The 144,179-nt window shown below is 39.9% G+C and overlaps 1 protein-coding gene and 1 pseudogene across 3 annotated transcripts; both read left to right on the forward strand.

Annotated features, from left to right (window-relative positions):
• The first annotated feature begins 39,719 nt into the window (after positions 1–39,719).
• Positions 39,720–106,782, forward strand: LOC148016061 (uncharacterized). Of its 3 annotated transcripts, none has more exons than XM_087663935.1 (8): positions 39,720–39,883; positions 40,086–40,156; positions 40,274–40,354; positions 40,666–41,175; positions 102,867–103,098; positions 103,196–103,259; positions 106,180–106,263; positions 106,621–106,782. In XM_087663935.1, exons 1-7 carry the CDS (start codon positions 39,881–39,883, stop codon positions 106,230–106,232), a joined length of 1,014 nt encoding a protein of 337 aa, XP_087520061.1. In that variant the 5' UTR covers positions 39,720–39,880; the 3' UTR covers positions 106,233–106,263; positions 106,621–106,782. The 3 variants fall into 3 exon arrangements, with proteins under 3 accessions (XP_087520061.1, XP_087520060.1, XP_087520062.1); XM_087663934.1 differs by having other exon boundaries at positions 39,725–39,883; positions 40,271–40,354; XM_087663936.1 differs by lacking the exons at positions 106,180–106,263; positions 106,621–106,782 and adding an exon at positions 103,595–105,915 and having other exon boundaries at positions 39,725–39,883; positions 40,271–40,354.
• On the forward strand, positions 60,285–65,078 carry LOC148016062 (uncharacterized; annotated as a pseudogene).
• Positions 106,783–144,179: the final 37,397 nt, after the last annotated feature.

Below are 144,179 nucleotides of genomic sequence, written 5' to 3' on the forward strand. Positions count from 1 at the left end.
GATGGAGAGCGACAAGAAGGGCTTTAAGGTTTTAATCCTTACTGGTTTTGGAAAAAAGATTTAAGACAAGGATATCACAATACTTTTTGCAATGTTTTGGTCATGAACTTCTTTTAAGACCTAAGGTTGTTAACCTTATTAGAAAAAATGTTATTTTAATGATGTTGTTGCCTTTGCCCATCCATTGCACTCATGATGATCATTGCCAACCCAATTGCCATGCACTCGAGAAGGAGAACTTGAGAATGAGTAGAAGAGGGAGATCAGTAGGAGGAGAGAGAGAGGGAAAGGAGGCCACCAACATCCTCCCTTTCTATTTAAGCCCCCTAATAAGTAGGAGTAGAAGAGGAAGATGAGTAGGAGAAGAGGGAGAGGGAAAGGAGGCTAGCATCCTCCCTAAAAGCTACCAACAAGAATATTATAGAAGCAATAAATGCACAACCATCAATACTAGAATCAAAACTAAGAAAGAATACTACTTATAGTAGATACGAAAGAATATGCCATCAAAATAGCACTTTGCAACAATTGGGAACAAATAATAGAATGATAATAAGGCAATACTTGCTCATTCATTGATAGTGGTTAGCACTTGGGTTCACAGTTGTGAGGCTTTGAGTTCAATTCTTACTAGATGCATTGTTTGATTGGGCAAGTATGTTCACATGATGTGTTCATGAAAGTTTTGGCTCTTGCTCACTAGGATACTTAGTTGGTCCTCCTCCTTGGTAGGGTCAATGACAAGGAGGATACTTAGTTGGTCCTCCTTCTTGGTAGGGTCAATGACGAGAAGGATCCCATTGCGATCAAGTGCTAATATTCAGCTTGTGAGATATCCTATCAACACATATGGAAAATGCCAGCATGGCTCTTGCCCACTTTCTCAGCTAATATTTGGGGAGAGGCAACCCCCCCCCCCCTTGTAAGGGTTTCAATGTTTGCCTTATCAAGCTAACTAGTGAGCCACCCACCAATTCACTAAGGAAAAAGCAATAAGCACCCACCTTTGCACTTGTCCTTTATGCTCTGAATGGATGAGCTAGTAGGTAATCCATACACCCAATCAATTGGAATAAGGGAATCACCTTGAGCTCCAGCTTTGCTACATCCAATTGACCACTAATTAGAGCATCGTCATATATTCCCACTAGAATTAGACCTGGTGCAAATGGTCAGATTGTGGTAATAGCAACAACAAGAAGATACCATGAAAGTTGCATGACATTTGGTAGGCAAGGAGGAAGTTATAAAAGAAGATGGTGGTTCAAACATAAACCTACAAGAAAGTATACATCTCATTACAAGCTCTAAATTCAAGTAATTGAGTAGGAAATGCTTCAAGTTTGAGTCAATCCAATCATCTCGAGTGAGCTCCGTTCTTCTCATTTGTTTAGATTTCCCAATTCAACTTTGAGCTAATCTACTTAGGTTCAACATTGCCTCAAGTAAGCTTGGCCTGAATTGATTCCATGGAAATATTTATATTTCTATGCCTTAGCCGTTCTACTCACTTTGACGTTTTGATTTTAGATGGAGTTGAATAGCTCATATAGTCCATTAGGCTCTCAACAAAATTTGCACTCTAGGAGCCTTCTCGTCATGCATCTTCCTTAAATGAAGCTCCTTTCCTAGAGGTTTTTTCTCCAAAGGTTTCAGTGCATACTTGGATGTAGACTTCTTAGACTGGCATGTGAGCTCCTTCTCAAGGTTAGCCACCTCAAATTAAACATGCTCCCAATAATCCAACAACTTGCAATACTTTTAGTTGCTATGCTACTCAAATGCATCATCATGCTACTTTGTGAACTACAATGCTAGTTTCACCAAAGAATTGCTTACACAATTAGTGAAAAGGCCTTGAACTTGTACCTATGCATTGTGCATGTCCTCATCACTATCTCATACAAGAATCTCAACCATGTGCTCTTTTCCAAAATTCTTCTCCATTAGATCTAGAACTTCCAAAGAAACTTGAGTCCTAAAAGAGGAAAATGGTATTAGTGATGATGACCCAATTCAAGGTGAAGAATTTGGACTTGCAACACTATCTCAAGAAATGTGAGCTACAAAAGACTTGCCTTTCTAGATAGTCACACACTAGCAAATCCTTGGGGTTTAACAAGCCCCACTAACTGAGAAGGTATGGGGTGAGCTTTGAATTAGGTGTCTAGCTCTAAATCTCTGTTCTTGAGCTAAAGGATGGACTAAGGCTTGTAGCGGGGTTGCTAGGTCTTCACAATTGTTATTACAAATAGGATGCAATATCATCAAGGAAAAGCTTGCAAAGCAAGTCCTTTTTGACTCGAGGCTAGTGAAGTCATTATTTGAGCACCATGGTAGTTGTGTAATGTCATGGCATTTGAAAGAAAGCAAGAAACAAAAGGAAAAAAGAGAGCATGTGAGACAAATAAGACACAAAACATCCACGAGAGAAACATAGAAAGGATATATAGAGCTTATTGGGTTGACATGGCCAATGCATGATCACCACGTCAACACAAATAAAATGATTCATCCTTTAAACTTGGTCATCAATCAAAAATGTTGCTCAAAAATGTAATAATTAATTTTACATTAGAAAGACTATTGGATTTGCATTAAATGAAAATCACATGTGGGTGTCCACATTTTCTTCTTTTAACACAAGTTTTGCTTTTGCTTGCTCATCCCACTGCATCACTTTTCAATGCTTGATTAATTGTCACATTGAGGCCCATAGGATGGTCAAAGCCTATAGCCATTTATTGGCTCAATAAGATATTTCACTTGCCAAGGTCTCCAATAAAAAATTTCATCATCCATAGCCCAAGTGATCCAAAGGGTCTATCCAACAAAGTTTAACTTTCTAGGGAGAAGGCCCATTTGTGTATCAAAGACAAGAATAAGATGACCTTTACTAAAAATTTGAAATAGACCTCCTACATCCATCTATATTGCTCTCAAGGAGGCCGAAGGGAGAAGCCCAAGTGGAACCATGAGTAAGCAAAAGCAAGAGAGGTGTGAGATATGGTGGATGGAGCAAGAGAACAAGAGAGAGAGACTCAAGATATGGGAACTCCAACATATGAGTAAGCAAAAGCAAGAGAGGTGTGAGCTATGGTGGATGGAGCAAGAGAACAAGAGAGAGAGACTCAAGATATGGGAACTCCAACAGTCACAATGTGTGACTGGCCTTCCCTTATTCAAATGTCACTAAAAGAATAAAGAATGAAATGATAGTGCTGGGCACCTGTTGCTTGTAGTGTGTAGGTGCAAGTACTATCAGTGCTGTAATACAGGGGCGGCTAGGCACAGGTGCCTTTACCCCCAACAACCTCCCACTAAAAGGCGAATGTGCCGTGAAGAGTGAACAATTAAAAAAGTGACAAAGTATAATGTGTACATAGAGTACAACAAGATGAGGAATAGAGGTCATCTCATCCAATGCCCAAAAACACTCTGCTAAGAGACTTTTCATGAGCAAATCTGCAAGATTTTGGTCAAATGAGATCCTAACAAGGTCAATAGACTTGTCCTCAATGGCCTCTCTGATGAAGTGGTACTGCACCTCAATGTGCTTGGTCTTTGCATGGATGACCGAATTCTTGGCTGACTAAATAGCACTCATAGAATTCGAATGCAGTCTAAGGACCACATCAGTCATGCCAAGGTCTACCACCAAATAGCCTAACCAAAGAGCCTCCTTGGAAGCCTTAGTGGCTGCAACATACTCGACCTCAATAGCAGAGAGGTCCGTGCATTTGTGCACCCTGGACATCTAAGAAATAGTATCCCCCCCTAGCAAAGGTAAACACATTGCCAGAGGTGGATTTTCTACTATTTGTATGTCTTGCATAATCAGAGTGAGTGTATCCCATAACTCCTGTATCCTAGCCACTATAACATATGCATATATCAGCTATGCCCTTCAGGTACCTCATGATACCCTTGTGTCACGAATCGCGTGTTGGGGGGACTTACTCAAGATGTTGTGCCGAACACACACAGAATGCACAAGGAGAAGCTCACTCAAGAGATAAGAAGAGAGATGGAGGCCAAAACGTTTTCTTGCTTGTTTCTTCTTCTTCTTCCACACACTTTACAATGTACACAAAGTATAGATAAGATACAACATAAAGGAAAGTGGCCTACTAAGTCAAACAATGCATAACTGACTACACTAGTTGACTCGCGCTATAACTATGCCAGCTATAAATAGGTGTAACAACGTGAATATAATAAGTAATGAGTGAGTGGCCATGTGAGACTCATAATTGTTGAGATATTGAGCTCCACTCGTGATATGCCAGGGTGACCGTTGTGCATTTATGTCACCGACTTGTCAGTTGCAGATGCGGTTGGTACACCGCCCATGAATAATAGCTACATGATAGCTATCCTTATCTACTCTAGTTCGTGGCTCAGTTAGTATGCCACCTTAGTTAGTTGAGTTTGGTTTGAGACCCATATATAGGGTTCTTCTATTTCTATGTACTAGAGTTCTTTTGGCTTACACAACTAAGAAGAGGAAAACTGTTTTCAGCCTCCACCCTTGTGTGTATTCCCCCATTGTGCAAGCAAGAAAGCTACAAGTGAGACTCCTTTCTTCTCTCCCACAATCTTGACATGGTATCAGAGCCTTGTTCGTGGTAAGGAGCTCAAGAAAGCAGGCCAAGCTCGAGGTGTTCTGGTAAGAGGAGCAGTGTTGCTTTCATTTTCTATTTTGGGACCAGATCTCTGCAGGTAGCACAGCCGGAAATTGCAAGAGTGCATTGTCTCAGGTTGAGATACCCTTCGCGGTGAAGCAAGAGGGCAATATATGCTATGGGATAGGGCTTTAGCCCTAGGCGACCTTGTTTTTTTTATTTGAGGCCATTTCGGGGCCTGTTTTGGAGGCGGAAGTTTTCTGCACGCACTCAGGAAAAGACCCTATTTTATGCTGTGCGATCACTGTTCTACAGGTCGGTGAAAAGTTACTGTAGAAATTGCATCGTATGTTTGTGCGCAGAGACACTGGGAGTTACAGAATCATCCTTGTTGCCTGTTGATGCAAAATCGTCACTTGGAAGTGACTGTGTGGTCAAATACCACTTTCGTCAGTTTTGCAGATTTGCCCTTGTGAGGCTAAAGCTGTGTTCTTTGCAGTGACAGAATTTTTTGCAGTGTTTTGTAATGGCGTCTGATTCTCTTTTACAGATTGTCACTGAAAAGCTTGACAAGAACAACTTCCAAGCATGGAAGTTTAGAATGACGAATTTCCTTATGGGAAAAGGATATAGGGAATTTGTTGCAGGAAATGAAGAAGAACCAGTTCTTCCTGATGTTCCCAATCAACAGCAAATGCAGGCATTTAAAGCATGGCATGAGAGAGCCAGGAAAGTTATGTACTGGTTGTCTATCAGTATTTCAGACTCTATGATTGTGCATATTCAGGATGCAAGTATGCCAAAGGAGGCATGGGATATTTTGTCAAAAATGTATAGCACAAATACGCAAGCCAGGAAAATGCAGCTCAAGCAAGAGTTGCACAATGTGCAAAGAGAAAGTATGAGCATCAATGACTACCACATGAAGGTGAAGAAGATTGCAGATGCACTTGCTTCCATTGGGTCGCCAGTGGAAGATGATGATTTAGTCTCAGTGACCTTGAATGGTCTAGGAAAGGATTATGCACAGTTCCGAACATCCATTTCCGTCCGTGAAAGATTTCCTGATTTTGAGGAGTTGATTGCTATTCTAATTTCTGAGGAGCAGAGAAATGGTGGTGCATCTTCTTCAGGAGGAACTTCAAAAGAAGATGTTTTCTACTCAAATGCTAGAAGAGGTAGAGGCAGAGGTAGAGGAGGCTGATTTGGAGGTCGTGGTAGAAATCAGAATATGCAACAAACTCAAGAAAACCAGTCCTATGGAGGAGGACGTGGTAACTCTAGAGGCAGGGGGAGCCAAAGAGGTCCTGATGGATGGCAAAGCGGCCAAAATGCAAACAGTAATGTTGAATGCTACTACTGTGGTAAAATGGGTCATATGGCTAAAGACTGCTATAAAAAGCAGAATGACATCATGAATGGAAAACTGCAACAAGGGAATTATGCATCTTCTAGTAGACAGGGTGATGACAGAAATGAGCATTTGTTTATGGTGCAGCACATGAACAATTCTGTGACAAGTGCAGAAGAAAGTAACGATGTGTGGTATGTTGACTCAGGTGCATCAAACCACATGACAGGTCATGCAGAATGGATGGAGGATGCAAGGAAAATGGAAAAACCAGGATTTGTGGAGACTGGTGATGATACTACACATCCTATTATGCAGATTGGAAAATTTCCTTTGTCTATGCAGGATGGGAAAAAGAAATACCCGTCAGATATATTTCATGTCCCGAATATCACGAAGAATCTGGTTTCTGTTGGTCAAATGGTTGAGCAGGGCTTGCAGGTCAAATTTAATCCTCATGGATGCTTTGTTGAGGATATGAAAAATAAAGGTCGCTTGATAGCAAAAGGAAAGAAGAAGGGCAGAATGTTTACGTTGGATGCAGACATGCCTGAATTGAGTGCAGCAATGTTTGCACATGGGACCGGTGTAGTTGCAGATATTGATATCTGGCATAAATGCATTGGTCATGTTAATGTACAGCGACTTAAATCAATGCAAGCCCAAAATATTATTGCAGGATTGCCAAAACTCAAGGTTGCAGAAATGCATAAGGTATGTGAAGCCTATCAATTTGGAAAACAGGCAAGGAAACCATTTCCTAGACATGTTCAAGAGAGTAAGAAGCCATTGGAATTAATCCACTCTGATGTGTGGACTACTAAAGCTGCATCTCTTGGAGGCTGTCATTATTTTGTCAGTTTTATTGATGACTATAGCAGAAAAGTTTGGGTGTATTTTATGAAAAAGAAAAGTGAAGTTTTTGGGCATTTCAAAACTCTTAAAGCTATGGTTGAAAAAGAAACAGGCCTGCAAATAAAATGCCTAAGGTCAGATGGAGGGGGAGAGTACCTCTCAAATGAGTTTGCAAGGTTCCTACAGGAGCATGGCATAAAGCAGCAATATTTATGCAGTCATATCCCACAACAAAATGGAGTTGCAGAAAGGAAAAACAGACATATTGGAGAGGTATCTCGTGCCATGCTCAACGAAAAAGACTTGCCAGATTTTTACTGGGCTGAAGCAGTTGCTACAGCAGTCTATATAATGAACAGGACTCCCACTGCAGCAATACATGGGATGACTCCAGAGGAGAGGTATACTGGTAGGAAACCAGATATTTCTCATTTGAAAATTTTTGGTTGCATTGCCTATGTACATGTGCCAGATGATTTGAGATCCAAGTTGGATCCAAAAGCTGAGAAGTGCATCTTTATTGGTTACTCTCTGCAGCAAAAAGCATATAGATGCTATAACCCTTCTACTCGTAAGTTTACAGTGAGCAAAGATGTTGTTTTTGATGAGATGAGTAGCTGGTATAAACCAGTAAATGTGATTGATGATGTAGATGCATAAAATGGTAATGCTGCACAGAATTCACAGCAGCAGTCACAAAATATTAGTGGACCTGGAACGTCCTCTAGCAGTGGTTCACATTCTTCGCCATGGACAGGCAGATTGAGATCAGGAGAATCTTCTCAAAGCAATGCAAATAGTGGTATTCAGGTATCACGAAAAGGAAAAGAGAAGGTAGATCAATCCATGTTTGATGTGAATGCAGGTCACTCTTATGTGGATGGTGAATCCAGTGGCTCAGAACAGAGCATTGATGATGAGTTGGGTATTCCTTATATTGTTACACCTGGAGTAAGGAAGACCAGGGATGTTTTGAGAGCACCTGGGAGTGAACCTACTTTGTGCAGGTCTACCAGAGCTAGGTATCCTGTGGATAGACTGAAATATGATGGATTTACAGCCATTCACTATGCATCTATGGTCAAAGTGATACAGGAACTAGAACCCACTTCTTTTGAGCAAGCCATGGGAAAAGAAAAATGGGAGAAAGCCATGGATGAAGAAATGGATGCCTTGGAAGCAAATGCTACATGGGAATTGGTACCTTTGCCTAAAGGTAAGAATGCAATTGGTTGTAAGTGGGTTTATAAGGTGAAGCACAATGCAAATGGTTCTGTGAACAAATACAAGGCAAGATTAGTAGTCAAGGGGTATGCACAAACATATGGCATTGATTATGAAGAAACATTCAGTCCGCTTGCAAGGATGGCAACCGTAAGAGCAATCATTGCTATGGTTGCATCAAAGGAATGGTCTTTACATCAGATGGATGTAAAGAATGCCTTCTTGCATGGTGATTTGCAAGAAGAGGTATATATGGAGCAGCCACCAGGTTATGTGCATGCTGTTCATCCTGAGTTTGTTTGCAGGTTGAAGAAAGCATTGTATGGCTTGAAGCAAGCACCTAGAGCATGGTCTGACAAGATAGGACAGTATCTTGTCACTATTGGCTTTCAGATTTCCAAGGCAGATTTCTCACTTTATGTGAGAAAAACAGAGAAAGGTATCGTGCTACTTGTCATTTATGTTGATGATTTGATTATGACAGGTGACAGTGATGAAGATATCCTTCATGTGAAAATGCTATTAAAGCAGAAGTTTGAGATGAAGGATTCGGGAGAGCTGCGTTATTTCTTGGGCATTGAGGTGATTAGATCACCAAGTGGGATACAGCTCTTGCAGAGGCAGTATGGATTGGACATGCTGTCCAAATATGGGATGACAGGCTGTAAGCCTATTTCAGTTCCTTTGGAGCAGAATGTGAAGCTGAGCGCAGATACAGGTGAGCTTCTGGAAGACCCTACTATGTACAGACGCATAGTAGGAAGTTTGATTTATATGACTATTACCAAGTCAGATTTGAGCTATGCTGTTGGATTGGTAAGTCAGTTTATGCAGGCTCCAAGGAAACTGCATTTGGATGCGGCTAGACGCATACTCAGGTATGTGAAGTCCACATTGCAGTATGGACTATTTTATGAGACTGGGGTTCAGATACAACTGCATGGATACACTGATGTTGATTGGGCTGGTAGTATTTCTGATAGACGATCTACTAGTGGATATGTGTTCTCTTTTGGGAGTGTTGCAGTCACTTGGAGCAGCAAGAAATAGCCTACAGTTGCCTTGTCGAGCAACAGAGGCTGAGTACAGGGGTGCAGCAATGGCTGCATGTGAGGTAGCTTGGTTGCATAAGCTACTTTATGATATGCATCAGCCTACAGATGGGCCAGTTGTCATTTATTGTGACAACATGAGTAGTATACACTTGACCAATAACCCAGTCTATCATGCTAGAACAAAGCACATTGAGGTGCATTATCACTATGTGCGGGAGAGGGTTTTACTAGGTCTTATTGATCTAGTTTATGTCAGCACAGAGGATCAGGTAGCTGACATATTCACAAAGGCATTGGGCACAGAGAAGCTGCGCAAGTTCAGAGACCTGCTTGGTGTGCAGGAATTGGGATTGAGCTCGAGGGGGAGTGTTGAGATATCGAACTCCACTCGTGATATGCCAGGGTGACCTTGTGCATTTATGTCACCGACTTGTTAGTTGCAGATGCGGTTGATACACTGCCCATGAATAATAGCTACATGATAGCTATCCTTATCTACTCTAGTTCGTGGCTCAGTTAGTATGCCACCTTTGTTAGTTGAGTTTGGTTTGAGACCCATATATAGGGTTCTTCTATTTCTATGTACTAGAGTTCTTTTGGCTTACACAATTAAGAAGAGGAAAACTGTTTTCAGCCTCCACCCTTGTGTGTATTCCCCCATTGTGCAAGCAAGAAAGCTACAAGTGAGACTCCTTCCTTCTCTCCCACAATCTTGACAATAATGACCACTGACGTACTAAGTGTAGACGTGTGGACCCATCTAACCAGGCGGTCCATCATTAATGTCCGCATGTGTTGAGCTTGTCATCTCAACACTCCCCCTCAAGCTCAACTGCATCTCTGCAACTCCAAGTAAGCTTCGAAACTTTTGAAGCTTCTTTGTACCCAATGCCTTCGTGAAGATGTCAGCTATGTGATCATGTGTGCTGACATCACCAAGTCAATCACACTTGCTAGTATCTTCTCTCTCACAAAGTGGTAGTATACCTCAATATGTTTTGTCCTGGCATGGAACACAGGGTTCCTAGCCGACTGTATACTGCTCATGTTGTCACAATAAATGACAACTAGACCTTCCACCTACGCATCTAAATCAGCCAATAACTTTTGCAGCCATACTACCTCACATGCTACAACAGCAGCACCTCTATACTCAGCCTCTGTACTCGACAAAGCAACTGTAGATTGCTTTTTGCTGCTCTAAGTAACTGCTGCACTACCAAGAGAGAACATGTATCCGCTGGTAGATCTTCTATCAGATATACTACCAGCCCAATCTGCATTTATGTATCCAAACACATGTACATTTGTACCTGCCTCATAGAAAAGTCCATAACGTAATGTGGACTTCACATATCTCAATATGCGTCTGACTGCATCCAAATGTGGCTTTCTAGGTACTTGCATAAACTGACTCACAAGACCAACAGCGTAGCTCAAGTCTGGCCTTGTAATGGTCATGTAGATCAAACTCCCCACTATCCTCCTGAACATAGTAGGGTCTTCTATCTCATCCCCAACACCAGCACTCAACTTTACATTATGCTCCAACAGGACTGAAAGTGGTTTGCATGTTGTCATACCATACTTGGACAACATATCCAAGCCATACTGTCTTTGGGACAACCATATACCATCATCACATCTGATCACCTCAATGCCAAGGAAGTACCTTAGCTCACCTAAACCCTTCATCTCAAACTTCTTTTTCAAAAAGTCCTTGACTTCAGCAATCCCACTAACACTATCACCTATAATAATCAAGTCATCCACATTGATGACTATGATGACTAAACCTCCATCTCCCTTTCTCACATAAAGTGATTGATCAACATCAGAAACATAAAAGCCAATATTGACAATATTCTCTCTGATCTTGTCAGACCATGCTCTAGGTGCTTGCTTGAGCCCATAGAGGGCCTTCTTCAACTTGCACACATACGTGGGATGCTCTAAATCTTCATAACTTGCTGGCTGATCCATATACACTTCTTCCTGCAAATCACCATGCAAGAAGGCATTATTCACATCCATTTGTTGCAACCTCCAACCTTTGGCTCTGCTGCCAAAGCAATCACATATCTGACAGTTGCCATCTTAGCAACTGGACTGAAGGTTTCTTCATAATCTATGCCATATGTCTGGGCATAGCCTTTTGCAACCATCCTAGCTTTGTACCTACTAATAGAACCATCTACATTGTGCTTAATCTTATAAACCCACTTACATCCAATAGCTTTCTTGCCCTTTGGCTATGGTACTAGATCCCAAGTCTTATTGGCCTCTAATGCAGTCATCTCCTCATCCATTGTTGCAACCCAATGAGCATGACCAATAGCCTCCTCAAAACATGTGGGCTCAACATCCTCAATCACTTTCACCATATAAGCATAATGGTGATCTGCATAACCTTTAAAACCAAATTTGTTAACAGGGTATCTCATCCTGCTAGACCTGTGTACCACTAGATCACTCAATGGAGTCTTTGCATTGACGCATGCTCTTTGCACACCTAGAGTCCTCACTGAAGGAATGCTGAGCTCATCATCCAAGCTCTCTGAGCCACTGGAGTCTCCATCAAGAACTGCATCAATGCCATCTGACACTTTATTCTTTCTTTTGTCTTTACTTGTAGTGCTACTAGATGCACCTGAAGATGTAGAGCTACTCCTTGGTCTAGGAGACCAAGGACTACCAGATGATGTCTCTGGTCCACTAAGAGTCCGTGATTCTTGCTTTTCAGCCTGCACATGAGTGTCATGATCATCATCATCATCCAATGCATCACCACTAGATGCATACCAACTGCTCATTTCATCAAAGATGACATCCATGCTCACTCTGAACTTACATGTATCCAACAAAGACACACTTTTCAGCCTTTGGATCCAGTTTCTTTCACAACTCATCTGGCACATGAACATATGCAATACAGCCAAACACTTTCAAGTGTAAGACATCAGGCTTCTTACCTGTAAAACATTCTTCAAGGGTCATACCATGAACTACAGCTATGGGAGTTTTGTTCATAATATAAACAGCAGTATGAATAGCCTCAGACCAAAAATGCTTAGGCATATTCTTTTCAGCCATCAAGGCACGTGCAACTTCTGCAATATGCATGTTTTTCCTTTCTGCAACCCCATTTTGCTGTGGGGTATACCTACATGTGAACTGTCTCTTTATCCCATGAGACCTCAGAAAATCACTGAACTCATTTGAGAGGTATTCTCACCCTTCATCTGACCTCAAGCACTTTACTTTCAAGCATGTTTCTCTTTCAACTGCATCCTTGAAAGTTCTAAAGTGCTCAAACGCTTCACTCTTTTCCTTCATAAAATATACCCACAGCTTTCTAGAACAATCATCAATGAATGTGACAAAGTATGAACTGCCTCCAAGAGACACATTTTGTGTAGGCCCCCAAATATCTGTATGCACAACATCAAGATATTTCTACTTACATCTCTGTCATGTGAAAAGGGTTGTCTTGCATGCTTACCAAACTGACATGCTTCGCATACCTTATGAAATTCTGCAATTCTAAATGTAGGCAAACCTGTAACCAACCCTTTGGACTGCATTAATTTCAGCCTTTGTACATTTGCATGTCCAATGCGTTTGTGCCAAATTTCAATATCTGCAACAATGCCTTTTCCTTTAGCTTACATAGCAGCATTCATAGTAGGAATTCCAGCATCCAGAGTAAACATACGTCCAACTCTACTTCCCTTTGCAACCGACCTGCACTTGTCATTGAAGTCTTCTACAAAGCAGCTCTTTGCATTAAATCTGACTTACAGCCCTTGCTCTACCATCTGACCGACTGACACCAAGTTCTTTGTAATAGATGGCACATGTAATACATCTGAAAGACTCTTTGTATTACCATCATGCAAGGACAAGGGAACTTTTCCAATGTGTGAAATTGGGTGGCATGAATCATCACCTGTCTGCACATAACCTGTATTTTGCAAATCTTGCATCTCTCCAAACCATTCTGCATGGCTGGTCATATGATTGGATGCACCTGAATCAACATACCAAACATCATCATGTATTCCCTTTCCTGTAACAGCATTCAACATATGCTGCATAACAAACAGACGTTCATTTTTGTCTTCATTCTGTCGTGAAGACGATGCATAGTTTCCTTGATGTAACTTACCACTGCGAATATCATCTTTCTTATCATAACATTGGCCTGCAATATGACCTGTTTTGCCAAGTAGTGATACACAATACCAAAGTTGTTAGAACCTCTGTTCTACCATCCACCTCTTCCTCTAAAGCTCCCCCTGCCTCTAAAGTTACCACACCTCCTGAAACCTGCATATCGCCAAATTGCTGATTCAATCTGTTTTGCTGGTTGTCACTATCACGTCCTGTATCACAGCCTCTTGAAGAGGACCTGCCACATCCCCTTCCTAAACTGGAGTAGAAAGCTTGGACCTATTCACCACTTTTTTCAGATGTCTCACTCTGCATGTTGATCTCTTCAATGATCATAAGGGAGACCAACTCATCGAAATCTGAAAATGGCTTTCTGACATATACGGAAGTTACAAAATACTTCCAAGCCTTTTCATTGTTAAGTCCACCCAAGGTAGACGACACCAAATCATCATCATCAGGCATTACATCAATCACTGCCAAGGCATCTGCAATGCTCCTTACCTTTAGTGCATACTCATTGATAGACATCTTCCCTTTCTTCAATGTATTCAACTCTTGCTTGAGTTGAATCTTTCGTGCCTTTGCATTTACAGAAAACATACTTTCAAGTATGGTCCAAGCTGCATATGAATTCTCTGCATTTCTAATATGTCCCAGCATATTATTGTCAATTACTGCAGACAAGCAATACATGACCTTTTTGTCTTTTGCATTCCATTCCTTCCATGCCTTTGTCTCTTCTGCAGTTGGAGGATCACTCACCTCCGGCTCCTTTTCTTCACCTGAAACAAACTCGTAGAGGCCTTTTCCAATAAGGAAGTTCGTGACACGGAACTTCCATGAAGGGTAGTTGTTCTTGTCGAGCTTCTCAATGATGGGGTTTCCACTATTCTCTACCATTATCACCAAACTAATACCAAATAGCAAGCAAATCTTTTGCAACCCTCGACCTGTAGTGCACAGCAATACACTAGACAGTCTTTTTCACTGTCTGCTCAATAATACATGCAATCTGCAACCAGTTTGCAGATAAACCTTGTGTTTATTCGCTAGTAAACACCTTTGAACTTACAGATCTGAAATCTGTAACATGTGCACCTGTATACGGCAAACACAGCTGAAATTGCAGGATACCTCGAACTGCTGTCCGCAACCTTGCGAGTCTAAAACAGGGCCTGAAATGACCTCGAATGGCCAAAATAGCAGCGGGAAAGCTCTAAAGGGTTGATCTGCAGAATACATAGCGCTCTTCGCGTACACCAAATCTCACTACAATCTGAGACTTTTGCTCTACCCTACTTCCGATGCCTCCACGGGCACTATCCAAGAGAAGAAGTAGAGAATGGAAGAGCTTCTTACCCGTTGCTTACTTGCTCGAATCCTTGGCTCCTCTCCTTCGCTTTAGCCTTCAAAACCAGCCTCAATTAGTGGTGTAGCTTTGATACCATGCCATGAATCGCATGGTGGGGGGGGACTTGCTCAAGATGCTGCGTCGAACACACACAGAATACACAAGGAGAAGCTCACTCAAGAGACAAGAAGAGAGATGGAGGCCAAAACGTTTTCTTGCTTGTTTCTTCTTCTTCTTCCACACACTTTACAATGTACACAAAGTATAGATAAGATGTAATATAAAAGAAAGTGGCCTACTAAGTCAAACAATGCATAACCGACTACACTAGTCGACTGGAGCTATAACTATGCTAGCTGTAAATAGGTGTAACAGCTTGAATATAATAAGTAATGAGTCAGTGGCCATGTGAGAGTCATAATGACCACCGACGTGCTAAGTGTAGATGTGTGGATCCATCTAACCAGGCGGTCCATCATTAATGTCCGCACGTGTTGAGCTTGTCATCTCAACACCTTGATGGCATCCCAATGTTGCTTACTGCCAGGTATAGCCATATAGCATGCCACAATTCCCACTATAAAAGCTATGTCAAGATGAATGGCTATCATGACATACATCAAATTGCCCACTATGGATGCATAAGGGATCTTGGCCATCTTTGCCTCTTGCTCATTAGACTATGGACAATCGGCCTGGCTCACCTCCACATGATAAGGCAAAAAGGATAGCCAATAGGCTTAATTGCATATGCTTAATGACCTTTTGGATATACTCCTTTTGTGACAAGGACCCCCTGAGAGCTATCAGGCATAATGTGCATCCCAAGAATATGTGAGGCATGTTCCATGTCTTTCATTTCAAATCCCTTCTTGAGCTAATTTTTCAAAGCATCTAACTCATCAAAAGCTCTCCCAGCAATCAACATGTCATCCATATAGAGTGTCAAAATAAAAAGGCTTCCATCACAAGCTTTCTTCGTGTATAACACAGATCCATATCACTATGTGGTACAACCCTATGAATGCAGAAAAGCATAAACTTGTGGTATCATTTCCTAGGTACTTGCTTAAGGCTATAAAGGCTCTTTCTCAATTTTCACACTAGGTGTTCCCTACCTTTTCCCTCAAACCCCTTAGGCTAATGTAAATAAATCTCCTCATGTAAGTCCCCATGTAAGAAAGTCATCTTAACATCCATTTGATAAAGGTCCAGATCTAACTAAGCAACCAATGCTAGTACCAAGCATAGGGTAGTCATCTTGATTACAAGAGAAAAGACTTCCTCAAAGTCAACACCATGCTTCTATTTAAAACCCTTACTAACAAATCTAGCCTTATAGGCAAGCGTAGAGGGTGTCCAAGGGTACTCTTCAACTTGTACACCCCTTGCATGGCAATGCACACTTTTCATCGAGAAAATGAACCAACTCCCACATATGATTTTTCTATAAAGAGTCAAACTTTGACTACATGGCCCTCTTCCAAGAGTGACTATTACCATAGCGTATGGCCCCATCATAAGTGAGAGGCTTACCTACATCTGTCATCATCACATAATCAATGGAGGGAAATGCATCCATAAACAAAACATGACCTATGGATCCAGATACAACCAAGGGATATAAAGTGCCAAACTTGGCCCCACATGCCAGAATAAGGTTCCCATGGGTGATCCTCCAAGAAGAATCCCCAAAGTAGACAAAGTAACCCTCATCATCCAGTATACCATTAGAGATAAGACTCTTCGTGAAGTCGGTACATGTTGAACATTATGCAAAGTAAACATACTGCCTAAACCAAACTGCACTTGAATATCACCAATACTAACTATCTGTAATGCCAAGTCATTCCCCAAATGGACAAATCTAGTCATACTATGATAGGAGTGGAACCACTATCTATGAGGAGTCACATGAAAGGAAGCCCCTGAATCCATCAACCGACATTGAGTAAAACCAGGCAAGGCATCAACTAGCTATGACTCATCCAAAGAAGAAGCTACAAGTATGTAATCATCATCAAAGTCAGGTTGCTACACTACATTGATCTCTTTGATCTTAACACTGGACTTAGCAGGGACAATGTCCTACGCTTTCCCTTTGCCCTTTTCCTTGTGCTTATCTCAACATGCATTTTATGGCACTACAATCTAATATGTCCTACTTTCCCACAAAATGGCATGTCAAATCAGACTTACATCCATGAGACTTACTACACATGGAACACAACATCATGGTTGTGGATCACTTTCTGCATGCCTGTGGATCTCAAAGATGATATCCCATCTCACATGTATTTCCATAGCCAAGGAAAATGTGTTTCACACTTTTAGGATCTAGCTTATTGTGTTTGTCCTTGGGCACATGGAAGAAGGCCTCACATCCAAAGACACACAAATGAGCATATGAGGGAGGCTTTCCTATCCATACCTCCTCTACAACCTGGAAGTCAATACCATTGCAAGGTGACCTGTTAATGAGATGCATGGCAGTAGAGACTGGCTCAGCCCAAAAATACTATGGTAAGCCTACTTGGCTAAGCATATTGCAGACCCTCTCCTAGATAGTCCTATTCATACGCTCATCCATACCATTCTGGAGAGGGGTGTAAAGGGCGGTCAATTGGTGCTTAATATCCCGCTCGTCACAAAACTGCTCAAAGGCACGTGAGACGTACTCACCCCCTATTATTGGTCCTTAGGCATTTCAGCCTATGCCCATACTAATTCTTGGTAAGAGCAAGCCAATGCTAAAAGACGGCCAAGACATCATATTTCTTCTTTATGGGATAAGTCCAAACCTTGCTTAAATAATCGTCAATAAATGTAACAAAGTACTTCGCACCCCCTAATGACTAACAGGGCATGGGTCCACATACATCTGAATGCACAAGAGCCAAAGGCTCACCCATATGTGGAATACCAAATTTTTTATGTGAATTCCTAGTCTGTGTGCCATATAAACAATGATCACATGACTCAAAATGCGAGTAGTCAAAAGGTGAAAGATACTGCAAATCATTAAGCATTTTCATCCCCTTAAGCAACATATGCCCAAGACGAGTATGCTAGAGAGATTCATGTGGGATAGAACCCATTGACAAAACATGGTCCATAGTACCATGTTACAACCAAGGGATAGAGGCTGCCAGACTTGGCACCTCTTGCAAGAACAAGCCTGCCACGAGTTACCTTCCATGCAAAATCACCAAAGCATATATGATAACCTGCATCATCAAGCTGCCCATCAGTAGACATAAGGCTTTTAGTTAGTGCGGGTACATGACGTACATTATACAGAATAAAAGTGCTACCTGAGAAAAATTCTAGAGTGACATCACCAATGCCAATAATAGCAAGAGACCGATCATCACCCAAGTGCACAGTACCAAATACACTGTGATAGGTATGAAACCACTCACGACAGAGGATCACATGAAAAGATGCACCTAAATCCAAGAGCCAATATTGTGCATGCATAGACTAAGCCTTGGTCAACTGAGAGGCATCACAAGAGAGGCTACTAAGATGTAGTCACCATGAGACTCCTCAAGCTACATGACATTTATCTCCTCAATCTTTACGCCGGACTTTGTAGGTATAATGCTACGATCATTGGATTTCTTCTGCACTTTTTATTTCCCCTTTTCTTTGCGCTTGTCATCGTGTATCTTATGACACTGAGATCGTATGTGTCCTGCTTTCCCACAATAATGGCATGTAAGATAAGACTTACGTCCACTAGACTTGCTGCATTCACATGACTTAGATCGGGACTTCTGAGAGTCCTTCCCATGATGATCGTTATCTTTCTTGCCACTCGTACCACCTCTAACAGATAAAGCATGTGGACTACAAGAAGCATCAAAAGAGCACTCTCTACATCTTTCAATTTAAGCCATCAAGTTTGTTGGTATAGATTGCAGTGCAAAATACATCCCAAGACTCAGGTAAATTGCCAAGCAGAAACAAAGGATGCAGATTATCCTAAAACTTAATACCCTATTGAAGTATATTCTTCATGATAGAATGAAATTGGCTAAAGTGAGCAGACAATGGGGTCCCCTCCTTCATGCAGAGATCCATCAACTGTTTAAGCCAATACATCTGTGAAGTAGGGCTCTGCTTTGCATAAAGTTCCTGAATCTTTTCCCATAGATTCCATGCACTCTGATCTTCATCTTCAACAACATTATCGTGGACTTATTCAGAGAGTAATAAAATGATAGTGGACTTGCATAGTGCATCTAAATCAAACCAGTCATCATCATCCATATTCTCGGGTTTATAATCTTTGTTTCTTAGTGGCTTAATCTATAATTTCTACACCAAAACCTACCATATTTGGTGCCATCCAACTTGGCAATGTTAAAAAAAGTCGTATCATTCAAATGACCAGCCATAATGAGTCAAACTGAGGTAGACTATGCAAAAAACAGCTTGTTGTAATTAGCAGTAAATAGGCCAAAATCACTGCCAAAACAAGCTGAAAATAAGAGAAACTACTAAGGTGACCAGCTATCTACCAAATAGTACCAAAAGTACATCAAAATGACATGATTAAACTTAGTAAATACATCAGCTTGATGTAATAAATCATAGCAGTGAGAAAAAGAGAGCAAACAATGAGCTAACAATGATCCAAAGTCAAGTATGACTATCAGGTCAGATCATCCTGCATGAAGTGAGCATGTAGAAAATACTATACCAGCCAATAACCATGAGCCAAAAACCCAAATACGTGACAAAGGTTGGTGTATGCTTGAAGAGAAGATAGATAAAATCAGCCCAAAAGCATCCAATGCAAATAAGTATCTATCAAGAGCATAGACATGTAAGAGATCCCAGTCTCATCTACTCAAGAAGCTCAACTGCATAACCCACAAGCTCTGTAATATCCAGAGATAGCATGAAGCTCCCAATGGTAGAAATAATAATGTCAATTGAGCAAACAAGCTCAAAGATAGCATGTGAATGCATAAGGCACCATAGAGCCAAGACTGTATATCAATGGAGCATCTAGGGCAAGGGATCAGTCAAGCATCACCTATAACATCCAGTACATCATGTAATAGTCAATGTCAAATCTCAGACAACCCAAATAAGCATCCAAGAGCTCTAAAGTATGCAAATAAACACCCAAATGAAGCTCCAAGTGGCAATCAAACACAAACAATGTAAGGAGCATGGATTTATAACATATGCATCAAAGCATGTACCAAAGGGTCAAGCATAGACCATAGGTATAATGACTCTCACAAAGCATGCCACTATAGACCAATGTCAATCAAATGCCAACCAAGACCTCTATGGACTATTATAATAGTTCAAAATTGAAGCTTAGTGCTCAAATGAAATGCCAAGAGTGGAAGGATCAATGCCAAGTATCAAAACCAAGTGTATAAGTGTTTATATAGCTGCCCAATGAAGAAGATATGCTGTAGTAGATGAAAAACATGAGCTACTACTAAAAAGTGCATATTTCACACAACATGATGCTGCACCAGCAAGGTGAGGGCTATGGGGGCTGCTCCAACTTGAGAAGGCTTGAAGAGTGCCCAAGAAGAATGCAACCGACGATAGAAAGCTCAAGCGGAGTGGCTATGGCTGCCACAATAAAGAGATGACTGCTGTAGGTATTCGAATGGAAGTTGAGAGTGTGCCAAAGCTCATGAAGAAGAAGGCTCTAATACCAACTAAAGAGAGGTGAGCCTTGAAGTGGAAGCATGAGCGGGAGCAAGAGCTATGGTGGAAGGAGCAAGAGCAAGAGAGAGACACACACACAATGTGGGAACTCCAACAGTCACAATGTGTGACCGGCCTTCCCTTTATTCAAATGTCACTTAAAGAATAAAGAATGAAGTGACAATGATGGGCACCCGTCGTCTACAGTGTGCATGGGTATTGTCAGTGTAGTAATACATGGGCGGCTAGGTAGAGGTGCCTTTATCCCCAACATCATGTCAAGATTGTGGGAGAGAAGGAAGGAGTCTTACTTGTAGCTTTCTTTCTTGCACAATGGGGGAATACACAGAGGTGGAGGGTGAAAACAGTTTTCCTCTTCTTAGTTGTGTAAGCCAAAAAGAACTCTCATACAAAGAAATAGAAGAACCCTATATATGGGTCTCAAACCAAACTCAACTAACTAAGGTGGCATACTAACTGAGCCATGAACTAGAGTAGATAAGGATAGCTATCATGTAGCTATTATTCATGGGCGGTGTACCAACCGCATCTGCTCGGTGACATAAATGCACAACGGTCACCCTGGCATATCACGAGTGAAGCTCGATATCTCAACACTCCCCGTCGAGCTCAATACCAATTTCTGCACACCAAGCAGGTCTCTGAACTTGCGCAACTTCTCTGCGCCCAATGCCTTCGTAAATATGTCAGCTACCTGATCCTCTGTGCTAACATAAACTAGATCAATAAGACCTAGTAAAACCCTCTCCCGCACATAGTGATAATGCACCTCAATGTGCTTTGTTCTAGCATGATAGACTAGGTTATTTGCCAAGTGTATACTACTCATGTTGTCACAATAAATGACAACTAGCCCATCTGTAGGCTGATGCATATCATAAAGTAGCTTATGCAACCAAGCTACCTCACATGCAGCCATTGCTGCACCCCTGTACTCAGCCTCTGTGCTGGACAAGGCAACAATAGGCTGTTTCTTGCTGCTCCAAGTGACTGCAGCACTCCCAAAAGAAAACACATATCCACTGGTAGATCGTCTATCAGAAATGCTACCAGCCCAATCAGCATCAGTGTATCCATGCAACTGTATCTGAACCCCAGTCTCATAAAATAGTCCATACTGCAATGTGGACTTCACATACCTGAGTATGCGTCTAGCCGCATCCAAATGCGGTTTCCTTGGAGCCTACATAAACTGACTTACCAATCCAACAGCATAGCTCAAATCTGGCCTGGTAATAGTCATATAAATCAAGCTTCCTACTATGCGTCTGTACATAGTAGGGTCTTCCAGAAGCTCACCTGCATCTGCGCTCAGCTTCACATTCTACTCCAAAGGAACTGAAATAGGCTTACAGCCTGTCATCCCATATTTGGGCAGCATGTCCAATCCATACTGCCTCTGCAAGAGCTGTATCCCACTTGGTGATCTAATCACCTCAATGCCCAAGAAATAACGCAGCTCTCCTAAATCCTTCATCTCAAACTTCTGTTTCAATAGCATTTTCACATGAAGGATATCTTCATCACTGTCACCTGTCATAATCAAATCATCAACATAAATGACAAGTAGCATAATACCTTTCTCTGTTTTTCTCACATAAAGTGAGAAATCTGCCTTGGAAATCTGAAAGCCAATAGTGACAAGATACTGTCCTATCTTGTCAGACCATGCTCTCGGTGCTTACTTCAAGCCATACAAGGCTTTCTTCAACCTGCAAACAAACTCAGGATGAACAGCATGCACATAACCTGGTGGCTGCTCCATGTAGACCTCTTCTTGCAAATCACCATGCAAGAAGGCATTCTTTACATCCATCTGATGTAAAGACCATCCCTTTAATGCAGCCATAGCAATGACTGCTCTTACGGTTGCCATCCTTGCAACCGGACTGAATGTTTCTTCATAGTCAATGCCATATGTTTGTGCATACCCCTTGACTACTAATCTTGCCTTGTATCTGTTCACAGAACCATCTACATTGTGCTTCACCTTATAAACCCACTTACAGCCAATTGCATTCTTACCTTTAGGTAAAGGTAACATAAGAGTGACCTGCATTCACATCAAACATGGGCTGATCAACATTCTCTTTTCCTTTTCGTGATACCTGCATACCACTATCTGCATTGCTTTGAGAAGATTCTCCTGATCTCAATCTGCCTGTCCATGGAGAAGAATGTGAACCACTACTAGAGGACGCTCCAGGTCCACTAATATTTTGTGACTGCTGCTGTGAATTCTGTGCAGCATTACCATTTTGTGCATCTACATCATCAATCACATTTACTGGTTTATACCAGCTACTCATCTCATCAAAAACAACATCTCTGCTCACTGTAAACTTACGAGTAGAAGGGCTATAGCATCTATACCCTTTTTGCTACAGAGAGTAACCAATAAAGATGCACTTCTCAGCTTTTGGATCCAACTTGGATCTCAACTCATCTGGCACATGTACATAGGCAATGCAACCAAAAATTTTCAAATGAGAAATATCTGGTTTCCTACCAGTATACCTCTCCTCTGGAGTCATCCCATGTATTGCTGCAGTGGGAGTCATGTTCATTATATAGACTGCTGTAGCAACTACTTCAGCCCAGTAAAAATCTGGCAAGTCTTTTTCGTTGAGCATGGCACGAGATACCTCTCCAATATGCCTGTTTTTCCTTTTTGCAATTCCATTTTGTTGTGGGGTATGACTGCATGAATATTGCTGCTTTATGCCATGCTCCTGCAGGAACCTTGCAAACTCATTTGAGAGGTACTCTCCCCCTCCATCTGACCTTAGGCATTTTATTTGCAGGCCTATTTCTTTTTCAACCATAGCTTTAAGAGTTTTGAAATGCCCAAAAACTTCACTTTTCTTTTTCATAAAATACACCCAAACTTTTCTGCTATAGTCATCAATAAAACTGACAAAATAATGACAACCTCCAAGAGATGCAGCTTTAGTAGTCCACACATCAGAGTGGATTAATTCCAATGGCTTCTCACTCTCTTGAACATGTCTAGGAAATGGCTTCCTTGCCTGTTTTCCAAATTGACAGGCTTCACATACCTTATGCATTTCTACAACCTTGAATTTAGGCAATCCTGCAACAATATTTTGGGCTTGCATTGATTTAAGTCACTGTACATTAACATGACCAATGTGTTTATGCCAGATATCAATATCTGCAACTACACCAGTCCCATGTGCAAACATTGCTACACTCAATTCAGGCATGTCTGCATCCAACGTAAACATTCTGCCCTTCTTCTTTCCTTTTGCTATCAAGTGACCTTTATTTTTTATATCCTCAACAAAGCATCCATGAGAATTAAATCTGACCTGCAAGCCCTGCTCAACCATTTGACCAACAGAGACCAGATTCTTGGTGATATTCGGGACATGAAATACATCGGACATGTATTTCTTTTTCCCATCCTGCATAGACAAAGGAATTTTTCCATCTGCACAATAGGATGTGCAGTATCATCACCAGTCTCCACAAATCCTGGTTTTTCCATTTTCCTTGCATCCTCCATCCATTCTGCATGACCTTTCATGTGGTTTGATGCACCTGAGTCAACATACCATACATCGTTGCTTTCTTCTGCAGTTGTCACAGAATTGTTCATGTGCTGCACCATAAACAAATGCTCATTTCTGTCATCACCCTGTCTACTAGAAGATGCATAATTCCCTTGTTGCAGTTTCGGCCTCCTCTACCTCTGCCTCTACCTCTTCCAGCATTTGAGTAGAAGACAGCTTCTTTTGAAGTTCCTCCCGAAGAAGATGCACCACCATTTCTCTGCTCCTCAGAAATTAGAAGAGCAATCAACTCCTCAAAATCAGGAAATCTTTCACGAACTGAAATGGATGTCTGAAACTATGCATAATCCTTTCCTAGACCATTCAAGGTCACAGAAACTAAATCATCATCTTCCACTGGCGACCCAATGGAAGCAAGTGCATCTGCAATCTTCTTCACCTTCATGTGGTAGTCATTGATGCTCATATTTTCTCTTTGCACATTATGCAACTCTTACTTGAGCTGCATTTTCCTAGCTTGAGTATTTGTGCTATACATTTTTGACAAAGTATCCCATGCCTCCTTTGGCGTACTTGCATCCTGAATATGCACAATCATAGAGTCTGAAATACTGATAGACAACTAGTACATAACTTTCTCGGCTCTCTCATGCCATGCTTTAAATGCCTGCATTTGCTTTTGATTGGGAACATCAGGAAGAACTGGTTCTTCTTCATTTCCTATAACAAATTCCCAATGCCCTTTTCCCATAAGGAAATTCGTCATTCTAAGCTTTCATGCCTAGAAGTTGTTCTTGTCAAGCTTTTCAGTTACAATCTGTGAAAGAGAATCAGACGCCATTACAGAACACTGCAAAAAATTCTGTCACTGCAGAGAACACAGCTTCAGCCTCATAAGGGCAATTCTGCAAAACTGACAAAAGTGGTATTTAACCACACAGTCACTTCCTAGTGACGATTTTGCATATACAGGAACCAAGGATGATTCTGTAACTCCCAATGTCTCTGCACACAAGCATACGATGCAATTTCTACAGTAACTTTTCACCAACCTGTAGAACAGTGGTTGCACAGCATAAAACTGGGCCTTTTCCTGAGAGCATGCAGAAAACTTCCGCCTCCAAAACAGGCCCCGAAATGGCCTCAAATCAAAAAAACAGGGTCGCCGAGGGCTAAAGCCTAATCCCGCAGCATATACTGCCCTCTTACTTCACCGCGAAGGGCGTCTCAACCTGAGACAATGCACTCTTGCAATTTCCGGCTGTGCTACCTGCAGAGATCTGCTCCCAAAACAGAAAATGAAAGCAACACTGCTCCTCTTACCAGAACACCGTGAGCTTGGCTTGCTTTCTTGAGCTCCTTACCACGAACAAGGCTCTGATACCATGTCAAGATTGTGGGAGAGAAGGAAGGAGTCTCACTTGTAGCTTTCTTGCTTGCACAATGGGGGAATACACACAGAGGTGGAGGCTGAAAACAGTTTTCCTCCTCTTAGTTGTGTAAGCCAACAAGAACTCTCATACAAAGAAATAGAAGAACCCTATATATGGGTCTCAAACCAAACTCAACTAACTAAGGTGGCATACTAACTGAGCCACGAACTAGAGTAGATAAGGATAGCTATCATGTAGCTATTATTCATGGGCGGTGTACCAACCGCATCTGCAACTGACAAGTCAGTGACATAAATGCACAACGGTCACCCTGGCATATCACGAGTGAAGCTTGATATCTCAACACATCCTGTCATGTCTAGCGTCTCATTTGTGGTATATTAAAGCCTTGATAAGCCAGCTTTTAGGAATTGAATCAAGGTGGAAGAATATATTGTTATTGGTGTCTGCTCAAATCCCTAATTGAGGAGTATGACCATAGTCATTACTTTAGCAAACATGCTCCCTCTTAGGCTAGTTGAAGTTGAAGCCTCTTTTCTCAAAGAAGAGAAACGGAGAAGCATCGCTTCCATAGGATGAGAGTCCAATAATTATTCCTCATGAAGATAGTTCAAGAAAGAAGGAGAAGAAGACAATGAAGTAGAATTAGAAGAAGAAAAGCAACATGGATCCTTTACCATGACTTTTGAGAAGAAGGGAGCTATAAGGATTTGGATATTGTTCGACTTCTTTAAAGTGTATATCTCTTTTGTAATTTCCCCTAGACCATATTGTATACCATTATAGCTCCATATTTATAAACCTTAACTAATATCATTATGCTTAAAATCTCAAGTCCCCTAAACCATCCAAACCTGTGAGCCACAAGTGATCAAGCCAAGGCTACCCCTAAATCATCTTGACTAGACAAACCATTGAGCTTTTGATCTATTTAAGGGTGGATAAGTCCTTGAGTAAGTTAGTGGTGACCAAGCAATTGCAAAGGATGATCATGCCTAAATTTATTTACATTGCGAGGTTGAAGTGGGATGTTGAAACATCAAATCTATGATATGCATTGAAAGAATGCACAAGGAGCATGCTAGCTAACATTAATTCTATTCTCCCATGTTTATTCCCCATCAATAAAGGGAGAGTCTCCCTACACATATTGCACCATAGAAACCCACCTTTCCATCTACCAACTCCATCGAAGGTAGCCTTCATTGGGCTACAAGACACAATTTAGATGAGTCTAAGCACAATCAGGTTGAGGAGAGAGCTAACAAAGCCTATGAGGAAATGCTGTAGTACCTTCATACAAACCTGGCACATTCTGTTCACAAGGAATGCCAGTTTAAGCTGTATGTGGCTACCTATAAATGCGTTATTGTCATTACATCAAGGGTTCTATCAATAGGCTGCACTACTCTTCCAAAAGCATAGATGATGTCGAGGAACTCAAAGCTCATTTGGGATTTGCTATAAGCACCACCTTAGCCAATTTTGACCAAGGAAGAGAGCTAACACTATTGACCTCAAACCCAATTAGAGGCCAAATGATTGATCACTTGTAAGAGAGAAAATGAGACAAGAAATTTGTGGGAGCATGAGATCTATTGCCAAGCAAGAGTACCTTAGAATCAAGTGTAGAGCAAGGTATTATATCTATCTTCAAGTAGTAGGTGAGGGTGGATTGAACCTAGGAAAAGAATCAAATGTTGGCATTGTGGTCAACTAGAGCACATGTCTTCTAACTACTCTCTAAAGTAGAAACCAACCCAAGTAAAAAAGATTAACAAGAGATGCAATGAGTGGCATCACGTACACGTTGTTATGAGAGATCAACAATGAGATACTCTTTTTGACGTGATTTTTCCCTATGGTTTTTTTATAAGCTCCACAATTCAAGTGTGGCCCCTCTCAATCTAACACTGCTCCTCCTTTGATTTGTCTATTGCCAACACTCTAATGTTGAGAGAAGAATAGAAAAAAAGTAGCAAAAGGACAAGGTTCTCTCAACTAGTATAGAGTATTGTCCCACAAATGAGGATCAAACCGGTCTCTATGTTATGGTACAAACATTACATGAATGCACATGCCTACATAAGTAGTACTTAGTTAGAAGACTATTTTGTTTGTGGCTTTTGTTGTTTGTGGTTGGTATTGTTGATGAAGAAATGGGATCTCCTTAGTTTAGGGATAGAAAAATACATTCTCTATGGCAATAGACATATGACACATGGACAAGTAAATCTTTGTTGTTGGTTACCTTGACATGCATATGTTCTATGCTTTGGCACTAGAGTTCTAAATAGGTTAGAGGGCGAAGGGATGTTTGCATGTGACTAGGGAAGACATGTCTAACCATAGGTGATTCAAGACTCCCTAGGCATGGCCTACCCTTGATATGCACGGGTCTATGTGGGGAATGTTGGAAAGAGAGGTTAGGGGTTTAGAGACAAAGCTATCCAACCAAAAACATCGAGCATCTCTAATTTAAGAACCCCTAGGTGCTGTGCAATGCTAATTTATTATTGTCTTTCTTTTATAATATTTTTTTCTTTGGACAATGACATGCAATTATCATACATCAAGCTCTTAGCCTTGCATACATAAGGATTGGGGAACACAAAGGCTAATTAGAGAGAGTGACCCCACGACTTTCTATATTGGTTACATGCACATAGATGCACAAGACAAAAGGGACAAGATTATTGAAGTAAATGCTTTGATGTCAATGGTATTATTGAAGAAAACTAAGCTCCACATGGAGGTGTTAATAAAGGAGTCAAGTTGTTGTTGAAGCTAGTTCCAACTCCTCTTATGGAAGGTTGTTAATAGTGAGGTACAAGTCAAAGTTTGCTTGCTTATAGAGGGTAGAGTGGCTCTCAAATTCCTTATTGAGGAAATAGAATGGATCTTGCACCCTCCTAGCCTTCTCCATTGCCTCCTCTTGTCATCTTTTCTTCAAGTTTGGGTTTTTACCACTTTTTACTTGATTTATAATCACATGATAAAATTGTAAGAACAACATGCCAATGATCAAGAAAGATAACTGGAAGTACCAATGTAATTCCTCTTTACGTGTTTTATTATATGTAGCAAATTTTAAGTGTTTAATTCAATTATTTATGTACAAAAAGGAATGGGTTATACAAAAGGAATATGACTTAAGGAAGAAGCTTTTGGTACAAATTTGGATTTTATTAAAGAAAAGCATGTATGTCTAGGTCATGGGATCATACAACTAGCTACATAATATGACACCTAATCGAAGATAATAGTAACATGTGCTTGACCTACTAGCCACATGCATCTCTTCCTTGATCAAAATATTATCTATCCAATAAAGGATGGTTTTTTATGTCACATGATAGTTCATACTTCAAGGTGACAACCATCATTCTAAGGCAAGTAGGGTTTATATATGTTGGGTTGTACTCGAATGTCTTATGACCCTCCACACTTTAACATTGGTCAAGATGAGTTGAAATCATTTTTCCTCAAATGAAGCTCTAAGCTCATACCTTGTTTTTAAGAAGGGGGATGTGGCAGGTGTGCCTTTCAATCTAACTCCTAGTTCTCTTTCTCATTGATCTATCCTTTGGTAAGATGTCTTTAAAATGAGGTGAGAAGCCTTATTTCTTTAGTTCTATACTTTGGTAAGGTGTCTTTAAGTAAATCTATGATTTTTTTGTTGATGGCTAAAGATATGTTTGAATTCATCCCAACTATTGGGCATAGCCTTGAGTGCATTAACAATATCTCATCTAAGCACCAACATTCAAGAGAGTGTATTGTTATACTAGCAAATCAAAATAGCTATTTAAGAATTACAAGCATTTGATTAAGTCTAAATCTAACCTTTTTGACATTACCTCTATTATTTCAGACATAGAGCTCATTTCATAATTTAGTAATAGATTGAGGTTTTCATCAACTTACCTGATTTTTTTTTTTGTTAGATACCTTAGTGGATCCACTTTTTATTAGTTGAGATTTATTTGCCATCTTCTTTCCTTGGACTCTTCTTTCATTAGATGATTAGTAGCATCCAAGAACAATTGATGTGTTGGTTCCAAATTTTGATGGGAAATATTTCGGGCTTGTTGCTTCTTTGTGAAAGAGTTTGTAGCGACATAAGGTTGTTGTTGTTTTGGATCCATCTTCTTATCATTCTTCTTTTCCAAGTTGTGTTTGGAGCTACTGGTATTGTGAATCCTACGTTGTGAGCTCTTTGGTTTGCAAATAACCTCTATTCATTCTTTGGCTTGTTAGAGTTGGTGGTTGTTTTCTCAGTTAGAGTTGATATATATTGTTGAGGTTTAGATGGAGGCTTTGATTCTAACTTGGTATCCTTATAGTAGCTTGCATTAGAGATCCCATGGGAGGTTATTGATGGCCTAGTTTGGGTAGCTAGAGTAGATGATTCCCTTGCTAGTATTATAAAGTTTGGAGTAGAACTTTGGCACCCACCTTGGTGTGGTATTCCATCTAGTAGTTCCTAACCTTTATTGTGAGTCTCTATCTTTTTTATCTTCTTGAATTGCTAGGCCCTCAAGGGATGGTTGGTTGTATTTGATTAGACCTCCATTCTTTCTCGTTTTTCTACTTATCCTTGCTAACAAGAATATCAACTTGGTTGACAAGGTTTAAATCCTTCTCTTAAGCATGCTTAGGTCCTTTACCAATAGTTCTTGTCCCTTGCTAGATGGTGTTGGTTGTTGTGGTTGTTCTTCCTAGTTTGGTGGGTTTCCTTTACTAAAAGTTGCTATTATCTATTCACTAATAAGTGTCAATTGTGCTCTCGTTATAGAATAGTCCACATTGTAGGTTGCTTGCTTCTTAAATAATGGATTGCCAAGTAGCATTATTTTCAAACATCCTTATGGTTGGTAAGACATAGAACAATATAAGAATATTCTCAATCTCTATGGCTATCATGATCTTTCACTTTCCCAACAATGACTAAGGCTTACCCCCATACAAATTGACATTGACATTGGTTGGCACAAGCTTGGGTTGTTTGATTAGGGTCCAAGCTTTATGACTAAGTGTGTTATTGTCTCCACCTTCATCAATGAGTGTCTAATACCATTTAATATTGTTTCTTTATGCTATCAACCAAACTCTAAGATAAGTAGTTGATATTGTAGGCTCATCCTCAATGCCAAATTCTATTAGTTGAATTGCTATAAGATCAATTTCTTGATTTACATCAGTCATTAGCAAGTGTATGTCCTCATATTTACTCTTGGATTCTAAACTTGAGTCTAGTGCAATTCAATGAATGGGTACTTGAGCAAATGATTTTCCTCTACTCAACCTATTGTTGATCAATCTCATTTCACTTTCCTCTATGAATGATAAATCTACAGTGGCCAAAATTTGCATCCAATTCTTTTCATATTCTAATTTGGGGGCACACTTGTTCAAGTAACTTCTTATGGATTATTTATAGTCAAGTCCTCAAAAGTTTCTTTGATATGGCATCTAGGTCAATAGGTGAGGTATTTCAAGTTTCCATTTCTACCCATACTCCTTATTACTAGAGTTAGAGTTGAACAAATAAACACACATAGCTTGAAGAAGAAGATATTGGGGGATTAAAGGCTACTTGTACCTAGCCACATGTATTTACCTTCTCACTCCTTGGTTGCTGGTCACCCTTTCAATTGGTATTAGAATGAGCATTCAAGGAACTTCAACCATTCCACTTCAGCCCGAGAAAGAGATCTTCAACCCTAGCTTCCATGGCAGCCATATCATCAATCATTTAAGCTAAATATCTACTCCTCACCTTCCTAACTTATTCCTCAACATTTTTGTTGACTAGGCCCCCAACAGAAAACAACAAATTTTATGTACTAATAGTGTTAAAGGCAAAGCAATCAAAGGAGAATTACAATGATCAATAGTACACACTTTCTTTGCATCGACATTAATGCCATCTGCAGAAACAATATATCCTAGATATTTAATCTGAGCTTAAAAGAAAACACTTTTGACAAGATTAGCATGAAGGTGATTAGCTTTTAGTAAATCAAAAACTAGGCTTAGATGTTATTTATGCTCGCTTTCTTATTTACTAAAAACCAAAATGTCATCAAAGAAGATAGTGAAGAAATACTAGTAATCAATAAATTTTTTGTTCATAAGCCACCCAAAGTGGCAAGTATAACAACAAATTTAGAGTGACCAAATTGTGTATGAAAAGAGGTTTTAACAAAATTAACAAGTCCATTCTAATATGATAGTGTCTTGAGTTTAAATTGATTTTACTAAAAATTAAAGATACTTTAATTTATCTAACAAATCATCAACATGGGGTATAGGATACCAATTTTTAAGAGTGATTTATTGAGTGTTCTATAGTTGATACATATGTGGTATGTTTTGTTTTTCTTCTCAATAAGTACATGTAATCCAAAGGGTAATGAGCTAGGACAAATGAGGCCTTTTCCTAGGAGTTCAATGACTTGTCACTATGTTTTCTTTTGGTGAAGTGGCCTATGCCTATAAGATGCCTTGTGAAGAGGAGAGAGTCTATGGAACAGTTCTATCTTATAGTCTAACTCTCCTCTAGATAGTGGCAATTGAGGTGTATAGTCATCGACGAAACAATTCTTATAGGTAGCCATAAAATGCTTTTGTGATAGTGTAAGAAGTGCAATCTAAGGATCCTCAAGCTCTATAACATGTAGGCTTTGCTTTGCTTCTAAGAGCATATTTGGTCTCGGTGTGTGAAATCAAGGGAAATAACTCTAAGTCTAAATTTTTATGTAAGGTAATAATGCTCTCCTTGAAAATAAAAGGATATCAAATGAATGCATTAATCAATATCAAGAATACATTGGTAGTGAAAATGCATACCTAGTATAACATTAGAAGATTGTAAAGGAGCCATAAGAAAATTGTATTTTTCTTTATAAGAACCCATAGTTATTTCTAGTCCATTAACCTCACAGGTTCCGGTATACCTTATTCCTTCAAAAGCAAAATTTACCTTATGCAAGGATGGAGGCACTTCCAAATGCAACCTTCTAATCAATTTCTTAGAAATGAAATTGTGTAAGCTATTGTCATCATGAAAAATAACTACATCTGAATCTTGACATATCCTTGCATCTTTAATAAAAAATGAAGAGAGATGTGCATATCTTGCTTATCTTCCACTCTTGCCTCGAAATCAAGAGCATAATCAGGCAATTCTTCTATATTGTGCAATTGAGCAATGATGTTGTTGGTGGTATTGTTGTCATCATCATCATTGTAATTGTTATTGTTTGGCAATTTAACCATGTAGTTTATTTGAAGATGGCTAGGACAAACACAATAGTAACCAGTCAACTTAAACTTATTTCATTGAACGTTGAGGTCTATATTTCGAAAATTTACCTTGGTGGCTTCAACTCGTTGATCCCTAGTCCCTGTAGATGTGAAATTGGGAGAACTAGAAAGTGAGACAACATTTGAATGGAAGAAAATGAAAGTCTTTCCTGGATTCTAATTGTTATTGTAAAAGTGGTTTTGAGTAGATTGTTGAGTACATAGGATGTATGCAATATCTTGGAAAACTTTATTAGATTGTGTGCATGGGATATTGCAACTTGTAAAGAATAAGGCTGAAGAGAATGAAGCTAAGCTTGTATACCTGATTGGATTCCATCCTCATATATTCATTGGAGTGTGTCTTCTAGTACTTCCTCTAGCATACGCAACAATAAAAATTAATGCCATAACCTCTCATTGTAGGTGACTACACTCACCCTCTTGCCATGAAAGAGTACCCTAATTTCTTCAAGCATAGAGATCAAATCGAGGAGATCAGAAAGAGTCTTTGAATTTTTTTTGAAATGCATCCCATGTGATAGAGTGATAATCACTTTGGTGGAGTACATTCCACCATAGGGACACCTTATCGAACAAATAAATTGTGGTATACTTGAGCTTTCCTTCTCAAAATAAGGATTATTGATCATAATAGTGATTGAACTAGCTTAACCATGACAAAACAAGCTTGCCATCTTTCTTACTGTTAAACTTTGTAAATTGGAAAGACTTATGGCTGATGTGTTTCTCCTTCTGTATTTGCTTCACATCAAAGATGCCACAAAGAATGCGTGCAATATGACCATCTTTATCTTGGATAGATGGGCTTTGTTGTGCTTCCCGCTCTTGCAGGATGCAAGTGACCTCGGCTAAATTGTGTCACAAAAGACCAATCTGTTGTTGGACGGTAATCTTTGGAAGAGGAGATTCGGCATTATCTTCGTCAATGTTAAGAGGATATGTCATTTTGAAGAGATAATGATATTGGTGTTGTGGAAAAAGACTTCCGAATAAATCCACAAAAGGATGTGGCACATGAACAAGCTTCAAAAATAATTGGAATCTTCAAAATATCCTTCAAAAAAGTATTGCAAGGAAACATGAGCTTGTTAACAATGTGATGATAAAGTTCTTAGCAAAAAAACTCTTCATGATCGAACACAAGTTCAAATAAGGAAGTATGTGCAGAAACAAGGTGCTAGTGCCTTCTTTCTATATGGCATGAACCTTAGAATTGAAAGGAAGGGTGGTTTAAATGAGATATCCCCCTCTCAAACCCGGTGCTTGAGTAAGGATTAGATAAGCTAATCTTTCTTTTATGATTCAAACGACAACAAAGAACTAGAGAAAAATAGCTACTATCCCAGTGCAGATTTTGGAAGCTCCACACCTACCTAGATGATGACATCAACATAGTCCACACATGTCTAAGAAGAAATTATGATGATGAAGGTCATTTTGGAAAGGCCAATATGGTTATGGAATGCTTTGGGACTAGAATTTGAGTTACGTTTGATGTCTTAGAGCTTTGCCTACTTGCTTCAGTTGCTTCAATGATTACTTTACAGGTTTGAAGACTCATTGGGTTTTATGTTCTAGATGTATTGCCTGATGTCTATGGGCACCAAGATCTTATGTACTTGATGTACTAAGCCTTGCATTGCTCTTTCACACTCTAGATATGCTTCAGTGGATGAGCTTCTATGATATTTGCATTTACTTAGATTGCATTAGAATTTTGGATTTTCTAGCTATTGAGTTTGGTAACATAAAGAATGTAGATGTAGCCCGTACTTCTCATGAAATGACTGTTAGAGGTAGACATGATGGTAAGAGCAGTAATGACTATCATGGTGAGGCTCACAAAAATGTCTCGGTCTCACTATAAGTCTTTGGTTGTAAGGCCTCTTTAACTATGGGAAGAAGCAACGTCATATTTGGTCGCATTGCCATAAGATGCGCGATAATAAGCACGAAGAGAAAGGAAAGAACAAAGTATAGGAAACATTAGATGATTATAGTAATGTCCCTAATAAGTCTAGTGTAAAGATTAAAGAGATAAATGTAGTGTAGTCTGTATATACATAATACATAATACATACATACATTAACCTATTTATTAATTATTACATATGATATATATAATTTATCAATAATTAATAAATATATTGATAGTTAATGATTTTTATATATAATTAATTTAGATAATAAATCAATAATAATTATACATAATAATTAAGTGTTAATACCTAATATAAAGATGAATTGTATATATATCTACATATTGATTATAGGTTAAATATAGCTTACATAATAATATCTAATAATGAATTATTAATATGTAATCAATGTGTGTGTGTATGAATCACACACACACACACACACACACACATTCTTCTTTTTGCTTCTTATTTTTCTTATACTTTATGTGTATGTACTCACGCATGCACATACATATATATGTATATGTGTACATATACATATGTGTGCTTAATACATGTGTGTCTATTTTTTGTGGTCTTATAAATGTATATTCTCTCTCTCTCTCTCTCATCATTTTTAATTTCTCACATTTCCCCTCCTCTTTATGTATATGTGTGTGTGTGTGTGTGTGTGTGTGTGTGTGTGTGTGTGTGCGTGCTTACTTGTAAGCGTGTGTTTTATAAATGTATATATATTCTCTCCATCTACTCTTTCTCTCCATTTTTTCTCATTCATATATTTTTGCGTGTATATGAGCACTTATGCTTATATGTATACACATGTCTATATATGTGCATGCGTGCGTCTTATCTACTATATTATTTTCGCTATAAGTTCAAAAAGCCCTGAACCTCCAGAGGGCTTCACAAACCTACCCCCTTTTCTAAACCTCCCTTTTTCAATTAAAACCCCCCTCCCCTCCCCTCTTTGTCATGTGCAATCTCTCATTTTCTCTTCCCCCTCCCTTTTTTCATTAAAGCCTTCCCCTCCACCCCACCTCCCTTTTTTTAAATTAAAACCCCCTCCCCTCTCTCTCACTTATAATCTCTCTCTTTCTTTTCCCCTTCCCCTTTTTAATTAAATTCCTCCCCCCTCTCGCTCTTATGTGTAGAGCCTAGGTTCTCTCTCTCTCTCTCTCTCTCTCTCTCTCTCTCTCTCTCTCTCAGATTAAACTTTTTTTTAATTAAATATTTTTAAAAGGTTTTTTAATTTAAAGTTTTTCGAACATAGTCTTTCACACACTTTGAGAGGGAGATAGAAGAACAAAGAGAGAGAAACTTTTCTTTTAATTAAACATTTTTAAAAGTTTTTTAATTTAAAGTTTTTTTAACATAGTTTTTCTTACACTTTGAGAGAGAGAGAGAGAGAGAGAGAGAGAGAGAGAGAGAGAGAGAGAGAGAGAGAGAGAAGTAGAAGAAGAAGACGGAGAGAGGAGGGGGGAAAGAGGAAAGAGAATAGTCTTTTTTAAATTAAACATTTTTCTTCTCCCCCTTCCCCCTCTCTCTCATGTGTAGGGCCTAGGTTTTTTTTTCTCTCTCTCTCAGTCAGATTAATTTTTTTAATTTAAATATTTTTTAAATTTAAAAAGAGAGAGAGAGATATAGGAAAAGAAAAAAGGAAAAGAGAGGAGAGAGGGGGAGAGAGACAGAGAGAAGAAAAGGAGAGAGAGAAAATAAGAAGAAGAGAGAGAATTTGAACACAGATAGAGAATTATAGAGAGAGGAAATATAAAATTTAAAATAAAAAAAGAGAAAAATTTAAAGCGAGAAGAATAAGAAAAAGGGAAAAAGAGGAGAGAGAGAAGGAAAAGAGAGGAGAGGGAGAGAGAGAGAGAAAAAAAGAAAGAAAGAGAGAAGAAGAAAGAGGAAGAGAGATAGGAAAAAAGAGAAAAGAGAAGTCTTTTTTAAATTTAAATATTTAGAGAGAGAGAGAGAGAGAGAGAGAGAGAGGATAATATTTAAAAGAGAGAGGAGAGAAAATAAAAGGGGGGAGAGAAAGAGAGAGAGGAGAAGAGAGAGAATATAAACATAAAGAGAGAATTACATATAAGAAAAAGATAAAATTTACATACTTTAAGAGAGACTGGGGGGAGAAAGTGAAAGAAGAAGGATGAGAGAGAGAGGGAGAGAGAGAGAGTAAAAGCGTAGAGAGAATAAAAAATTTAAAAAGAGAATGAAGAGAGAGAGAGAGAAGAAGAAGAAAAAAAAGGAAAAAAGAGGAGAGGGAGAGAGAAGGAAAAGAGAGGAGAGAGGAGGGAGAATAAAAGGAGAGAGAGAGAACCAAGAGAGGAGAAAAAATAAACTTAAATAGAAGGTAGAGAGAGAGAGAGAAAATTAGACATAGGGAATTTGGGAGAGAGAGAGAGAGAGAGAGAATCAAAAAATTAGAAACAAAGAGGAAAAATAAGAGAGAGAAAGATGAGAAATGGATTGCTAAGCATGGCAACTTCGCTCATTGCTTTGAGAGCAGGGAAGCCGCACTGAGTATGTATTTTTATAGTCTGTGCATTTGGGTGTGGTTTTAGAGTACGTATATATATAGCATGAACATATTCAACCATTAAAATATCATATCAGTTCATATATATATATATATATATATAGAGAGAGAGAGAGAGAGAGAAAGAGAGAATAAATATAACCCCCACTCCCCCTTTAAGAAAAATCTCTCTTTATTTCTTGAATACCAAACTACTTCTCGTGCCACGTAGGCTTGGGAGCATTTTGGTAAGTTCAGAATCCCCAAGGCAAAGCTCTAAATAATATATAGAATAGATGTTGAGGAACTCTCTATTTTGTTAGCAACATTTTATTTGTTTTTGTAGATGTCCAAATAAGGCTTATGCATGTGAATAAGTGCTAAGTTGGTGAGAACTTAGAAATTCTTAGACCTAAGCCTTAAATATCTCCCCATCTCCACCCCCTTACTTTTTTCCACCTTGATATTTAACAATAATAACACACTGAGTTTTAAGAATCTATGACTTGGATTTTTGGATTGCTTATCTTTTTTGAGTGTGTTGAGAAAAAATGCCATGTATCATTCATAAATCTTTTTTGACTTTTTACCAATGTGATAAGACTAAGTAGGCATTCATGTTTTATGGCCCACTACATCATCTTGTTGCCTTGATAGCTATATTGATTAAATTACTACTCAATGTTACCCTACCTTCATAATCTACCTCAAAAGTAGAAACATCATCTTGTAAATGGTGATAAAGGGCTACTTAGTCTACTAGCAAATTGTAGATTGAAATCACAATCACTCTCTGTCTCATACACATTCATGCGCACACATATGAACAAAATTTTAAAAAGTGTTATGCACACAACTATAAAAATGCTATCCGTAGCTTTCCAAATCATTCTTTACCTTTCACTTTTAATTTCTTCCGCATGAAGATGCTCTAGCACTACCCTTTTGAGTTTTTACTATTGCATTCTCAACACTTATCACACAAAATAAGATTACATAATGCACTATACCTCTTCTAACATGAAAATGTAGTCATGGAAGCATGAAAAAATAAAATATATGTTGTCTATAAATTTAAGGACATGAAAATGACATTAAAAGATAAAGTCACCTTATATTATTTAGTTTGGTAGCAATGGGTTTGTTTAATGTTTAAGAGCTTCTCTTTAAGCATAAATAAGCAAGCCTTTCTCCTTGATTAAAGTTCATCATATTGGTGTTCAAACCTCTCACACACGAAAGAGCTTTTATACTCTTGAGAGTAGCTTGAGATCATAACATGCATTGCATAAACAGACATAATAATCTGAATGACTACGTCAAAGTCAACAATGCGCATTCTTTTGAAGCATAGAATGGTTTAGTGCATTATACATACAATTTAAAGATGTTCATAATGACCCTTCTTAGACCAAATATTTAGAATTACTTGGATTTGAATAAATCATAACACTCTTTTGACTCAATATGTATGAAACAATCTCCATCTTCATACTTTTTTGGAATGAGACGCCATTTAAATCTTTCATATTATCTCAAAAATCAACAAAGGAGATTGGTGAAACCTTTGGTTAATTCAATTGTTGATCTATTGCTAATGTTAGTTAGTACCATGGCTCACACATGAGGATGGACCATCTTTGGCACATCTTGGACATTTCTTGAAATGTTATGGCTATAAGTATCTTGATTTGCTCCACATGAAGAGAGCTCATTGTGCAAGTCTAAGTCCCTCTTAGGCACACAAGTGGTAAGTATGTGAACTAAGAGCTGCATTCAAGTAACAACTTGTATATTGTCCAAATTCCTTGGAAGGATGCCACATCACTAGAAAATTGGGAATAGCCTCCCTTGTTTTTCACTTTTATGTTATTGTCATGCCTTAGGAGGGAGGATTGAATGCAGTGCGCAACAATGCAATCTTAAGGTGATGAGAAAAAGTTGTCACATGAGCTTGTTTGTGATGATATGTTAATTAGTTGAGAAGAAGAGGCCTTGGATAGAACTAGATTGACCCTTGAGGATGAAGGGTCATTAATGTGAGCATTTCTTTATATTGTGTGGACAAGTAGTGTTTTATTGAACAGACAAGCAATGACTCATTTGGTAGGATAATTGCACAAGAAATGCATCGTTACAAGTTTAATTCCTATGATCGAGTGACTTAACGATGCCTTACAGTTATGCTTGGAGAGATTGGATGTGAATAAATATGCAATGGGAGGAAGGGGTGTTTGAACTGATGCACCTTTATAATAGAACCCACACACATACCACTACATTATGATGTCGTTATAGGTAGGAGAAGATTGGCATGAAGCACAATCACAATTGTCTCATAAAATCAAGAGTTAGTGTGACAGAATGAGGTAATTAGTAACTCTTAAGAAGAAATTCCCTAGTATTTTTTTAAAAAATTAGCAATGGGCTATATGGGAAGAGATGCAAAGAGCCCACTAATAATTGGCAATGGTGAGAGAGAGAGAGAGAGAGAGAGAGAGAGAGAGAGAGAGAGAGAGAGAGGGGTGCATATGGCATATAATACAAAAACAAGACCAAGCGATAGTGGCAACAACAAAACAAGCTGATTTTATAGGACGATGATGATGTGAGGCGTGGGCTTTTGTGTTGTTGCTGATGTTTGTTCTTGTCTACAATGGATTAGCCTCTCTCTCTCCCTCCCCCCCCCCCCGCCCCCCCCTCTCTCTCTCTCTCTCTCTCTCTGTGTATGCGCGTGTCTCAGACACACGATCACCTTTCTCACGCAACCTCTGATCATATTGCTTCTCCAATCCTACTTCGACTCCCATTTGCCAGGTGCTGTGGCCAGCCATGGTATGCTTTCATTATGCTCTCATTCTCTCATTTTGACTCTCTCTGACTGTGTGTTTCTCGCATAGCATCATCATTATCATCATCATCATCAACATCAACTTTCATTGTCGCACTTGATCGTGATCCCCCCATCGATCAAGCTTCCCCCTTTCCGCCAGACTCCAATTTCAACCTAACCATTAATCCAATCCTCATAATGCAGGCCGCAGCAGGCACACGCAGGGCCGTCATACGCAGCGAAAGGTTCATGGAATGGCAACGCGAGTTGAGCAGGTGCTCATCAACCTCCTTGACCTTCTCCTTAGATTTTTACTTCTTATTTTTTGAGTAGGGGCTTTATTGTTTGCGTGCATCATCTCCTGCTTTGTGCATTCATTCTTCGCTCAGCAGCCGAGCCCCCTACGGTTCCCGACGGCGCTGCGATGATTCCACAAATAACAATTGCAGCGTCAAACAGTATCAAAGGAAGAGGTGCTCTATCTCATATCCACCCTCTCATTTCTTGCTTTGTTAGGATTGTTATTATAGTAACACGGTTAAATACGCTGGATTTTTCGTGAATGTTCCTACGGAAAAAGCCATGCCAAATTGCATTTTTGAAGCATTGATAGCTCAATCGGATAGGGTGCCCGCAGGATCCTGGCTAGTAGCCATGTTGGAGCGAATGTCATATAACATTCGTTTTGTACTGTGATATTTTGAAGCTCCTTTACTTATTGTACTGTTTATGGCCTCCTCATTATATTCATTATGTTGCTGTGACACATACAATCAAAATAAAGATTGGAACATGGACAAACTGGAGCAAAGCAGCAAATGGGTGCTGGCGACCAGGCGGAGTGTCTACAGGAAACTGTCAGAAACCAAGGACGACAGGAGGAGCAAGAAAAAGAGCAAGAGCAGCAACATCGAGACAAAAGGCAAAATGGCAAGGAAGGCGTTGCAAGAAATGGTTCAAAGCAAGCAATTTGCAGGGATCAGCAAACATGCACCACGAAGCAAGGGCAGGTTGTGAGGGGTAAAAATTCTCGTCAACAAAAGCAGCAAGACGAGTATGGACAGGAGAGAAGACAACACGGGAGGTCTGAGGCCATTCATGAGCTGCCAAAGGAAGATGTGCTCAATAAGAAGAGGAATCAGGCTTATTCACATGTTCAAAGCAAGCAATCCTTTTTACCAGACCAGCAAGGTGAGGCCTCCTCACTGCAAGACCATGATTACGGAAGGAAATCAAATCACAAGAGGCACCGAAGGGCTTTCGATACAAAACAAGAGCTCCAATCTTCTGATAGGTGTGCTTCCAAGTTTACACTCTTGGCTGAATTTTGCTTGTTGCAGGATCAATGTATTGCCTGTCAAGATGTAGGTCATGGATATGATATATCTTGCCTTTGCTCTGTCTATTAAATGGACAATTTTTTTAAAAGCTGAGAAGAGAGGAAACAGAAACCTAGAAAGGACTTGCTGTGGTTAGAATATTACAGACCATCAAAATCAGTTATTGGTATAGGCTGGACACAGTTGGCTAAGAAATGTAAACACGGGCTATGAGAACAGCTTCGTGCAGTAATTACCTAGCTTCTACGGCGCTCCTTCAAGTGGCTGCCTTCAAAAGTCATTGTCTGCAGCTGTGGTAGGCACAACTTTACTGTGAGTTTCAGCTGGGTGGTTCTAAACAGTTTGATCCTTTTAATTGACAATCTGCCAGAGTCCCTTCAGCTGTTTTTCTTGCACATGTTTGGTCTCTTCCTGGTAAGTCATTTGTATCTATACGGGCCTTGTTGCAAACAGTCACTCTGCGATGTGAAAGACCAGTACTGAAGTCACTTGCATGATACAGGCATGCCCGCTTAAACACTATTATAGGCTACATTGACAGTTAAACACATGTTGTGCATCAGATTGCAGTACTATTATCTTTATGTAGACTGGCCTTGCTAGGATCAGTTGCTCTGCAATGTGAAAAGACTCTAGGTGCACAAGATCATGGAACAAGGATGTTCCCAGTATGGAGCCAGATATGAGAGCAGTTCCATGCAGGTATAATCCCTAGCTTTTAACATAATCTTTTCACAAGTTGCTTCATAAGCAAGATCCCCAGCTTCTGCAACACTAGGTTATATAAGTCTCTTTCACAAGTTCACCTCCTTTTTTTGCAGCTATCATAGCTGTGGTTTTCAGCTGGGTACTTTGATGTTTGAACTGTTTGAATGAGAGATACAATGCCCCTACAAACATGGATGTTCAAGTTTGAATAGATCTTCCACTTTGGCTGCTCTTTCAAACTTTGATGTATCGTGTATCAATCCTTGAGTCATGGGGTTTGTGCTGCTTTGACTTCAAAGTTACTGCAAATTCTTCAATTGTTCAGTGCTGTAACTGAAACATAGAGACAAAGAGAAAGACATCATTGCACAGTGATGTGTTTTCTAGATAAATGTCTGGAATGAAGGTACAGAGTGCTGCTGCTGACAAGAGTAAGCTCACAAAAGGGCATCTCAAGAACAGAACGTTGAACTACACTGCTGCAAACTGCCACTCCTTGTTTTCTACATGAAAAACAGGCAGCACAGAATGTTCTTGGTGATGTACAAGCCTGAATTGCAAAGCACAGTGGTGATCACCCTGATGTTGTTGATAATTTTGAAGACTTGAGTTGAGGGAGGTTGTATGCGCAAAGAGGAAAAATCATAAGGAAGGGTTTTTGGCATGCTTGTGCTGCAAACTGATTTGATAATGTTGGTTGGACTGCTGCTGCTGTTCATACTCCAGCCATCATTATAGTCATCTCCATCTATCCAGTCTGTGTGGTACCGCAGTTCGATTTTTCATGAGTTTGAAGATTTGCATAAATTATAAAACAGGATCGAGCCATTAGAGAGTACATGAATACAACTATTGACTCTCTACTCTCAGAAACCCTCTCCCCCCAATGACGCGTTTAGTCTCAGTATTCAGCAGTTTGGTGATACCTTTTTCTTGTGTCTTTTGTCCTGGCTGTGCATATGTTAGTCATGAGGGTACAGTTGATATCAAAACGGTTTTCAGCATTGGACCTGCTCTAGTTTTTTAATTTTTCCCACCCTCGGCCCTTGCATGCAGGGAGAGCAAAGTGCTGCAAAGGAAGATATGACAACATTCAAAAGGGAGCAGTTTTAGCCTGCATATATTGCCTGCTGGACCTTATGTAGCTGCATTTGCATGTGGGACATAGTAACTCTCTAGGATCACGTCTCTTTTTTAAAATAAGAGGTTTATTAATTAATTAAGCATGTTTTGGGGCTATTTAAGTCTAATGCATTTTTAGCTCAACACCCCCTCTCAGGCCTAAAACTGAGCCATGAGAAATAAGCCTGTAATATTGATTTTTCTTTTATCCCAAGGCGTCCTATCCCAAAGTAGCTAGGGCATCGGGGAAAGAGTGCACATTGGTTGCTTAGTGATCTACCAAGATTACAGAGGCGATGGTTATCTTACCAAGGGAGTCCAAGTGATCACCCCTGAGAGGCTAGGGTATCAGACCAAGGGTGTGCATTAGCTGCCCAGAAGGCGGATGGAATCAACAATGTTTTTTTTTTTGTTGGGAGGGCTTTTGGTGTAATTTGTTAAAAAGATTTAGCATTAAGTGATGGTTTCAAATTAACTTTTGTCCCATTGAGTCATTGTGCCTCAAAGTACGGGAAAATAAAAATGGATAGGTCCACTACCTTCATAAAACAACCAAAACAATCCCATACACTATCAGGATAAGGGCCTAGGGATTTCTAAGGAATGTGTGTCTGCACCAATCATATGGAGAATATGTGGAGAGAAATGCAAGATAAGTAAGCAAACAAGACAAGCAAAGTTAGCATGCAAGCATAGGGAAAAATTGCCTTTGGAGACTGCCATGTTTAATGTTACGATTATGGTGGACACTGGATCTAGAGTCAATTACTCTTAAGGGTAACTGAAAATGGATAAATGTGCATAGATGCATGTTCACATGAACAGAATAGTAATGCATGGGGTAATGTAAAGGAAGATGTGAGTATTCATGCTCATGCAGAATGCGATGCAACGGTGCCACTTGCACAGTGCCATCGCAGGGGAATTGTTCACTTGCCCAAGCTCCCTTTTATAATCATGTCATCTTGACAGTGTGGATGAAGTTACAAATGTCCATAGTATGCAATATGCAATAAAAAAATGTTAGAAAGTGAAAAACTATAAGCATCACCACTACCACTATCAAGAGAAAAAAACCGCTCTTCAAATTGGAAGGAGAAGTAAGAGGGAAGCACTCTCTCACCGTCAATCAGAAGAAGTAGAGGAGGGTGTATCCAAGCTGATACGTGTTAGAAGATACTGTAGAACTAGCTTGTTGACCATCTTGGTCAAAATATTTGTAAAATTGTCACTAGACGGCACAAAACCTAGGCGAATGGTGCCCAGCTCAACCTGCTCTCTGGTGAAGTGGTAGTGAACTACCACATGTCATGCTGGAGGGTGATGATAGGATTGCTTGCAAGGGCAATGGCACTTTAGTTATTGCAGTAGATAACTGTAGGCGATTCAGAAGGGAATTGTAGTGCGGCTAGTAAGTTCCTCAGACAAATGCCCTCCGTACTACCATCGAAGAGAGCTCGATACTTTGCCTCGCTATGGAAGTCGCTACGGTTTACCGTCTCCTGCTTATGGCCAGCCTAAGAGATGGGTGTTGTACCCAATGTGTAGAGGTACTAGGTAGCCTCCATGGGGTTGCCAGATGCCAGGATCTCTTACCTAGTTAGAATACATATACCTATGAAAGCATAAACCATGACCATAAGTTAGTCCATAATTATAGGTACACCTTGAATATCTTAATACGTGAAGATAAGCAATCCAACGAGACATTCTAGGTGTATTAATTAAAATATTGACTAAGCAAACAAAGTGAGTATGCAAGATTTGTCCCAGTATGAATCAACCAGAGTAAATTCCCTATAACAGAACAATAGGTATGAGTATCAAAAGGTTGACTCCAGGTATCCTTGTATGCAGATGGACAGTGGGATCAAGAGGCATGGCCACAAGCCATGTTTAATCAGTGCAATATTGTTTCACCAACTTTAGGGCATTCATGTGCTGTGATAGAAAGATACTTTCCTCGGATCTAACAATTTCCATCCCCAAGAAATAAGACAACTAGGTATGTCATCTCAAATGTAGAGCAAAGTTTTACTTTAATTTTTGCTATAGCCACAAAATTGGAGCTAGTGAGTAATATATCATCGACATACAATAGGATACAGCTGACCTCTGCGCTAGTGGTGTGCACATAAAGATTTGGATCATAGGGGGTAGAATGGTATCCATGAGTCCATAAGAATTCGTCCATCCTATGGTGCCAAGACCTTGGTGCTTGCTTCAATCCATAAAGAGCTTTTCGCAAACGAAATACTTAGTTCTGGTAGCGGAAGAAAAGCTGGGAGGTTGCTTCACATAGACTTCCTTCTCCAAATAATTGCTCAAAAAGGCACTTTTGACGTCCATCTAATAGATCAGCCAACCGTGGTCAGTGGCAAGCGCAACCAACAAATGTAATGAGGTCAACCAAGTGATTGGTGCGAAGGTTTCTTTAGAGTCAATGCCTCGCTTTTGCCCGAGGTGAGTCTTATATCTGTCTAAAGTACCATCAGCCTTTAGCTTGATCCTAAAAATTCACTTCATCGTGATGACTGGTTTGTGACGGACGATCCACCAATGTCCAAGTTTCATTTCGATCAATACTATCATGTTTCTTCTCCATGGCCTCATACCACAGAGGGTCTTGGAGAGCCTCTTGCCAACTGTTCGGCTTTGAATGTGTAATATAATTAGCTGTAAACAGCAATGCATATGAAGCTTGGGGGGTGAGCCGAGCAGACTTTCTAGGGTGCTTTAGAGTGTAATCTGGTGGAAGGATCCTTGAATCCTGCATGGTCTATTGGTACTAGCGAGGTAACGGATCTCATGGAGGAGGCCTAGGAGTTGAAGTATTTGCAAGAAGGTTAGGAGTGGGTAGTAGACCCGACTTAGTAGGCACGATCTCAAATGATGTGAGCAAAGGTGAGGATGAAGAGTCCAGTGCAGAGGACTGCACTATATTCCTCTCAGCAAAGACGATATCACACCTAACGATCACCTTGTTCGTTTGAGGATCGAACAAATGATAGGCTTTCACTTTGGAAGAATAGCCCACAAAAATCAAGAGATCTGCTCAAGGGGTGAGCTTTCCTATCTTGTCATTAGGAGTGTTGTATAAGCATGACTATCAAAAACTATGAAGTGAGAAATAATAGGCCGAGAGCCAAAGAATGCCTTGTACATAGTCTTTTTAGGAACCATCATAGTCGGGTATCGGTTGAGGATATATACTGAAGTGTTAACAGTCTCGACCAAAGGTGCTTAGGGAGCTTTGGTACGAATAACATAGAGCGTGCCATATTCATGATTGTCCGGTTTCTATGCTCTACAACTCCATTTTGGGGAAGGGATTTGGTAGAGGTGAGCTGTGTGCAATGCCCTACTCTTGTAGAAACTCAAAAAACTTGTGGGAGGTAAACTCGGCACCAGAATCACTCCTCATAATAGCCACACGACGACCAGTCTGGTCATGAACTAGCAATACCTAGTCACTAAAATGAGTGAAAGTGTTGGACTTGTGCTTGAGGAAGTACATCCACATGTATCTAGAAAAATCATCCACTATCAAAAAGTACAGTGTGCCATTCAAGGCGGCAGTGGATATGGGACCACAAAGATCTACATAAAGGAGCCTAAGGGGTTCCGTAGCACAAGCGATAGATTGTTGAGGAAAGGGTGTACGATGTTTCTTCCCTAGTTGATATGCTTTACAGACCTCTTGAGGTAGTTTTAGGCGTGGAAGGTTCTCAACCATCTCTTGACACGACAGCTCATAAAGAGAGTCATAGCCGAGATGTCCCAAGTGAAAATACCAAAGACGCTTAGAGTCTGTGGGCTTTCGGGTAGTGGCCAAAGCTTGGAAGCAATGGAACTTCGAATCATCGATAGTTGGTTCGATAAGAAAGTGTGTTATGTGATAAAGGCCATTAGGCTATGCCTTGCCGTGAGCAATGACTAAACTAGTTCGAGAGTCTAGGACCTTAACTGTGGTTACTGTGAATAAAACTGCTCGCCCCAATTGGAAAAGTTGCTAAATGGACAACAAGTTCACCCCAAGTTGGGAGATATGATAGACATCATATAGCAAAGTGAGATTTGGACCCAGGTCAGTGGGAAAACTAACCGAGGAGTTGTTTCCCACGCGAACACTCCCGGTTGTAGGGGCTCCGGAAATGAAAATGTCCACTCTAGGAGTGATGTGATGGGTAGCTTCACTGTCCACAAGCCAAATAGATACTGACATGCTCGGCTGTTATAAGTGGGCCTTTGTAGGCATCTCATTAGGAGGCAACTTGCAGATGTGACGAGACTCGCATCCGATGTCTCTAAGGAGACAATGTGGGCCTCTGTAGACCAGTAAGACAAACCTTCTAGAGTTGGGTAGTTCGCTGATTGTGATGATTGACCAATGGTAGTGTGGGTCTAGCCTCGCCACCGCCCCTGTTGAGGGCTGGTACCACCTTGCTTCCCTTGTTGGGGGTTACCTGACTGGGGTGTGGGGATTTGATTCTTGGATTTTGGTTGTGTGCCTTGTGCCTTAGATTGACACTCATTGTTATAATGGCCAACCTTTTGACAATGTTGACAATATCTATTCTTCTTAGGTATATTCTGCCATCCAGAATTTCACCAACTTTGATGACTAGGTGAAGTTTCCTCCTGGGTATGCCACACCAACTATTGAATAAAGGTCGAAGCCTATAGTTCATCTTGCACACAACTAAATACCTCAAACTTTACTACTTTTCCACCCTCGTTAAAATCTTTTTCCTTTTTGCTAGGTGCCACATTGTCATACACAAGTGATTGTAAGAAAGATACGTTGACTTCAATTACAATATGACTAGCATTAAATGGAGCATTCATATGACCAACATTCATTCCATGAGCCCCATACACACTAAGTTTAGTAGATGCATTCCTAAACATGCCCGTTTGTGCAACCCATTTGTGCACCAGAAACCGATTTAATAGGAATATACATGGGATAATGCATACCACCAACCATTCTTAGATATATTGGACCATGCATTCCATGCATTGCTTGCTGCATACCATGAGCATTTGGGTCATACGTACCCATAGTTGAACTGTGACCAGCCATTGCATCAAATATGGAATCATCTCCAAAATAGCAATGATTTTGATATTTAATCAAGTGCCTCGGGCCCACCAATTCAAGGGAGTTGAGGGTATTCCAAGCAATGGAATCTTGAAACCAGCCTTCCTCCTCGGATAGGGTGGTAATGACCTGATTTAACACTAATTACAGCAAGCATAAAATTCATACAAACTGAAAATGCAAATGCTACCACTTTAATCTTGGACAATGGACGGCCTGTTGCTAGTTGGTCCTAAAATTGGTGCCCTTGTGGTATTTCTTTAAGTTTTATTGCAAATGGATGGAGTATAACTGAGATCCTTTGATCTTGTCTGCTAATCTAAGTGCCTCTAGCTGTCAAAATTGACCAACAAGTCTTTTAACCAATTTGGCCCTTGGTTTGCTTGGGGATTGGCCTTCACCTTGCTCCTTGAAAGACAAATTCAGCCCCAAATTTTATAGTGGTTGGCTGGCCTCTTGAATCTCCTTGAAATTCCTCAATTTCAGCTATTGGAATTCAAGTCCTAGGCCCTCATATTTGAGCACGCATCTTGAGGTGGCTGTCAAATCCTAACTTCTGCTTAAAATTAAAGTTTACAACAGAGATTTTTCAATATCTCCACCTTTGATGACTCAAATGGTTGGATTCTGCTGAGACAACTTGAGAAATGGTTGGGGGATAAGTGAGAATGTTGTAGAGAGAGAAATTTAAGAGTTTCATTGTAAGAAATGCTGAAAAGTTGTTGCTGTTGCTCTGCTAAAACAACCATGGAAGCTGTCACCTTTAGCTTAGGATCACCAAAAAGATTGCCGCCCCTTCTTGTATGTTGTTACCTACTCCTAGAGAGCTTCAAATTGTTGTCACCAAATGTAGGAATGGTCCCTAGTGGCTGCAAATCACATTAGCAGCATCTCCTTGCTCTCTAATAGCTTTTTTCTTTATCACAATGGTTGGAATAGACTTTCACTAGCCCCTAAAAACGTTTTTCTTACTTGCATGATTAAGTCTTGCTGAGTAGCAGCCTTCTAATTCCATTTTCCAACATTGTCCAGCTTATTAAATTGATTTTTAAAAGATTAATTTTGAAAATAAATTTAATAATTATTCTAGTATCTAGAAAAATGATTCCACCAACTAATAATTAAATTCTCTAGGCCAATTTGTCTTCCAAGTATCACTGAGTAATTATTGACCTTTGGATTAACATTGATTAAGTAATTAATGCCTACTAGTCTCTAATGTCACCATTGACATTGGTGGCCAATAAATTGGTCTAGGTCCAAATCTGACATCGAGTACGACCTAATATGTGTGTACATTTGATTAACTTTATGTACTTCAGAGAATGCATCCAATGGGTTTATGCTGAGAATGATTGTGAAGTCGGAACAATTGAAAACATGAGCATGGATGCATCCAATGGGTTTTTAGCAACAGTTTTGGATAGTTTCTCAATTTTATCTGATGTTTATGTTGGCTAGAAATTTTTAGCAGGTTTGGGGTATATCGCATGGTTAGATCATAGTGGCCAATGTTGTGACTGTGATGCCTTATGAAAATTCTAGTGTAGTATACTTTTGCTTTGGCACTATACAGTGTAATCAAGGATGATTGTAGGGATTTCAAGGGGAGGTTTGTCACGGGGATGTGAAATTTTGAGATGCTTAATCTTGTTGATAACACTTGATTAAGTTACTGATCAAATGTGTAGGGTTGTTTAACACATGTGATGCACATGGCAGTTATTTAATCGTAACAGGCCAAGGATCGTAAGGATATAGTGTGTGTCAAAGGCAAAAGTTGCGACAAGTTACGTGAGTTGGGATTTGGTGGTTAGCTGGTATCAATTTTGACCCTAGCACAGTTGTTTGGCCAATAAATGTCAGTGGAGGTGACACTTGGGACTAGGCATTGATTAATTAATTAATGCTAGTCTAAGGGTCAATAGAGTTTAGGGACAACTTCAGGTTGTAAATGGCCTAGCCAATTTAATTATGGATGGGCACATTTAATTTTGGGCAGGTCAAAAGGGCTGAAATTGATTTTAAGAATTATTTAATTTTGAAAATTAATTTAATGGCTGGATAATGCTGAAAATTGGGTTTAGAGGCCGTGAGTTGTTGGCAAAAATAGCCATCCAAACTAAGAACACGTTTTTGGGGCTTAGTCTTAGTCATTCAGATTAGTTTTTGTTGTTGGAGAAGAGAGAGAAGGCTATTGGTCCATTTTCAAAGTAGAAAACAACAGATTACAGCAAGTAACAGCCATTTTGAGCCCATAGGAGGAGAAGGCCCATCAAGGGTGAGTGACATCATTAGCTGGCTGGTGACAACAATTCTAGTGCTTCTAGGTTGTAGGTGATTGTTGTTCTTGTTGGTTGAAATAGGCAGCAGGTAGATTAGAGGGTTTTTCTGTGAGAAATCTTTGAATTTCCTCTTTGCATTCTCTCACCTCCTTCAGTTAATTCTTAGAAGATAGCTTATCTCAGCCATTGTTGGTGGGACCTGTGCCATCAGTAGAAGGCATTGTACATTGAATTTAGCACGTGACATTTGTGGAATTATCATGGAATTCAAATGTCAGCTCATCCATTATGAATTTGAGGCATCATTTGGCCTTTTGGGGTCGAATTAGAGTAAGTCTTGGGTGAAATTCAAGGGGCAATTTGCCCAATTTGTGTGCTGATTGCATCTATAGCAAGGGGCTTTTGGATCAGCCAAGGAGATTGTGGAATCTTAGCTTGTACCTAATCCATTAGTTAAGAAAGTTAAAGAAATACTGAAAGAGGCACCGGTTTTGGGGCTAATAGGGTGTTTATTGTCTGAGAATATTAAGGTAAAATGTGCATTTCTAGTTTATGTTTATTTACTGATTGTTGTAATTAAGTGCTTGATCATGAATTACCACCCTATTTGAGAAGGAAGGTTAGTTTCAGTAGAGAATATAAAAGATTGCAATGAATGAATGTTGAATATAAGGGGCTAGATATGTACAAGGGGCTATAAGAATATGCTAGCTAGAGTCTCTCAATCTGCAGACACAAAAATTTGAATGACTATGATTGGGAGAAGGCAAGGGCATAAATCAGTTCGAGTGCCATTAGGTTGGTCCGAGTGCCATAAAATAATGCCTAAAATGCTGCAAATGTTGCAACTGCTGTCCATGTGCCCTATCTGCCCAACACTATGCGACCTCCCTAGAACGTTGCGATCATGTTGGCGACTGCTTGTATGTTGTCTGATTTGCTCAGCAATGCATGAATCTTCAATAAGATAATTGTACAGTGCCTATGTTCGTCTAGGAAATGACCAAATCTCTAACACCCTCTTTTAGATCCTGGATGCGGCATGAGGCACAGGAATCTAGAGTATTGCTGAAGAACGGCTTAAGGAGGAGCCTTCGTGAACAGGTTTGCCAAGTTATCCTCTTTCTTACAATACACCATATCAATAGTCTTATCCAAGATCTTTTCCCAAATGAAATGGTACTGTAGCTTGATGTGCTTCAACCTAGAATGGAATACAGGATTCCTTGCCAAAGCAATGTAACTCTCATTGTCACAATGAAGTGTATTGGGATCTATTTGCGGGTAGCCAAGCTCTCCCAGTAACCTCTGAAGCCACATTGCCTCACATGTGGTAGAAGATGCTGTTGGATACTCTATCTTTGTAAATAATAGGGCAATTGTGGGTTGCTTCTTACTACTCCAAGAGATAGCACGTGCACCAAAGTAAAGCAATAGCTTGTCATTTACCTCTTGTGGTCAATGTCTCTAGCCTAGTTTGAATTTGTCTAGCCTCGTAGAACAAAGGTTGTTGCTCTTGCATTTGCTGGATAATGAAGGCCTAGGTTGGGGGTCCTGCTTAGGAATTGCAAAATCCTCATAGTAGCCTTTCAATGAACTAGCTAGGTTAACTCATGAACCCTGTAAGCAAACCAACAACAAAGCACAAATCAATTTGAGTATTTAGGAGCCATATCAATGACCCAATCAATTGCTTGTAGTAGATAGTATCTACTGCCGGTGAATTTGCATGGGTTGTAGCCTTCTAGTTTGGATCCAAGGGAATAGAAATAGACCAACATCCCTTATCTCAAAGGTGGTCAAAAGCTCTTGCACATATTGCTATTGAAAGATGAAAATCCCTTGTGGAGTTTGCTAAACCTTATGACCTAAAAAGAAGTGGAGAAGTCCCATGTTCGTCATCTTGAACATCTCACGGAGTGCCTCCTTCTGTTTGCTCGACCTTTTGGGCGTAGTCACTTGTTAGAATGAGATTGCCTATGTAAGACACAAACACGGCCTCACGAGTTGATATGTGGACGCACAAGTGGGGATTAGCAGTGGAATGATGATACCCTAACTTCCCTTGGAGGAATGAGTTTATCAGTATTTCCTTTGGGGATTAGCAGTGGAATGACGATATCCTAACTTTCCTTGGAGGAATGAAAAAGATGCTACCACATCCATGCTGCGTAGTACCTTTTTCATGCTTGGAACCCAAACTCTATAGCCCATTTCACCTTCATCTCCATAACCCATGAAGATGCCTCTACGAGATTTCATGTCAAGTTTGGTTCTGCATCAATAGGTACATGTACATAGCATTTGCAGCCAAAGACCCTTAAGTGGTCATATGAAGCAGGTTTGCTAGACCAAACCTCTTCAAGGATGCCACTTTGAAGTGCATGGTGTGGAGATCAGTTGCAAATATGCATCGTGGTTTTAAGTGCTTCTTTCCAAAACGATTGTGAGAGATTAGCTGCGGACAACATGCACCAAATCTTCTTACATAATGTGTGATTCATTTGCTCAGCCACACCATTAGATGATGGATTGTAAGAAGCTGTAAGCTCTCGTTTAATCCCATTGTTATCACAAAACTTATTGAATTCTTTAGATATATACTCTCCCCCATTATCTATTCTTATGCATTTTAACTTTACGCCCTTTTGAGTATTAACCAATACATAAAACCTTTTAAAAGTATCCAATGCCTCACCTTTTTGCTTAAGCAAGTAGACCCATAGCTTCCTAGAATGGTCATCAATAAAAGACACAAAATAACGGAAACCACTATGAGTTGTTATTGGCATGGTGCAAACATCAGAATGGACTAAGTCCAATATACATGCCTTCCTAGATGCTCCATGAGAGTATGGACTCTTTACATGTTTACCAAGAACACAATCATCACAAAAGTCAAGCTTTGAGTTTTTCACATTAACTCTTCCAAGTGAAGAGAGTGCTTGTAAACCCTTTTGGCTCATGTGTCCAAGACGCTTGTACCATAACTTCATGTGTGATTGTACTTCAGCAATTGCAACAAACTTTCCAGGAAGTGCCTTGCAGTAGAGATAATACAGAGTTCCCTTTTTACCACCTCTAGTGACTAGCATAGATCCTTTTTGTATTTTCCACATACCACCACCAAAAGTAGTGAAGTAACCTTTGCCGTCTAGCTGCCCAACAGAAAGCAAGCTCTTCTTGTGCCAGGTACATACCTAACATCATGAAGAATCAATTTCTGACCATTTTCTAGAGCCAGGTGTATGGTGTCCATTCCTTCAATATCACATGCATGATTGTTGCCAAGGTAGACTTTTCCAAGATTACCTTTTGCATAAGTAGAAAAACACTCTAGAGATGGAGTTACATGAAAAGAAGCACCGTTGTCAACAATCCACAATTGTGACAAACCATAATGAGCTAACAACAAAGCATCTATCACATCTGTTTTAGTGATATACATGTCCTTCACTGTCATAGCAAGCGGATCTAAGAATACAACCAGCAAATCAGCATCGTTATCCATTTCTATTTCCTTAATAACAACACTAGATACCACATTTACTTTTTTTGTCTCTTTATGGGTAGAGGTGCCATCCTTGTCATTCTTTTTGCCTTTTGCATTAGCCAGCTTCTTGCATTCTTGTTTCTTTTTAAAGTATCTGCAATCGGGGTTTATATGCCCTTTGCGACCACATTGATAACAAGTTACATCTTGCTGTTTTTCCTTGCTTTTGTTGTGATTTTTGTTTTTATTTGTAGCATTATATATTTTTTCAGTTCTTCCTCTTACATTGTAGGCTGATCCACTGTTTTCCCCACTTGCCTTGCGTCTATTCTCTTCATTTGAATAGAACCACTCACACCATCAAATGTCAAGTTGGAGTTATTGCTCAATGACACAACCAATGCTTCCCATGAATCAAGCAAGGTCATGAGCAAGAAGATAACCCTCAATTTAGGATCAAAAGCTAGCAAACTTGCATCTTGTAATTGACTCAAAATACCAGTGAAAGCATTCAAATGCTCTGAGGTAGGCTTGGACTCATCAAGCTTCAAGTTGACCAACTTCCACAACCTTGAGTTTCTCCCGAACTAGATAGGCAATATCAAGCCCCTTTATATCAACCAAGATATCATCTATGATGGCCATTTTAATGTAAGTAATGGCCTTTTTATTCATTTTAGCCCAATCCTCATATGACAAAGCAACAGGCTTTTGTTCTGCTAAAGCATCATCACAATCCTTTAGAAAGAGTATACCCTCTATACGATCTTTTCAAAGATCAAAACCATTGCCATCGAATTTACGAATCTCAAAGAGATTCTTTGTGTCAGATGTAGATGCATTGCCAACCATCTTCAGCAATACACACTGCAATAAAGGGCTGAATGCTTTCAGCCAATAGCAAGGTTGCTGAATTGTAACAGCAAGTACACACTCTTGTACTTCCAAGGTGTCCAAGAAGCAGATATTTAGCTGCAATTTCAGTCTCAAGTACCGATTACAGCACATATATGAATCGAAACTGATACATTTGCATTAAAGACAGCTTCCACTTGAGTAATACATCACCAAAGTTCCCAAATGCAATGACCAAAATGCTGTATTTACCACTGTTTCACTGCATAGTGAGTATGCCCTAAATTTTAAGGAGCAAGTTTGCACAAATTTGGGCTATGTGCTTGCTCACATGAACACTCAAAAGAAGGAAAATAAATTAGACTGAAAATTTCTGATTTTAATAAAAAAAAAGTATTGGAGCCGTTGACTTGCCCGTCGTGCGTGTAGCCGCGTGACCTGTTGGCACTTGTCGCTTGTCACGTAGCCGCCACACAGCAGTCACCCATCATGCAGCAGTTAGTTGCCTGGCCCCTCGTGAAGTCATCGCTTGGCCAGTTACGCATGCACCTGACCCTATTGATTGTTTGCTCCCTTGTGTGCTGTCGACTGGTTGCCCGCTCTTCAACAGCTCGCCAAACTGTTACGCCTAGTCACAATGGTCATGACTGCACTGTTAGCTGGCGTGAACCATTGGCTCTGATACCAGTTTGTAGAGTTGAAAAGGAAGTAGATAAAGAGAGATCGGAGAGCAGGCACATTAATCGAGGTGCTCAATGATCGAGAACTGAACAGTGTTGAACAGTGAGATAGAGTGAGAGTGAGTCGACGGATAGGTGTGTACTGGTGTGGTACACACAAAGAATAAAAGAATGTATACACGGGAGAGTGTAAAGGGTCTTTACAGCCAACAGGGCCTACCAAGTGCTACAACGGCGGATGGAATCAATAATGGGCTTTTTTTAATTGGGTTTTTGAGGGTGTAGTTTGAGTTTGTTCACAAGATTTAGCATTAAATGAGAGTTTCAAATCAATGTTCATCCCATTGAGTCATTGTGCTTCGAAGTACAGGAAAAGGAGGATGGATAGCCCACTACCTTCTTAAAACAATCAAAATAATCCCACATACTACTAGGGTAAGTGAATAGGGATTCTTCTGTGTGTGTGTGTGTGCCAATCATATAGAGTGTATATGTGGAGAGAGAGAAAACCGACGAATAAGCAAGCAAGACAAGCTAAGTGAGCATGCAAGCATAGGAAAAAATTGCCTTTGGATACTACCATGTGCAATGCCATGAGTATGGTGGATCTGGAGTTAACCACTTCAAGGGTGACTAAAAAAGATAAATGTGCACAGATGCATGTTTACATGAATAGAATGTCAATGCATGGGATAATGCAAAGAAAGATGCAAGTATTCATGCTCATGCAAAATGCAATGCAATGACACTACTTAGATAGTGTCCTTGCAGGGGAATTGTTCACTTGCCCAAGTGCTCTTTTACAATCATGTCATTCTGATAGTGCGGATGAAGTTATAAATGTCCATAATGTATAATACAAAGTAATAAATGTTTGAAAGAGATACACTGTAAGCATAATCATTGTCACTATCAAGAGAAGGAAATTGTCTCCTCTCAAATTGGAAGGAGAAGTAAAATGGAAGTACCCTCTCCCTGTTAATCTGAAGAAGTAGAGGAGGGTGTATCCAAGCAGATCCATAGTAGAAGATATTGTAAAACAGGTTGGTTGACCGCCTTGGTCAAAATATATGCAAAATTGTCATTGGACCGTACAAACTCTAGGGGTATGGTACCTAGCTCAGTTTGCTCTCTGGTGAAGTGGAAATGAACCGCTGTGTGCCGTATTTGAGGGGTGATAATGGGATTTCTCGCAAGGGCAATGACACTCTGGTTGTAACAATAGACAACTGTAAGTGGCTCACAAGGGAATTGAAGTGTGGCTAGCAAGTTCCTCAGATAAATGACCTCCGTAATACAATTGAAGAGAGCTCGATACACTACCTCAGCCATGGAAGCCACCACCGTCTTTCGCTTAGGGCTAGCCTAAGAGATGGGTGCCATACCCAAGGTATAGAGGTAGTCTCCATGGGATCGCTAGGTGTCACGATCTCCCACCCAATCAAAATCAGTATACCCTTGCAATCATAAACCATGACTATAAGTTAGTCCATAATTATAGGTACATCTTAAATATCTTAACACATGAAGATAAACAATCCAATGAGACATTCTAGGTGCATTAAAATATTGACTAAGCAAACTAATAGAGAATGCAAGATGTGGCCTAGTATGATCAACTAGAGTAATTTTCCTACAACAAAACGATAGGTATGAGCATTGAAAGGATGACTTGAGGTATCCCTGTGCAGATGGACAATGGAATCTAGAGGTGTGGCCATTGGCCATGTCTGAACAGTGCAATACTAATCCACCAGTTATAGGGCGTACTTGTGCAATGACAGAAAGACACTTCCCTTAGATCTAACAATCTCCATCCCCAAGAATTAAGACAACAAACCTGATTCAGTCATCTCGAATGTAGCGCAAAGCTGTGCCTTAATTTTTGCAAGCTGCAAAATTGGAGCCAATGAGTAATATGTCATCAACATATAGTAGGATATAGTTGACCCCCCTGCTAGAGGTGCACACATATGGATTTAGATCATAGGGGGTAGAATGGTGTCCATGAGTCTATAAGAACTCGTCCATCCTGTGGTACCAAGATCTCAGCGCTTCCTTCAACCCATAAAGAGCTTTCCGCAAGCAAAAGACCTTATTAGTTTGATCAGCAAAAGAGAAGTCGGGAAGCTGCTCCATATAGACTTCCTCCTCCAAATAACCATTTAGAAAGGCACTTTTGACATCCATTTGATAGATTGGCCAACCAGGTGAGTGGCGAGCGTAACCAACATATGAAATGATGTCAATCGAGCGCTAGGTGTAAAGGTTTCTTCATGGGCAATGCTGCATTTTTGTCTGAAACCTTACATTATAAGGGGAGCGTTGTATTTGCCTAAAGTACCATCAGCCTTTAGCTTAGTCCTAAAAATCTACTTTGTCTTGATGATCGCGAGTACAATCCACCAATGTCCAAGTCCCATTTCAATCAATACTATTTAGTCTCTTCTCCATGGCCTCATGTCACAGAGGATTTTGGAGAGCCTTTTGCCAGTTCTCAAGCTCAAAATATGCAATGTAATTAGCTATAAACATTGATGCATATGAAGCTTGAGGGGCGAGCCGAGCAGACCTTCTAGGGCCCTCTAGAGTGTAAATCGGTGGAAGGATCCCTGAATCTTGCATGGGTTGTTGGCACCAACGAGGTAACGGGTCTTGTGGAGAAGGCCTGGGGCTGAAGTATCTGCTGGAAGGTCAGGAGCGGACAATAGACCTGGGTTAGTAGGCATGATCTCAAATGATGTGAGTGGAGATAAGGACGAAGAGTTGAGTGCAAAGGATTGCACTATGTTCCTCTCATCAAAGACGACAACCCTTGTTACTAGGTGGTGATACTTTTTACAGTCGCTTTTTCTATTTACTTATGTAAATATTTTATTTTTCTTTTCTTTTGTTGCTGTTGCTTTTTATCCCCAGAGTTCTCTTGGAATAAGCGGGATCTTTGCATGGCCAGAAGAGACAGCCATTGGGACAAATTGGACTAATGGTTTGTTTGAGCCTTAGGACCAGTTCCATATTGAATGGGCAATGAAGAATAGAATGCCAGTGGTTTGGGACTGTGTGCTTAGCCACTGGAGATGGTGCAGGACAATGAGCCTAGCCAAGATAGAAGATGCATATGTGAGAATGCTTACGAAATAAAAGTCACTGTAACTGAGCCACATTACACTTTTGATGTGGTTGCAATGATAAAAGTTGCATAGAACAACTTGAGGAATGCAGGGGTCACCATCCCTAAAATTTAGGGAGTTACTATTTTTGGACCCCAGAATCTGTTTGCGTCATTGTCTTTGTTTTTACATGAGGATTAATTCTTCGGTCTGTGCCGAGGTCAAATTTTGCACCGATCATGGAGAATTTTAGACCGGAAGGTTTAAACAGGAAAATTGTTACATGTATGCCATGTGGCACAAATTCCCAAGAGAGAGAGCATTAAAAAAAAACGTAATAGGCATAAGGGGTAGATGGGAGAATGAAGTTTGGAGGAGCTGAGGGCAGATTGCTGCAAGAAAACCAGCCATGGAGAGTACTTCTATGTCTCTGACTCAAGCACAGAGGCAGCGCTTGCTCCCTCTGATCACCTCTCTCTCTCTATTCTTAGAAGAAATGCTTTGCATGATGGATTGATTCCATTGAAGTGAACTTTGCACATGCTGAATAAGAATAGTGAACTCTGCTCATGCTGAAGAAGAACAGTGAACTCTGCACATGCTGAACAGTAAGAACAGTGAATTCTGCACATGTTGGACAGTAAGGGATGCTCTGCACATGCTGAATAGTAAGAACAGTGTACTGGACAGTAAGAACAGTGAATTCTGCACATGCTGGACAGTAAGGGATGTTGATCTAGACATGCTGTACTGCTCCTATGCAGTTGGGATTTATTTAGAAGAGATGAAAACCGACTGTTCACAGGTTATGTATTTTGGAACATTTTCATTTTTGTAAATTTCTATATTTTAATTGATAAAGAAATAACGAGAGGGGCGCCGGTCTTTGGGGCCAATCTGGTGTTGAGTGAGGGAGAGAGGTCTCTGTTTATGTGTGTATGTAAAGTCCAGGTGTTAAATTGAAGGAACTACCGCTTTATGTGATTCATAGACTGGTTGTATGGTTCCATCCCCGGGATTTGAATTCTTTTCTGTAAGAATTTAAGCTCGGACAGTTTTGGGTGAAAAGGCCATACATACAGATTTTACAGAGATTACAGGACTAGAGAGATTGCATACATGGATAAAGGCAAAGAAAAACTCCCCCATGAAGAAGAGAGTTCTTCTTTTGCTCATAGACACCGAAGAGAGAGTATTGGTGCATAGGTGTCAGTACCTTCTAGAACCGAGATTGAACCACATGATGAGGAGCAAGAACAGGAGGACTTGTTTATGGCACAACTGCTCAGTATGGTTGGCTCTTTCCAACAACTGGTAAAGAATCCTCGGATGCAAAAATTTTTGAAGTCACATAATGAGGATTCTCAGGCTGAGTCATCACATCATACCATGGAACGCTCAAAAAGGCAAACCTCTAATGTGCGTGAGCATGTGGAAAAGACACCAAACATGGAGACAGGTCCAGTGCAACAAGAAGCACAAGCACAGGATCAGGGAGTGAATGGTCAAGGCAGTTATGCACAAGTGGCACAACAGACTATTCCTCCTTAGTTTGCTACTTATCTTGGTTACTTTGGTGGTGGGTCAATTTTTCAAGCAATGGCTGGATTACCCACGGGTTATCAGGGACACCAGGAATAATGCCTATTGAGGCAATGAACCCATTTTATACTAATATTGGTCTACAGCGCGGTTATCAGACTCTACAGAGTCCTTATTTGATGCCTGGAGTACAAAATGCAGCCGCTGGTTTTTCTCAGCCTAGTGGGCATATGGCAGCTAAGACAAGTGAAATGAATGCTCATAATGCATCTAAGGGACTTCCCTTTTTATAGCCACCTGTCTATGACAACTTGACACCAAAAAGTGCAAAGCCTAAAGACTATAAAGAGGGTGGTCAGGCAATAAAGTTTGAAACCTTCAGTGGTATGCAAGATAAGCTGAAAGCTTTGACATTTATACAACAGTTTGATGCAGCTTACATAGGAGGGAATTTTACCGAGACTTCTAAGGTGCGGAAGGTTGCAACTTCTTTGAAAGGTAATGCTTTGCAGTGGTGGAACATATTGTTGATGCAAGGATATGCACCTGCCACTTGGGTTCATTTCAAACAGTTGTTTGCAGCCTCATGGTTAACTAACACGTTTGAAGTAGATGTCATGATTGCATGGCATAAATTGGACGCGGCAAATTGTACGGATTTAGAAGAGTACAATAAGAAATTTTGGGAAGCACTTTTGCCCCTGAGTTCTTACAGGATAGTGCCTCTATCAGAACAAATTGAAAAGTACTGTTGCGGTTTGCTTGAAGCCATCAGGGATTATTGTATCAAGACTAGGGTTACAAATATGGTACAGTTAATTGAAAATGCTGGTGTGGCAAATGCATTGTTGAAAGGAAAAGCTGACAGCTTTAAAGGCACTGAAAAGAAGGATTCTCAGTTTAAGCAGGATCCTGGCAAGAAGAAGAAGCAATTTCCAGAAAGGACCGGTTTTACAAAGAAGTCTTTTTGGAAGAAAAGATTTCAGCAACAACCTCAAACTTCTTTTAAACAGGATAAAGGACAAAAGAGGCCACTTTTTGGCAAATCATTTGAAGAAAGAAAGGCTCTAATGATGGCTGGAAAATGCTTTATTTGTGAACAGAAAGGCCATATTGCTTCTAAGTGCCCATAGCAATTTTCTAAAGATGCGGAGGATAATGATGCGCCAAGTAAAAAGAAACCTAGCATTAGCTTAGTGCTTGATATGGTGGGAGATCAATCAGTTGATGATGCTACAGAATTGTGCAGAGCTTGGGGAAAGATCAAAGATTCCACAGTGCTTATTTTATTTGATCCTGGAGCTCGTGCAAACTTTATCTCACCAGCATTGGCAGCTAAATTGGGTATACGTCCCGAGGAAATGGGACCAGTTGGATAGGCTGATTTGGCATGCCCAGGGCATACTGAACTTGTCACCCCTATTCTTGGCAAACTTTGTATGCATATTCAGAGCTATGTGGACATAGAGGAGTTCCAAATTATGCCTTTAGAGGGCTGTGATATTTTGTTGGGTATCCCATGGTGCCACAGGAAGCATGCTATCTTGGATACTTACAATAGAACGATTACTCTTGTACATAGGAGCAAGACTCATGTGTTAGATGTGAAGCTCAAAGGAGAGTCTATCCCAGTTGTTTCTGCTTTTGCAATTACTTCTATAATGAAAAATCATATTTCTGCGCACTTGGTTTTTGCAAAGCAAGCTAATGAAGTTGACATTAATGTGTCTGTACTAGATGAAAGTAGAAGGGCTTTCTTGGATAAATTCAGTGACTGTTTCTCAGATTCGTTACCAAGAGAGTTACCCCCTGAGAGGCCTGAAGATCATACTATAGATCTTATTCCAGGGATTAGTCCGCCCAATAGGCCACTATACAGGGTGTCACGGGGACATGAAATTTTGAGATGCTTTAATCTTGCCAGTAACATTTGATTAAGTTACTAATCAAATGTGCAAGGTTGTTTAGCACATGTGATGCACATGGTAGCTATTTCATGGGAACGGGCCAAGGACCCCAAGGATGTAGTGGGTGTTAAAGGCAAAAGTTGTGTTAAGTTATGCCAACTGGGTTTTGGTGGTCAGTTGGTGCCAGGTTGGACCCTAGGACAATTGTTTGGCCATTAAGTGTTAGTGGTGACACTAGGGACTAGCATTAATTAATTAATTAATGCTAGTCTAAGGATCAACAGAGGTTGGGAACCACTCCAAGTTGCAAATGGCCTAGCCAATTTCATTCCAGATAGGTATGTTTAATTTTAGGCAGGGTCAAAAGGGCTGAAATTAATTTTCAGAATTAATTAATTCTGAAAAATTAATTTAATGGCTGAAAATGCATTAGGAAGTCTGCCACTTGGCAAAAATTTCCCATGCAACTAGGGAGAAGGCTGTTGGAGGGTGGTGGAAGCTGAATGGTAGCCATTCGGAGCTTGGTGGAGGGGGAGGAGGTAATCAGACTTGGCTCTGAGAGGCGGCGATGAATGATCGCGTGCCGTGACAAGACAGGGGGCAGCAGGTTTTCTCTTCCGCCTCAAGAGAGGCGGCAGTAGAGTAGAGGAGGGCTCGCCAGCGGAGTTGGTGTTTTACCTCCCTTTTGAAACTGTTTGTGCCATCAGATTTGCCATCAGAACTATGAATTAGAAGATACATTTCAGCTGATTTTCTCTCTTTCTATAGCATTCTCTCATCTCCTCCAGTCTATGCTCAAGTATTCTCAGCAATTCTCAGCCATGGGTAGCAGAGTACAACCAAATTTGGTGGACAGCAGAGAGTTTACTGCTGTAAACCCTAAATTGCAGCAGTAATTAGGGTTTAGCAACCACCTTGGGACCCATGCCATCAGTCAAAGGCATTGTACACTGAAATCAGCACCGGAAATTCGTGGAATTGTGAGGATTTCAGATGCTAGCCCATCTATTGTGAATTTGGGGCACCATTTGACTAGTTGGGGTTCCATTAGGGCAAGTCCTGGGTGAAAATCAAGGGGCAATTTGCCCGAATGCTTTGCTGATTATTGGAATAGCAAGGGGCTTTTGAATCAGCCAAGGAGATTGTGAAATCTTGGCTGGTAATTTATCCATCAACAATTGAAATTAAGGAAATACCGAAAGAGGCGCTAGTTTTGGGGCCAATAGGGTGTCCACTGTCCAAGTTTATGAAGGTAAAGTTAGCATTTCAGTTTATGTTCATTTGCTAATAGTTGTAATTAAGTGCTTAATCAGGTTAAACCACCCTATTCGAGAAGGAAGGCTGGTTTCATGGTTCCATTGCCAGGATAATCACTCAATCTCTTTATTTGGTGAGCCCGAGGCACCTGATTGCAAGCCAAAGCTGTGCTAGTGCTGATTTTTGTGCTCAATTGAGAAATTATAGCAACATGTCTTCATATAGTGAGATGGAATCAAGCAGTGATGATGCCTCTCAGTATGGATGTTCTCATGGGAATGAAGAAAATGCAATGCCTAATCTTGGACAAGGCTCTCATGATGGACAACAAACTGAAAATGTTGCTATTGGGCAAGATGCAGGGCCTTCAAGCTGTCATGAGGTAGATGACCAGCAAAGTGAAGAGGAATTTGATGACCAGTTCAAGAATCGGATGAGGACGATAGCAAATCTCTTTTCTGAATTGGCAAAGGATCCTCAGTTCACCTGATTTTTGAATGCTCCGAAGGAGGACAACAAGGGCAAGAAGAAGAAGTCAATTTCTACACCTTCAGGACAGCAAGATGCACCGAAGGTAGTGCCAAATCCTTCACTTGAAGCTCCTAAAGAGGCCAATGAAGCTAAAGAGTTGGTACCTATGGGGCAAGGAATACAAATGCAAGGCCATTATGGAAGTGCCAATCCAATGGATTTTGGATAGCTGGGCATGCATGCTATGATGGGGCAGCCAAGATACTTTGGTGGTAGCACGATTTTTCATGCAATGGTTGGCCAAGGGCCGCATACGGGAATGCATGGCACAAATTCCTATGGTATGCAGCAGCCAATGCATGGTGTGCAAGGCCCATTGTTTTCAAATATGGTTGGAAATGTGCAAAACCCTATGTATGGTAGCATTGGCTAGAAAGGTTGTATCCGAAGTTAAGCATGAGATACTATGGCCCCTTTCAAGTGTTGGAAAAGGTCGGCGATATTGCATATCGGCTGAAATTACCTCCACATTGGTGGATACACAATGCCTTTCATGTCAGTTTGTTGAGACCTTTTCGTGGTGATGTGCCAGAAGATGTATCTGCTGAAATTCAGCTAGAAGTTGAGGAACTAGATGAGATTTTGGTACCCGAGCAGATTTTGGCACATAAGGAAAGGAAGGTCAAAGGTAAAGTTTCCAGAAGATATTTGGTGAAGTTTCAAAATTATTTACCAATGGATGCAAAATGGATGGAAGAGGATGACTTGGCAGACCATTCTCAGTTGTTGCAACTTTATCTCGATGCCTTTCAGTTAGAGCCGACTTTGGATCGGGCTTACTTAGGTTCAGCAGAGCGGGCGTTCGGAGCATTGCCTGATGCTCAAGGGGGAGGTAGCACTTCCACTCCACCGGTTTTGGATAGCTCTCGTATGTAGTGGATCTCGAATGTATTCAGCATGCATCCAAGGTACTGTGCTGACAGTATGTCTGCCATGAGGTCACTACTCGGTGTACTAGTCACTGTGAGATACATGTATATGAGTATGGTTGTCACCGCGGCTCTGAGACTATACTTATGCATGAGTTTTGGACCAGTTTGGCATGAGTTTTTGCCTCAATTCTGAGATCAATTTCTGATTAGTTTCAGCTCAGTTTTTGATCAGTTTGAGAACCGTTTATGATCACTTTGGGATCAGTTTTGCATCAGCTTTTGCATCAGTTTCTGATCAGTTTGTTTTTTACCATCAGCTTGTGATCAGTTTGGAGTCACATTTGCAGCCATTTGTGATCAGTTCTCATATCAGTCCATGATCAGTTTATGATCAGGTCATGCTCAGTTTTTAATGGTTTACAGCTGATTCCATGGATAGCCGCATGTAAACGAATGTCATTGAAAGTTTCAGCCATGGTTTATGCTGAGAATATGCTTTACTGTGGTTTTGAAGTTAGACCGGTTGAGAAACATGAGTTATGGATGCATCCAATGGTTTCTAGCAACAGTTTTGGACTATTTTTCAGTTTTCTATTATGTTTTGCTGGCTGGAAATTTTCAATAAGTTTTGCGCATATGCAATGGTTTGACAACAGTGGCCAATGTTGTGGTGACTGTCATGCCAAATTGAAATTCCAATGCAATATACTTTTGCTTTGGCCCAATGCAGTGCAATTGAGGACGATTGCAAGGTTTTCAAGGGGGAGGTCTGTCACGGGGACGTGAAATTTTGAGATGCTTTAATCTTGCTAGTAACATTTGATTAAGTTACTAATCAAATGTGCAAGGTTGTTTAGCACATGTGATGCACATGGCAGTTATTTCATGGGAACGGGCCAAGGACCCCGAGAATGCAGTGGGTGTTAAAGGCAAAAGTTGTGTTAAGTTATGCCAACTGGGTTTTGGTGTCAGTTGGTGCCAGGTTGGACCCTAGGACAATTGTTTAGCCATTAAGTGTCAGTGGTGACACTAGGGACTAGCATTAATTAATTAATTAATGCTAGTCTAAGGATCAACAGAGGTTGGGAACTACTCCAAGTTGCAAATGGCCTAGCCAATTTCATTCCAAATGGGCATGTTTAATTTTGGGCAGGGTCAAAAGGGCTGAAATTAATTTTCAGAACTAATTAATTCTAAAAAATTAATTTAATGGCTGAAAATGCATTAGAAAGGCTGCCACTTAGCAAAACTTTCCTATGCAACTAGGGAGAAGGTTGTTGGGAGGGTGGTGGAAGCTGAATGGCAGCCATTCGGAGCTTGGTGGAGGGGGAGGAGGTGATTAGATTTGGCTCTGAGAGGCGACGACGACTGATCGCGCGCCGCGACAGGACAGGGGGCAGCAGGTTTTCTCTTCCGCCTCAAGAGAGGCGGCAGTAGCAGAGGAGGGCTCGCCAGCGGAGTTGGTGTTTTACCCCCCTTTTGAAACTGTTTGTGCCATCAAATTTGTCATCAGAACTATGAATTAGAAGATACATTTCAGCTGATTTTCTCTCTTTCTCTAGCATTCTCTCATCTCCTCCAGTCTATGCTCAAGTATTCTTAGCAATTCTCAGTCATGGGTAGCAGAGTACAACCAAATTTGGTGGACAGCATAGAGTTTACTGCTGTAAACCCTAAATTACAACAGTAATTAGGGTTTAGCAGACACCTTGGGACCCATGCCATCAGTCAAAGGCATTGTACACTGAAATCAGCACCGGAAATTCGTGGAATTGTGAGGATTTCAGTTGCCAGCCCATCTGTTGTGAATTTGGGGTAGCATTTGACCAGTTGGGGTTCCATTAGAGCAAGTCTTGGGTGAAAATCAAGGGGCAATTTGCCCGAATGCTTTGCTGATTATTGGAACAGCAAGGGGCTTTTGATCAGCCAAAGAGGTTGTGAAATCTCAGCTTGTAATTTATCCATCAGCAATTGAAATTAAAGAAATACCGAAAGGGGCGCCAGTTTTGGGGCCAACAGAGTGTCCACTGTCCAAGTTTATGAAGGTAAAGTGAGCATTTCAGTTTATGTTCATTTGTCAATAGCTGTAATTAAGTGCTTAATCAGGTTAAACCACCCTATTCGAGAAGGAAGGCTGGTTTCATAGGGTCAATGCAGCACAACAGAAAGAGATTATGACACAGGTTAATGAGCTTTTAGAGAAGGGACTAATTCAGCCGAGTAGCTCTCTGTTTTGTTCACCTATGTTGCTAGTTCAAAAAAAGGACGACTCTTGGCGAATGTGTATTGACTACAGAGCCTTGAATAAGAACACGATCAAGAATAGGTTTCCGATTCCGAGGATAGATGACATTCTTGATCGATTACAGGGAGCAGGAATGTTTAGTAGGATAGATTTAAAAAGTGGATACCATCAGATCAGAATCAGGCCAGAGGATATCCATAAGATTGCTTTTGGAATGACATTTGGTCTCTATGAATTTTTAGTCATGTCGTTTGGATTGACCAATGCTCCTGCTACGTTTAACAGGATGATGGATAGAATTTTCTGCCCTTATCGAAGTTTCGTTGGCACATTCTTTGATGATATGATTTTTTTAAAAAGATTGAAGAGGAGCATAGAAAACACCTAGTTGCAGTCTTTAATGAGCTTAAGTGTAACAAATTGCTCATTAATGGTAAGAAGCGTGAATTCTTTTTGGAAGAGCTTCACTTCCTTGGGCACATAGTTTCCAAAGATGGTGTGAAGATGGATCCTGCAAAGATAGAAGCAATTGTCTCTTGGCGAGACTTGAAAACTGTCCATGATGTCCGCAGTTTTCTTGGCGTATGCTCTTACTACAGAAGATTTGTAAGACACTTTGTAGAGCTTGCTTCTCCTTTACATATGCTTGAAAAGAAGGATGTCAAATGGCAATAAACTGACAAAGAGAAATCAGCATTTAGATGTTTGAAGGGGAAAATGACTATAGATTCATTACTTATTTTGCCAGATCTGTCTAAGCCATTTGTAGTGCAGTGTGATGCATGTGGAAACAACATTGGTGCTATATTAATGTAGAATGGCCGAGTTGTGGCATACGAGAGTAGAGTACTTTTTGTCGTTGAAAGGACTTACCAAATTTATGAGAAAGAATTATTGGCTGTGATCCATGCAATCTCTAGTTGGAAGCACTATTTGCTTGGTGCTGATTTTGTAGTGCAAACGGATCATCAAACACTTAGATACTTTCTCACACAGGCTAAATTGTCAGAGAAACACGTGTTGGGCAAATTTCCTATCTATGTTTCATTTTCAGATAGTGCATGTGGAAGGCAAGAAGAATGTAGTTGCAGATGCTTTATCTCGCAAACCATAGGTGTCAGTTGTTTCAATTCCTTATCACCATGAATTGGATGATATGAAAGAGCAGTATGTTGATGATGAAGATTTCTCTGAAATCTATGAACAGTTGATCAATGGCCAACATCATGATCATTATGTGTTCAAAGAAGGCTTTATCGCGATGCATGGAAGACTATGCGTTACAAAACAATTAAGGCTAAAAGTTTTATTAGAAAGTCATGCTCCACCGTATGCAGGACATGGTGGTATTAATGCTACAGTCAAAGCGGTAGAGAATTTCTTCTATTGGCCAGCCTTGAGATCTAATATTGATGCATATGTCAAATATTGCCTTGTATGTCAAAAAGGTCAAATTTGATAGACAGAAGGCATCGGGGTTATTGCAACCACTGCCTATTCCCGAAAGGCCATGGGAAAGTATTGCCATGGATTTCATTTTTGATCTTCCAAGAACTTCTTCAGGGAATGATGGAATCTAGACTATCATTTGCAGATTCAGCAAACAGGCACATTTCATTCCTGTAAGGAAAAAGGTTAAGTCAGAACACATGGTAAAAATATTTATGCAAAATATCTTCAAGTACCATGGAATGCCACGGTCAATTGTCAATGATAGAGACCCAAGGATGACTAGCTTGTTTTGGAAAGCATTGTTTGAAAACATGGGCACTACGCTGAAATTTTCATCTTCTTTCCATCCACAAACTGATGGACAGTTTGAAGAAGCAAATTCGACTGTTTTAGATTTATTGAAGTGTTATGTTTCAGATCATAAGACTTCTTGAGAACACTACTTGCCATTGGTTGAGTATGCATACAATAATACAGTGTACTCATCTACTGGCAAAGCACCTTTTGAGATTGTGGAAGGTGGAAAGAAATTGCCTCCCATTTTGCAGACAAAAGATAACATCTTTGAAGCAGATCGTTATGTAAAAGATTGGGAAGAAGCATATAAAAAGGTCAAGTATGCTCTAGAAAAGTCACAAGCTAAATAGAAAAGAGCTGCTGATAGTCATCGTCGGGAGCTCTTGTTCAAAAAGGATGATTGGGTCTTATTGCGTTTTGAAAAGGCACATTTGAGAAAATAGAAGGGCAAGGAACGTTTGTTTCCAAAGTTGAGTATGCATTATTATGGCCCTTTTCAAGTCTCAAAGAAGATCAATGACGTAGCATAGAGGTTGAAATTGCCAGAGAATTGGAAAATTCATAATGCATTCCATGTGAGCCTATTGAGGCCTTTTATTGGTGAACTGCCAGAAGATTTGGTTCAAGAGGAATAGCGTGAAGTAGAGGAATTAGATGAGATTCTAGTTCCTAAGGAGATCCTGGCACATAAGGATAGGAAAGTGAAAGGTAGAGTTATAAGAAGATTTTCGGTGAAGTTCAAGAACTATTCACCAATGGATGCCAAATGAATGGAAGAGGCTGAATTGGCAGATTCGCCTCAGTTATTGCAACTTTACCGAGAAGCTTTCTTACTGGAATCCATAGTGACTTAGAATGCTTTTTGAAGCAATGTACATTCTCTATTGTATAGTTGAATATTGTTTCTCATTGAATAATGCATAATGTATGGCTTACATTTAGCATTAACATGTGTATCATTGAATGAAATCTCAGTGCTTTGAAGTTGTATTTGTTACACTTCAGTTGAATGAATATGCATGTTGTGACACTAATAGTTCGCGCATACGTTCTATCGCCCTGTGTTGCGTTCGAAAACATGTATATTAGAAAGGCTTCTAATAATCATAGTTGGATACAGGATGTAATCCTTCATCTATGTGAGACTTGAACTTGCAATGACACAAATGGTAGTGGGGAAAACTCCTATCATCGCCCCGTGTCATCTGTTAGCAAGTGATACATGTGATGGCACTAATAACATGGAGAATCTTGTTATCGTCCTGTGTCATCCGTTTGAATGTGTTGTATGCAATCGAGGTCGCTTGCTTCTTTCAAGAGGGGGTATGTCACCAAGTGGTGATACTTTTTATAGTTGCTTTTCCTATTTACTTATATAAATATTTTATTTTTCTTTTCTTTTGTTGCTGTTGCTTTTTACCCCCAGAGTTCTCTTGGAATAAGCGGTATCTTTGCATGGCCAGAAGAGGCAACCATTGGGACAAATTGGACTAATGGTTTGTTTGAGCCTTAGGACCAGTTCCATATTGAATGGGCACTGAAGAATAGAATGCCAGTGGTTTGGGACTGTGTGCTTAGCCACTAGAGATGGTGTAGGACAATGAGCCTGGCCAAGATAAAAGATGCACATGTGAGAATGCTCACGGAATAAAAGTCACTGTAACTGAGTCACATTACACTTTTGATGTGGTTGCAATGATAAAAGTTGCATAGAACAACTTGAGGAATACAGGGATCACCATCCCTAAAATTTGGGGAGTTACTATTTTTGGACCCCAGAATCTGTTTGCGTCATTGTCTTTGTTTTTACACGAGGATTAATTCTCCGGTCTGTGCCGAGGTCAAATTTTGCACCGATCATGGAGAATTTTAGACCGGAAGGTTTAAACGGAAAAATTGTTACATGTGTGCCATGTGGCACAAATTCCCAAAAGAGAGAGAGAGAGAGCATTTAAAAAAAACGTAATAGGCATAAGGGGCAGATGGGAGAATGAAGTTTGGAGGAGCTGAGGGTAGATTGCTGCAAGAAAACCAGCCATGGAGAGTACTTCTACGTCTCTGACTCAAGCACGGAGGCAGAGCTTGCTCACTCTGATCACCTCTCTCTCTATTCTCAGAAGAAATGCTTTGCATGATAGATTGATTCTATTGAAGTGAACTCTGCACATGCTGAATCGTAAGAACTGTGAACTCTGCACATGCTGAATAAGAACAGTGAACTCTGCTCATGCTGAAGAAGAACAATGAACTCTGCACATGCTGAACAGTAAGAACAGTGTGCTGGACAGTAAGAACAGTGAATTCTGCACATGCTGGACAGTAAGGGATGCTCTGCACATGCTGAACAGTAAGAACAGTGTGCTGGGCAATAAGAACAGTGAATTCTGCATGCTGGACAGTAAGGGATGCTGATCTGGACATGTTGTACTGTTCCTATGCAGCTGGGATTTATTTAGAAGAGATGAAAACCAACTGTTCACAGGTTATGTATTTTGGAACATAAGCATTTTTGTAATTTTCTATCTTTTAATTGATAAAGAAATAATGAGAGGAGCGCTGGTCTTCGGGGCCAATCTGGTGTTGAGGAAGGGAGAGAGGTCTTTGTTTATGTGTGTGTATATAAAATCTAGGTGTTAATTGAAGGAACTACCGCTTTATGTGAGTCATAGGCTGGTTGCAACCCTCCTAAGGATCACCTTGTTCGTCCAAGGATTGAACAAAATGATAGGCTTTTGCTTTGGAAGAATAGCCCACAAAGATCAAGAAATCAGCTCAAGAGGTGAGCTTTTCTATCTTGTCATCAAGAGTATACGTATAAGCATGACTAGCGAATACTCTGAAGTGAGAAATAACAGGCTGAGAGCCAAAAAATGCATCGTACGAAGTCTTTATAGGGACCACCATAGTCGGGTATCGGTTGAGGATGTACACTGAAGTGTTAATAGCCTTGACCCAAAGGCGCTTAGGAAGCTTTGCTGCAAATAGCATAGAGCGTGCCATATTTAGGACTGCTCAGTTTCTATGCTCTACGACTCCATTTTGTGTGGGGAAGTTGGTGGAGGTGAGATTGTCTGCAATCTGTGCTCCTATAGAAACTCACAGAACTCATGGGAGGTAAATTCGCCACCAGAATCACTCCTCATAGTACCCACACAACGACCAGTCTGGTTATGAACCAGCAATACCCATTGGACTTACGCTTGAGGAAGTACATCCACATGTATCTAGAGAAATCATCCACTATAAAAAAGAAATACAACGCGCCATTCAAGGCAGCAGTGGATGTGGGACCATAAATATCTACATGAATGAGCCTAAGGGGTTCTGCAGTATGAGTGATAAGACTGTTGAGAAAAGGGTGTATGATGTTGCTTACCTAGCTGATAGGCTTTGCAAATCTCTCAAGATAGTTTTAGGCATGGAAGGCCCTCAACCATCCGCTAACATGATAGCTCATAAAGAGTGTTGTAGTCCATATATCCTAAGTGAAAATGCCAAAGACTCTTAGAGTCTATGGGCTCCCAAGTAGTGGACAAAGCTTGGAAGCCTTTGAATCATCGACAGTTGGCTTGGTAAGAAAATGCGTCATGTGATAAAGGCCATTAGGCTGTGTCTTGCCTCGAGTAATCACCAAACTAGTCTAAGAGTTGAGGACCTCGATTGTGGGCATTGTAAAGAAAACTGCTTGGCCCAACTGTGGCGAAGCTGCTGAATGGACAGGAAGTTCACCCCAAGTTGGGGGGGGACAACACTCTCGGCTGTAGGGGCTCGGGAAATGAAAATGTCCACTCTAGGAGTCATGTGATGGGTAGCTCCACTGTCCACAAGCCAAATAGGAGCTGAAGTGCTTGACTGTGATGAGTGGGCCTCTATAGGCACCTCATCAGGAGGCAACTCGCAAACGTGAACAAGACTTGCACCCGATGTCTTTAAAGAGACAATGTGGGCCTCTTCAGACTAGCTAGACAAACCCTCTAGAGTTGAGTAGTTCACCGACTATGATGATTGACTGGTGGCAGTGTGGGTCTAGTCTCGCCACTGCCCCTGTTGGGGTTTTTCAACACCCTACTTCCCTTGCTAGGGGTTACCTATCGACTAGGGTGTGTTGGTTTGATTCTTGGATCTTGGTTGTGTGCCTCTTGCTCGAGATTGACACTGGTCGTCATAATGGCCAGCCTTTTGACAATGTTGACAATACTTTTGAGAAGATGCAACTTGTCCTTGCCCTACTGTCCCCTTTGAGAAGATGCAACAAGAGTCCCCTTTGTCAAGGACGTGTTATAAAATTGATCGAATAACCATGCATAACGCAATAGCTGACACTCAAGCTCATAAAATATGGATATTTGAGGATGTGAAATTACCTGCTGTACAAAATGGAAATATTTTCTTGGCAGCTTGTTAAGGAATAGGATAAGAACCTAATCATGAGAGGACTTAGGAGCCCTAGTGGTTGAGAACTCAACGAGGAGATGCCGATACTCAACCAACTTGACTTTTAAGTCATCCTTATTTGTGATTTTGAAATTTTGCAACTCGTGATCCAAATTGATGTGATGGGTCCTATCTCGAGCTGCATAGTGTTAGTTAAGTGTGCCCAACACTCGGATGCTAAGTCGAAATAGTGTAGCTGAGAGTGAAACTCAGGTAATAAGCCCTGTATAAGCTCGACAATAGTAGAGGCGTTATGGGCCTTTAATGAGTGGACGACCTTGTATAGGTTCTGAGAGTCCAAGACATACCTTATCAAATTTGACCAAGTGGTGTAGTTTGATCCATTGAAATGAGTCGTCATTAAAAGTATGCTTGGTGGATGAGGAGCTAGAATCATGAGGTGTTTGGGAAGATGGGTAGATGGGATAAGATGGTGGTAGTGTTGGTGGATAAGGAGGAGGGGGTAATGATGGATAGGCGGAAATGGGCTGCTGATGTCCAATGAGTGCTGATTGCTGCAGAGGTACCGGAATGGACATAGGTCCAAATGATACCGTAGGTGTAGGTGGAGGCACTAGGGCACAATAGCTTGTCAAAATGTCGGCTGGGGCACAATAGAATGGTCGGATGGTCTACTAGGTAATTGCATAGAGGCACACTGCGACACCAAACAATCCACACTCGAGTATGTCTAGGATGCACTCTCAGAGGGATAACTTGAAAGTGTGTGTGTGGGAGATTGAGCCTTTGTCACAGATACATCACTCGGAAACGGGTATGTAGAGGTCCTAAAGGCTGTGCCTAAATGTGAAGAACCCCCTGGTGTGGTGTGTGGTGGATAATGTGGTGCACTTAATGGACGCGGAAAGGAAGGTTCTGCGGAAGATGAGGGAGGGATGGGTCGGAGACTAAATGGATTTGCGATGGATGTTGTGGAAATCATGATTGGTCCCATTTGTCCATTAAATGCATTAGCTGAAGATGCACCTACTCCATATTGACCATGAGAAATAAAATCATTTGAAGGAAAAGGAAAGGACAAAATACTTACAAGTTCTTCTTTTAACTTCTTACCTAGTTTTGAGTTCATAAAGAAATACATGTCTTCCTCACCACTCACAAACCAAAGTTTGTTTTGAAGAGTATTTTCTTGATGAGCATCCCTTGGTTGAACATAAAATACAGAATTAGTTGACATAGAATCTAAAATAATAGAGTTCGTACTTGGCATTGGAGAAAAGAAATGCTATGGAAGTGATGTGTAATCCGAGCCAAGTTCCACTTGTGGATGGCCAGTCCATAGTGGAGATTCCAAAGGTCCTATAAGATCATTAGTTCTGTGCATGTAATCTAAAGGAGAAAACTCAGGCTTACCTTCAACCTCTTGCTAAGCCCTAAGCATAAGGATGAGATCATGCTCAATGGCAGAAATTTGATATGGTCTGTGGATTGCATGGTAGTCTGATGGTTTTGTGCCCATGTTAGATTGGGTAGTAGCAAGTTGAGAGGCCCACTCCTGATCGTTTTTGTCCATGTTTGGCTATGGAGACTGGAGCGGTGTTGTGAATGTGTTTGAAGTCATATGACCCTTTTGTTGTTCTTGCTTTTGTGCATGATCAAGGTTTCTCAGAGAGTACCTAGCTCTAATACCATGTGAAGAAATGCTCTAAAGGCAAAAAACACAAAACCAGTTGTACGACAAAGCACAAACTGCTAAACTCAGAACACAGTTAGGATTAGGGTAACTCAGAGACAGTGAACACAAGCTATAGAGTGTGTTGTTCTTTGAATGGATCTCGAATCGCAGCAAAGGCAGCAAGGGAAATAGATGGTCAAAATGCAGCATTCTGAGTCGTGTTGCAGGTTGGGCGGTAGCTGGTTGGAGTGAACATAGGGCTGGTATGCAGCCGCTAGCATGGACAATAGGTCTTGGTTGACGTAGGTAGGCTGGAACGACAAGAACAACAAGAGATGGTTGGTCAACAAGCGCGAGATGATGGATGATGATAATGGACAGCTTGGGAGATTGGCTGAATGGAGGTAGCCTGTCTATTTATAGATAGTTTGGGTTCTCCCAAATTAGGGTTTGCATGTGGGACATAGACACTCTTTAATATTGTATTTCTTTTAATAAAGTTTGGTAATATTCATTAAATTAAGCATGTTTTGGGGCAATTTTAAAGAAGCTAATGCAACCCCCCCTTTCAGAGCAGGTTAGTCTACCTCTATTGAAGTCTTGGGAATATCCACTGGTGGCGAATTGTGGGTGAATTCGATGGTGAAGCAATCTTCATCTCTAGTAACAGGGGAGCCTCAAGACGCATAGGCTTAGGCACCCAATTTTCACCCGGATGGAAACTCTAGGAATTGAACATCTCGACTCCTATAGATCTCCGGTGAAATGGGATCATAAAGCTTGCATCCCTATGATTGCGAGCTATAACGTAGAAAGACGTATTCTTTGGACGCTAGCTCGAACTTACCTCTTTATTTCTTTGGGATGTGAACATAAGCTTCACACTTATTAGAAAATTACAGCCAACTATGGAGAAGAGAAAAGAGAGACAATGAGAGTGTGCTGAAGCAAAAGGGTAGACTTTACTTGCTGAACTGAATGAATGAGAATGAAAGGTACAATATAGGTCTAAGATAGACCTAGCTCTAACTCAACTAGAGTTAACTAACTCTTACTCTAACTCTAAGAGTGGTGACACAACTTATAACTTTAGTTGTGTTCACACTGCTAAGAATTGAAAAAGAACTAAAGACTAAAACATTGGGCTTTGCCCATAGATTTGGCAAATTCTAACACCCCCCTGCAGTGCCAATGTGGTAAAGTACAAGAATGATGAATCACCAAAGTGTAGCAAGTTTAAGGACTTGCGAAAAGCCTCAAACTTCTCATGAGGTACTGCCTTGTTGAAAATGTTTGTAATATTTTTCTATGCAGAAACATACATCAAGTTGATCTCTCTTGCGTAGCATCTCTCTCTGACATAATGATAATGCACCTCAATATGTTTCGTGTGAGCATGAAACACACGATTTCATGCCACTGCAATAGTAGTTTTACTGTCAGAAAGAATGGTTGTAGGACCCTCCAATGGTAAATGTAGATCAGCCAAGAATCTACGCAACCATACACATTCCAGTGTTGCCGTGAAGGTTGCCCTGTACTACTCGGCCTCATAGGATAAGGTAGCCATTGTAGGCTATTTCTTGCTTAGCCATGAAATGCATGAATGGCCTAGAAAGAACACTAGTAGATTGCCTAGTGTTTGCATCACTAGCCCAATTTGAATCATTGTAAGCCTGTAATTGCAAGTCTCCCCCCTTGGGAAATAATAATGCATGTGATTGAGTACCTTTCAAGTATTTGAAGATCTACTTAACAACTTGCTAATGTTTAGTCTGTGGGCTATGCATATACCTGTTCACATGAGATATTGTATACTGAATGTCAGGGTGTGTGTTGCAAAGATAAATAAGATAGCCAACAGCCTGGTTGTTAATTGCAACATCAGACATCTCTTCACTATCATGCACAGATAGCTTTAAGCCTGGCTCCATAGAAGTGCCCATAGATTGCAATCTTCCATATTAAACCTATGTAACGGCTTATTTACATATTGTGACAGTGACAGTGACATGATGATACCATGCTGATTTTGGGTGAACCGAATCCCCAAATAATAGTGTAGACTTCCCATATCTGACATAGTAAATGCATGTTTTAATTCAGCCTTGAAATCTTCAATTTTTGCTTTTGAAGGTCTGGTGAATAGCATGTCATCTATATAAAGAATGATAATCACCAAGTCCCCCCCTTCATTCTTAATGTATAGAGTGGGAGCAGTTGGACTGTTTTTGAACTGGCATCAATTTTAGAGTACCATGCACGAGGAGCCTGTTTGAGACCATAAAGAGCTTTGTTTAGCTTGCATGCCATGTGCTCTTTCCCCTTAACCACAAACCTTGGAGTTTGTGACACATAAACATCCTTATGCAAATCCCCATTCAAGAATGTTGTCTTAATGTCCAACTGATGTACCTTCCAACCATAATTTGCAACCATAGCAATTGCACATCTCACCGTACTTATATGGGATGTAGGAGCAAAAGTCTCTTCATAATCTATGCCCTTCTTCTATGCATAGCCTTTTGCTACCAACCGTGCTTTGTATTGCTACCAACCGTGCTTTGTACCTGTCAATGGTACCATCAGCCTTGCGTTTGAGTTTAAAAATCCATTTTGTTCCAATGGCCTTCTTGCCAAGTGGTAAATCCATAAGATTCCATGTAGAGTTAGTGGCAATAGAGTCTAACTCATCTTGCATGGCTTGCATCCATTGTACATCTTGTTGAGCTTCGTCCAAGGAAGTAGACTCATAATCATCCAACAGTGAGGTCATAAATATATGCTCATCACAATCATCTACTTTCGTAAAATCAGCCAAATGGGCTCCCCGTGCATCATGTGCTACATGTCTAGTAGTCCTTCTAGTGCGTTGAGCTAAAGGAGCATCCATTTTACTCTCCTGGAAAGTTTGTAAGAAGCATCTTAGGACCATTTTTGCTGCATTTACAGCAGCCCTTTCATACTATACTGCATCTTTCACTGCATGTGGCAAACCATCATCAATACCCTATTGTTCAGGCGCATATGGTGCAACAACATCTTGCTGTATCATGTCTGTCCAGCCATTTACAGTAGACATGGACTCCAAGGAAAGTGGCAAGAGACCCTTAAAGACATCACCAATGTCATGGATGGCTGGCATTTGAAAGTGATCATGTGAAAATGCAGCATTTTCAGTAAATCCCTATTGACAAAAACTTTCTTTGTGCAAGGGTCATACAAGAGATAGCCCTTCCTTTCCGAACTGTAGCCAGTAAATATGCATTTTACAGCCTTGTTATCAAGTTTCCCACGAAGCTCTTTCGAAACATGTGCATAGGGTATGCAACCAAACACCCGAAAGTAGTCAACCTTGGGTTTCTTGCCATGCCAAGCTTCAAACGGGGTGATTGTCTTTAGTGCCTTACTGGGTGCACGATTTAACACATGATTTGCACACTAAAGGGTCTGACCAAAATTTATGAGGCAGCCCCTTGCTTTTGAGCATACAACGAGTCATCTCCATGAGAGTGCGATTCTTCCTTTCAGCAACACCATTTTGTTGAGGAGTCATTTCAATAGTGGCTTGATGTGTAATGACATGATCAAGCAAATATGTCTCAAAAGCACGAGACATGTACTTCCCCTCTCTATCCGTGCGAAGTGTTTGCACTTTCAAGCGAGTTTTAGTCTCAATCTTTGCAACAAGATGTTCAAAATGCATAAACAAATCAGATTTTTCTTTCAGCCCATACACCCATGTATACCGAGAGTAATCATCAATAAATGTAACAAAGTAAATATGACTTCCAGGTACATGTGGCATCATGGGACCACAAACATTAGAGTGAAAAAGTTGCAATTTTTGGATAGCATACACTGCACCATCCTTTTTGAAGGAAAATCTGTGCATCTTGCCCAAAATACATCCCTCGCATGCATGAGGAGGTGGAGTTTCCAATAGAGGCAATGCATTTACCATATGACACCTCTGAAGGGTCATCAAGCTCCCAAAACTTATATGTCCATAGTGGGCATGCCATAGCTCCGCATTTTGCATAGCGGGCAATAGAGTAGTGACTGCTAGAGCATCATGAGACTGTGCATCATAGGCATCCAACAAAAACAAACCCTTATACGAGGTCCTAGACAACCTGAGTGCATAATCCATCTCCATGTGCCTTTGACAATACATTTGTTATCCTCAAAGATGACTTGAAAGCCATGCTTCTTAAAAGCAGAGATAGACAAAAAGTTCTTTGTAATGCCAAGCATAAGCAAGGCATCTAGAAGCATGAAGTTAGATCCATTTGCAGCAATAATAGTGATTGTTTCAATGCCACAAACATCATAATTGCTGCTGCTCGCACATGTAACACGCTTCCCAACAAGGACTGAATGCAAAGAGGAAAACAAACACTTCCTAGAAGTGATGTGGTTTGAAGCTCCACTGTCAAAATACCATGTTTGCTGCGTTTCAATAGCATTAAATGCTGAATTAGCCATTGAAGAATCATAACTGCAAGTTAGAAATGCATAGTCCTCCTCCACAAAGTTGGTTGAAGCATCACCATTAGTAGATTTGCTAGCTTATGTCTCTTGGACAGCCAAACCGGAGTCCTTTTTATTCTCTTTGGCTAATCTCTTACGGCATTCATCAATAGTAACCTAGCATCTTGCAATAAGGACATTTTCCCTTCTTTTTAGACTTTTCTATGTTTTGGACAGCCTTATTTGATGGCTGTCTAGCATCACCCTTTTGCTAATTTTTTGTATTTTGCTCAGCTTTTTCTTGGCCTTTGGACTTGGAAAGTATAGTCACATCTCTTGAACGCAATGCAACATTCTTCTGAGATTGTTCTTCTTGCAAGAAGAGGCCTTCTAACTCCACAAATGTAAGGAGCTGCTGCCCCCCTCAAAGACAACATCAAAGAGGTGTGGAAACCAAGATATGACTCTGGAAGAGAGTTCGGTGTGATGTTTACCGATTCAGGATCTTGAATGATTTCATCCACATTGAGCAGTTGCTCATTCAAATCTTGTATGTGAGTAAGGTGATCTGTCATGCTATTACTCTCATCCATGTTCACATTGGCCAACTCTCTATGGAGATAAGATATTCTAGTCTCATTACGTGCTGCAAACATACACTCAAGTACATCCCATGTTGATTTTAAGGTCTTACAAGACTGGATATGTGGAATGATCAATCTTTTCACTAAGAAGGAAATCCAAGAAAGTGTATGTGCATCTTTTGAGTCCCATCTCCTTTGATCCTTGGTAGGAGGAGGAGGAGGAGGAGCAACAACACCAGCAGCCTGTCCTCTAGTGTTACGCTAAGGTGTTTGAGGTGTAAGACCTCCTGATCGTTGCAAATCACTTGTAACATAGTTCCACAAGTCCTTCGCTACAAGAAGGTTGTGGACCATAAAACTCCACAACGGGTAGTTTGATCCATCCAGTTTGTCCTCCTGAGTGAGAATACCAAGGATGTTGCTCTGATCATTGGTCCCTTGATGTGCCATGTTGTCAATAATGGACAAAAATTTGCAGCCAAATACTTCTCTGTTGAAGTATAGATTGCACTTCTCAGAGTACCAAAAATCGCCTCCGGATTATGCAACAAGTACCAAATTGTCACAAAATGCCAAGGTGTGCCCAATTCAATCCAAAGCAGCACTCAACCAAGAAATAACAGCAATGCATTGCTATACCACACTTGCCTTGTAATGCGTGTCCTTAAAAGTACAAATTACAGCAACTTAATGCTAATTCTTATCAAAATTTACTAAATTTTTCAAAAATTATCTTTTCCAATGTGAACATGGATGAAGGTGATAGTATGACAGATCACCTTACTCACATATAGGTTTGCATGAGTGGCTGCTCAATCTGACTGTAACAACAATTAAAGATTGTTGTACTGCTTGTTTTAAGCCTTGGAATGTGTGTCGGACAAAAGCCCCAAATTTCTTCTTAAAATTGTAAAGAAATTGAATAACTTTTACCTTACAACTTGAATATTTTCAGTAATGTCACCTCGAGGTGCGTGCCAATAGCAAACAGCTGCTGGAATCTGCCTCATGATGCATACCGGAGTCTCTAGGACAAAAGCCCAGAATTTCTTGTAGAAGTGTCAATGAAACTGTGCAATGTCGGCATTGCCAATGAAGATTCGCACACGGGATTGCAAATTGGGTAAAAGCCCCAAAATTTTTGGTAGGAATGTCAAAGAAATTGTGAAATTTCTTCGAATTGGTTGTTAATTTGAACTCTAGGAGCAAAAATGGATAAAAGCCCCTAATTTTGGGTGGCATGAGCTGAGATTCAAAAAGAGATGGCCAAAATGGATGGGAAATTGCAAAAATTTTGAAAAAATCCCAAATTTGAAAATTAGGGTTTCTATACTTTTTAGGGTTTGCAAAAATCCATAGGCAGGGCTGAGAATATGGTAGGCAAAGGTGAGAAAATAAGGAGTAGAGCTGAAAACAACAACTTCTCTAAAACAGTAGCTCCTTCGGTTGCGTGTGGGTTGCGTACAGGACTACGCGTAGGGGTGCACGCAGGCTGAAAACAGCAGCTCCTCGTCCTTCTCTTCCTCAGGCAAAGAGCTGGCTGAGAGCAACAAGACCTTAGGCAGGTGGCACCGTCTGATAGTGGCTGAACTAAATCTGCTCGTAGAACCTTGCTCTGATACCAAATGTTGGAAAAATGATAGCGAGCTATGGAGGAGAGAAAAGAGAGACAATGAGAGTGTGTTGAAGCAAAATAGTAGAGTGTACTTGCTGAACTGAATGAATAAGAATGAAAGGTACAAGATAGGTCTAAGATAAACCTACCTCTAACTCAACTAGAGTTAATTGACTCTTACTCTAACTCTAAGAGTGGTGACACAACTTATAACTTTAGTTGTGTTTACACTAAGAACTAAAGACTAAAATATTTTGCATTGCTCATAGAATTGACAAATCCTAACAACTTGAACACCTTGAAATAAGACACATTCAATTCTAGAACAAAGTTTCAAAAGGTGTCATACCAACCATAGCCGATGTAGGTGACCGATTGAGAATGTGGACAATGGTGGCCACTACCTTAGCTTGTATACACTGTGATGTCTATGCCGATGCTCTATCATAGTCAATACCGTTTAAATCACACTCTAGTTCTTCCGCTACAATATGTAAATTTTTCGAGTTGTGTTCGTATTGGTAAACTCTTCTCCTTTGTTGGATCGCAATGCCTTTAGTTTTCGGCCAAAATGGTTCTCCTCGAAGATCAACTAATCCTTAAAATTGGAGAATGCTTTGAGTTTCAACTCCAAGAAATATGCCCATGTCATCTTGCTAAAATCATCAACAATTAGCGTAAAGTAGAAACTTCCCTTAAGAGACTCAACAATATCAAATATTGATCCAACCATAGTTTTATGCTTCTTGCCTTTCCAATTGTTATTATCCTTTGCATCTCTAAGCATTCACGTGCTATATGTTCCTCTTGCTCACAAACATAGCATTTATTTACATTGTACAATGTCTTCATTTCATCAGATTTCCTAGCACTAGTAAATGACATTTTGCCTTGTTTACCTTTTTGAAAGAATGTAAGCGCGGGGAAGAATGTGATAATGATGATACTATGAACTTAACAAGGAATTTATTTGAAACAAACCACGTGTGCCAAGTGCTTGAACCATATACAAAAGGATTGATTTGCTGTGATTTTGAAAATTAGGTTTTTGAAACCCTAATTTCTGCATACTCTAGGCAGTAAGTTGATTTTATTCTTTAATGGTTAGACTAGATCAAGCTAAGTAAAAAGTGTTTCTTGGATGAGTGATAGATAGGAGAGTACAAAGCATGTGGCTGAAATTTCAATATAAGAGCCTATTGGAAATGAAGAGAGAGACATCCAATATATAGATGTGGGCCTTGGATGCTTAAATTGAGAAACTAAAGGCTACAAATAATAAGTGTAGACACTTGGTCTCTTCAAAATGACACACATCTTCTTCTAGATGCCACATGTCACTTTTCTAAAGAAAGAAGTTTCTAAAATCTTCTACTCTAAAAATCTCTCAAATAGTTAAGAATTTGAGATAGCCACTAAAGACAAAATTGTAAACTTTTTACTCTAAAAATCTCTCAAATGGTTAAGAATTTGAGATTGCTGTTGAAGTCAAAATTGTTCCTTGCGAAATTCTAGATCCTTCAACATGAATAAAATTTTCATTTAAGTAACTTAAAAAAATAGTAACCTCTTAAATTTTAGGAGTTGCTAAATTTAGATTCTGGAGATCTTCATTATATAGGTTCACTAGTTCATGGTTTGTTTCATCGGTCATGAGCATCTGGTTTCACTTTCTAAAACCACTCATTATATGGGCTTCTAGTCAATGTGACTACCCGAGTGTGAAAATGTTAGTTATCTAAGCTTCTTTGGTCAATCTGACCACCTAAGTAAGCTTTTAATTCTCTTGGGTATCTCGTCAAAGACAACCCGAGTATAATTATAGGACATCAAATTAATTTAAGTCATTGAGACAATATGTCTTGGTAACAATTGATATATAAAAGGTTGGTTACAAAGAATGCCTTAGACTAATTTTCAGCTTGTTGACCCTTTTGTGAGGATTTAAAGTTGTTGCCCACAAATTCATCCTTGCTGCCCTTATTTTTAGCATTTTTCTTTGAACTATCTTTGTTGTTCTTAAATCCTATGACATGGCCTTTCATCAATGCATAATATATATTTTCATTTCTAGTCAATTATGCCATGTTGTCCACTTTTGTCTTAGTGCAATATTAGTGGATTTCTTTGGGTAGACCACAACAATAGGTCTCTATTTGCTCATCCATCACGACTTTACAAAAAGAGCTAACTTATAGCAAAGATGCCCAAAATTTGTTTCTACTCTTCTAAATCAACACAATGAATTGCATCCAATTTGTGCCAAGTTGTTGTCACATCCGCTTCAAAAGTGTTTAGAAGCCATTGGGAAAAGAAAACCAGTTTAAGATGCATCCAAGTTGCTATTGCCTTGTATCAACAGAGTTGTCCACCACTGAAGTGCATTCCCTTTTAAGAAAGTGATTGCCTTGGGTATGCATCAAATTGTTTAATAAAAGTCAAAGCCTTCAATCTATCTTCCATACCATTAAAGCGTAGCCAAAGGTGTCAAGTTATCATACATTGGTGGCTACAAAATTTGTTGGTCTCGGTGATGACCAAACATTCTAGTTTGCATTCTTAGCTGCATAGCAATGTCACCATACATGCCAATGTGCATTTTGGGCTGCAATACCCCATGATGATTCACCATAACACCTAACATAGGTGGCTGAAAACTAGTTGTATTTTGCATTTTGACATTAGTGGGAGTAGTGGCATCCGTAGCTTGAAACACTGATCCACCCCAAATGGATGTACATGCTATTGAACTACTCATTGATTGTGTTTGTCACTCACTGTCTTGAATCATTTTCAGCATTTGATGACTCAAAACAATGTGTTGAGTGCCTTTCAAGAAGGGATTCTTGTTCTTCACTTCTATTATCACTATTGTGGGACATCTTTTACTGTTTACCCCTTGCTGTACACTATTTTCAGCGAGTATAAAACTTGTTGTAACTGAATTACAGCAAGCCAAAACGCATGTGTTTGCTCCTCCAGATGACCACAAGCTCACCTCCTTAAAAAAATGGTGATATCCTTGCAATGGAACCATGAAATTAGCCTTTGGAAGCCCAAAGGGTAGTAGACCACATTTTAGCAAACATTTAATTCAGCTTAACAATAAATTCAGCAAGAAAAATACACACTCAACTGGAGCTAAAGTGCTCCTGCACCACATATGATACTTCTTGGCCCCAAAGCTTCATGCACGATTTTGATATTTCTTTAGGTTATTGATGTATGGTCAAATTTGTTTACAAATGGTTGTATTTCAACAATTTTTTGTGACACAACTGATCTAGGGGTGCACAATGACCTTGTCACCTTAATGTTAGTCTCCAACCAATTGTAGAGTATTCAAAAATGCAAATGAACTCTTCAACCTGCTAAACCCTCAAAATTACAGCTAACATTCGAACCCAATTTCTCAGAGCATTCACCTAGACAACTATCTTGCACAGTTTCCATGCAATCTCATGCTATTCCTCTCACAAACAGAGGGATTTTTCGCAATGAAAGTTAAAATTGTGAGAATGTTGCTTTCTTCGTAAGAAAGTTACCCAAAAAGTGCAAGAAGAAAGGATTCCAGCCCATAGTGCTATAATAGCATGTTTTTTTTATATATAGTTCAAAAATTGCAGCATGCCTTGCTGTAAACGGAGTTTCAAAGTTGCCCAATGGATTCCCCATGTCAATAGGAGAGTGTTGGCTTCTGTCCATACTCCATCCATATTATTAGCTCATATTTCATGGCTGAGACCTATGGTTTTTGCAGCAAAGAAGAGAAGAATGGTTGTCTCTACACTTCGGGCTATTGAAATGAGAGACCAGGAGTCCCAAACAGCCAAGGTAAGGTTTCAAAATGAGTAATTAGCTTCTCATTAATTAGATCTCGTTTTTGATTAATGGCTAAATAATGACTTAGTTGTTAATTATAAGTAAGTTGCTCACTGGACCAAACTTAAGCTTACAGCTTGCTTTATAACTCAAGTGCCCTAATTGAGTTGCTCACTGGGAAAAACTTTCAATGTAACTCAATTTTAAGATGCAAACTTTCAATTTAGTTAAAGTTTTACATTGCACCTTGTTACTTTTGTGTTGCTCTTATACCACGCAGCTTTTATACTTGTCTACTATATGCCTAGTGTCAAATCCTTCACTGCTTGTACAAATGGTTGCCATCCAAGAGCTAGGGTTACTAGAATTAAAGTTCATTTTAATAAAAAATCTTCGTGAAGTTTAATTAAATCATTAAGTGCATTTCTGATTTTGGTGACACATTTCCTTAGTAATTCTTAGCATGTTTTAGCCTTAGATGAAGAGCAACCGTGACTTTTGCTGTTGAAACCCTAATTTACAATAACAATCAGGACTTTTCAACCACCTTGGGATCCATGCGTGATCATTGAAGACCTCATATTCAGAGTAGCAGCTGTAAATTCTCATCAACCACCTCGGGATCCATACCCAATAATTGAAGGCCTTGTACTCAGAGCAGTAGTCGTGAATTAAGAATTTACAGCTGATTTGAGGGATGAGCTCATTTCCATTGTTTTGGCTCACATACAAGAGCTTGAAGTCAAGTTTGTCCCCAAATTGTAGCCCAAGGAAGGGGTGAATTCACTCCTAGTGCTACTGTAATTTATGACAACCATTTATATTGAAGATTGAAGGAAGATCGGTCCATATCTTAGTGCTTATTGAAGAAGGAAGTTTGATTTCATGGTCCCATTGTTGGGATACATCAACTCCCTTGAGTAGGTGGGCCCAAGGCACTTGTGTGCAAGCGAGTGAATTTGCTTATTGTTGAATTTGTGATCAGCTGAGTGCTTTCCAATAAACATGTCATCATACTCTAGTGAAATGGGTTCAAGTCATCATGATGCTTCACAGTTTGAAGGTTCACAAAGCATTGGGGGAAATGCAATACCTAATCTTGGGATGGGCATGCAACATGGGCAGTGAAACCAGCTTGCCTTCTGGGCAAGGGTGGTAGATGACTTGATTTAACTCAAATAACAGTAAGCATCAAATACACAAAATTGAAAATACAATCATTATTAATTAATCTTGGAGAGTTGACACTTGATTGTCCCCCACAATTGGTGCCGTTGCAGTATTTCTTTAACTTGTATTGCACTTAATTGAAAATACTGAGATATAGGTTGATCTCCTTCAATCTTTAGTGAAATGGGCTGTCATAAATGACTAACACCTCTTGGAATCAATTTGCCCCTTGATTGTCCAACAATTCAAGCACAATTGGGTCCTCAATTTCTTGCATGTGGGCCATGGAAAATGGAGAATAGGCTCACCCCTTGGATCAGCTGCAGATCCTTTCAGCTGCTATGTCCAGTATGGGGTCTTTACTAATTGGGCATGGATCTTGAGGTGGCTGAGAAACACTAATTTCTGCAGTAAGTTAGGGTGGCAGAATTTAGGGTTTCAATAACAATTTCTTCAATCCAAGCTGGAAATGGGTAAGAATTGCTGAGGCTTTGTTTTTAGAGGAGAGAGAAAACTAAGGGGAGAGAAATTTCTGATCACCCCCTCTCCTATCTCTCACCACCTTCATAATTTAGTGAATGGTTGGAATTATCCTTAGCCAGCCTCCACAACCCTCTCTTAGCCTTGCTTAGGAAAGTTTGCCACTTGATAGCCTTCTAACTGTAATGTCCAGCATTAATTGATTAATTTTCAGAATTTAATTTCTGAAAAAAATTATTTATTTCTTTGTCCCTACCCAAGATGTAATGTGCCCGCCAAACAACTGTTCAAGCACGTTTTTATTAGTCCATCGAGAAACGAATCTAAGCGTCACCGCCCGGCACTCCCAAGGAATGTTCCAGGGTTTGTCGTGTAGGTTTTCCTGAGTCCGCCTCGCAACGGAACGTTCGTGGCTGAACCCACTAGGATTGACCTGAAATCGGGGTTCCTAGCGACCAAGGTCTCCTAACAGTATTCTAGCGTCGGATCTTGGATATTCTACTTTACGCACAAATATTCAAGCTGAAGCGAATACCCATGCTGCACTTGGTTCAAAGAGAATGGGAAACGAGAGGAATGCATCGCTCAACCTCTTTGCCTATAGGGCATAGTCCCATTCGGGTCCCCTAAAATGGCATGAATTGGGTTCTAACCTAATTTTATCTAAAGGTCGTACGACTATAGAATCTTGTAAGAAGCCTCCAAGCTCTCTGGGACCATCCTTCCGTAGGACAGACTCGTCAAGGGTTCCACCCATCCGCTTTCCTCAATGGGCGTTCTTTAGTTATCTAATTAGGTCCTATCACATTTATGTGTGACATTTAAAATCAGCTTCCTTAATTAAGCCTTTTAGGGAATAGGGTTCATTCACGTAACTTATTACACTGACGCGAAAACAATTCAGACAAGTTTCTTGGAAGTAAACTTTATATTAGTATCTTAACTAAAATACAAATCTTGTCTAAAAAGGGTGAATTTCGCAATCCGTCAATATGCGTTTTATTTCCTCCAAGATTCTGCCCTTGTAACAGTAACAGGATCTCGAGAATCTATCATGAGTCACGTTGATCATTTGAGTAGGACCCGGAGGCAGGGAATTTATAGCCAGAGCCCCCCCAGCATCCAAGCGTCCTCCTACATTCAAACTAACCCACGGAGAGACCTCTCGTGGCAGGTTTGGTCCACGTTCCCGTCATGGTTATTTAGAACCCCCTTGGCTAAGGTTGGCAGCCAATTGGGGGTAGCTTGGCGCGCCCTCCTTGAATTCAACCTAATTCATTACTCAAATTTCTTTGGTGAGCTTGGGTCATACATTCCTTTCATAGACATTGAATCTAGTTTTACAAGCACAAACAACAATGAAGACGAGTGCTCCTCAGGACATCTGCTAAGGTGGAGTTCCCATCTTTAAACGCGTAGCGATGTCCTTCTTGGGTCTTTCTTGCCTTGGCGTCAATTTCCATTATCTCTCGAGAGATAGAAAATACCCTCTTTTTGACGTCACTCCTATGTAATAGGAGTGAGCAATTTCGCTGTAGTTTCGGATGACAGCTTCCCTAAGTTACTAACCTTTGGTTCTTATCTTAAGATCTCGGTCTAGGATTTTGATTGATCCGTTGGTAACCATTTTCCCATCTTAGAATTTTATCAGGGTTCTAAGTTTACCCTAGGGTTTCCTCCCCTCAAGATCGTAGGAACTTGTGTTCACTCCTCTCACAAGTCAAGCGTAAACTAAGTCTATTTACCAATCTGAAATAGTTGCAAGCGTCGAATGTAACTTGGTGAATAATCATTCTTTTTGTGGGTACGACATTCGAGCTTCCTTGTGTTAGCTTCGAGATGTATCATATTTTTGAAAAGGATATATCCAAGAGTGTTTTGGATCCATCGTGGTTGGCTATTGGGGTAGAGACCAAAGAGCATGTTGACTTTAAGTCAAAATATGGACGTAAGGCAGCTTGACCTATTTGCGATTAGAACCTTAGTTGAGTCGAATTAAATCTTAGCCTCACTCATCATGTAGAATTTTATTTACCAACTGGCCCTTGCAATTAAGCTTAGCATTTCGTATGCACATCTTAAATCTACCCTTTTTAGATGAATCCCTATCATGCAGTGTAATCGAAACTATCCATGATGCTACATAAATTTAGATGCAAGTCTTTGGTGGTACAATGTGGAATTCCCATTCATGAAAACCTCTTCTAGTGCACTTATGCAAATCATAAAGCGTGACCTAAGTATTTAGGTGTGAACGTACATGAGTTGATCATACATAAGTAAACGCGAGATAATTCGTTTCAATGGTCTTTAGGATGCAATTGACTTTGTATACTTTGGCAACCTAAGATGCACTTGTAAAAGTTCGAATCTAATATCTGAGTTAATTACTACGACAACCCATAGATGCTTAATCTATTCACGACAATTTATGGTTATTAAGCCCTTTCAACTACCTTTCGAGTTATGCAAGTTACACGATGCGAGGTATGACTTCTTCCTAGTGATGTCCATGCTTAAATATTCGATTTCAAGTACTAGACACGGTAGCGGTACCTGGTTTTGGAGTGTCGAATTAGCGTTTACACCCGATAACCCATTCGTGTTGGTGGTGGCATCTTTGCCCAATTCTCCTTCTATAGTCACGGCTTTTCCAGTTACTTGGGAGAGTTTACGCTTTGGGACCATTTCGGAACTGAAATGCGACCTTCACTTCTCTCGAAGGACTCCTTGGTGCCGGAGTTCCCTACGCCTTGTCTTTACTTTTGGGGTCTCCTTGTCAATTAGAGGTAGTTGATGGAGAGGTTACGAGGACTCACGATGGGGAGAGAGGGTACTCAAGCCTTCGCCCAAGAAAAGAATTTTCCTTGGGCCTTTTCTCTCTCTCTCTCTCTCTCTCTCTCTCTCTCTCTCTCTCTCTTTTTCACTACGTCTCGCTCTCATTCACAAATTAGGAGCATGAATTGGCAGCAAGGGGGAAGAGAGAAGAATAGTTTGTGTCCTGAAAGGGAGGGAGAAATTTACAAGGGAAGAAGGGTAATGGTTAGCGAAAAGGAAGAGAAGAAAATTGTCGTGCTCGTTGAAGGGGGGGAGAATTTTTATAGGGGAGAAAGAAGGTATTATTGGGGAGAAGGCATTATGGTAAGGAGGCCTTAGCTCCACTTTGTGGCTTTAGTACTCGTCGCCATGTAGCGTAACGGGAGGGTTAGTGGGGGTTTGTCGTCGTCTACTTGCCTTCTCTCAATGTCGACTTAGAGTTCCACTCCCGTTGTCCTCGTCATCTCCACCTATGTTAGCACTTAGTTTAACTCCCCCTTATTCTCATAGTTCAACTCCCCCTTCCTCCGCCAACCAATAGCGTTGACAGGGGGGGAAATGCAATAATAAAGTTTTGTTAATATATATATATATATATATATTTTTGGTAAAAGAAAAGAGGAAAATCTAATGGTGACGGCGGTAGATTATTTTGATAAAAAAAGGGGGGGGGGGGGATCTGCTGGCGATGGCGGATGATGGTAGAGTGTTATGTTCTTCGCTGGTTGAGAGTACTCTCGTCAATCCATGTGGTATCTTTTTCTGGATAGTTCTTCCACTGGATGAGGTACCCTTTGAGGGTTCTACTCCTCAATCTCTTTTACCGAATGTCTAGGATTCTATCTGGCCAGAGCTTAAGGACTCCTTGGCTTGGCATTACAACTTGTTGATCATTGAATACATGGCTAGGATTGGATACATATTTCTTTAGTAGGCTAACATGGAATACATTGTGCACTTTTACGTTCTCAAGGAGTTGAAGTTTGTAGGCATCGGGTCCTAGGCACTTGAGGATCTTGTAGGGTCCGCAATACCTTGGACTCAATTTCTTAAATTCTCCCAACGATAAGGAGCTCTTTTTGGGTCATACCCGAATAAAAACCATATCCCCTTCTTTGAAGAGTCACTCCTGTCTATTTAGATCCGCATAGGCTTTTTGCCTATCCTTGGCAGATCTAATGGATTGTCTGATGGCCTTGACCTGCTCATCCATGTCCTCAAGCATCTTCTTGGAAGCTTCTATCCTCAAGGTAGGATCGGAAAAGTTCAATGGAGTACGGCAATCATGTCTATACAATGCTTGAAAAGGTGTCATTTGAATGCTTTGTTGGTAGGAAGTATTATAGGCGAACTCTACCAATGGTAGATATTGGATCCATTTCCTAGGTTTGCGATAGCAATATGCCCTAAGAATGTCTTCAATGACTTGGTTGACTCTCTCTGTTTGGCCATCAGTTTGAGGATGATAGGCTGTACTGAAATAGAGTTGACTCCCAATGGCCTTGAATATCCCTCTCTAGAAATGAGATGTGAAGAGGGAATCGCGGTCACTAACGATCCTTCTAGGCAACCCATGGAGTCTGAATATCTCCTTGATGAACAATCTGGCAATGTTTGAAGCTTTATAGTTTGTCTTGACTGGAATGAGGTGTGCAACCTTAGTGAGCATGTCTACTATAACCATAATTGAGTTGTATCCTCCTTGGACTGAAGGTAATCCAACAATAAAGTCCATGCTGATAAATTTCCACTTCATCTGGGGAATGCCAAGAGGTTGCAGCTTCCCAGGTATCTTGACACGTTCTGCCTTAATGCGCTGGCAAGACAAACATTCCGTGATATATTTGAGCACGTCTCCCTTAAGCCTTTCCTAATGGTAGCTCTTCTTGACCGTATTGGGGGTCTTGATATATCCGGGATGGCTTGAAAAGGGGGAGTCATGTGTTTCCTAAAGTATTCTCTGTTTGAGTTTCTTGCTTGAGGGTATGCATAATCTTGTCCTGAAATAGGCAAGTCCCTCATTGATTGAAAATTCTTGATATTTGACCTTAAGTTTAGGGTCTCGGTCCTTTTTCAAAATCTCCTTCATCATCTTCAGGTATTCTGGGTCATGGGTAGCTTCCTCCTTTGCTAATTCAAGGATAGGGTTGCTAGGCATTGACACCATAGTTGCCAATGATTCTCCTGTCGAGGGTTCCTCCATAATAAGAGAGTTGAGGAACGCTTTGTGACTTAAGCATTAACAACTACATTTTTCTTGCCAGGCCGATACCTAATCTCAAAGTTATATTCTTGTAGAATCTCAATCCATCGACGTTGCCTCATATTGAGCTCAGTTTGGGTGAAGATCCATTTAAGGCTCTTATAGTTTGTGACCAAAGAGAATTTATTTCCAAGCAAATAGTGTCACCAAAGTTTGAGAGCATGAATAATTGCTAATAGCTCTAGGTCATGGGTAGTATAATTCCTTTCATGGGTTTTTAGCTTCCTCGAAAAATATGCTATAAGATGACCTTCTTGTATTAGCATATAGCCTAGTACAGGTGAACTAGCATTCGTGACAACTTCAAATTCCTTGCTCAAGTCAGGGAGTTTTAGAATCGGTGCTGTCACTAAGCTATGCTTGAGTTGATCAAAACTTGATTGTTCAGTGGGCATCCATACTATGGCAACCTGCTTTTTCAGCAAATTTCTGAGGGGTGCTGCGATTAAGGCATAATCCTTAATGAAGATCCTTTATCAACCTGTTAAGCCAAGAAAGCTACACACTTCTTTAATAGTAGATGGTAGAGGCTACTCTTGGACATCCTTGACCTTTTTAGGATCTACAAAGATTCCTTCATTTGACACAATAAATCCAAGATATTCGACTTGCTTCTTGAGGAAGACACACTTTTTCTTCTTAGCATAGAGCTTATGAGCCCTCATGGTCTCAAGGACGATGCGGACTTGGGGTTCGCGATCCCCCTCTTCCTTGGAATAAACCAAGGTATCATAAAAGAAAACAAGCATAAAATCATCAAGGTAAAAATGTCCTGCATTAGCTTGTTAAAGGTGGCAGGGGCATTAGTCAATCCAAAAGACATTACTGTGAATTTGAAATGACCATATCTTGTGTTGAATGCCGTCTTAGGCATATCTTCTTCTTTGACGTGGATTTGGTAGTATCCTGATCTTAAATCAATCTTGGAAAAGATTTTAGCTCCTTGTAATCGATCAAGTAACTCATCTATCCTTGGGATAGGATATTTATTCTTGATGGTCACTTGGTTAATGCCTCTATAATCAATGCAAAGGAAAAGTGTACCATCCTTTTTCTTTTAGAGCAAGACTGGAGCTCCCCAAGAAGAACTGTTGGGGCATATGCACCCTTGGTCCAATAGCTGTTTGAGTTGTTCCTTTAACTCAATACCTTCAAGAATGGACATCTTGTAGGGCCTTTTTGCGATTGGTGCAGCTCTTGGTGTTAGCTTAATTTCATGATCCACTTCCCTAGGTGATGGTAATTCAGTCAACTCTTCTAGGAACACATCTGCATACTCTTTTAGCTATAATGGTTCTTCATTGGTGTCCTCTACCCATTCCGGTTTGTTTAGCTTGATCAGATAGACGAGTAGTCATTTTCTCATTCCTTGAGCTATTTGCGTTGCCTTAGCTAGCTGGACCTTTGGTTTATCTGCTTTTTGTTGTGTTGTAACTAGCTCATCCTTAGGATTCCGAAAGGAGACTTGTCCTTTCCCACAATAAATGTGAGCATCATTGGGGACTAGCCAATCCGTCTTGAGTAGGCACTCATAGACTCCTAAATTCATTACCTTGAACTTAACAAATGTGGGCTCACTTTCGAGTAGGAATTCCACCTTAGCAGTTTGTCTAGTGCAAGTGATTTCTCACCCATTTGCTAGTTTGACAAGCAAAGTGGATGTAGCTACAGTGGCTATCCCTAACCTTCTTGCACAAGTTGATGACATGAAAGAATGAGTGCTGCCACAGTTAATTAAGGTTTTGAATTTCTTATCTTAGTAATCCGATGATGTTTGGATCACCGAGAATTGGCGGTTTGGCCCCTTTTCATAGAGAGCGGCATGAACGGATGTCCTCTCAATCTTAGCTTTCATGGACGGGTCTTCTTCTTCGCTGATTTCCTTAGTGGAGATATTGGAAGTTTTCGCCCTTCCCATTGCTGTGCAATCGTGGCCACGGGTAGCTCTGGCTTGGCTAGTGAATTTTCCTTGGCAGCGATCTCCGCCAAGTTTGGGACATTCCCTTTTGACGTGTCCAGGTTCATTACAGTGAAAACATCGTAGGATTTGATCACTTCTTTGAGTGGGGACAAAGTCACTAATTGTATTTGCCCTCAGCTTCTTACGTTGACTTTGAGGCTGTCCTTGTGCCCTTTTGAATTGAGCTTTCAACATTCCTGGATTCTGGTCTTTATGAGATCAAGGTCTATTATTCCTGGGAGGCAATAGGTCCCGCTCTTATCAATGCATCTTGCAAATCCGAAGGATGCATTGATTCCAACCGAGTGTTCATTGGTGGGTTCAACCCATCACAAAATTTCGAGACTTGTTGGGAAATACTCATTGTCGAAGTGTATTTCAACAAGAAGATAAATCTTGAGTAGTACGCCTCTAGAGACAAGCCCAACTGTTTCAACTTGAAGAACTCATTCATCTTCTGAGTTCTGTATGCGGGTGACATGTACCTTTCCTACAGTGCTTCCTTTAGTTTATCCCAAGTTATTGTGCTTTAAGTGACTGCTTAGTCTTTACACCATTGCTTCCACCAAAGCCTAGCTTCGCCGATAAGCTTGAGTTTGGAAATCATAGCCTGGTTTACAGGTGTTGTTCCTACTGCACTGAAGTAATCTTCCATAGATTTAATCCATACTTTAGCATTAGCTTCAACAGACTTCCCTTTTCCGCCAAATTCTGGTGGTTTAATCTGTTTAAGAAGAAACTTCTTCTTTTGTGCCTCTGCTGGGCTTAGGGTGGAAACAAGACCTTGGGGTTGTATTTGGTTTTGAATTAAAACCTTCGTATTAAGATTGTATTTACACATCTCTTCACAACTTATCTCAATGCGTAGTTTATTTATTCATTAAAACTATACAACAGATCAAATGAACATAAAATTCTTATTTATTCATAAAGAAGCATAAGCCTCAAGTACAACTTTTTAGGAATAGATAGAGATTGACTGGGATGGTTTTCTTTTTTAAAAGATACATCAACGCCAGGTTAATAATTCCCTATTGGATTTAGCTACAGGGACAGAATAGTAATATGGATTGGGAGAATGGATTCTCAGGAAGTGGTAAGTGATAGGAAGTTCAGGAAATCCCCGTTTTTGATAGCCATGACGTTTGTTTTATCCCATTACTTTAATTATGTCTGCTGGCAAGACTTTGATCACCTCATCATAGATGTAGTGATTCTGTCCTACTTACCCTTGAAGTCCTCCAACCATTTTAGCCTTTTTAGATTATTTTGAAGAAAGGCAAGTCGATTGGCATCTATGTAGCAATATCCTGCGCTCCAAGTCCAACACCTTTCCACATACAACGATGAAGGGTTGTAGAGTTGATCCAGGATTTCCATCATGTCGGATCCTCGACGATAACTTAAGGAGTTCTTAGAGTCTTGAACATGATGTGAAATACGAGGAACTTGCTCCATGCCTCGTAAGTCTGGAAGCGGCAACAATTCACAAATGAGTAACATAAAAAATATTTTTCTAGTGAAAAATATCACTTATCTCTTCTCAATTTATTCCTATTTGGATTGTTTTATTCATTGGTTGGCTCTAATACCAATTGTAACATGTCCTACTAACAACTGTTCAAGCACGTTTTTTGCGGTCCATTGAGAAATGAATCTAAGTGTCGCTGTCCGGCACTTCCAAGGAATGTTTCGGGGTTTGTCGCCTAGGGTTTCCCGAGTCTGTCTCACAACAGAACGTTCACGGCCGAACCCACTAGGATCGACCTGAAATCGGGGTTTTCAGCAGCCAAGGTCTCCTAACAATATTCTAGCGTCAGATCCTGGACATCCTACTTTACGTAGAAATACCCAAGACGAAGCAAATCCATGTCGCACTTGGTTCAAAGAGAATGGGAAACGAGAGGGATGCACCACTCAACTTCTCTGCCCATAGGGCATAGTCCCATTCCGATCCCCTAAAACGGCATGAATCGGGTTCTAACCTAATATTACCTAAAGGTCGTACGACTATAGAACCTTGTAAAAAGCCTCCAAGCTCTCTGGGACCACCCTCCCATAGAGCTGACCCGTCAAGGGTTCTGCCCATCGGCTTTCCTCAATGGGCGTTCTTTAGTTATCTAATTAGGTTCTATCAAATTTATGGGTGACATTTAAAATCAGCTTTCTTAATTAAGCCTTTTAAGGAACATGGTTCATTTGCGTAACTTATGTCACTGATGCGAAAATAGTTCAGACAAGTTTCTTGGAAGTAAACTCTATATTAGCATCTTAACTGAAATACAAATCTTGTCCGAAAAGGACGAATTCCGCAATCCGTCAGGATGCGTTTTATTTCCTTCAAGATTCCGCCCTTGTGCTAGTAATAGGGCCTTGAGAATCTATCCCGAGTCATGTAGATCGTTTGAGTAGGACCCGAAGGCAAGGGATTTACAGCTAGAGCCCCCCTTGGCATCCAAGCGTCCTCCTACATTCAAACTAATCCACGGAGAGACCTCTCGTGGCGGGTTCGGTCCACGTTTCCATCACAGTTATTTAGAATCCCCTTGGCTAGGGTTGGTAGCCAGCTGGGGGTAGCTTGGTGCGCCCTCCTTGAATTCAACCTAATTCATTATTCAAATTTCTTTGGTGAGCTTGGGTCACATATTCCTTTCACAAACATTGAATCTAGTTTTACAAGCACAAACAACAATGAAGGCGAGTGCTCAGGACATCTGCTAAGGTGGAGTTCCCATCTTTAAACACTTAGCGATGCCCTTCTTGGGTCTTTTTTGCCTTGGCGTCAATTTCCATTATCTCTTGAGAGATAGAGAATACCCCTTTTCCGACCTCACTCCTATGTAATAGGAGTGAGCAATTTCATTGTAGTTTCGGATGACAGCTTCCCTAAGTTACTAACCTTTGGTTCTTATCTTAAGATCTCGGTCTAGGATTTTAATTAGTCCGTTGGTAACCATTTTCCCATCTTAGAATTTTATCAGGGTTCTAAGTTTACCCTAGGGTTTCCTCCCCTCAAGATCGTAGGAACTTGTGTTCACTCCTCTCACAAGTCAAGCGTAAACTAAGTCTATTTACCAATCTGAAATAGTTGCGAGCGTCCAATGTAACTTCGCGAATAATCATTCTTTTTGTGGATACGACATTCGAGCTTCCTTGTATTAGCTTCGAGATGTATCATATTTTTGAAAAGGATATATCCAAGAGTGTTTTGGATCCATCGTGGCTTGCTATTGGGGTAGAGACCAAAGAGCATGTTGACTTTAAGTCAAAATATGGACGTAAGGCAGCTTGACCTGTTTGCGATTAGAACCCTAGTTGAGTCGAATTAAATCTTAGCCTCACTCATCATGTAGGATTTCACTTACCAACTGGCTCTTGCAATTAAGCTTAGCATTTTGCATGCACATCTTAAATCTACCCTTTTTAGATGAAACCCTATCATGCAGTGTAATCGAAACTATCCATGATGCTACATAAATTTAGATGCAAGTCTTTGGTGGTACAATGTGGAATTCCCATTCATGAAAACCTCTTCTAATGCACTTATGCAAATCATAAAGCGTGACCTAAGTATTTAGGTGTGAATGTACATGAGTTCATCATACCTAAGTAAATGCGAGATGCAATTGACTTTGTATACTTTGGCAACCTAAGATGCACTTGTAAAAGTTCGAACCTAATATCTAAGTTAATTACTACGACAACCCGTAGATGTTTAATCTATTCACGACAATTTATGGTTATTAAGCCCTTTCAACTACCTTTCGAGTTATGCAAGTTACATGATGCGAGGTATGACTTCTTCCTAGTGATGTCCATGCTTAAATATTCGATTTCAAGTACTAGACACGTTAGCAATACCTGGTTTTGGAGTGTCGAATTAGTGTTTACACCCGATAACCCGTTCGTGTTGGTAGTGGCATCTTTGCCCAATCCTCCTTTCGTAGTCATGGCTTTTCCAGTTACTTGGGAGAGTTTACACTTTGGGGCCATTTCGGAACCGGAATGTGACCTTCACTTCTCTTGAAGGACTCCTTGGTGCCGGAGTTCCCTATGCCTTGTCTTGACTTTCGCGGTCTCCTTGTCAATTAGAGGCAGTCGATGGAGAGGTTACGGGGACTCACGATGGGAAGAGAGGGTACTCGAGCCTTCGCCCAAGAAAAGAATTTTCCTTGGGCCTCTTCTCTCTCTCTCTCTCTTTCCCTATCTCTCGCTCTCATTCACAAATTGGAAGCACCAATTGGCAACAAGGGGGGAGGGAGAAGAATAGTGTGCGTCTTGAAAGGGAGGGGGAAATTTATAAGGGAAGAAGGGTGATAGTTAGGGAAAAGGAAGAGAAAAAATTGTCATGCTCCCTAAAGGGGGGGGGGGTGGATTTTTATAGGGGAGGAAGAAGGTATTATTGGGGAGAAGGCATCATGGTAATGAGGCCTTAGCTCCACTCTATGGCTTTAGTGCTTGTTGCCATGCAGCGTAATAGGAGGGTTAGTGGGGGTTTGTCGTCGTCTACTTGCCTTCTCTCAGTGTCGACTTGGAGTTCCACTCCCCCTGTCGTCGTCATCTCCACCTATGTTAGCAATCAATTTAACTTTCCCTTCTTCTCATAGTTCAACTCCCCCTCTCTCCGCCAATCGACGACGTTGAGACAGGGGGGAATTGCAATAATAAAGTTTTGTTAATAAAATTTCGTTTTTATTTCGTAAAAGAAAAGGAGGAATTTGATGGCGACGGCGGCAGATTATTTTGATAAAAAAAGGAGGGGGGAGGGGGATCTGTTGGTAACAGCGGATGATGGCGGAGTGTTACACAAGAACTGGCTAGTACCCATTCACATTTAATGTGTTAACTCCCATGGAACATTTAATTATTTTAAATATGAATTGGCCTAGGAGTATCATTAATTAATTTATTAACATCTAGTCCCCAATGTCACCCCTAGATATTTTAATGGCCCAATTAATGTTCTAGGCCCAAACTCCCACCAGGCATCCATAAGTATTCGTCCAACATAACTTTATACAGCCTTTGCCAATGTCACCCTCACTACTCACTTGGGCTACATAGGCCGTCACTGTGACTTAATTGACTTGCACTTCACATGTGCACAACTTAATAATATCAAAGCTAAGCATTAAAAATACATGTTTCTATGAGAAGCAACATGTTGAGAATGTGGGATTTGAACAAGATGCGATTTCTTCAAGGCCTCCAAATGTTGATGACCAACAAGAAGATGACTATGATGATCAATTCAAAGGACAAATGAGGATAGTGGCTGATGTCTTTGCACAATTTTCAAAGGATAGTCGGTTTGTGCAATATTTGCATGGTCCAATGACTGGTGCAATCTTAAAACGTCCAAATTGATGAGTTTTGGATAGCAGAGTATGCATTTCGATGTTCAACATCTAGCACAAGGCAATCGCATGTTTACCCTCATTGCAGTGGTGGACATCACTTCTAATGCAAGGTGGAGCACTATCAACATGGGTACAATTTAACAAGGTGTTTGCTTCTGCATGGTTGATGAGTACCTTTGAAGTGAATGTAATGGCTTCTTGGCATAAGTTGGTGGATGCTTCTTAATGCAAAAACTAAAAGCAATACAATAAGAAGTTTTGGGAGGTATTGGTACATGTTACTTCCTATCATGTTGTCCCCCTTTTTGGAGCAGATAAAGAAGTATTGTGTGAGTGAAAAAGACCTAGAACCTAGTGTGGGTTTTGGGGAGGTAAAGTTTCCATCCACTACTTGGTGAAATTTCAGGATTGTTTCCAAGACAAATGGATGGACGAGGGTGACGTGGTAGATCATCGTTAGAGTTACACTTTCTCCTGATGTGTTTCAGTTGGAAGTGACTTTGAATCGGGTTCTTTGAGGTTCAATAGAGCATAGACGGTCTAGAGTGTTCCCTGATACTTAAGAGGGAGGTTGCATCTCCACTCCCTAGTGATAGAAAACTCAGTTATGTAGTGGATCTTGAACATACTTAGTTTGCATTCAGGGTATTGTATGCTGATGGTATGTTTGGCATTAGGATCACTATTCAGTATAGTAGTCATTGTAACTTCGTATGCAGATGTGTATGGTTTGTACCTAGGCTCTGAAACTATACATTTGCAAGGCTATTGGCAAGTATCGAGTACATGGAATATTTATTTGGATGCAATGTACATTTACAAGGCATGTATGAGATAGATGGATGGTATGCAATGTACATTTGTAGATGGTGCAAGAGAAGTGCATTTGCATTAGTCACTTGGTTTGTAGCTCATTACTATATATTCTATTTTGTGCCCTAGGCATCATGCCAATGCTACCATACGTGGGATTTCACATTCTACTTGCTATACTTAGATACATTGAGCCTTATTCCGTGCATTGGTTGTTGCATACCATAAGGGTTTGAACCATACATCCACATATGCGATCCTTGACTAGCCATAGTATGGAATATCCTACCACCACCAAAGTACCTCAGTTGCCACATATTTGCATGCACGCCTTGTTTAAAATCTATTGGATTGGCAATACCAAGATGGCCTTGCATTTGTGTATGTTGCCCCATTCACACTAGTTGCTTTTGCTCATCACCAACTTTTGGTGCATCTTGGGGCTACAGTGGTTACTCTTTGGGAGCTTCTTGCTATCCCAAAGGTTTAGAGAACGATATCTTTTTCTTGCTCTTGTTGTCCTTCTTTGGAGAGTTAAAAAATCTCGTAAACTATGGATCCTTGGTCAATTGGGCAAAGATGTCTACTGCTACTCTCAACCAAGCCTTAAACTGGTCATCATATTCTTGGTCTCCTTGTTGGTCATCAGCATTTGGTGGCTTAGAGGGACTTTCTTCTTGCTCAATACCCACATTTTTAGCTTCTTGCCTAAGTTTTGTGCTTTGTCCAAGATCAACCATTGCATTTCCCCCTTCAATATGTACATTTTTAGACTGAGAGACATCACCACTACTTGATCCCATCTCATTATATAAAGACATGCTTGCTGTAATGCACTCAATTGATTACAATTTCAAAGAATGCAAGTTCTCTAGCTTGTACATAAGTATCTTGGGCCCATCTACTCAAGGGAGGTGAGTCACGGCAACAGAATCATGAAACTAGTCTTCCTTCTTGGCAAGAGTGGTAATGATGTGATTATTCACTAATTATAGCAAGCAATAAAATTTAAACAAACTGAAATGCAAATGCTACCACTTAATCTTGAACAATGGACACCTTCCATTGTGAATTGGAGCAACATTTGGCCAAGTAGTGATTCCATTTGTGTAATTCCTGGGTAAAAATCAAGGAGCAATGGGCCCAAATTACTTATTGATTGCATGCACAACAAGGGGCTTTTGGATCAGCAAAGGAGATTGTGGAATCTCAACTTGTATTGAATCCATTAGCAATTAAAGTTAAAGAAATACTAAAAGGGGCACTAGTTTTGGGTCCAACCGGGTGTCCATTGTCCAAGATTATTAGGGCAAATTGTGCATTGCAATTTATGTTTAGTTACTGATTGCTATAATTAAGTGCTTAATTAGAAAATTACCACCCTTTCCAAGGAGTCTAGTTTACACACTTTTATTCATAGAACAAGCATTGCAACTACTCATATTAACAAAACAATCCTCTGTTTAAAATTTTAAAAAAGTACTTGGAGTTTCTGTATTTGAAGTTAACTTTGCCTTACTGTGTTGTGGACACTCCATCTTCACAAAAGTGCCTAGTTTGATGGCATGCAAAACGGCCTTTAGAGTGATCCTCATTACATGTCATTTTGTGCTTACCATTCTTCTTCTTTTACGACTCTGAAGATGACTGATGAGATGCTAATAGGGTAGAGGTTTTCTTTGGCTTGAAGATAGAGGCAACTCGATGGGACCCACCCATCGAGTAGCTGCCCCTACTTGCAGCCAAAATGTTGTCAAAGCTCTTGGTATACCTATAGATGTCCTCTAAGGAATGTAGAGATTTGCAGAGCACCTCATTTTGATAGTCTGGTGCAACTAAAGAGATAGTTATATAGAGTAGTGCCTGTGGGTCCTCCAAGGCCTTTGTTTTATGAAGGTCCTTGAATTTCTGTGAATATATGTCTAGGGTCTTCTTTTTCATGTCCAACTCAAATAACTTGCAAAATAATTTTCAATCTAGTCATTAGTCATAAACCGTGTTTGAAAAACAGATTGAAAATCCACCCCATGTCTCCAGCTTTGGGTGTAGCCTTGCCCGCCAAAGAGCATATGCCTTTCCCTTTAACATAATCTGTATCTATCCAATACGTTGAGCGTCATCAAAATGGTATAGATCAAAATAAGTCATCCAACAACAAGTTAATATTAGTCTCATCACATTCCTTCTTTTCCCCTTTAAATGGATTGGGCTGGAATGGAAAAAACAATTTTCTCATGGTTGCAGACACAAATGGAAAAGTGGGGAGTATGTAGCTCAGCCAATTCCTGTTGCATATCATTGTTTTTAACTTGCAGAATTGCCACGAGGGACGAGTAGTGGTTATTTTCCCAAGAAATCGGGGGATTTGGCATTGTAGATTTTTGTAGTCAATGTAGAGTACTATAATGGAAAATTGTGGTCAATGGATCTGTCTGACGCAAAGGAGTTCTCTGAAGTGCAAAGGATTTCTTCAAACTGTTCACAAAACACTTTTACAACCTCATTGTTTTGCAGTTCACAGTATGTTGTATAAATTTACCACTGTACAATGTGTGAGCTTTTTTTATGTTTCATTCTTCATGCACTGGCAAAGCAAATGGTTTAGGATACATATCCTGTCTTCAGGGAAAAAAATCAGAGATAAGCCATGAGACATCTCCATGCTTTTGATGGAAGGACAATCTGGATATCACACCAAGTGTTTGGTTTGAGTCTATAAAAAAAGACTGCAGTATCTGATCTTACAGACTGTGTACAGACTTGCAGTTGATGAGACAAATGTGACTGTAAACCTCCCCTCAAGTAAGACATACTGTGGAAGATCACGACGGTCAGCAAGGAAGATGGCATTAGAGGACACCAAACCTCCACCGTTGAAGCTTCCAAAGCTTCATCTTGTACTAACTCGCCAGGAGATTCAAGAGGACTGGTTTAAAATAACAGGTCAACGCTATTCTGGGAAGCCCAAGAAGTCAACACTTGCTCAGCTGGTGTGTGCCTTTACACTGAAGCTAGAGTCTTTCAGATTTTCAACTATTGGACTTCTAGAGTTGGCAAGGAAACATAATTTAATTTTCTCGTGTGCAGGGACTTAGCTTATGTACCTCATTAACGTGCCCTTCAACCATAGAGTATCTCCATGATCTTCCATGTAAGTCACCTATGAGATAGACATGTCACTATAATGATTTTAAAACATCAAATTTAGAATTCATATGCATGACAGCTGTGTTTCTACCTCACTATATAAAGTGCCAAAATAGCTGCCTGAATCTAGAAAACATTTGCTTCTGGATATTTTATGCATCTCTGTTCACTTCAGCCAATATGTATCACATGAGTTGCATCTTCATTGCTGGCCTCAGTTCCAAAAATTGCAGTCCTTATGGGATGACACTTTTAAGTGAAGTCAGTCTTTCAATGATGTCTGGATTTCCTGCAAACAATGTGGTTGCTAAGAAGTTCCATTATTTGGACCTCTTTCAGAATCCTTTGGTTTGTTGCTTCTCAAAAGAATGAGACTATGATGCATAGAAGAGAATCCGGACGACTCGATTGAGTGAGCATTGTTACGTCAAGCAACTTTGCAAGGCATTAGCCATGCTGGTGGAGCCAACTGTTTGATTAAAAAATTTGGGCAGTAACGTTGGCCATGCTAATGCAACCATAGACAATGGGCATTGCATTAGTTTTTATGCAGTACAATGTTACTTGCCATTGAAGAGAATTGTGGCTCAAAGCAGTTGATTTCTAGTGGCAATGCTTTGGTAAAGTCTGCAAGGCGACAATTCCGCATGTTTAATGCGGTAACGCCAAATCCTGAAGGCTTACACAGGAGTCCTTTCTTTCTTCTACCCCTGGGATGCTTAGCACCCCCAAACAGACAAACAAATCAGCCTGATGCTCAGAGAGGCCAAAGTTCTGATGTAGAAAATACACCAAGCTCTGTATACATCACCAAAGAAACATAATTTTTCAGATAAAGAGCTCATAGTTAAGATTTTAAGTATGTAGTGGAATCTTATATCATAGATGCAAGTTTTGCATATTTAATAATCTCCTTGCAAACTGGTATTTTTAATGCATTTAGACTTACCGGCTAAGTGTGTCTGCAGACGTACTGGAGTGTTCAAATTGGCAAGCATATGCAAGTGTTTATACAGAGAATGAGTATTTTTGCTTACCAGGTTGAGAGTGTCAAGCAATGCATGGATATCCAAAGTTTGAATGCTTCGTGCTTAAAGGTCACTCAAGCTAGTGCTGCCCAATGCTGATACCCTGTTGACTGCTATGCATTAAGATTACCCTACACTCCTGAAACTCAGCGAGCTAGAAAATTTTGAGCTCTGACTTATGAAACCGACTATTATATCGACTAGTATCTGCAAAGTTCTGGGTGCATTCTAGCAAGGGATTAGTTACATTAGGGCTATTTACATTTGGGGATGATAGTATTGAGTAAACTTTCTACTTCAGGCTTAGGTTCTTGTAGATATGATACAAATCAATGCAATGAATGTATTTGGAGAATTCCCTGAATATGAGATATTCATGCCCAAACCTCCCCTTGGACTTGTAGCTGAGAGACCAAGGCAAGAACCACACTAGCATCATTCCTATTTGCAGATAGAATGGCTCAGAAGTTGAATCAACATGGGAGCTAGATTGGATTGGGGTCCTCAGCCACCTTACCAAGTTTACCAATGGGAGGGCCAACTGGGTGTTTGAGTAGGCAACAGCTCCCACTTCCATGAACATAGCATGAACAAAGAGTTAGGTCCAAAGCCTCACAGTGCTCCATTAGTTAGGGGATCACCTTTAGAGCAACATTTACAACAGCTGATAAGGCACCCACGTGTAATGTGGAAAGGTAGGTTTGATTCCTAGGGATAAATTGGTGAACTTTTGGCTCTACGTGTATGGGGTGTTGTGAGGGTACTAAATAAACTGCTAGAAATGGCATCACTTTTGAAAAAAAAGTATTTGGATCATTGCATAAAAATGTAAATAGTTGTAAAATTCCCCTGCATCTTGTCAATGCATACCAATTCTTATCATTAGCCAACATTTATGGGAAATTAATTCACCACCAAATAACCATCATGTCGACATCCTTTAATGTATCAAGTGATGAGATTTTAATCCTTGAGGCTCACGGTCACAACAAAGATTGAATGCAACTCCAAAATTTCTTGCATCATTTCTATTAGAAAAAGCATCCCATTTAATCAAATGTAATTTGGATTGTGTCACGTGTGCGTGTGCGCGTGTCCTCTAAGATGGCTAAAAGATGCAAATGACAAAATAACATAACTCAAGATCATAGTTACAATCCACTTTAGGGTGCGATTGGCACAAAATGAAAACGAGTTGGTAAGGCAAGAGTTACTACATAAATTAATGGTCCTTAAGTGGCCTAATGCTTTGGCCTTTTGGACTCTTTTATGATGGCTTTATCACCTCAATAAATTTCCATTTTCCCTCTTTTCTAGTTGCTTCATCTTGGCAATCTCACTTGGTCATGCATTGAATCGTGGTTCACATTATGTTTTCCCTACAACAAACATTTTTAATTGCTTTCATAATTCATATTTTTTGTCTCTAAATGCCAACATTGCTTGGTGATGTGTCATGACATTACCCAATTTGTGAACCCTTTTGTTTTTAATGTTGACCTTAGTGTAGTCTCTAACCTATATGATTATACTTTGCTAGCAATCTTCATAATCTAGCTCTTGTATTTCTTCATGCACCCATTAGGGAGGCCTCTTGGATGTGTATGGGATTCAATCTTCTTTTGCAATGTAGCTTCATTAACAATGTAAAGAATATTGTTTATTATACCCCCCCCCCCCCCCCCCCCCCCCCCCCCCCCCCCTCTATTTTTACTTTGCTTCCATACCTTCTCTAACTCTCGTGATTTCTTCAACCAAGTCTTCAATCTCCTCTTTAGATGTGATCACCTTCATAGTCGATTTCTCCTCTAGCTTAGCCAAGCGTATGTGCATTTTAGTGAGTGAGTCCTTCAAGACCGTACTTTTTACTTCAGAGTTGTAAGCTTGTTGATGTAGGTACTCCTTCGATGGGTTTGAATCTCAAATCGGCTTGGGTGGTGGTGCCTTGACAGATGAGAAAGTCTTTGGGTGAGAACTCAGGTATAACCATCTCCCGAGAGAGAGAGAGAGAGAGAGAGAGAGAGAGAGAGAGAGAGAGAGAGAGGGAGGATTTAGTTGTAAGGAAAATATGACAAGATTTTTCTTAGAGGGATGATTTTGAGATATTTAGGTCAATCCATTAGGTGAGTTTGAAATCAAAAAATTTATTCGATTAGGTGTTCATTTATACTAAATGTCATTGTTTAAAAGCTTAAGAGCTTAAGCTAAATCATAGTATCTACATTTAAAGTAGCTCATTTGTTTAATTATTTAATTGATGGGCAATCTAAAGCCCAAATGACCAAAACTCAGGTTGTTGCTTATGAACTAGTCCTTTTCTTGGATGTTATTTTCCAGGTATGATGCATTCTATCCATATAGATATTAAGCCATTCTTAGCCAAAGTTAAACTTGTAAAGTCTTGTGCAAAAAATTAATGTATGATACTCTTTTGACTTGCTTGGACTCATTTTTAAGATTATTTAACACAGAGAGTTAAAAATCTGCATGTTTTATATCTATTGTTTGCAAACTATTTGTAGTTAATGATGTATTTTAGCCTAATATGATTTGTAACTCATATTTTGTAGCAAAAAATAGAGAATTGTGTTCTAGGAGAATATTAGGCTAAAACTTGATATATGTTTATGATCTTGAAATAGTTATTCTTCATAGGAACACATTTTATAGAAATTTTTGTTAGCTAATACTTTTTAGTTATCTTTTTTAGATACACTTACTTTGTGACATGTTAGTTAATACTTTTTGGTTATATCTTTTTCAAATACACTTTCTAGCTATCCTTCATAGGGACACATTTTATAGAAATTTTTGTTAGGTAATACTTTCTAGCTGTCTTTTTTAGATACACTTACTTTGTGACATGTTCTTTTATATATGATTTGCCTAATCTTAAAATAAAAACAAATAGTAAAGAGATTACCGAATTCTAATATGATCTTTTTTGTTTGGTAACGAGGAAACCTTTCATTAGTTGGTTCAACATTTCTACAACCTTAGGACACATTGTAGCTCATGTAGTGATTAGAAATATTAACTTAGCATTAGCCTAGGCTCTAAACCTATCTCTATGTTCAAAATCATTGACTAAATTTTGATACCTTGCATATTGTACTATTAACATTTCTAAAGAGTATTGGAGTAATTCATTGCATATCAAGTAAGGAAATGTAGAGCTAAGTGCATTTTAATGTAATTTTTTAAAAATGGGAGGGTAGACTATAAAACCATAGATTATATCATAGCTCTATAAGTTAGTATAGACTTTACTTTGCATAATCCATCATAATAGAATTTCTCCAAGTAAGTAAAATTTGCATGTAGTGTGTGTTTTGTAGAGAATTTAGAGCACTATAACTTTCTAGTTATGCCAGAAACACAATTGTCAATACAAAATGTAGAGGATTGTTAATGAACAAAACTACAAGGATGGGGGTGGGGGGGGAGGGGAGGGGGTGTAGGGCATGCATGCTTGAGAGAGAAAAGGTGGGTAGACTTAGAGAATTGTGTCTCTTGGATCATGTATATGTGAACACCTAATATATAACTACAAGAGACAATTTTTATAAAAATATTTCTTGCTTTAGGACACTCAATCACATATGCATGTATTAAACAAGTAGATATAATCAATAAACATTGTCGAGTTCCACAACAATGGAAGTGTGTAGCAAATATATACAAGCAATTACATAAACGTTGCTAAGTTCCATGACAATAGAAGTGTGCATATTAAACACTCCTAAACACAGACAACTAAAAAATGCATAGGCCTCAAGCCAAATATACTATACATAATAACCAAAAGTCAAACATATATATAAACAATCTTCAAATGATCAAAAACATGTACAAAAGCATATGATCACGTCACGTAATGTGAATGTGCACGCCAAAATGTGTCCCTTGTTGAGAAGCAAGTGTAGTTAACATGCATCACAATTAGCATCCATGATCAAATGTATCTTAAACTTGCATCCGTAGCATGGTTGCAAGATAAGATACTCTCATATAAGACTGAGGGGCTAAGGAGTCAAAAGGGATTAAAGAAAGTATTCCATAGTTTTAGAAAAGAGTATTGACAAACTAAGGTTACTTCTTAGTGCAATTTGATGAACACTCTAAACTGTTGTACTTTGCCTATTTAAAGAGGTATCATCTTATTGAGATTGCATGTTTTGATAATTTCGTTATCTCATTTTCTCATGCTCTCATATGGCATCATAAAATTATACTATGTTGACTTGATTAAAATAATTTTTTTCTTCATGGTTTCAAAGATGTAGGTGCGCGCGCGCACACACACACATGCACACAGAGTTTTTAATAACTTGTGTTTTCAAAGAAAGGCCTTTAAACTGACTGCTACTACCATTCATGGTAATAAACCATTGCACTATTATGATTATAGGCACCATATGTATGAATACCCATGAGACTATCACCGAAAGTATGATCACCCATGCCACAATTAATGGACATACGGTTAAAAGGCTACCATTCTGGCACAACTTATCTCTAAATACCAAATCACATGAGCACAATGAGGAAAGATCCCTATAATAGTGAATCTTCATCATGGATATGTGTTTATGTGTATATATGCATACATTTCTAACCCCACAAGGATCAACTTTACCATAAATTTCTTATTATGATACATATTCTTAATTGTTAGTTAATATAGTTCATGAATATTTCTTCATCACTGTTAAAAAAGCAAGCTTAGACCATAATTCATTCACAACCATTCTCATAGAGAACTTTAAGGTGATATCCTTGAAGTTAGTTTCACTCTCATAAAGAACTTGAAGGTGATATCTTTGAGCTTAGACCGATATTCTTTCAAAAGCACTCTCATAGAAACCAAACCCCCCTCCCTCCCCTTGTGGACCTTCACAAAGATGGGCTCCCCCCCAAACACAAGTTCAACCTGAATGTGTTTCTCTAAGGTACTTCTCCCAAGAACTTTTGTGAAAATGTTTGCACATTTGTCCTTGGTATGGCAATAGTCTGAATCCACCTATCCATTCATAATAAGATCTTGCACAAAATGATATTTGACTTCCAATATGTTTGATGTGAGTGTGAAATGTTGGATTTCTTGCAATTGCCATGTAACTTTTATTGTCATGAAGTAGCTTTGTAAGTTGTAGGATTCTTCTGCATTGCTCCCATATCTGCCAAAAGCATTCTTAACTATAAGGCCTCACATGCAACAAAGCATGTTGCTTTATACTCCACTCTAGTCAAAGAGAGAGCAACTATAGGTTGCTTCTTGCTAATTCAAGAGACGACTTTAGATCCTCATGAGAAGCAACAACCTATCATTATTCTCTTGGTCCTGCTCAATCTGAATCACAATAGCCATTTAAGGTGCCCTCACCACTTCTAGGATATAAGATACCATATTTCAAAGTACCTACGTTGATTTTTTTGTGATTTATAACTTGATCTACAAAGCTTGTGGAGTCTCAAAATGTATTCGATTGATGTCCGATACCTCCTTAGAGAAAAAATGACCTCTATGAAGTTTGGTACAATTGTTTGATGCCATGTGCACTACCATTACTTCCAAAAGCAACCCTCTGCACTTCTAAATCTTTTTGTAAGGTTTAAACCTTAATTGGTTGTAGTTCATTCATAGTGGCAAGCTCTTTAGATTACACATAGATTTTGAAGTATTTGTCGACTTTGAAGGATTTTCCATGTTGGTTTATGCTCATATGGTGTATGAAAAAAGCTTCATAATCTATATGAAAAACAAAGTGCAGCCTTGCATGTTTATAAGTTGAAAAAACTTATTGATCTCCACATGGAGGAGGGAGCTTTGATGTCTAATCACCTCAATGATTTTGACACTTTCATCCAATTGAAATCTTAGAATATTATCTTTCGTGATTTAGTGGATGCCATCTTCTTGTTAGTCACCTTGCTTAAGAGAGGATACTTTTAGGAGTACCATTAGTAACTCTACACCTACAGGTGGTCCTATGAGTGCTAATGATAATAGAAGTTTGCTCATTGAGGAGGTGAATGAAAAGATCAATGTAGGGTTAAAGAGCTCCAATTCACTTATGGGGAGAGGAAGATCAAATGACAAGGGAAATACTAATGAGAGAGGCAAGTCACATAGCAAAATGGATATAAAATGCTTGTTTTGTAACAAGAAGGGATACATAAAAAATGGCTTCTACAAGTGGAAGAACAAGAAAAAGGGAAACAAGACAAATGAGGATGATGGCAAAAGGAAGAGAAAGGCAAGGTAAAGATAGAGGAGAAAAATGCATGCAACAATGATGATGGTGATGTTTTTTATGTATCCTCTTTGGATGATACATCTTGGTTGCCATGGATAATGACATGTCTCAAAACTGGCTTTCAAATCCTTAGCTATCATTTCATGTCACTCCACACAGAGAGTAGTTTACTACTTATGATATTGGAAAGAGAGGATGTGCTTGTCTTGGAAATAATTATGCATGCAACATTGTTAGCATTGGGGATATACACTCGTCATTGCCATATGGTTCTTCTTTTGTCATATTAAATGTATGGCATATTCCAAACTTGATAGAAAGTTTGATCAGTACAAGACAACTTGATTGTGGTTATAGAGTGATCTTTGGTGATTATGTATGGAAAACTTGCAAGGAATCTCTTGTTGTGACCAAAGGATCAAAATGCCAATTTTTGCATTTCCCTTTAAACTTATTTCAAAATTGTAACTTTTGCATGTTTTTTGTGTTAAAGACCATGCTCTAGCTGTCATTGAATAGCCATTTCTTTCTTTATGGCATCACCATTTGGAGCATATGTCAATGTCATTGGAATGAAAGCTTTCTACCATTTGAACTATCTTCCTTGTCTAAACTTTTTTTATCTTGGCTTTTATGAGCATTGTCTCTTTTGAAAGCAAGCAAAAATGTCGTATAAGAGAGATAGTGGGAGTAGAATATCAAAACGGCTTGAGTTAGTTCATAGTGATTTGTGTGGGCCAATGCCCACGATTTCATTGGGTTGAGTATGATACTTTGTCATTTTAATAGGTGGCCATAAGGAAGATTTGGTTTATCCTCTTCATAAGAAGAGTGACATATCAGATGTATTTCAAAAGTTATTGGCATTTATAGAGAATTAGTGAAGTAAGATGCTTAAGGGATCGAGGATTAATAATGGTGGAGAGTACACCTCGCATGCCTTTATGAACTTTTGTGCAAATTGTAGTATTAAGAGAGAGTTAACAACTCTTCAAAATCCTACTCTAAATGGTATGCATAAGAAGATGAAGATGACCATTTAGGAAAGGGCCCATAGTATGCTTTCTAATGGATTTTGGGATGATGTTGTAAAGGTAGTGGTGCATTTGCTTAAGAGGTCTCATAACAAGCCATTGGTTAGTGAGATACCGGTAGTGAGATAACAAAGGAGTTATGGTCTAGTAAGAGATGTAGTTATGATCACTTACATGTTTTTTGTTGCGAGGCATCTATGCTTATATTGAGGGATAATTGGAGTAAGCTTGATCCTAAGTTCAATGAATGCATTCTTGTTAGATATGGAGAATAAGGTGAAATGGGCTATTGATTATAGGATCTTGAATCTAGAAGGATAGTACAAAGCCACGATGTCATCTTTAAGGAGGATAAGATGCATAAGCAACCTATCAAAATGATTGAGATTTGTAGAGTGATATTTTAAGAGGATGGAAGCCAATACATGACCAAATTACATGACTTGTTTTACATGATGCAAGGCTTGAAAAGCCTACTATTGCTCAAATAGGAGTACTACGGGATGGTAGAAAACCTAACTTCTTACAAGATAGATGGGATAGCCAATGGCTCTTATTGAGTTAGTCTTATGTATGTCTACAAGGGTTTCTAGACTACCAAATAGATACACTCAGTCTCTAGACTATGTCATGGTCATGAATTGTGATAAGTCATCTTGTTATGCTAATGATGTAACTAGAGATGATACTCACAAGTAGAAGAGGGCTATGCAATTAGAGATGTATTCTTTGGAAAAGAATGCTCCATGTGAGTTAGTCTCTTTGCCTAAAGGAAAATATTCACTACCATGTAAGTAGGTCTATGAGCTAAAGTTATGTTCAACTAATGCATTTCCTAAGTACAAGGAAAGATTGGTGGCCAATGGATATAAGTAAGAGAATGGGATTGAATTTGATGAGAATTTATCATTGGTATTCAAGGTGACCACCCTTCATACGTTTCTTACTTTGGTTGCTAGAGATGATACAGAGTTGGTTTAGATGGATGTAAAGACTGCTTTTTTACATGAGAACTTGCACAAAGACATTTACATGCAACAACTTTAGGGGTTTGTTATGGAAGAAAAGGAGTAGCTAGTATGTAAGTTGCATAAGAGCTTGTATGGTTTGAAACAGGCTCGCAAGGAATGGTATCATAAGTTCACTACCTTTATACAATCTTGGGGATTATACTAGGAGTGAGATTGATAACTATGCCTATATACTTGGAAGGCTAGGGATGATAGCCTTATTATCTTGATTATTTATGCAAATAATATGTTGATTATTGAGAAGTCCTTTATGATATTGATTCTTTATGTGAGTGATATCCTAATTATTGGAAACCCATTATAGATATGGATGCTTTAAAGAAAAGGTTGTATGAAACCTTTAATATAAAGTACTTAAGGAATATTGGTCACATTCTTGGTATGTGCATTGTGTGAGATTGACACAAAAAGACAATTATTGCTATCATGGTCACTTATTATGGTGAGCGTTCTTGTTATGTAAATGCTATAACTAGGGATAACTGTCACAAATGGAAGAAGTCTATGCACAAATAGAGATGGATATTTTGGAAAAGGATGATACTTGGAAGTTAGTTTCTTTTCCTAAGGGTAAACATGCATTGCCATGCAAGTGAGTCTACAAGTTAAAGGTATCTCCATCTAATGCATTGCCTACGTACAAAGCAAGATTGATGGCCAAAGGATTCAAGCACAAGAAAAGGATATTCTTTGATGAGATATTCTCACCAATAGTCAAGATGACCACCCTTTGTATGATTCTTGTTTTGTTTGTTGGAGAGGATATGGAGTTGGTTCGAATGGATGTAAAAACCACTATCTTACATGGGGATTTGCATGAGGATATTTACATGTAGAAATTTGAGGGTTATGTTATGGAAGGCAAGGAGTAATTGATATGTAAGCTGCATAAGAGCTTATATGGTTTGAAATAGACTCCCAAAGAATGGTATCATAAGTTTGATGCCTTTATGTAGTCTTAAGGGTACACTAGGAGTGAGACCAATTATTGCCTATAGATTAGGAAGGCTAGGGATGGTAGCTTTTTTATCTTAATTATTTATGTGGATGACATTGATTTTTCTAGGAAGTTAGCTATGGATATGGATGCTTCAAAGAAAAGGATGCATGAGAACTTTAATATGAATGACTTAGGGAATGTTGGTTACATTAATAGTATGCACATTGTGCAAGATCGAGACAAAAAAGATACTCTATTTGTCTTAGGAGTACATTGAGAAGGTATTGGAGCATTTCAATATAGAGAGGGAGAAGTCTATCAATGTTCCATTGCCTCCATATTTGAAACTCGGCCAAGACAGTAGCCCCAAGTTAGAAGGCAAGGCTGGTCGCAAAGGGATATGCCCAACAGTATGGGCTTGACTATGATGAAACATTCAGCCTTGTTGCCAAGATGGCAACTATTCGTACTGTGATTGCTTTGGCTGCTGCTAAAGGCTGGAAATTGCAGCAGATGGATGTGAAAAATGCCTTCCTCAATGGTGACTTAGCAGAGGATGTTTACGTGGATCAGCCGGAAGGGTATGTTCACCCTGATTTTCAACATTATGTGCGCAGGCTGAAAAAGGCATTGTATGGGCTGAAGCAGGCTCCGAGAGCCTGGCATGCTAGGATCAGCCTACTTACAGAGTCTTGGTTTTGCTGTTGGCAGGGATGATCACAGCCTCTTTACAAAGAAGACTGACAGTGGCTTGGTAGTGCTGGTCATATATGTTGATGACTTGATAATTACTGGAGATGATGACATGGGAATTCAGCATGCAATGAAGATGCTGAAATCTGAATTTGACATGAAAGATCTAGGAGATCTGAGGTATTTCTTGGGTATTGAGGTTGTACCAGCTGAAAATGGTTTATGGCTGATGCAGAAGCACTATGCCATGGAAATGCTTAAGAAGTATGGCATGGCTGAATGCAAACCGTTGGATACACCTCTTGATCAGAATGTTAAGCTGGACATGAACACTGGGGCTGAAGTAGAGGATGTGACTATGTACAGGCAGTTGGTTGGCAACTTGATTTACTTGACCATCACTAGGCCTGACTTGAGCTATGCTGTAGGGCTGATAAGCCAGTTTATGCAGAAGCCAAGGAAGCCGCACTTGGATGTAGTTAGACGCATCACGAGGTATGTTAAGTCCACTGTAGACTATGGGCTGTTCTATGTCAGAGATAAGCCCTTGACATTGATTGGATACACAGATGCGGATTGGGCAAGTTGCTCATATGACCGCAGATCTACAAGTGGATATGCATTTGGATTTGGTGGCGGCATGATTAGTTGGAGCAGCAAGAAGCAACCTACGGTTGCTTTATCAAGTACTGAGGTAGAGTACAGGGGTGCTGCATTGGCAGTATGCGAGATTTCATGGCTGCTCAAGCTTATGGCTAATTTGGACATACAGGTAGATGCTCCAGTGAAGCTACTATGTGATAATCTGAGTAGTGTACACCTGGCTATGAATCCAGTTTATCATGCCAGGACGAAACACATAGAGGTACACTACCATTTCATCAGAGAGATGGTTCTCGCAGGACGCGTTGATCTTATGCATGTAAAGACAGATGAACAGGTGGCGGATATCTTTACCAAGTCCTTGGGTAAAGATAAGTTCTGTGGTTTTAGACAGCTGCTTGGAGTTCAGATGCTATCTTGAGCTTGAGGGGGAGTGTTAGAATATCAAGCTCATTTATGTGTGTTGACCGATATGAGCTGGACACAGCTAGTCTAGCCATAGTAGTTAGGTACATTAAATAAGTCGGTGCCACTACTGGTGTGAATGGTCTTATGACCTTAGGTTGTACTTTCACTATACAGCGTTGAATGAATAATGATGTGAGTGAGAGGAAGCATGCTGCTTCACTCTGTCTGACATCTATCTGCCTCTATGAATTTGAACAGGGATGGGGTGTCAAAATCCAATTATTTCTTTAGATGAGGACTTTTCTCTTGAAAGGTGTCCCTACATGCAAGAATAAATTCCTCAAAATGCACTTAGAAGAGTTTTGGAAATTATACAAAATTATTTTGTCCTCCTTAATGAGGTTGTCAAGGTTAGATATCTAATGTTATACTTTGGCTATGGCCATCTTTAGATTGCTTTGCGAGACGTGGTATAATTTTTACCTATTGGACATTGGAGTGGTAAGAGACCTTTCACATTCTAGGTTATTATTGATGGAAAATACTCTCTAGTTCAATCATAATGTGATGGATTTTAAATGAGTTAATACAACTTATGAACCCTTGCACAAACATAGTGGGGATGGAAGAAGTTCAACATAACCAAGCACTATTAGTTGTTGGAGATCAATGCTCACCCCTCATGTAACTATGTAGAGAATTGTTGACTCTTTTTTTGTGAACTCCCTATGCCAAGAAGAAGGCATTTATGAGCAACACATTTAGCTAGTAGGCCCCGATTTCAATAGAGTGGCCAGATAGTTAGAGGTAAACCATTGAGAGGATTAGCACATCACCAACCTAGCTACATACACGTGTAGAGCCATTACTACACTATGTCCTTATTTGGAGGCCATGTTGTAGCATGGCTTTTCCCACTAACCTTCTGGGGGGCAAGTGCAAAGGGGGGCAAAGCCCCTCTCTATGAGGGTTTGTGGGGCCCATCCCTCCCAACCCAAAGGGCTATTACACTAAATACCATGCATAATTCATGGACCTATCGAATATATATTTAGTGTGGTTAGTTTGGCATGCTTGAAAAAGCATGCACACATGCTTGAATTTGCACCGAGTGTGAGGTAGCCAAGAAACTTTTCCAACTTGCTAAATATAATTCATTGAAATTTTGAGGCACAACCAAAATTATTAAAGTTTATCTAGCGATGTGTGAAATTGAGTAGAACAGACATGCATTTGATAGAGTTTGTCTATTTGCTTTGTTGTCAACCCACCCTAAGAAAAAACATTTTTTGAAGCATTTCTTTGGAGATTGTCCAATAGGCCATTTTTAAAAAATGGAATATGTGTCATGAGGGGAACTTGCTTCTTCTCTATGATGCATCCATGAGTTTGTGTAGGAACATGCATGTTATTCAAAGAGAGATTTTAATTTGATTTTCAAGTTTTGTGATGAATTACACAAGTATTTGAAACTTTGTGAGGAAATTACAAAACAGGCTTCAATAGCCTCATGGGCTTTGTTCGCTATCCATTTGAAAAATAGCACCATCAAACCATGATGGGTTTTTGCAGTGAATATGGAATCCATGTTGTGCATATAATAAACTAAAGAGTGTGGCCAAACCATAACATAGAGTTGTTGTTACTTTCACCATGGTGCTTAACAATACCACAATAGAACTTTGTAAAAGGCTGAAGACAATTGTAGACACCATAAGTAAATTCTACATCATGTTTGCCATCCTTGGATTCAGTAGATTTGTTAGATAGTCAATTTCCATAAAGAGAGGCACAACAATTATATTCAAAAGGCTCGTGGTGGCTATCAATTCATTTGATATGATAATGTTAGAGAAGGGAAAAATACCACTATGGGCTACTAGTGATGGTAATTCCTTCTGAAAGTTTGCTAAATTATGTTCAACCAATTTAAAAAACAACATTTCTACTTGAATAGGGACTTTATGAGTAAACACAATGTAAGACCAAACATGATGTGCATAGCCTAATGTAACAATTTCCAAGAGTCTCAACAGAATAAAAGCATCTACATAGGAGTCTAGGTCTTAATTTTTGACCCATTTAGGGACCTCCCATGTAGTATTCAAAAACTCTATTTCCTCTTTTGTAAACTATCAAGACAAATGCCTTCCTTTTAGTCCCATCCATGGGGGATGGCATGTCAAAATAAAAAATTTCTTTAGACAAGGCTTTTCTCTTGAAAGGACATCCCTACATGCGAGATTATATTCCTCAAAAAGGAATTCAAAGAGTTTTGGCAATTAGATAAATGAGAGGGAAGCAATGGTAGGATGTGAGGTAGAAGCTATGGAGTGCAAGAGGGTTGAGAGAGAGAAGACCATAAGAGAGTTATGTGGGTACAAAATGAATGGTACCCTTATTCTTTGTTATGTTCACTTATATATGAGTATATAATGTGTACTTATACAAGGGGTACCCACATAGCTATTGGTTGTTGGCCTTTACCCCAACAACCTCCCACTTAAAGGCCAATGCACCTTTATGAGAGTATAACAAAAAGTGAAGATATTAACCAATGCACATTGGCACTCCATAGTATGAAAAGTGCTCAAAAGGTAAACTCTTTGTGAGAAGAACTACAAGATTATCATCCATATGGATAATGACAAGCTTAATGTGCTTGTCCTCAAGTACTTCCTTGATGAAGTGATACTTTCTCTTAGTAGGATTTGTCTTTATATGAAAGATAGGGTTCCATTCCAATTGAATGACACTATAACTATCACATTGCAATGTAGGTACCTCTCCTAGAATAGCCAAGTCCTCCACTAGACAAGTAAGCCATATAGCTTCCTTGCAAGCCTCAGTGGATGCAACATACTCTACCTTAGTGTGGTAGAAACTACACCACTTGTGAAAGTGAAGATAAAACGTCCAAGATATCATGTCTCCCCCTCACTGACATACTGGTGTCAGTGGATGGTGAGCTCCTCAATCTCCTGTCCATGGGGATACAGTTTGACTACTAGGTCCTATCATAGCAGTGCTCGGCTGCAAATCAACTGTAGAGACATGAGTGGAAGACATATCGGATGACACTGCAACTGGTGAGACATACCAAGAGCCCATCTCATCAAAGATGACATCCCTGCTTACCAAAGTCTCCCTGGTAGAGGGGTCATAGCATTTACATGCCTTCTTCTCCTGCGAATACCCAATGAAAACACACTTATGCGCTTTTGGATCCAGCTTTTTCCTTTTCTCATCTGGAATATGCACATAAGCAAGACAGCCAAAGATGTTCATATGACCTATATCAGGCTTGTAGCCATACAGACTCTTAAACGGTGTCATATCATGAATACCTGCAATGGGAGTCTTGTTTAGAATGTATACAACTATCATAACAGCCTCTGCCCAATAATAAAGTGGCATATGTTTTTCATTCATCATGGCCCTAGCAGCCTCCATCAGAACCCTGTTCTTTCTTTCAGCTACTCCGTTCTGCTGCGGAGTGTAGCTGCAGGTTAGCTGCCTACGAATGCCATTTTCAGCCAAGAAATCAGCAAATTCATTTGATACATACTCCCCACCACTGTCGCATCTCAAGCAAGAGATGTAGCATTCAAATTTCTTCTCAACCTGTGCTTTCAACTGCTGAAAAACAACAAAGACCTCATCTTTTGTTTTCAATATGGAAAGCCAGATATAGCGAATGTAGTCGTCAATGAAAGATACATAATATCTAGAACCTCCTGTAGAGGCATTATGAGCTGGCCCCCAAACATCAAAGTGCACTAACTGCAAAGGACATGTACTCTGCCTTACATGCCTGACAAACGGCAATCGAGACTGCTTACCAAACTGGCAAGCCTCGCATACATGACCAATATCTGAATATCGGAATTTGGGTAGTAACCACTATTTCTTCTGCATAGTTTGCAGCCTTTGCAAATTGACATGCCCCACTCTCTTGTGCCAGATTTCCAAATCCCTAACAGTGCTAGAACCATGAGCAAACATAGCTGAATTCAGCTCTGGCAAAGAAGCATCAAGAATAAACATTCTGTCGTTCCTGTGACCACGAGCTATCAACTTGCAGCCATTTCCAAACTCTTCAATAAAGCAACCATGCTTATTGAATCTAACCTGCAAGTTCTGCTCCGTCATCTGACCAACAGACAATAAGTTCTTCGTAATTGAAGGGACATGCAAGACATCATGCAGATTTTTCTTCCTGCCATCATGAACCACCAGAGGCACTTTGCCTTTATGCTCAATGCTATGCTGCGTGTCATCACCTGTGCATACATAGCCATGCTTTTCAGTCACCATATCAGTGAACCAATCACCGTGAGGGGTCATGTGATTCGATGCCCCTGAGTCAATGTACCACACTGCATCATCAGATGATTTTTCAGCAGCCTTATCTTTGACATATTGCATGGCAAACAGCCTATCACCAGAGTCATCTGCCTGACTAGATGTAGCATAGTGTCCATGCTGTTTACCCTTCTGATTCCCCTACTTCTTCCAGCACTCGTTTGCAATATGCCCATACTTGCCACAATAATGACAATCCTTGTCTTTGTTTGGATTGTCTGACTGACGCTGCTGCTGCCATGAGCCTCTACTACGGGAGTTAGATCTCCCCCTGCCTTGAAAATTTCCACGACCTCTTGCATTTTATGACTGCTAATTTTGAGTGCCATAGGATGTATTCTGTTGGCCTCCTCTACCAGATCCATAACCCCTGCCACGGCCACGCTGATTCGAGTAAAAAATTGCATCCTTATTCTTTGAACCGCTTGACCCTGTAGCTAAGCCAAGCTTCACTTCTTCATGAATCAATAATGCAACCAACTCATCAAAGTCAGGCATTTCAGCCCGCACAGACATTGAAGTGTCAAAAGACTTGTATTCAGGACCCAATCCATTTAAGGTCACTGCAACCATATCTTCATCTTCAACCTGTGAACCAACAGATGCCAACTGATCTGCTATGGTCTTAACCTCCGTGACATAATCCTATATGGATCTGCTCTTCCAGTCCATGTTGTTGAATTGCTGCTTCAACTGTATATTCCTGGCACTTGTGGTTGTGCCATAGTATTTGACCAATATGTTCCATGCTTCTGCTGGGCTCTTACAGTTCATGATCTGCATCACCATAGCATCCGAGATACATAATGACAGCCAATGTAAAACTCTGCGAGCTCTTTCCGTCCAAGCTCGATGCGCTCATCTTTGATTAGCTGTAGGATTCCTTTCTGGAAGTTCAGGTTCAGCCTCAACACCTGTCACTAAGTCCCAGTATCCTTTCCCAATTAGGAAGTTCTCCATTCGAAACTTCCAGATGGCATAATTATTGCTATCAAGCTTCTCCCCCACAATCTGGGTTATGTTGTCCGTTCTATCAGCATTTGCCATTTTATAGACACTGCCTGACTACCTGCAAGCCAATAAGACAACTTGTCCGACTTCAGCTCGGAACTGTTTATGACAGTTTTCTGCACTAAATTGCAAAAAAAAACCAGGGTATTTCAGCCTACTGGCACCCCAAAACAACCCACAAACAAGTGGTCTCAACTGTAGATATCACTGTCAATACATAAGCTATGTGTTTGCTTCAACTTGAGCTTTGGTAAACTCACTACCAGGGTAAATACATGCAGTCTGAAAACTGTAAACTGAGAATAATCAACAGCACTTTCAAGTCCAAAACTGAGTGGTAATCATGTCACACATGTCCCAAAACCTCCCAGATAGCTGCTAGTACACTTGGCAGTCATGACATGAGCATAGAGTCACAGAATAGTGCATAACCAGCACATACAAGTGTCAACAAATTCAGTTGTAGGTTGCAGTCAACCAAAGTTCAGCATATCAAGTTCCAATCAGCCCCAAACTGTCTTCCAATCATGTCATACATTTACTTCGTAATGACAAGGTCAATACATGAGCATCTAGGTATACATAGGCAACCTGTTTTCACTGACCAAAGCATAAAACTTCATGAACCATTTGTACTTGACCAAGACAATATGTCTGCATTTACTTCAGCTCCAGACTTTAGTTTTCAATGATGCTCATTGCATGTTTCAAGCCTCCATACATCCAGCATGTATATGACAGCTCTCATAGGTGATAGAGCTCTAAAAATGACATGTATTGCATCAGTAGTATCCAATGCTTGTCACTGACAGTATATGACAGTTTTCAGCAGTGAAATAATTCTCAGATCTGAATATTTTAATGAGAAAATTCAGCTCAAGTACTTCACATCAAGTACATATGACTTCTTGACTTGTGTTTTCTGCAGTGCAATCTTCCTAGCATATTAGGGAGCTTCAAATGCTCTTCAGGATCAAAACAGTGATGTAAATCACTGTATTCAACAGTGTACATTCAGTTTCAGACCTATATACCTACATAACAGTCCATGCCTCATCACCCAAGCTTCCATTGACATGTCAGACCTTCAAGGTCACACCCCAGGGTTAGCATGTATAAGATGCTTAATGCCTCGTTTTGAAGCTGGAGGACCTGAATCTGGACCTGGCGCAACAGCGCAGATTGGCAGGGGGGGCAGCACAGCTCACGATCTTGTTAATCATGACAATGAAGCACTCCAAGGTGCTCAACACATCCCTCTCAAGGTTACAAACAAGCCTTTGATAATGCCTTTGATCATTGAGCATACAACCATACACTGAATACCTTCCATTGTTCAATGGCTTCAGCCTGTTTGAAGAAGAATGGCCTTTCCTCTGACTTCAGCTCGTGCAAGTCCAATGCCACACTCCCAGGCACCCAGTCTTTGCCGATTCATGGCTCTGATACCATGTTCAAATTCATAGAGGCAGATAGATGTCAGACAGAGTGAAGCAGCATTCTTCCTCTCACTCACATCATTATTCATTCAACACTATATAGTGAAAGTACAACCTAAGGTCATAAGACCATTCACACCAGTAGTGGCACCGACTTATTTAATGTACCTAACTACTATGGCTAGACTAGCTGTGTCCAGCTGGTCAACACACATAAATGAGCTTGATATTCTAACAATCCCCCATGGATGGGTCCGAAAGGGGGCATTTGTCTTGATGGAGTTTACAAGAGAGGAAGTAGAGTTTTTAAACACTACATGAGATGTCCCTAAACGGCTCAAAAAGTAAGACCTAGGTTCCTATATAGATGCTTTTATTTTGTTGAGGCTATTGAAAATTGGTTCATATGCCTATGCATGTCGGGCTTGATCTTACATTTTGTTTGCTCATATAGTCCTTACTCTTATGTGTAAGCAAGCATGATATCACTAGCCCATAGTGGTATTTTTCCCCTCTCTAAGACTATCAAATTGAATGGCCCACCACTCTAATCATTCATAACTTTCAAATGCATTCAAACAACAATGCTCACCTAGCAAGGATAGAACAATCCTCCTAGAGGAAGTAGACATCCTCAAGGGCATTATAGGCCCAAGAATTTTTGACACAAATATGTTTCTATTCTCAACACAAATTTCCAAATAATTGTGTACTTCATCACAAAACTTGAAAAGCAAAGGAGTCATTTTGAAAGAATATAGCTCAATTGTTTTAAGATCTCTTTAAATAACATGCATGGGCCTATTATAGTAAATCGTGGATACATCATCGTCTTAGAGAAGAAGCAAGTTCTTCTAATGGCACATATTCCATTTTTTTAAAAATGGTATATTGGGTAAAGTGTCTCCAAAGAAATGCTTCAAAAAGTTTTTCTTTCTTAGGATAAGTTCACAAAAGGGGGATGGATAGACTTTGTCAGATGCATGACTATTTTACTTGAATTCACAAATTTTAAATATTTCACTTGTGCCATAAGTTTTCAATGAATTAACTTTGACAAGATGGAAAAGCTTCTTGATTGCCTCACATTGGCACAAATCCAAGCCTTCCAATGGCTAAAACATACTTCCACTTGTTGTCTACCTTAGAATTGGTGGACAAATTTTCTACTTTTCATAATGCCAATCTTCTTTTGACAAGTCTAGAACACACTCCTACATGAAGTGTATACCTAAAGATTTCTAGACCAACTCTCGCTAATTAGACACTCCTCCCTATACACATTTTTTAAGGAGATTTTTTTGGATGGAAGCTTCTTCCCTCTCTTAAATCCATTTCGTATAAAAACCATGTGATACCTTTGAAGTCTCTCATTGATCTTGTAACCATGTGATACCTTTGAAGTCTCTCATTGATGTTGTAACTACCACAAGAAAAAGAGAAAATCCTAGTTAAGAGTTTTGAAAAACATCTTAATATGTTTGAAAATTTTATTGATTTCTTTCAAGAAAATTCTATCTCAAGGATGCCATGTCTATGGCAAATCATCTTGTTTATTAAGCCTTCTATGCTTGGAAAAGACCTATGAAAAAGGCCAAGCATGTGACAATGCTATAACACAACATGAACGTGTGTACTGTGTAATACACTTTTTGGCTTCTTCTGGATAATTGTTTTAAAAATGAACTTACCCTACATTAATTTTGTTTTTTTGATTTTGATGAGCCATACCGAACTCTAAAGGGTCTATGCTAAACAAATGTATTGCGATCTAGCTTCCCACTTTTTTTTCTAATTCTCAATTTTACAAAGATGCTAACATAGTACTAAGGCCATCTTTGAATTATTCTGATTCATTATGTTTCTAATCACAATAAGTAACCATAATGTTTTTGATAGCTACATCCTTCTCTACTTAATCATTATATCTAATCTTTCCTTTTTCCAAAAAAAGGTGTTTACACTAATTGTAATACCATTACAAGTTGGAATTACAAGCACCATGATTATGATTACCTATGAGCATATGATGTAGGCAAGGCCTAAATTGGATCAAATGCCCAATATTTCGTGTGACGGCTAAGTTTTTTGAAGTACCTTTCATTTATCTAGATTATGCCTCAAACCATCTAGAAATTCAGGTATGTTATATGTAATATAAATGAAAAATGATAAATAACATCTTTGCTTAGTCATTTCTTTTGTCTTACATGCAATATTATGAATATAGTCTTAGCCTATTTTCTAAATATAAACTACTTCACGTAACTTTTTGTTATCACTCATACACATGCCCACTCAAACCCCAAAACACCCCCCCAAAAAAGAAGAAGAAGCACAAAAATACATAATGGTTACGATAGAACAACATTGAGATGCTTACAAAGCATCATATCTTCTTCAAATGCTCATAACCTAAGCATAAATGCATTTCCTTAGACCTAAGCATAAATACCTTTCCTTAGGCATAAATGTTAATTAATTTTGCACCTTTAGAAAATGGTTATAATGTTCTTTATAAATGAAAATAAACCAATGCACCTTATAGCTATCAAAATCTCCAAATCTAATGACGAGGAAACATCAAGAGACAGAAAACATAAGCTATACTCAAAATTTAGATTACAACGAAGCTTGGCTTGTATGGAGAAAGAAACCACAAAACCAACATATCAATGAATTCACAAGTTTTGTGACCTAAACATTTTCATGGTTTATTGAGTTACTCCACACCATAGCATATTATGATTGAATTCTCAAAAATATTAGCACATTGCTGAAGGGGATGCAATGGCCGTGGGGAGAAGGAGAAGAGGAAGATGCGGGAGGGAAGAGCACACACAATGTAGGTGCTGTCCAACTAAACTGACAAGCAGCCTTATTGCACTATCATATTATATATGAATAAAGAATGGGTGGTCACAATGTACACGGGCAGGCCCAAAGGCCTTTTACCCCAACAACCTCCCACTAAAAGGTCAATGTGGCTGGGGAGTGAAAACAAAGAAAAGAAAAGAAAAGACAAGGTGAGGAATCATGATATCTCACGCCAATGCCCAATTGGAAAGCGAGCTGTGCAAGAAGTGTCGGGAACCTCTGCAGAAGAAGAGTCAAGCATCCCCGAGTCCATGACATCCAGGAGATAAGCGATCCTGTAGCTCCATACAATGGAGAAATCCAAGAATGCTTCTCATGAAGCAAGCACAACTCACCATTGCATGACTGTAAAGCATCAAAGTCACGCATAACATCAGCATGGCGCATACAAGATAGCGGAGAGCAGGCAAACTCTCCAGAGTCAATCATTGAAAGAGAGCCAACATCAACGGGGTCTCAAGACTACATGTGGCCTCAGCAAAGCGGAAGACTGACATATAATTGGTTGTCGAGCCTGCAAAACTACAAGAAAACGGCTCTCATGAGCCTACATGGGGTCTAGCAACTGACCAACATCCTGACCCTGACTGTTATGCATAGCTACGTCATCTGGGCCAATAAGTCTCATTTTCAGCATAAATAGCTTGTTGTAATGGCATTGTAGCTATTGTAAAATCAGCCATAAAGCGTATTGAACGCTCATCAAGAGGCTTGAGAGGTGTTTGCGTCTCATAAAGACAACATGACGGCTGTATATGACCTGTTGGGCATCCAAATCCCATAATCTATAGGCCTTAAAGTCACCATCTCCATAACCAATGAGGATACATCTACGTGACATAGGCTCATGTGGCATACGTACAGATGCTTGGCAGCCAAACATCCTCAAGTAATCATAGGAGGGTTGCATGCCACTCCATGCCTCATGGGTGTAATACGATCCAAGGTCAAGCACAACATCATGTTAATTAAATAGATTGCTATCATAAGGGCCTCATCCCAAAAGCCATAAGACAACCCAGCTATGGTAAGCATAGAAGCAACCTTTGCCTGTAAGGTCAGGCACATGCCATGAGCAATCCCATAATACCGTGGGCACAAGAAATCAATGCCATACTGCTGACAAGAGGTCTGAAAGCTGGGAGAGAGAGCATGGCTCTCATAATCCATCTGCAAGCACCTAGGCCTACTACCAGCAGAATCCATAACCTGCCAAGCATAATTGCAGCATCCTCAATCTGCACCAAGGGAAAAGTCCAAACACAGTGGGTAGCATGATCAACAAAGGTCACAATGTACGATGCTCCACCAAGTGACTGGGAAGTCATAGGTCCATATACTGCACAATGGACAAGATCTAGAGGAGCATGCCTCATACGATTGCCATAAGCCAAGGGGGCTCTACAAGGACCAAGAGTACAATCAAGGCAAGCATCAAGATCTGTAATAAGTGACATAGGAGGCAGCAATGAGTCTGAACGAGACAGAATATCCATCTCTCTATGGTGCATATGGCCTAGGGGATAATGCCATAACAATGCATGTGGTATCTAGATAATTGCAACCATAGAATCTCCCACGTGAGACACATGCACTGGCTAATGAGAACCAACTCTAGAACCTCTTGCCAAAACCAAGCAACCACTTCCATGATCTATCCTAAAGAGAAACAGAGTAACCTACAACATGCAACTGACTTATAGAAATCAAGCTCTTACTAAGCAGGGGAACATGTAAAAACATCCCTAAGCATAAGAGAAGTCCCATTGGGAAATCTAGATGTGTGTCCCCTATACCAAGAATAGCATAAGTTTTCTCAAGGCCCAAAGAAATGCATCCATCAAAGTCCATGTAAGTAGTGAACCATGCTCTATGTGGAGTTAGAGATACAGGAGAAACATGTACCTCACCACTAGTAACAGTGGTAACACCCGCTGCATCTCCTATATCTCTGACTCTCTGCTCATGTCGAGTCTGTCTCTATCTCTACTACTCTCTAATCCATCTAAAAATTTTTCTTTTAATGTGCCCAAGCTTCCCACAATGGAAGCATACATCTGTAGAAGAAGAACTTGTAGAAGACAACAAGGAATCCAAGTCATCATGAATAGGGCTATCCATAGCATCCACGGAGCTCAAGGAGTCAAGGGATGTCCCAACAGAGGGAACCTACTCGTAAAGACAATCATCTGCTAGTACATCAGTGGTAGAAGCATGCTGCAAAGGCTCATGAAACCTCAATAGACGGGAGGACATAAAGGCATCAACCAAGGATGAAAGAGCTCCCACATGAAGAAGAGTCGTAGCCAACCGCATGACGTAACCAACCACAGTACAGTAAACCATAAGACATCTATCATAAAAGCATACGGTATTCAACCATGAAATCAGCCCATAACCATACGCATAAGCATAGCTCTGCAATACATAATGCCATCTGGGAAAGCCAAGTCAAGCCAAGACCAACAATACATAAGCATAGCTCTGCAATACATAATGCCATCTGGGAAAAGCCAAGTCAAGCCAAGACCCGCAAGAGGCAAAAAATCTTGCAAGAGTCAAAGCCCAAGTATCCGCACAACAACATCCAAATAAGTGGCTCTATAAAGTACATGACAGTAGACAAAGTGCATAGCTGGGTAAGCATCAAGAGCAACTGCTCTTTGACCTCTATGGGCAAAAGCAACCCAACTAGCATAGAAGCTAGGCAACACAGAAGCAACAAAGCCATAACTGCTAAACCCAAGCACTATCAAGAAGTCCACTAATCAAGGAGTAACCCGCAAAGAACCAAGCTTTAATGAGCAATGAAAGCTCAATAACCAACTGCCAAGACAATGGAGTAAGCACTGCTCAAACATGTACCTGCATCCAAGTAAATCCAAGACCCATAATCGGGGCATAAAGGGCCAAATAGCATCCAAGCTGCATAAGTGATAAGCTGACCAAATGCAAACTTCTCCACAAAATTTTCAAATGCAAGTCAATTCAAGCCCAAACATCTACCATACTGCATCTGAGCCCAAAAGCATCCACATCAAACATTAGTCCCATAATGGGTAGCACGGGGCATAAACCTTGTCAAGTGAAATGCCAACTGCAAAGAAAATGACAGTGAACCAAGAATTGAGCTCTACTCTTTGCTCAAGAAGCATTTAGGAGCATAAACATCAAAGTGGCATCATCCAAAAACATCAACATATCATCCCGAGTAGTCGGGAGAACCCGTAGACCATAAGCATAACCAAACTAGAGGTAAAATAACATGTCAACCAACATAGCATAAATCCCAACCAACAACAAAGTGTCCGACTCCAAATCAAGGCTCAATAGCTCTCAAATAGCATATCTGGGCATAAACCATGATGACCAAGCATCAATACATCCAATAGGACACCCGAATGTCAACAAAGAGCATTATGCATAAGCCGTCCCTGATAAGACCTTGCTGCCCAAACAATGTACAACAGTAAATCCCTACATAAATCGAGCTATGGAAGCTCAAACCAAGTCCCAAAGCATCTAAAAACATTGGGCAAACATCCCCAAAGCATTTGGGCATCAAATACTAAGCCTCGGGAGCATCACATAAGCTAAGAGTGTGACATTTTCTTATTGTAAATCGACTTAGATCTATTACAAAAAAATCTATTATCAGAATTTGGCAGATTTGACATCACCATTGGGTCCAAAGTGTGTCAAAACCCCAAGTTAGACTCTTACCTTGCCTAAATCACGTTTCGGATGCTCGAGATATGAGAAAAAATGGGATTTTTGAGCCAGATTTTGAAACAGGCGCCAAAAAACGTGAGCTGCTACTGTGGGGCCTGTTGGTTATGCTGAGGATAAGGGGGGAAATGGGGGCATACAAGGTGCCCAATGAAGCCAAGGAACACCTGCAAAGAGCCTATGAGAGCCGGGGAGAAGCGGGAGATGAAATCTTACCTCAAGGGAAAGAAGCCATGGATGGCATTGAAGCTCCAAGCTCTAGGTCTTCAATCCTGACTAAAGTAATGCTGGGCTAAGCTCCACGATCAAGCTCTGATCCAGTTGAAGGGGATGTAATGGCAGTGGAGAAGGAGAAGAGGAAGATGCGGGAGAGAAGAGCACACACAATGTAGGTGTTGTCCAACTGAACTGACAGCCTTATTGCACTATCATATTATATATGAATAAAGAATGGGCAGTCACAGTGTACACGGGTAGCAAGCCCATAGGCATTTTACCCCAACAATTGCATTTTGTTTCATTCATTGTGGATATTATTGTATTACTAATGGATAAAGTGGGAAAGGGGTTATAAGATTGAGAGAGAAAAGTTGGGTATGCCCAGAGAATTGTGTGTGTGTGTGTGTGTGTGTGTGTGTGTGTGTGTGTGTGTGTGTGTGTGTGTGTGTGTGTGTGTGTGTGTGTGTGTGTGTGTGTGTGCGTGCGTGCGTGCGTGCGTGCGTGCGTGCGTGCGTGCGTGCGTGCGTGTGCATGTGCGTGCGTGCGTGCATGCATGTGTGTGTGATATACAACTAAAAGAAACATTTTATAAACAGGTTTCTTGATTTAGAACATTCACTTGCATATATACATTTTAAGAAAAGAAATATAAACAATTACACAAAGGTTGTCGAGATCCACAATAATGCAAGTATGCATATTGAACACTCCTAAATACAAACAACTCAAAAATGTCTAGATCACAAGCAAGATAGACTATAAAGTACCAATAAATGTATATAGATATAATATGAACAACCTTGAAACTACCAAATATACATAAAACATCATAAGATCAAAGCACATACTATCGATGTGCATCCCATGAAAGGCTATGAAAATCCCTAATTGAGAAGCAAGGATAGCTATCATGTGTTGGCATTGAGATCCATTATTAAATGTATCTCAAGCCTGAGTCCCTAGCATGGTTGCAAGATAAGACACTCTCATGCTATGGTTGATGTAATCTAATAGAGCCCTAGTGTAATCACAAATTGAAGGGGTAAGGAGTTGAAGTAATCCAAGGAAGTATCTAACACTTTTCTAGAAAGGATATCCACAACCTAAGGTTGCATGTTGTTTTAAATTTGGCTTGAGATTGTTATCATTGTAATTTACATTTTAATTTGAACTATACAAAGGCTCTCAATAAGCAAAAAAACTGCATGAGGCTGACACCAGTGAGAAACCATTTGTTTTCCATTTCAAAACCTTTGGATATGAATATTATGTGCATGTTCCACATGAGAAATGGAACAAGTTATAGCCAAAATGCACCAAATTCATCTTCTTTGGTTACAATTATGAGAAAAAAGGCTTGCAAATTAGATGATCACCATGCAAAGAAGATCATAGCAAGTTGTGATGCAATGGAGTAGCCACATAAAGTGGAGGATAAGGAAATTATTTCCACTTTATCATCAAGCAAGGAAGTTGTCCACTATGAATTCATCCCAAGAGCTATCCCTACTCTTAATGAGGAGGAAGCATTGTCTTTGGATATGATGAAAGAAAGTTCACCAACATGTCATCACAATACTAGGGGAAAAGCCATTTCCACGATGGGTAAAGTAGTTATATGATCAAAATAATCCTATGTCTATGTTTCTTCAAGAAAATGTAGATAGATCAAGCAAGTCTCAAAGAATGGAGGAGCAAAGGAAGGCTTCTTCTTACATTGTTAACATGGCCTTGATGGTTGAGATTATGTGAGAAGTAAAGAAGCCAATTGAATTGGAAGAAGCACTTGCAGATCTTGCATGGATATTAGCTATGCAAGCTAACTATGACTATATAATGAAGAATAATAGTAGTAGCTAGAGGATCAGCCAAGAGGAAGATTGTTGGCACTAAGTGTGTTAGGAAGGTAAAGACCAATGGGCCCTTAGGAAATTATAATCCAAATTACTCACATGGGGGTTTTTGCAAGTTGAAGGGCCGCTACAATCACCATTACTTATAGGATAGATTTATTGGCCACTCACATGAAGTGGTAAACTTATGAAATGGACGTCAATTTTGCATTCTTAAATGGTGACATGAAGGAGGAGTTATATATGGCTCACCCAACAAGGTTTGAGACCCCCATTTTGATAACAAACTTTGATAAGTTGAAAATTGACTTTTATGTACTAAAACAAGCCCTTAGAGCATGGTACCAATGGATAGATAAATTCTTTTAGGTTCAAAAGATATGCCCCAAATGTCAACTTGTACATTTGCATGGATGGTGAAAAGTCTGTAGTGATTGTCCTATATGACAAACAATGAAGATATGATCCATGAGACTTGAAGAGCTTTGAGTATTAAGTTTAAATTTACAAACTTAAATTTGATAAACTATTTTTTAGGGACTAAATTCTAGCAACATATAGGAAACATTTTCACATCTTCAATTGCAACGACATAGCTACACATATGGAGGCCAATCCATTGAAGATATATCACCACTAGTAGACATTGGGAGGTATAGGAAGTTGGTTGGTAGTCTCATCTATTGTGAAATAAGTAGAGTATATATTAATTTTAGTATTAGTGTCTTGAGTATATTCTCAAATAATCTATGTGAGAATCATTGGAAAGTTGGATGAGAGTGCTTATGTACTTAAAGGGTACTCTTGATTATGGCATTGCCTCTAATTTTGGAACTTTGGTTGAGATTTGTATGATTCCAAAATATTCGTTTTCTTTTGTTGGTTCTCTTTTGGTTTAGGAATTTTCTTTTGGATTAGCAAGAAGTATCCCAACAATGTCTTTTTTTTTTAAATCAAAGTTGAGAATGAGATATCTTGTCTTGCTACTTGTGAAGCTATGTGGTTAAGAAGAGTCCTATGGTACATGGGACCGCAATATGAAGAGCCAACTATGTTAAGATATGACAACCATAGTTGCATTATCATCACAAAATATCTAGTGTTCCATATGTGCACCAAGTATATAGCGATTCAATACCACTACGTGTGTACTTTGAGAAAGGATGCAATAGTAGAGTCGATATAGAGATTCAATACCATTATGTGTATAATTTGATCGGTGATGGGATAGTAGAGTCACTATACTATCCGATAATGGGGAATGAAGCAGATAGTTGGGGGGGGTGTAGATATGCTCAAAGCTCCACCCTTGCAAGGTGCCACCAATGATACATGATGCTCAATGTTATAAGGCTTGCATTAGGAGGACAAACTATGTGTGAGGTCAAAAGGACCCTTCTCATGCACAATGAAGTACTCTATAAGAAAAAATATAGGGGAAAGCATTATTTCCCCTTAATGTCACACTCCTTAGGCATGATATTCAAGTTGACAATCAAAAATAGCATTGAGGCATGTGAACGTCCTTAAATGGGGCATGATATTTTGCAAGCATTTGACAATGATAATCACAGTTTCCAATAAGTGATCTAGGTCTTTGTGAAATTTTATCTATTCACATAAATATAAAATGTTGGTATACACCATATCTAACTTGCTTTAGATATGATATCTAAAATGCTGTAAGGTGATAGGATAGTGCTATGGAACAACTAGAAGTGGTACATAATGCATATTGATATAGAGGTAGGAAGCTTATATTATGGAATAATAGCAATGGCACTTGCATGATCATGGTTCAAACCCAACTTTACTACTTGCAAGGGCCTTAATTCCATAATGCTTGGTCAATTTCCATGAAATGTAAACATAAACTTTTTGAGTGTGTTGCATTATGAGTTTGAAGTAATGTTGATATAAGAAATAAGTTAAAAGACCCATATGTAAAATAACTTTACCTTCTCTTCTCTACAAAAAGTGAAAAGGTGGAAAAAACAATATAACCTATCCAAATTCTCCTCTAGAGAATGTCAAGTTATTTCTTAAACATGTTTAAGGAAAACCTTATTAGTATTTTTTGGATTTTTGAAATAATTTAATCAAGTTCCTCACAATTCCATGTCAAAAAGGTACCTAGAATAAATGGTTCCTAACACATCCATACTCTCTCATGCATTCAATGTTCACAACTTGAACATCGTTTTGCCACCTTTCTTCTTCAAGAAGAATGTTCTTTGTTGTTTGAATCAAATTTTGCATTTATGGCATGTCCCATATATCCAAAATTGTTCTTCCTTGAGTCATTGAGGCTTTCCTCATTTTCTCACTTGTTTAGCAATAAACTTGCTCACCTCCATGGATCCATTGCATGGAATAGAAGCATCCCATCCTAAAGAGGGACCTGCATCAAATGAGTTCAAATCAAGTAAGCACAACCTTCATGCTATTCTAGATTCACGTGTCCATTTTGTAGCATTGACTAATGGATGCAAAAGCATGAAGAGAACTATTTGTGCATTGTTACAATGTTTTTTTGGATAAATAAAATGGTTGAGCACAACATATCATCCACTCTTGCATTGCATTCATTACATGGTATTGGAAATATATATCATGGGTGCATATCACCTGCTTTTATGAATGTTGACCCACATTAAGGGTGAGGAGTCCCAAACTGTAGGGTTACTCATCCATTTCCTTTGGGGGATTTATTCAGTTAGGATTATACTCTTTATCTCCTAGAACTATTGATGATAAGAGATGACTATGTATCATACTTGTTATGTGTGTGAACGATACATCTTGGGGCCAATCCATAAGGTGCAAGTAAGCCATAGTGGAGCTGCGGCAATCAGCCAAGGAGTGCTCCTTATGTATGTGCTACAAGGTGCTAGGCACCATTATGTTTGGATACTCCCTATGAGGAGTTGGGAAGGGATCCATTGGACTATAAATGATATAAACGTGTGTTTAAGTTAGATCAATGTGTGTAGCCTCTAGATGCTCCTGGCCCCGTGAGGCTGTGGGGTATTTTGATTGAGCATGGAGGCCCAGCTAGAGCCTTAGAGCTAGTATCGAACCCATTTTTGGTCCCAACAAGTGGTACATTTGCTGAGAGCCGCTAATAAGTGGCTCTATCTGAATCTTGGTCGATAGGGACCTATTGATTAGTGTATGCCAAAATTTAGTGAAATAGATCCAAAAGACTGTCAAACCGAGCTACAGAAGTAAGAAAGAGCTAAAAGGGCTAGACAGTAGACCCAAATAATTAGGAGGTATTCTCCTCAATGGAGTAGCCTAATATCCTTACCAATGAGGGGTCTTAGCAACCCTAGTTCTATGAGCAATTCTCTAGGAGGAGGAGGAAGCTTTAGTATTTCCCCTCTCCCAGTCGTTCATCCCACTTTGGGTGGGGTAATAGTTCTAGTAGTTCAAAGACCTTTAGCGATTCCGATCGTCGTCATGGTGCAACCCATCACAATCCTTACAGGGATGCCGGATCTACCAACCTTAGGATTCCCTCTATCCATTTTTAATGGATTAGTAGAGAAAGATGCAAAGCTCCATATTAATGAGTTCCAAAAGTTAATGTTCAACTGTTGAATCCAAGATGAGGGACATTTGATGATGTTCCTTAGTATGAATCTGAAAGGACAAGCTATAGTCTAGTATCACAGCCTAGAAGCTAGAACCATAACTACAAATTAATCTATTTTTTGTGGCTTTTCAAAGAGATTTTGCCCCTGAAAGAGGAGGTCAGTATTGGCTATGTGTTCTCAATGTAACACATCAAGAACCTCATGAGAATATTCAAGGGTATGCCAAGAAATTGAAAGAAGCATTTCATAAATTGTTGACTTATATTCCCATTCTAGTTGCTGCTCAACTACAATATCTTTTGCACGGACTAGACTTTAATATCTAGGTGCGATTGAGCAATATTGCTCTTGCTAACATTGATACTATGATTACATGAGCAGCAAAGGTAGAGTCGTGATTGCAAGTAGCCTAGGTCTCTAGGGTAAACTTAAATTCGAGTCTAGGGCTTGGAAATAATTTGGCGTTGATGGTGGAAGTCAAGGAATACCCATGACAAGAAAGCATAATGCAAAGTGTGCCTATGTTACTACCTCCATCTAATGTGACTATGCCAACAGCTAGCCAGATGGCTCCACTAAATAATGAAAGCCAAATGACAAACCCTAATGTTGTTTCAATTAATCACAATAGTAGATCCCTAATCAGCCAGTTAGATCGACTGAATGGTAAGTGGATGATCGCAGCTATGAGTCTAGTGCATCAAATGTTCCTGGCAAAGTCAAGGACATGATGAAGCATTATATTGATATGATAATGGAACAATATAGACAAATAGCTGTAAATGTTAATTTCCTTAAGAAATAGTAGAACTTGATAGGAAGTTGACGCCTTGAAGAGGGTGATCGATCAAGATTCAGTTGCAAGTGATGTCAAATGTGACATGTTGGAAAGTTTGACCATTTAGCTAGTACTTGTTGGAGTAAGGTCAGCTCTCTTTAGCAAGGGAATAAGTAACTAGGTCCAATAAACCATCGAGCACAAGGGAACAACCTTTAGCAAGATGAAGAACCAAAACAAATATTGCAAAGAGAAAAAGCTAATATAGGAGAGTTGCCTAGTGGTAGTGGTGTCATCCTTATTGAAGCTATGCGTGTTAACACCACTGAAACTTCCAATTTGTGAGCCATTACAAGAGGAAAAAAGGTTAAAGAAGGTGACAAGGATAATGCAAAACATGTTGAGATAAGCCCCAAATAGGATGATAAGGGGATTCAAGTCTTAACCCTGATGTGGAAGCCGGTCCTCCAAAAGCTGTTGATGGAAAAACCGTGTCCACAATGGCATGTTTCACTAATATACTATGAACGTATGCTACTACACTTGGAAAATGCTTTTCAGCATGTTCAGAACAATCATTTTCCACCCAAGCTTTTCCCCAAGGCCTCAATGATATACCTAGTACAAAAAATCTTCTTGAACTCTCTATGCACTCTTGCAGATAACTTGATCAACTGCAAGAGATTCAAGTCAAGCTTTACCTCGCAAAGAGATCTTGCTAAATCAAATTCATGATAGCTAGCAATGGTTCTCTTCTCGCGCCAAACCATCCTTTCTCTTGGTTGTTGATTAGGCTTTGGCATCTCTTTCTTAGCTTTTACCTTCTTCTTTGGCAACACCTTGACTGAAAATCCAAAAGGATGTCTCCACAATCCTCCAAATGACTAATGATAGTTTAAGGCAACCTAAAGGTTGCATTACCAAAGTTAGCGTGATTGTTGTTAATGTTGAATGCATTGTGGACTTTAGGGTTATCAGGTTTGTAGGGTGGCCAAGTTATCAAGTCTTGTTAAGAAAAAAAATGGAACTTGCAATCCGACTGTCAAGTTGACATACCCACTGGTCGTTTAATTTTTGGCAAAGGTGTCCGACGTGTGATAATGGATGCATATCCTGAATCTCCTCAAAGTGAGAGAGTACCTTTATCTTCGTTAGAATTAGATGCATTAGATGATCCATCTAGTAAGTAGTGGACCTTCGTCAAATGACGAATCAAAAGAGCAGTCTACTATAGAGGATGTCTACTAGGTGACTCTAAATGAGCCAATAGAAACTCAAGATAGAATAAGAGATGCGGATGTGCTCAAACTAGACCTCGATACGTTGAATGATCCACGACCAATTAAATTAGGATCTATGCTTAGTTTGGAAGAAAGGAAGGACTACGCGTCCTAAATCCAAGAATTCCGTCACATTTTTGCTTGGAGCTATGAGCTAAGGGGTATTCCTCCCAGTTTAGATGTGCATACCATTCCCTTGAAGGAAGGTAGCTGCCTTATGTGACATAAAGTGAGATGTATGTCTTTTGAGCTAAGGGATGGACTGTTTGAGGAGTTGCAAAAATTGTGTAGGCTAGCTTGATATTTCCTATACAACACATGGAGTGGTGTTGGCCGATAGTTATTAGAAAAAGAAGAATAATCAAATCCGACTTTGCGTAGATTTTAGGGATCTCAATAAACAATCAAAGATCACTATCCGCTACCATTTATTGACCAAATTCTGAATCACTTGTTGGTGGGTAGAGATATCTATCTATTTATGAACTGCTTTACTGGATATATCCAAATGGCTATTGCAGAGGAAGATAAGTTGAAAATAACATTTATTACTCTATTTGTATGGAATTTGGGTTATGCAATGTGACAGGTTCTTAGCAACGTACAGCTAATAAGACTTTTGGCAATATTTTCCCAGAGGAGTTGAAAATCTTTGTTGATGATCTGGGAGCATCCACCACAACAGAGGATAGGCTGTTATTTTAAGAAAATGTTTTGAGTGTTGCAATGAGGGACTTATCTATTTTAGGACAAGATTATGCATGCCCTCCGCAAGAAACTCAAACAGAGAATACTTTGGGAAGCACATGACTCCCCCTTTTCAAGCCATCTTGGATATGTCAAGACCCTCAACACGGTCAAAAAGAGCTACCATTAGGGAAGGCTTAAGGGAGACGTGCGTAAATATATCACGGAATGTTTGTCTTGCCAACGCATCAAGCCAGAACATGTCAAGATGGCTGGGAAGCTGCAACCTCTCGACATCCCCCAAATGAAGTGGGAATTTATTAGCATGGATTTTGTTGTTGGTTTACCCTCAGTGCAAGGGGGATACAACTCAATTATGGTTATAGTAGATATGCTCACCAACGTTGCACACCTCATTCCAGTCAAGAAAAATTATAAAGCTTCAAATATTGCCAGACTGTTCATCAAGGAGATATTCAGGCTCCATGGGTTCCCTAGAAGGATCATTAGTGACCACAACTCCCTCTTCACGTCTCACTCCTGGAGAGGGATATTTGGGGCCATTAGGACTCAACTCTGTTTCAGCACAGCCTATCACCCTCAAACTAACGGCCAAACAGAGAGGGTCAATCAGGTCATTGAAGATATCCTTAGAGCTTATTGTTGTTGCAAACCCAAGAAATGGATTCAATATCTACCATTAGTCGAGTTCACCTATAATGCTTCCTACCAACAAAGCATCCAAACGACACATTTTCAAGCATTGTATGGGCATGATTGCCGTTCCCCATTGAACTTTTCAAATCCTACTTTAAGAGTAGAAGCTTCTAAGGAAATGCTCGAGGAAATGGATGAGCAGGTTTAGACCATCAGAAAGACATTAGAGCCGCCAAGGATAGGCAGAAAGCCTATGCAGATCTAAATAGACAAGAGCGACTCTTCAATGAGAGAGACATGGTTTTTATTCGTGTACGACCCAAGTGGAGTTCCTTGTTATTGGGGGAATTTAAAAAACTGAGTCCAAGGTATTGCGGACCCTACAGGATTGTCAAATGCCTAGGGCCCAATGCCTACAAACTCCAACTCCCTGAGAACGTAAAGGTTCACAATGTATTTCATGTTAGCCTACTAAAGAAATATGTATCCAATCCTAGCCATGTACTTGATGATCAACAAGTTGTAATGCCAAGCCAAGGAGTCCTTGAGCTCTGGCCAGCTAGAATCTTGGACATTCGAGAAAAGAGATTGAGGAGTAGAATCCTCAAGGAGTACCTCATCCAGTGGAAGGACTTTCTAGAAGAAGATGCCACATGGATTGACGAGATTACTCTCAACCAACAATACCCCCAAATCCTTTCGAGATGAGGACATCTCGATTCCTTAAGGGGGGAAGAATGTAACATTTTCCCCTCTCCTTCCCGCTGTATGACCTTGCCCCCTTTAATGATTTTTTTTTAACAAAAAAATAGAATCAACCCCTTGGTTATGCCACCAACTAGCGGACGGCGAGAAGGGAGGGGGCTGCCGTGGTCGACAGGGCAAGGGGGGTGTCGCATGCCCTGAAGGGGCAAGGGGAAGTGATGTGTGTGCTGTGGAGGAGGCCAAGGCTGCCACATACCAAGAGAAGGAGGCAGGGGGACTGTCGTGTACCATGGTAGGAGGGGGAGGGGGAGGACCCCCATACCTTACTAAATCCCCCCCCCCCCCCAAGACCCTATTAAAAGGGCTTAAGCATGGGGAGATAGTGACCTTTCACATTGGTAAAAGCTAGAGAGAGACAGAGAGAGAGAAGGAAATTGTTTTTTCCCTCTTTGAATGACTCCGAGCTTGTCGTCTTTCTTTCTTCCCCCTCTTGGAAAAGGTCCTCATGGACGAGTCTCTTCCACGAGGAGTCGTCTCTCTCGTAACCTAGGTGCGTAGCCGCAAAGCAAAATCCAAATCATACGATGCCTCCCAAGCGAAGTAAGGCCCAATCGAACACAAATCCAACCGATGGAGCTGTGGGTCAAGGAACCGAGTCACTTGGTAATCAAGTGCGTCCCATAAATCCTACCCTAATGGCAGGCCTTAAAGACATAGGCCGACTTCATTGGGAAGGGAAAGGTATTCGGCGAAAGTCTATGATAACTAACCACCATTTAGTTTACATCCTTTTATCATATCGGAAATTGTGTTTACTTGCACTTTGGCATGTTCTGAATGAGTAAATTGCATGAATGATTTTGCATTCATGCACACAAAAAAAATTAAGGACCTTATTGATTGTGCTCGTAATGCTTTAGATTATGCACTAACATTAGCATGCTTGAAGGTATTAAAAAATGGATTGTAAGAACACTTATGCATATTCATCACTAAGCAAAAATCGTACTTTTTTCTTTGCATCGCGAAATTTGTGAAATTGGAAAGGTAGAAGTAACGGCTTGAATCAAGTACATGAAGTTCGTGAATTGCTACGATAACGGTTAAGTATATCTAGGCCATTGCAATACTAAACGAGGTATTAGACCCCTATAAACCTTCAAAGGAAAGTGGTTCGCTTTTGCCTTAGGCCAATAACTTCACGTCCTCCACCCAAAAGAAAAATACAAGTCTCTATTTGTGTTTTGCATAAGCGTGTCAAAATGAATTCCCAAAAGCAAAGACCTGCATTGCATCATTGTCATGGGGAAGAGATGCCTCTAGATCGCATGGCCATGAGACAAATAAAACTCATGGTCTCTATTCTAAATTTGGCCTCGATAAAGCTTAAACAACCTTGAAAATATCACCTTTAACCATGACACAATCTGACGTTAATACAAGAGAGTTCGAGTGTCGTTTCTTCTAAGATAAGAACCTGGATTTAAAGGCTACCAAGCTAAGATAGCTACCATCAATTGCATAATTGCCCATTCCCTTCACACAGCAGGGGGAGGAGGGGACGGAATGAAGGTATTCCCTATCCTTCGAAGGATATTGGAAATTATTGCCAAGGCAAGGACAAACGTTAGGGTCAATAGAGGGACCCCACCTTAGCAGATGTCTTGAGCACTCACCTACACCTTTGTTTATGCAAATTTAGAAACACTACTTCAACTTTTTTTTTTTAAAGAAAAAAGAAAAAGAGAGATTGTGTAACCCCAAACTCATAAATGAGCATAATGAATCAGGTTGAACTTTTGGAGGGTATGCCAAACCACCCCCAACTGGCTGCCAACCCTAGCCAAGGGGGTTCTAAATAGCCATGATAGGAACATGGATGGAACGTGCCACGAGAGGTCTCTCCGTGGATTGGTTTGAACGTAGGAGGATGCCAGGGGGGGCTCTGGCTGTAAATTCCTTGCCTTCGGGTCCTACTCAAACGATCAGTGTGACTCGGGATAGATTCTCGAGGGACCCTTATTACTAATGCAATGCGAAAACTTGGTGGAAGTTAAGTGCATCCTTACAAATTGTGGATATTGTCCCTTTTGAACAAGATTTGTATCTTTGATAAATTGCTAGTAGTAAGTACTTCTAGTGAACCTATTTGAATTAGTTTTCGTGTCAATGCCATAAGATTACGTGAACAAACCTTGTCCTTTTAAAAGGCTAATTAAGGAAGTTGTTTTTACATGTCACACCTAAAAGTGATAGGGCTAATTAGACAACTAAAGTACTCCAAGTGAGGGAAGCGGGAGGACAGAACCCCCGATGGGTCTGTCCTACGGCAGGGTGGTCCTAGAGAACTAGGAGGCTTCTCACAAGGTTTTATTGATGACCGACGCTTAGAAATCGTTAGGTTAGAACCCCGATTCATGCCGTTTTAGGGGATCAGAATGGGACTATGCCCTATGGGCAGAGAGATGGAGTGCCGCATCCCTCTCATTTCCCATTCTCTTTGAACCAAGTGCGGCATGAGTCTGCTTTGGCTTGGTTATCTATACGTAAAGTAGGATGTCCAAAACCGACACTAGAATGCTGTCAGAAGACCTCAACCTCTAGGGACTCGAGTTTTAGGTCAATCATAGTGGGTTCGGCCGCAAACATTCCGTTGCGAGGCAGACTCGAAAAGCCCTAGGCGACAAACCCCATAACATTCCATGGGAGTTCCAGGCAGCGTCGCTTAGACTCATCTCTCGATGGACCGCTAAAAAAGTGCTTGGATAGCCGATAGGCAACCACGTTACACTTTAGATACTCAAAAGTAATCTCTCTCTCTCTCTCTCTCTCTCTCTCTCTCTCTCTCTCTCTCTCTCTCTCTCTCTCTCTCTCTCTCTCTCTCTCTCTCTCTCTCTCTCTCTCTCTCTCTCTCTCTCTCTCTCTCTCTCTCTCTCTCTCTCTCTCTCTCTCTCTCTCTCTCTCTCTCTCTCTCTCAACATGTCTAAAGAGAAATAGTAAGGTTTCATTATTTATTCAAAAGAGAATTAAGTATAACTCAAGTATAATAGGAACTTGTACTTGTATTTGGATTATATAGATGCACTTCATCAAATGGCAATATTACATAGTTGAAACTATATTTAATACTTCAAAATCCTGATAAAAAGATAGAGAATCCTCTGATGATCGAGTTAAGGATTGATTAATAGAACTAATTGAATAGGGAGTCATAAACCCAAGTCACTCTCCTTAGCGGTGAACCTATTTTCTTTCAAAAGAAGAAGGATAGTACCCTCGGACTCTACATCCATTTTAGAGGTCTAAATCAAGTAACTATTAAGAACATTCCCTAAATTAATAAAGTCCAACATTGACTACATGGGACTAAAGATTTCTCCAATTTTGATTTGAGATTGGGATATTATCACATCAAAATCAAGGAGTACGATATTCCTAAGAGAATCTCTAGCACACACTATGGTCAGTTTGAGTTCCTAGTCCTACCATTTTGTTTGAATAATGCACCAATGACATTCAATTAGTTATTAATGCAAATTATATTGCTTTCCTACTTGGGTGATTTTGTAATGTATTCTTTGATGATATCGTTATGTACTCTATGTCTCAAAAGGATGAGAAACTCCAACTAAATATTGTACTTCAAGCTCTTCACTAGAATTAGCTCTATATCAAGAAGAGCAAGTGTATCTTCTATATGGATTGAACTAAATATTTAGGTTATATCATTTGTGTTGAAGCAATCTCAATTGAGCCTATTAAGGTTAAGAGAATTCTTGGCTAGATATTTCTTAGAACAATCAAGTCAAAGTTTCATCAATGATTACTCCCTCATAGTAGCAGCATGTCAGGACCAAAAATGGGCTTGACACTGGCTCTAAGGCTCTAGCTGGGCCTCTATGCTCAACCAAAATACCCCACAGCCTTGCGGTCAGGAGCGTCTAGAGGTTACACACACTGATCTAACTTAAACACATGTTTATATCATTTATAGTTCAATGGTTCCCTTTCCACCTCCTCACAGGTAGTACCCAAACATAATGGTGTCTAGCACCTCGTAGAACACATACATAAGGAGCACCCCTCAGCTGACTACCGCAGCTCCACTATGGCTCTCCTGCACCTCAAGGGTTGTCCCCAAGATGCATCGTTCACACACATAATACATACGATACATATTCCTCTCTTATCATCAATAGTTCTAGGAGATAAAGTATAATCCTCATTGAGTAAGTCCCCTAAAGAAAATGGATCACTAACCCTAGAACTTGGGACTCGTTACCCTCAACATGGGTCAGCGGTCAAAAAAACAGGTGCTATGTATCCAGGATATATATTTCCAATACCATGTGATGAATGCAATGCAAGAGTGGATGATCTATCGTACTCAACCATTTTATTTATCCAAAACAGCATTGTGATAGTACACAAGCAATTCTCTTCATGCTTTTTATACTAATACATTGGCTTCGTTGCTTGCATAGGGACCAACACCGAGTATACTTGTGCTCTACTGAAACCTTTAACTTTTAAAATAAATGCATCCTATATGTAAATGCATCATAAAAATCAAAATTTAGCTTACATTCAGCACTCACGGACCCCTACCATTAAGTGTTTGCATGCAGTGGTAGGTGTAGAGAATGTTTTCATGTCATCCGAAAAGCAATAAATCACATACTATAACATGGAAATGAGGCTAAAAAACCTCATGCCTTAGACCCACCATACATCCACTAACACATTTATAAATTTTTGTAATTTTTTTATGCTTGAAATCTATTTTTTCAAATTAAAAATCCATCTTTCTTAAAAGTTTTGGATTTATTTACTAATTAATTATTGTTATTTTCTAATTTTCTAGTTCAACCTGATTAGGATTACTAAGATTCACCATTATCTTTCATTTCACCCCTCAAGAACATGATTTTTCCATGTGAAATGAAGGAACCCCTTATTTTTTAAATTAAATATCATATTTTGGAGTTTAAATTATTAATAACAATCACATTTAGCTACATGTTTTGTATATTATCACTTGCAACCCTCAAAGACATGGCAAACAAGGTTCATACACATTTTTATACCATATTCACCTCATTTAGACCATAAACTGTCAAAAGCAAGCAAATTTTCTTCATAAAATGGACATATCGCTAAATTGTGTGTTTCGGGTCATAAAAGTTGAATGTGTGGATAGCCATCAGACACACTATTAATCTCTACACAATACTTGATATCAATTCTCAGCATTCCCATGGTCTTCCATCAATCTGGTGCATGCCGGACAAGCATTCTTCATCCCGTTCTCTTTCTTTTACCCGCATGAATGATCTCCTAGAGGAGAGAGAGAGAGAGAGAGAGAGAGAGAGAGAGAGAGGAGAGAAGATTGAATTTTCATCTCTATATCTAGGTAGCCATTCCTTGCATGAAGACTGGTGACAAGGAGTGAAAAATTGGAGTATGATGCCTATATGATTAGATTGGGTGGTTGTTTCTTCATCTCCCAATGGCCCCTCCTCTCAAAACGTTGAATGTGGCCATGTCGCCTTCTCTCTCCTTTTTTTATAAAAAAAGTCCCCCCCCCCTCATCACATGAAAATATGGGGCTCAATGGCCCCAAGGGCCATGCCCTTTCACATGTTGGTCACTATTTGATCCCCTAAAAGTCCGACTTATAATTCCTCCCACATCCAGTACTCTATTTTGAGTGTTTGAAAAATTATGT

This window comes from Lygodium microphyllum, chromosome 23, assembly GCF_053477565.2.
Source record: "Lygodium microphyllum isolate KBCC chromosome 23, Lygodium_microphyllum_v1.1.10, whole genome shotgun sequence".
In the NCBI taxonomy this organism is placed as follows: Eukaryota; Viridiplantae; Streptophyta; class Polypodiopsida; order Schizaeales; family Lygodiaceae; genus Lygodium; species Lygodium microphyllum.

What these genes read in the sequence shown, in the direction of transcription:
- LOC148016061 (XM_087663934.1), top strand. An exon ending in AAACAGTATCAAAGGAAGAG is followed by an intron (nt 40,355 to 40,665) that starts GTGCTCTATCTC and finishes ATCAAAATAAAG; the next exon opens with ATTGGAACATGGACAAACTG. An exon ending in GTATCTCCATGATCTTCCAT is followed by an intron (nt 103,260 to 106,179) that starts GTAAGTCACCTA and finishes TTGTTGATGTAG; the next exon opens with GTACTCCTTCGATGGGTTTG.